This window comes from Cinclus cinclus, chromosome 1 (assembly GCF_963662255.1).
Source record: "Cinclus cinclus chromosome 1, bCinCin1.1, whole genome shotgun sequence".
Classification (NCBI taxonomy): domain Eukaryota; kingdom Metazoa; phylum Chordata; class Aves; order Passeriformes; family Cinclidae; genus Cinclus; species Cinclus cinclus.
In genome coordinates, this window is record NC_085046.1 from 131,930,828 (window position 1) to 132,074,419 (window position 143,592).

General features: G+C 41.0%; 6 protein-coding genes across 12 annotated transcripts in view; 5 read left to right on the plus strand and 1 right to left on the minus strand.

The window, feature by feature from the left end:
* Positions 1-2,911, plus strand: part of ATP6V1C1 (ATPase H+ transporting V1 subunit C1) — a 16,666-nt gene extending 13,755 nt beyond the window's left edge. For all 4 annotated transcript variants that reach the window (XM_062490741.1, XM_062490752.1, XM_062490760.1 and 1 more), the window contains 2 exons: positions 520-646; positions 1,512-2,911. In XM_062490741.1, the coding sequence (XP_062346725.1) occupies positions 520-646; positions 1,512-1,607 (223 nt within the window). In that variant the 3' untranslated portion in view covers positions 1,608-2,911. The remainder of the gene's footprint in view (positions 1-519; positions 647-1,511) is intronic.
* Positions 2,912-21,666: 18,755 nt separating this feature from the next.
* On the plus strand, positions 21,667-50,569 carry BAALC (BAALC binder of MAP3K1 and KLF4). Its single transcript, XM_062503331.1, has 3 exons — positions 21,667-21,829; positions 45,290-45,456; positions 50,465-50,569. Exons 1-3 carry the CDS (start codon positions 21,667-21,669, stop codon positions 50,567-50,569), a joined length of 435 nt encoding a protein of 144 aa, XP_062359315.1.
* Positions 50,570-66,866: 16,297 nt separating this feature from the next.
* Positions 66,867-94,560, plus strand: FZD6 (frizzled class receptor 6). Of its 2 annotated transcripts, none has more exons than XM_062490774.1 (6): positions 66,867-67,430; positions 84,291-84,487; positions 86,900-87,917; positions 90,256-90,404; positions 91,643-92,071; positions 92,563-94,560. In XM_062490774.1, the coding sequence occupies exons 1-6, from the start codon at positions 67,251-67,253 to the stop codon at positions 92,717-92,719; spliced, it is 2,130 nt and encodes a 709-aa protein (XP_062346758.1). In that variant the 5' UTR covers positions 66,867-67,250; the 3' UTR covers positions 92,720-94,560. The 2 variants fall into 2 exon arrangements, with proteins under 2 accessions (XP_062346758.1, XP_062346759.1); XM_062490775.1 differs by lacking the exon at positions 66,867-67,430 and adding an exon at positions 68,531-68,651.
* A 9,119-nt stretch (positions 94,561-103,679) lies between these two features.
* On the plus strand, positions 103,680-110,039 carry CTHRC1 (collagen triple helix repeat containing 1). The gene is made up of 4 exons (XM_062490816.1): positions 103,680-103,817; positions 106,773-106,994; positions 108,292-108,508; positions 109,699-110,039. The coding sequence occupies exons 1-4, from the start codon at positions 103,680-103,682 to the stop codon at positions 109,839-109,841; spliced, it is 720 nt and encodes a 239-aa protein (XP_062346800.1). The 3' UTR covers positions 109,842-110,039.
* Positions 110,040-112,757: 2,718 nt separating this feature from the next.
* On the minus strand, positions 112,758-127,945 carry SLC25A32 (solute carrier family 25 member 32). The gene is made up of 7 exons (XM_062490803.1): positions 127,759-127,945; positions 124,832-124,982; positions 123,614-123,699; positions 122,259-122,419; positions 115,506-115,619; positions 114,790-114,935; positions 112,758-113,347 (listed from the first exon to the last, which is right to left on the minus strand). Exons 1-7 carry the CDS (start codon positions 127,928-127,930, stop codon positions 113,212-113,214), a joined length of 966 nt encoding a protein of 321 aa, XP_062346787.1. The 5' UTR covers positions 127,931-127,945; the 3' UTR covers positions 112,758-113,211.
* The window catches only part of DCAF13 (DDB1 and CUL4 associated factor 13), a 40,410-nt gene continuing 12,521 nt past the window's right edge, over positions 115,704-143,592 (plus strand). The window contains exons 1-8 of one of the 3 annotated variants that reach the window (XM_062490783.1): positions 115,704-116,057; positions 129,106-129,305; positions 131,389-131,496; positions 133,182-133,271; positions 134,136-134,291; positions 135,004-135,081; positions 139,559-139,641; positions 141,522-141,686. In XM_062490783.1, the coding sequence (XP_062346767.1) occupies positions 116,021-116,057; positions 129,106-129,305; positions 131,389-131,496; positions 133,182-133,271; positions 134,136-134,291; positions 135,004-135,081; positions 139,559-139,641; positions 141,522-141,686 (917 nt within the window). In that variant the 5' untranslated portion in view covers positions 115,704-116,020. Of the gene's footprint in view, positions 116,058-128,016; positions 128,113-128,256; positions 128,543-129,105; positions 129,306-131,388; positions 131,497-133,181; positions 133,272-134,135; positions 134,292-135,003; positions 135,082-139,558; positions 139,642-141,521; positions 141,687-143,592 lie in introns of those variants that run through there. The other 2 variants (XM_062490776.1, XM_062490791.1) reach the window with 2 other exon arrangements.

Genomic DNA, 143,592 nt, shown 5'->3' on the forward strand with positions numbered 1-143,592 from the left:
AGCCTTTTGGATAAGTTGTCATAATGGAGAAAAACAGAGGAGAAAAAGAAAACAAATCACATGAACTTGCATTTGTGCTGCTATGGCCTTATTGTGAAGACAAAACTTGAGTAAAGAAGAAAGCTGAACTTTATTAGAATGCTGGCAGCTGTTTCCACACTCCTAGAAAGGAGGGTTAAGTAGAAATGCCATTTTTTACTAAGAGTCATATGCAAAGTAATCTAATAGAGTGTTCAAAATTTAGTCTGACTGTTGAGGTAACATTGAGAATTATGCTTAAGTACTCAAGGATTTAAAATGGTTTTTTAAGTATTTAGGCTTCTGTTTTGTTGTTTTAACCTTAAAATTCTACTTTTTTGATGCCTTATGAATTGTAGACACAGAATGGTTTTGCAGAAATGGAAATGAGCAGAATTTCCTCTTCAGCAATAGGATTAATTCTCAAAATAAAATTCTGCTTTGAATTATGAAAGAAGGTTTATTTCAACATTTCCATAGTTTTCTACTTGACTTCCTCAGGTATGGTTTGCCAGTTAACTTCCAGGCAATGCTGCTTCAGCCTAATAAAAAAACAATGAAGAAACTGAGGGAAGTTCTGTATGACTTATACAAACATCTTGACAGCAGTGCTGCAGCTATCATTGATGTAAGTGCTTTTGAACTGCTACTAGTGTGTTTAAACAAAGCAAAAAGTCTGTTGGTATCATTAAAAGGCTATGCCTCTCCATATTCTTCATGTTCTCACAGTACAGAGCATTTTATCTCCTTAAGAAAGTACTGCTTCTGTTTTACACTTTTTCAAGGCAGATGGTATTTAAAGTTGCAGTCAATATATTTGAATAGCTGTCTGATTCAAAAGTCACATGTAATTTTTTCTTACTGCATTCTTTCCTACTACTGATGGAAAGATAGACTGCCAGTTAGCATAGTAGTCCTCTGCTGAAGAAGGCTGAATCACTGTCACAATGGAATCAGCCTTTCCATCTGTAGAGGTCTCATTTTCATGTGTAAAACAGGTTTGTTGGGAGGCTTATTCTACTAATTTGTTTTGTATTGAAATGCAGTGATTTTCATAGTTAAAGTTGAACTAGAGATATCATGAGTTTAACTTAATTAAAAAAGATTCTTAATATTATATTGAATGTAATGTATTTCCAGGTCTTTTTGTGGAAAGAGGATGTGAGACAATTTAGGTGAAAATTAAAGATGCTGAACTTATGTAAATTCCTGGATCATTCAGCACCCTATAACATTCTTATCAGAAACTGACAGTGTTTAGATGTAATAGTGATGATTTGTGTTTAGTATAGCAATGGATGTGGATTGATACAGAACAATGTAGACTGTGAAAAAGCACTTTGTATTTACTTCTGAAAAATAGGGTTAGTCTTTTGTCAGCTCGAAGTCTTACCTGGTTTATTTGCTTCCACAAAACATGTGAATATTTCATCTACTTCTTAATAGGAGTCTGAATTGTAAGATTATAACTGGTTTCAAAACTTTATTTGCAGGCAACTATGGATATTCCAGGTTTAAACCTCAGCCAACAGGAGTACTACCCATATGTGTACTACAAGATCGATTGTAATTTGCTGGAATTCAAGTAAAAGTTCCCTAACATGACAATCTTCTCAGTATTGGTGTAAACAAACAGAAGTGAGGTTGAAGTATAATAATACTTTTAACATTCTACTAATCATATGCTTGCTTCTTATGTTAGGTGAATTGAACACACTGTGGTCCATCTCTAGACATTTTCTTTTTAAAGAACAGTGTAGGTAACCAGCTTTTAATCGACTATGTCTGTAAATGTATATTGAGAGAATTGAAGTATTTATAAACAGAGTGATTTATTTAAGGAAAAGCTTATCCCTCTTTCATATGGTGGTCTGTGTTAATTCCATTTACTGTTGTTTATAAAAAAAACTTGTTTACAGAAGACTAGTGTAAATGTTCATGGCCATTTTGTTCATTTGATTTAGTAGATATAACTGTGTTAACGTTGTTGAACTGTGATGTAAAGTATGTAAAATTGGTATGAAATCGTGCTTTCTGAATGGTTTAAAATTACAATTGATGCACTGTAAACACAGGGAAAATAAACATACCTGTGCAAATGTGTCACTTTCTTGTACCACGTAAAATTGCAGATACTTGTGTCTAAACTGAAGCAATGTGTTAAGTCTTTAATAGTGCTGCATCCTGTATGCACTAGTACAGAAATGCAATTCGCTTCAGCACAAGTACTTTTAAGGGATGCACGAATTAATTTTGCTTTGTGCAGAAAGGCTGGAGTATATTCACACACAAATGTGTGAATTTTTTTCATGTTTTTATCTTGGTGACTCTAAAGAAAAGGTGTGTTGGGAAGCTGATGGCAAGCTGGGATAATAACAAGCTGGGCTGAGCTGGGATTTTCATAATTCTTTGTTCTTTTCAGTCAGTTGAAGCTTGAGACTATTTTATGGCTTTGAATGCTGTGCTATTAGTTTTTTGTTTGGTTTTTTTTTTTTTTTTGCAACATCTGTTCTACCACACAGGGAATATGAGGGCTTCCTTTTAATGTAGATAGAGAGGAGTTGTTTATTTCAGTAGCAGCTATTACAAGTATTCTACCTGTCTGAATAGTTAAATATGCAGTAAAAGCTGCAGTACTGTTTAAAACTGACTTGAATCAAGTGATTCACTGTATTCTTTTCTCATTTAGTCCCTAACTGAAAATATCAGTATTGTGACTCCAAGCAGTATAGAGTTTTGGGATCAGCTGTGGGATATATAATCATAACCCAGCAGTACCTTTGAGGAATTGGCTCACTTTGTAAGCCTATATTGATATCTCTAATTATTAAAAGGTAAGTCTGGCTTTGAGTGCAAGAGTTGCATTGAGCTACTGATTTTGATGGGGTTTGATGTCTGTGAAAATATTTGCTGTATAAATTTATATTTGCTTTTCTTCCTGTTTTTATTGACAAAAAGGGAAATAGTGAGATCAGGTGTCCTGTTGTGGTCACATTTCTTCTTCTCCCACTTCTCATTTCCTTACAGAAGATAACAGCTGTTCACTGTGTTGTCCAGGTTGTTAAAGTGTGCCCAAGTGGAAGAGGTTCCCTTTTATCACCCAGCTCTGCCTCTTCCACTGGCTTTTGTTACTGCCACACACAAAGGTTGTCTTCTTGGTTCTGGGCCCACTATAACAAGTACACTGCTTAAAGATAAAGAGGGGTTTTTCTGTCCTGTCTCTCTAATCACAGGATGAATCAGGATAAACTGTTGTCTCTGTTCTTCACCTTAGTTCTCTTGATTTTGTTTTCAAGACTGTCCTACAAATAAGTGTGGCTAAGGGCTTAGGTTTCCAGTAAGTACTGTATGAAATGCTTTGCTGCATATTTGACCCTGTTCAAGATACTGGTGCCTGCTCAATCAGCCTCAGATCCTTCTGAAATGAATGGAACCAAAGGGCAGGTGGACAGTAGGAGGACACCACCATCCAAAGGGAGGGTAGCAGTCAATATGCTGAAAAACAGAGATGTGGAAATGCTGGAGGAATGGGCTGGCAGACGCTGCATGGACTGCAGCAAATAGAATTGCCAAGTCCTGTGCTGGGGGACAAATAACTTATGCCCCAGTCTCAGCTGGGTGTGGACTAGCCAGGAAGAAGCACTGCAGAGAAGGAGCTAGGATTGCTCATGGGAAACTTGTGATTGTGCCCAGCCATCTCCTGAGATGACCATTAGCAAGAGGGTAGCCATCCTTCCCCAGTATTTGGTACTTGTAAAGTCATGTCTGGGCTCTGTAATGCGAGAAAATGGAGTACCACAATGGAGAAAGTCCAGTGTAAGCTACCCAAGCTTGTCAGGGAGGTGGAGCATGTGACACTGTGACTGGGAAAATGGTGTCTCTCTATACTGGGGAAGAGATGGGAAAAGAGCAGATTTTACTGATACTTACAACTGCCTGAACAGAGGATACAGAGAAGATGGAGCTTTCTCATGTGCCTGAGCACTTCTCAGGTACATGGCAATAAGGAGAGGCAAAGGATGCAAGTTTGAATGTGGGAAAGTCTCACTGGATGCTGTAGGGGGTTGACCTTGGCTGGTGGCCAGTAACCCACCAGCTCTTGTCTCACTACTGCCTGATGGGACAGGGGAGAAAACAAGGTGATAAAGCTCCTGAGTTGAGATAAAGACATAGAGATTGCTTACCAGTTACTGTCACAGGCAAAGCAGGCTAGACTTGGGGAAGATGGGAAAGTGGGAGTTGCAGAAGTTTATTGCCAGTTCAAGAAGATTTGGTTTGTGAGAAGCAGACAAAAGTGAAATGCCATATCCCTTTTTTCTTTTTTTTTTTTTCCTGAGGTTCAGCTTAACTCCTTTTCTCCTAACCTCTGTCCTTCTGTCCAGCAGCTTAGAAGTATGGGGAATAGAGTTTATGGTCATATGTTCATAATGATTCCTCTCTGCTTTACCTTCCTCCTCATGCATTTCCCCTGCTTCAGCATGGCTCCTTCCACAGGCTGCAGTCCTTCAGAGTAAACCTGGTCTAGCACAGGTCCTCTGTGAGTCATGTTTCCTTCAGAGCTTGTCCACCTGGTCTGATTTATGTCCTCCAGAGGCTACAGTGTGGATATGTGCTCTGGCACAGACCTCTAATTAGGCTGCAGGACAGTTCCTGCTCCACTGTGGTCCCCTCTGTGGGCTACAGGGAAATAAATAATCTGCAGTGCACTTCCTTTCAATGATGCATCTAGTCTGGCATTACCTGTGGCTGAGTAGACTCAAAATTGCTGTTTAAAAGAGGGGAAAATTGCAGAGTATTAAATATTAGTAAACAGCCTGGAATAGCTGATATCTGGATATCATTGGGCCTTTCTAGTGGTGAAGAGGGATACTTTGGATACAGGAACTGAGAGTCACTCTCTGGTAGATTTGATTTATAGGGAAAAGCTAGAACCAAACCCACATAATTTTACAGTTTGTTGTATTTCTGTGGTTCTTCAAAGATTTCTGGCAAATGGAACAAGGTTAAAACTGTAGAAATGAAAATTTTTCATTTTGTTTCCAGGAAGCATGCCAAGTGATTCAGTTAGAGAGTAATTTGTGGAAGAAATGCAAAATGCAGTATACTCTGGAATGTGAGGAGTATGGGAATTTTATTTTTCTTATAATTAAGTAACAACAGATGATTTATATCTTAATAGGAAAAGCAGACATAACTTGACTGTCACAATTTACATGTCTGTAATCAAAGTCTGAGAAGGGGAGATAGCTGCTGCACAGCAGAAATATCTAAAATAGCAATGCACTAGCCTTAGTAAATTTAACATAGATCTTGAAACACTGGTGGATGCCTTTGAAAGTTGACAAATAAAACTTAGTCATAAAACTGTGTGAGAAAGTAATACCTGTAGTGCATTCCAGGATCACCAGGATGGGGAAGAAGAAGGAGCAGAGAATTGGGAAAGGGCAGAAGGAATGTGGTAGGCAGGAGCTTGTAGAAGGGGACCTAGTAACTCCTTACTGAACAGGAAGGTATATGGGAGAGCATCACCATAGCTGAGGTCGGAGCAGCAGAGGATTTCAGTGAACTTTAAGGAAAATGAACCACCACAAAGTTGTTGGAAGAAAACAAGCATCACTCTGTCTTGAAGAAGGGCAAGAAGAGGATATGGGGGACTACTGTCTGGGCAGCCTGACCTCAGTCTCTGGGAAGGACAAAGAAGCAAACTGTGCTAAGGACAGGAAGGTGATTAAGGGTAGTCGACCTGGATTTGTGCCTTACCAACCTGATGGACTTCTGCAATTGGGTGAGTGGAAGAGAGCAGAGCAGTAGATGTTTGTTTATCTTGGTCCTTGATGCTGTCTCCTGTAGCATCATTGGCAAACTGATGGAGTACAAACTAGGTAAGTGCATGGTGAGGTGGACTAAAAAATAGGTGAATTTATGGGGCCAAAGGCTTGTAATCAATGGTACAAAGTCCATGCAGAAGACACTAGTAACTACTGGTATATCCCGTGGTTCAATACTGGGGCCAGTATTTTTGAACATTTTTATTAATGAGCTGGATGATGGGATAGTGCACTAAGTTTGCTGGTGACAAAAAACTGGGAGGAGAGGCTCATATGCCAAATGGTCCCTATTCAGAGGCCCTCAATACACTGCAGAAGTTGGAACATGGGAACTTTATGAAGTTCAACAGAGGGAAATGTCAAGTCCCACATCTGGGGAAGAGCACCAGATTGGCCACATACAGTACAAACTGGTAGCCAGCTGGCTGGAAAGCATTTTTGCAGAAAAAGGACCCAGGGCTCCATTTGGAAAAGCTGAGCACGAGGCAGCAATGTACCCTTGTAGTGGAGAAGGCCAACAGCACACCTTAGGAGGAGCACTGCCATTGGGTTGAGGAGGGCGATTGATTAGTCCCTTCAGCACTAAGAAGACACATGACAGCTTGGCAGTGATTGAGGTTGGTAGGCACCACTGAAGACCATCATCTAGTCCTCCCTCCCCAAGCCAGGTCAGGAAGAACAGATTGCTCAGGACTGTGTCCAGTAAGGGGTTGAAAATCTCCACAACCCTCTCTGTGCAATCTTCCTGGTGTTCAAACATCCAGGTAGTAAAACTATGTTCTGTTTATACAGGATAAGAAGTGTCTCTGTTTGGCACCAGTGAGAAGTCGGGCTCCCTCTTTACACCTTCCCATCAGTATGAATAAACATTGATAAGGTGCTCTTGAGACTAATTATTTTCTTGGGCAGAGGGTAGTGAGGGCCTCTGCAGTATTCAAGCACTTTATTTCTGGGGCTGTTTTTGTTGTAAGGAATATAGCTCTTGGATATGGCAATGCACAATGACCAGCTGATCTTTGTTTTGGTTTCTTTTTTAATACATAATATTCTGAAATGCTTAGCATTTAAACCTCTCTATTAATTCAGTCTTCATAAAGATGTTGATGATTTTGAAAGCTTTCTGAAAGATGAATGTATCTATGATCTGCTGAACTATTAGATATAATTCAGGCAGTGTCTGGTTTCTGAGAAGTGTTTAGAAAATAACTTCTTCCCAGATATCTTTGTACTTTAATTGTGGTTTTCTGGCAGAATTCCCACTGCAGAAGGGGTGTTTGAATTGTGCTCCATCACTTGTGTCAACAATTGCAGTGTTTGTCTTCCACCCAACCAGGACTGGATTCTTAGAGTGAAAGACTCCAGTATTTGCCAGCAGCTTAGTATTTGTTTCCAGGCAGACAGTGTGTAGTTTATCTTATACTGACTTAAATATCTTTAAGACCACAATTGGTGAGTCAGAATTCTGCAAATGGTATCGCACTTCAGTTCATGGGGATAGGATCCCTGCCTGGGATCATTTAATGTTGCTTCAGTCTAAACAAATGAACTCGGTCAGTCTCTGCACTGTAGCATTAATGGCAAGAATTGTAGATGGACTAAATCATGAATGTTTCCTCTTGCAGAGGTCTGGGGTTTGTGTTTCACCAAGAAGCTCACGTTTTGTAGGCTCTGGGGAAATACAAATGTAATATTTGTATTCCTGAAACTTCACTGAGTAGAATGTGGTTTTCCCAATGTTCTTTGGAGTCTCTACATAGGTTGTTGTGGTGCTCACCTGAGACACTGGGTAAGATAGTGGTGCTGGGACCTGGGAAACTGTGGCTGTGTGGACACTTTTGGACAGTCCTGCATTGGACAGAGCCAATGAGAAAACTATATTGGTCAAAAAGACATGGTGGAGAGCCAGCTTTGAACAGATGACAGCACTTCCATGCAGGAGAATTACAAAGAGCAATGTGAATGTGCACACCATCATAGGACTGATTTCTTGGTTTTGGCCTTGCTGTCACTTTCCTGAAAATGTAGAAAATGTGAGTTTAGCTTTTGTCCTCTGTAACTCATCAAGGATCTCTCCTGTCTAACTCTGTCCGGGTGCGTGCTGTCACATCTCCATGACAAATGAAAGCTGTATTTTTCACCTCTAGAGAGCAACCTCGAGCTGCTCTCGAATAACTGCTGGGGTAAAGTTCTCATGAAGCCTTGGCTGAATCGTTTGAGTTTGAACCACTTCAGTTCAAACTTGGTCTTTGAATGGTCTTCTGGTCTCATAGTACCAAGGAAGTGTTTAATATTGTCCATAATTACTATGTTTTGCTTCCCCATACTCCCTAAAAATTCATGGTGCCAAGCACACATCCAGCTTCTCAGTGAAGCAATTGTCATGTCCCAATGGTGGAAGAGAATTCTGGTGGACTCAGAATTGCTACTTAAAATGATATATATCTAATTTAAGGTACATTATGAGATTTTAATATTTTAAAAAGTAGATTATTTGACTACACTGTTTACTAGTACTGTTTATTTTATCAAATATTACATGAAGGCATTTGAGGGATCACATGTATTTGCCATCAAAGCAAAAGTCTTCAGCTTCCAATCTTCTGCACCATCTCCTTTTGCAATGTTCAATCCTGCTCTACACCCATGGCAACAGGAGTGATCCTGCTGCTGAAGGCTGTAGAACTTTAATGCAGGCCTTTTAATCTTTTTCTTTTTTTAAATAGATTTATGAAATTTTTGATGTGTGAAAATGTTCCTGCAGCTCCTGAGCTACTAAGGTTTGGTTTTTTTCCACAACAAATCTAGATTTTTAAATTAAACACCTAAAATGTAGGGCTTTGATAATTTCCAGTAGAGCCCGGCAGAAGGTTTTTTCCTTTCAGACTCTTCAGGAGGAATTCCTGGTCTCTAGGGGCACATGGGAATCATGACACAGTTACTTCATCTTGCACGTGTTTGTTTTGCCATTCTTTTCCTGGTGTGAGCAATAGCATCAGTCCAAAGCAGGTCTGACAGCTGTTCCAGCTGAACCCCACCTGTTTTCCCATGTCCTGGTTGCCTCCTTTGACTAAGAGAAAACAGAAAAGCTGTTTTCAACCAAACCACCTGTAAACATGATGGAGAAAGCAACTGTAAGAAGTGTCACTCTGGGTCACATGGGACAGACTCACTTGGTAAGGCCCTGCTTTCCCACAGCAGAGCAGCCAGGAGCAGAGCCTCAGCCCTGCTTGCTGTTCTGCTCTGTCACATCACCTTGGTTACATTACTCTGTGGCATGTCATTGCATGTTCCTAACTGATTCTCTTAACTTCTGTCCTTCTGCAACTCCAACTTTACCTTTTTCCCACTTTTTTGCACTCTTCTACTCTTCCTTTTCCTTGTTCCTCTTGTATTTATAAACTGCCATGCTACAAGAGGCAGCAGTTTTGAATGTTTTCTTGTTGCTAAGTGGTATTTTTTTCTCTCTCTTTTCAACATCCTGGTTTTCTTAGAAGTGTTTAGTACCTGCAGTCCCCATTTGGTTGCCCTAAATTCAGATGCATTTTTGTCTTTATCTCCCATAGCTAAACAACAGCTTAATTTGCCACACTCACCTTTGTGAAAGCTTGTAGTCATTACTAAAACTATATTTCTGGGTAATACTGTTTCAGAATCGGTTATATTTCAAAATGTATTTGTTGGCTATGTTGTGTGTTTTTCAAGAGATTGCAGCCTTCTCATAAGGGCCTATCCAGCCTGGACCAGGCTCTGGAGCATGTGCCTTGAGGCCCATCATGCTGTGGCAATCATCAGTGCCCCAAAGTATTGTGAAGCAAAGGACAGGCTGATTATTTGGCCAATCTCCTCATTATGCTCCACTGATTAAGGGTCTGGAAATATTAAGTTGCATATGGATTCTCAGCTACTAATGGTACAGCAAGTAAACAAGATGAAAAGACAGTTTTACTAGCTTTTTGAATCAAGCTATCTATAAAAATTCCAGTTACCCCTCGTGAAACTATGGATCAGAGTTACCTGTATCAGTGTTCTTTCAACTTAATTCAGTTTTAAACAGGTGTCAGAAAAAGCCATGAAAAGAAGCATCATGAGCTTAGCTGGATGCAATAGGAAACACACAACAGATGCAGCCAGAGAGAGTTCATCCCAAGTGACAGGTCTGTACTGCTTCTGGGACTGTTGTGGGAGAGCTGTGAATGCCACTATGTCACCACAGGGGCTCTGTTGTCCTGTCACTGATACACTGGGCATTCAGGTGGCTTAGAAGTGCTCAGCACCTTTAGAGACACTGTAAGGCCAAATTTAAATTTACTTTTTCAGACCATGATGAGTAATTGTGCACAGAGACGAATGTCTGCAAGCTCCAGAGTGTAGGAATTTCTTACTGTCATTTGCTCTAAACTAATAAGTGTTTTTGTCTTCTTTCTTACCCCAGCAGATAATTTTCCATTTAAAAAAGTGTTGAACCAGTGGGATGCAGTTACTCTGTCACTGCTGTTACCTGCACACAGCCTAGTGTGAAGTGGCAGGGTCTGCCTTAACATGCCATTGTAGTGCTTGCTGAGTGTATTTCCACATCTGAAAAGGATTTGTTCTGACACCATGGCTGTGTTGATGGATCCTGGCTCTACACCAATGATACTATTATGTCAGCAGAGTATTGTATGGGTCTGTGTGTTACTTACAGAGAAATTGTAAAACATCAGATTTTAGTTTCTGGTGGCAACAAAATCTGAAATTAATAATGATGAACAATTTTGTGCTAAATAACAAATCAGTGACATTTTAAACTGGGGTACATAACTTTGAAGAATAAAGCTTATATGAATTTTACTTCATCAGAATGAAATGGAAATAGCAAGTTTCTTCTCAAATACCAAACTGGTGTAATATGAATTCTTCTCTTAAACTGTCCAAAATAGTTAGTTTCTAAAAATGTGTGACACACCTGTAGTGGCTAAATTTTTCTAAGAATTTAGGAAAATGCCTGTAAGTGCATATCTGTGAGGATCTTTGATACAATCTAGAGGTGCTTTTAACCTAATTTCCCTCTGGTCTTCACCTGGGCTTCTCACCTGGTGGAAATGCTGTGGTTTAGAAAAACATCTTTGCCCAGCTTTGGGAGAGAGAGCTTTGGCTGGCTCTTTTGCAAAGGACTTTTTCCTCCTCTGAAGATATGAGGTGGTCCAATGGCACTGTAGATGAATGATGGTGAATGAAAGAACCAAACCTTTTGGAATTGTGTCTGTGAGGGGACAGCACTAAAGCCATCTTGAAACACCAACACACTTCATGGGCTGGATGTCCTTCTTGTAGATGCTAAGTAGGCATTTACTGCCACCATGTTTAATGCTGTGACTGCTGTGGCAGTCATTTGTAATACAAATAAGTTTCAAACCCAGTACTCTGGGTGTTTTTGAGTGGGACCAAACTCTGTGAAAAATTGATAATTAAACTATTTAGGAAGAATTAGCCCATCTGATACCAGAATGGATTATGGTAGCTGCATCTTGGTATTTTTCTAAAAAATTACTGGGGTTAATACTGTAGTGTTTTCAAATTATTCTAGGATATTTTCTATTGGAAAATATATTAAGACAATAATTAGGTAAAAATTACTTTACATTCCTTAAAAAAACCCACATCTAATTATTAAAATTAAGTTTTATGTTTATTAAATATTTAATATTAAATATTTAATAAATCTAAAAATTAGTATTAAATATTTAACAACTATAAAACTGGCCTTATTAAAAGGTATTACTTAAAGCACATAGAAAAGGGTTCTCTTTTGTTTCTGTGAAAAAAGCTGTTGTAATAAAAAAAAGTACAGTTTTCATTCAAGCACTTCAAACTTCAGAGCTTCAAAACTTGGTGCTAAAATGAGCAGGTTACATACAATCCCCATTTCAGTTAATTATCTCTTGCCAGTTGTTTCTGTCAGACTTAGATTGCACTCAAAATGCTAAATCAAACCTATAATTTTCCTGTTCTGCTTTGCTGGAGGATGGTTCAGGCTCCTAATTCAGGTCTTTGTATCTCTTGTTGGCTCTCACACAGCTGAGCCTAAGGAATGTAATAAAACCAGAATAATAGTACAAAATCCACTTTTGTTTAAAATAACTATGTGGATATATTGTTCTTCTTGAACAATTTCCTAATTAAAATTACTTTAAAAAATAAACAAAAAAACGAAAAACACCACAAATTGAAGCCACAAAAACTCCCTCCACAAAAAACAAACAAAAAAAACCCACCAAAACCAACAAACAACCAACCACAAAAACCTGAACCAAAACCAACAAATCCACAAGAGGTCAACAAACCCACAGAAATGAAATTCAAGTTTCAGAAGATAGTTGTGAATTTCACAACAACCTCTGGAAGTAGATCAGCTCAGCTTCTTTACAGAATTTTTTTTTTTTGGTGCATGTAGTTACTAACACCTTGTCTTATTTTAGGCAAATATTGCCAAAGGACAATGTCTCAAAGTAATGTGTTTTGAAGTAGCCAACCTTTTTGCATAACATGGCAAAGGAACCAAGATGTGAGGAGCCAGGGTTAGCAAACAGAAGGCAGCTTAACCAAAGTGTGAAATTCAGCTCTAGACAGCAAAAATTAAGTTGTCTGCATGTAAGCTGGCTGTCTCAGCTCTTACCATAGGCAACTTTAGGAGCAGAAGTTAGTGCTGTGTAAGCAGGGGTGTCCAGTGCCCTTTCAAACAGCATAAGGCAGCTGAGATCTGCTGGTAGAATCACAGAATTGTTTAAGTTGGAAAAGACCTTTAAGCTCATCAAAGGTAGAATGATAGGTAAGACATGGGGCCAGTCTTACCCATAAGACTGGCCCATATCCATCTGGACCCTACCTGGATCACTAAATGACTAGGTGCTTTGCTTATCTGCCTGAATTCCCTCTGGCTGAGCTGCTGAACATCTGTTCCTTAGATCTTCATGGACTGTAGTGGGCCACAGATAGGGTTACATGCCTTCATCTCTAACTGAATCCCAAGGGCTTAATTTCCACACTGTGATGTCTCCAACCTCCTCAAGCTGCAGTGCTTACCTGGAGCTCTCTGCAAATCACTGTTTTGCTAAGGTGCTTTATTGCTTTTTAACCTTTCCTGAAGCTATTTAAATTTGTCGGGTTTTTCTCTATCCCTATGGTGAATTGCCCGCAGAACATGGTACAAAGCTGCTGCCAAGTGTGAACCCAGCCAAGCACTGAGTGCACTGGGATTGTATCAGTGATCCAGCTGTGGCTAGACACAGCAGGTTCAGGGCCATGGCTTTGTCTGAACCATCAGATGTGCAAAGGGCAAACCCTTGGTGCCCTCCCAGCTGCTGGTCTCTCCTCTGGGACCGGCTGACTCAGGTTGCTCTGCTTGCACAGCTGTAGCACAATACAGCCACAGCACACAGAAGGGGCAGAGTGATGCTGATTGAACACCTGGGCACTGAAAGGATGTCATGGATAGACCAAATGGACAAGGAGACTATAGCGTCCAGCAGTGTTTCCGTCTGCAGCACTTTCTGAAAAGAGCAGCTGAGTGAACCAAAAATTCAGAGAATGTTCTCAGCCTGAGTGAGCCCATTCCTCCTCAACTGGGACACTTCTCAGGACAGATCTTCCTAGTAGACCTCTTTGCTTTTATACATATCCTAGTTTTCATATGGATGCCCTAGTTGGTGTACTGGCATGGTGTCCCTTACAATGCGTGTATGTATTTTGCCAGCAACATAAACACTGGAATATTCCTTTTCTGCAGGTTTCTAAATGATGCAGAGACCTGAATTTCCAGATATGTTCAGATTTGAAAATCCATCAAATCTCAATTTAATTTAAGCCCAAATATTCAAAGACACTTTTATGTCATCCACTCACATTTAGACACAAAGTATGCCAGAGTAGAGAACCATGAAATTCATAATTTAATAGAATTCCTCAAATAAATAATAATGCATTTAGTTATTTACTGTCATCACCAGGTGCATCCACAAGACTGACGTAGTTAGTCTTACCACAAGAGAATAATTAACTTTTTTAAAAGAAGATAATTTTCATATTCATTTCTTGAATCAACACACTTCCCACTGCAGTTTGTTTGACTATGTAGTTAAAAAGTGTAACAATTTTAAACTGAGGTAAATTAATCTGAAGTCAAGCAGCCCTTGATTCATCACCATTTACAGACTCACATCACAGCAAGCTGAGATCAGTGCTACTTTATTTATTTCGCAGGTGAATCCACTCTTTAAGATACAAAGTAATGGAACCGATCTTAAGAGAGCAAGAAAAACCTTGGCTGAAGAGAGTAACCTCCATCATAGGAAAAGGGCTTGATCATTAGGTGGAGAGGCAGCTCTTGCAACACAACATTTCTGCTCCATCTGTAGGTGAAAGGCTTCTGACAAACTGAGCTCCACCAGGCAGGAGCAGCCTCTGGCCCTGCTCTGCTTCCGAGAGGAAAACACAGCTGTGCTGTCGTCATTCAGAGAAGGAGTGGAAGGAAGAAATAAGAAATCTGCTGAGGTGGGAATGGTAATGGAGATATATTTTGAAACTGATGTAAATCCTGTTTGGTGACGTGCTGGTGAGTCACGAGGGTGGGTGGAAGTGATTTTGCATAATAGCAGTATCATCTGCTTTCTGCAACAGCAAACACAAGCTCTGTGCAGCAGCCAGTGAGTCATATTCTGTGTGCCAACCTGAAAGGGATGAAACCTCAAAATATTTACAGTTGCATTTCACATCTCTGTGCTAAAAGGCATTGGGAGTGGGCACGTGTGGTGCATACTGTTCTGGCTTCCCCTGGACTGACCACATCCAACCCAGGAGGCAACAATTTGGAGGAATCTTAGGAAGATGCTGGTCTAAGCTCCACAGAGTTTAGACAGAATAAAAGAGGACAGGATCTTTCAGAATTAGCATTTATAAAGAATGAGGCTGAATTCAGAATAATTGTGAGGTAAATTGTACTGAGGTAAATTTTCAGTGGCACTTTCAAATAAGCTCAGTAAAAGCATTGGAGCTCAAAAGAAGACACATCTACAAAAGGTTGTGCTGAAGCTTTGTATATTCACAAGTACTTACTGAATGGAGATGATTTTTTTCTCCTTTTTCTGAACATTTTATTTTTTAGATGACAAAATATGCTTTCAAATTCAGCATGATTGCTTTTAACTGGGCTCCTACACACTGATAACACAAATGTAATTTGGTCCTGCTGGTTTCCATCTCCTTTTCCCCATCCTCTTGACACTGTAAGGAAGAGAAAAAAAAGCCTAGGAAGAGGAGACAGCAAAATATTGTATTTTTCAGATTTATAGTTGACTGAGTAGGCCCTGTATATGTAGAATTAGAAATTCCTCAACTTACAGAACTTTCCTAATGTAGAACACAACTAATGGAGTGTCTGAATGCTTCCTTTTAAATTGCATTTAGATTTTCCTGCACTGTTGCTTTAGCCTGATAGAGCATCTAGTCTATATAAAAAAAATAATTACCAATAAACAATTAAAATGTGGCAGTACCTGCTTAATTTTGTAATATCTACAGAGAGAATACATCCAAAGGAAAAAGTCAAAGATATTTTAATTAAGACTTGGGTATTAGGGCCATAAAATTTCAGGCTTACTTTGCCAGGAACAATTGAAGTGATAAATGTTTACCCAGTATGATACTTAGTTACATAAAATACTGGTTTCATAACTAGGTTTTATGATTTACCTTCTTAATTAGGAACAAAGCGTAGTCTTGGAACAGAGTACAAGGTAAATAGATTTTATGTGGAGGAGCTCTGTAGAGACTTGGTTAAATGAGAATAAATCCATCACTGCTCTGTGCTACAGCTCTGTTCACAGTCTGAGTTTTCCAGGGACATTATGGTTGGTGCCAGTGTTGGCTTCTGCAAGGCAGTAGTGACTGATTTGCACCCTTGTAGGCACAAACTCGATGGCTCTTTCTGCTGGGGAGTACCACCCAGCTATTTTGAGCTTCTCTCTGCATTATCCTTTCTTACTTGCATTCAATATCCTTGCTGGATATTACATTTGATGTTCTTTATTCAGGGCCTTAATAGACAGATAATTAAACACTCTTAAATGAGGCCTGGTGCACAGCTGACAAATTTTTTTTTTACCCAGAAAATAATTTCGTTTTACTAGCTGCCAGTTTATTTGAACAAGCCCGAGACACCCAAAGGGACTGGAGGAAGATCTTACACCTTCATTAAGAAAAAGATCTCAGTTGGGCTGCCACAGCCTAGCAATACTCTGTAGGATGTGTTTCCATGGGTGGTTATTGCACCCTCCAAACAGCCTGGTGAAGGGAATGGCTGTTTAGAACAACCAGCAGCTCTTGATGTGACAAAGCAATACAGCCAAATCTTCTTTATTGTCACCTTTTTCATACCTCTTTTTCTTATGATCCCTTTGAACTAATTGAACCCACAGGAAAATAGGAGGTATTTTCCATGAGGACAAATGCACCTAGCCATTAGTAAGCATGCTATCCCCCAAGCATCCCACTTTCCTGAAAACCCGGGATCCACCATCCCCCAGTCATTGCTTCTGAGCAGTGGTTGTAATCTATTTTCTATCCTTGACTGAAAATGGGGTAACTCTGCATTCCAAGAACAGCAAAGGGCACTGCTGCTCAATTCAGAAATTAAACAAAAATCCTCATGCAACTTTGGAATGTTTGAACTTCCAGTGTGTCAGAAGTTAGATGAGGCAAACCTAAGGTTTTGTCTTTCTAGGTACTGATTTTGTAGATTTCTGTTCACACAGAACACAGAAAAAGCACAATGCACATTGTACAAACGTGCACATCTGCCCCAATTTTCAGTCATAAGTATCAGTAAGTGAGGACGCTTTGATACCTGCTATGTATTGGGTTTTTTACTACTTGCTGGGAAAGTGAATATGATTATACTGATCCTAAACTTCTCACTTATGCAAAGTTTAGTTTGTTCACTGAGAAACACTCACTATTCACAAGGGAAGGAGACTGGGCCCTGACAAGTTCAGGTCAGCAATAAATCCAGCCGTGGTTCAAAGGCTGAGAAAGCTGAAAAGAAATTACCACAAAATTTGTTTGAGAGTACTCCATCACAGAAACTTCTGTGCTGCTAGGTTACGGTCACTGATCATTAAGAATCTAGTAAATTATTATTTTGAAATGAAATAGAAAGGTTCAGGTTCAGAATTCAGGGGGAATTCAAGGCCTTGCTCTCTGACTGTGAAATTGGAATTTGAGGTTCTGTTTCAGAGCCATTTTCAAACATGAAAAAGATCCAGTGGAAGAGTGGATTAATTTACTTCTCTCTATTTACGAGCTGTTTGGAGACACCTTACCAAACCTTCACATGTAGCTAATATTGAGTATCACCCACACGTGTCCAGGAAGTTATGAATACTAAACTGAAAACTTTCTTGGTTTGAATGGCTGTATCAGATAAATGAATGCTACTATTTCCTTGTTTCCTTGAAAGAAATGCATAATTAATGCAGAGCAATGTGGAAATTATATGGTATAAATTTTAAAACTTTCAAAGATAATTATTTGAGAAATTAAGGCAAACAAATTCTATTTTTCAAGTGTTCACAATAGTGAAGAAGAATGCTCCATCCTTTTCTCATATAAACAATGCAGAGGCAATCTTGCTTCCAGGCATAAAGCTTGTAGTGATCATGTCAAATGGGTGTAACACAGCTAAATAATTCTATTTCTCATCAGATACTCAGAATACATTGCTAGAAAGAAGAAGTTTCAAATTAAAATTCTTCTCTGCCCTCTAATAATGTTCTTGAACCACAGGGATCCTGGGTAGGTCAGCAAACTGATCTGCTGTCAATTTTCTAGGATAAAGAAAACAGATTCATGAGAAAAGCTGGGGCCTCAAACCAGATTTAACACCATCTAATAAAACAAGCAGAGAGGGCTGCACAACAAAATGAGGAGAGGCAGGACATCTCCTGAACCTCCTATTACTTCTCTTACTCCTATTACCTAACACTGAAATGGTCATTAGGATACAAAAGAATTAATCAAACCAGTATCACCAAAGGGAAAATTAATAATGGGTTCTACAACAATTATGCATTAATTTTATGACGAAGAATTTTTTTCATTATTTTAAAACTATTTTAGAGGAAAATGTAAATGTAAATACCTTGACATCCCATTCATCCCCTGCCCATCCTGTCCTCTTACTTCCTACTCACATTATCTCAAGTAGCATATTTTGAAACCAGCATACATAGCAGATATCACTGACAGCATGAAGATGAAAAGCATCACTGCAGTGTGCACCAGGCAGCACAAAACCAGAGCAGCTAAAACACAGTCCAAGCTCTACTAATAGGATCTATGGGAGACCAAAGTTTTTTAGCAATTAATGAGGAGAGGTCAGATTTTAATGCCTTAACCATCTCCCAGTGTGAGGGTAGCAGCGTGACAAATTAAACTTGATCCCAAAAATTTGCATTTTTAATCCCTCTCCTGCTAGGCTACACCACCTCAGATGCTGAAGTAAAGGAAGTAAAACAAGTTGTGGAGTTATTCCCCTCAAGTGTTCTGCAGATTTTAATTTTTCATTTGCACATTGTCATCAACCTCTTCCTGCCCTGCATCAATTGCTCTCCACCCAGCTTCACAGGCTGAGTAGTTCCCCTATGATTACAGCACTGGAAGAGATGGAGTCAGGCCAAGGATTCATCTGTTCCTGAGTATTTTCTGTTTCTGGAGGCAGATTTCCTTTTCTGTCCACTTTTTTCCCCAATATGATTCTCAATGCAAAACAAATATTATCAAATTCATACCCCTGTACTGTTATCCTGCCATCATCTGTTTCATGCCAGCCAACATGCACTTCCCTACCACAGGCTGTGGTATTTTATAGCTACAGCACATGTCCTCTACACGATGGCTGTGTGCCTCTTTGCCTCAGAGTTTGCTCTTTAGCTCAGGAGGGAATCAGAATGGTGCAGATCCATCAACATTGTACCCTACAGACTTGGCAGTGAGTAGTAATTTTCAGTAATTCAGAATGAGTTATGATAAAAGAGTACTCACAATTGTATTTGGCTTTTACAAAGATCTTTTGTACTCCTAGTCTGTTAAATTTATTTCATACACACCAAAGAATAAAACTTCCTTTACCCGTGGAGAAAAAAAATTCCAGTTTCAAAAAGTAGTTCTCAGTTCCAGTAGGAGGTGATGAAAATAAAACTAAGTAATTTACTTACTAACAAACATTTTGTTTTAGTCATACAAAAAATTGTATTTGAACATATGTTTCAAAATTCAAAATCAAAATTACACCAGAATCTTAAATATGAAAACTGTAATAGTTACATTATTGTTTTTCTGCAGTACTTTTCTCAGTGTCCCACCACAAGTGGAAATTTGAAAGATTATGTGAAATACTAGTGCAAGGAAAATGAACGTGGTTCAATATAGTGCTTTAAGACCCCACTTCACATTTATGGTCCAGTTCCTCTCTAGTGGTGGTAGTAATAGCAGGAAAGAAAGAGAAGCCTTTTGTTGCTCTCTTGCTGTTGCTTTTTCAAGGGTTTGAAAACTGTGCTAGGAAAAATAATTGTTGGAAGACAAAGTTCCTGCAAGTACAGCTAGAACTGAAATTAAAATGATGTGAAAGCACACATGCCAGCAGGCAGCAGCCTGCCAGAGCCCCTTAAACTTTTAAGTTAAAATGAAACAAAAGACAAAGGCTCCCCCAAGTTCTGTTCCAGTGTATTCTTCATTTAGAGCTCTTGGTCCAGGAAGTTTCGCACAATTACAGTGAGAGACACTGATGTGTTGTTCATGTTCTGCTTTGAAGTCTCAGGGATGTCTGGCAGTTTTTCCTGGGCCATGCCCTATGCTCACCTAGGGCACACAACTCCTGGGAAGGGTGATGTGTGTTAGGCTTCTTTATTGGCTTCAGACACCATTATGTTCCATTGCCCTGGGGACTATTTGCTGGGGAGCAGTTTGATTGAAGTATAATCACTTTTGAAACTCTCTTTTTATAAAAGTAAAGTATTTTTAATCTACCAAAACATACCTCAGTGATGGAAAATGTAGCTCAAGTCACTGCCCCACTCACCCTGGGACCTTGGTAGCATAAGTAGAGGGACAAGAGCTGTCAGCAGCACCTCCATGGGTAAGGGATCTCAGCAGATCTCAGTCAGAAAGTAAGATTGCTGTGAGTCAGGATTTGACTGGAAAGCTGCATAACGACCTCTCAGTGGTCACCTGTTTCAGGAAGCACAAAGGGTGAATTGGCAACTTGGACAGCAGTCTCTGATCTGAATCCCTTCAGAACAAGAACACAGGACCTACAGTGGGATGCAAAGCTAAGGCCTGTGGGATCCTCATAAAGATTTTGAGCCAGCCTTAGGGACAAGAGCTTTTCTCCAGAGACTTTGTGTTCCTACTTGCAGGTCCCATAATGCTGGACAGCTTGATTTTGGATTTCAAAGGATGAATCCTTTTTAGCCAGCAGCCATACTGTGTAATGGCAGGAAGTGTGGAACATGACTTCTATGTTGCTCTGTGGATTCTCAGAGGGGAAAGAGTCATTCCTGCTGCTCTAGTGCAAAACTATTCCAAGACAGAAACATTTACCTGGGATAAAAATCTCCTCCTCAGGATATGATCCCACAGTGCCTAGCATTCATGGGGCTGGTTCCAACCCTGCAGATCTTACGATACAAAATGCAACCACCATCAACACGACTCAGTGCAGAATCTCTGTCTGTCACTTAGATTACCCAAGCATTAAGTTTAAAGTATAGCCTGTTTTGCAGGAGTCTCATGTTCTTGGTTGTTTCCCAAAGTGAATATTCAAGAGGAAAGAGTAGAAGTATCTCTGGAGTTGAGCACTCAGTGTTGTACCTTCAGTTCCCAATTATACAGCAGCAAATTACAACGCCAAAGTGGGAGCAAGGCTCTCCCAGCTAAAGCAGAGAAGGGACAGACGGCTTAGTGAAACACAGCACAAGATCCAGCCAGGGCACGCGAGCTGGGTGCAGGACCAGGCCGGGGGCCGCTGTGCGGTGCTGGCTGTCCCTCCGTGTCAGTGCTGTCCCTCCGTGTCAATGCTGTCCGTTCGTGTCAGTGCTGTCCCTCCGTGTCAATGCTGTCCCTCCGTGTCAGTGCTGTCCCTCCGTGTCAATGCTGTCCGTTCGTGTCAATGCTGTCCCTCCGTGTCAATGCTGTCCGTTCGTGTCAGTGCTGTCCCTCCGTGTCAATGCTGTCCGTTCGTGTCAATGCTGTGCGTTGGTGTCAGTGCTGTCCCTCTGTGTCAATGCTGTCCGTTCGTGTCAGTGCTGTCCCTCCGTGTCAATGCTGTCCCTCCGTGTAAATGCTGTCAGTTCGTGTCAATGCTGTCCGTGCAGATCCCAACCCGCGCAGGAGGGAGCTGCTGCCCGGCCGCGGACAGCCGGAGCGGCGCGGCAGGGCAGAGGCACAGGCAGCGCCGCGGCGGAGGCAGCAGCCCCCGCTTCTGGAGATACCCGCGGATGGGGAAAGATCGGGGATGAGCCGGGAGGCGGTGGGATGGGAGAGCGGAGAGAAGCGGGAGGGGAGGGAAGAGGGTTGCGGGAGGAGAAGGGGAGGGGACAGCCAGGAGTCGAGGTGGGGGTCAGCGGAGATAATAAAGCCGGGGAAAAGAGGTAGAAGGGCGAGCGGAGCCGTGGAGAGCTGGGCGAGCGGGGATGGACTGAGAGCGTGAGCGGGGCCGGCGGGGAGGCCGTGCCCGGCGGGGCGATGCTGCCCGGGCGGCGGCGGCTGTGGCGGTGAGCGGGGCGTCACCATGGGCTGCGGGGGCAGCCGGGCCGACGCCATCGAGCCCCGCTACTACGAGAGCTGGACGCGGGAGACCGAGTCCACCTGGCTGACCAACACGGACTCCGAGAGCCCGCAGCAGGAGGGCAGCGCCGAGGGCCCCGGCCGGGAGCAGGGCGGCCAGCGCCCCGGTGAGTGCAGGACAGGGGAGCGGGCAGGGCGGGGAGGGGAACGCCTGCGACACACGGGGGGATGTGGGTGTGGGGGGTGTGTGTGAGTGTGCCCCTACACACACTGTGTGAGTGTGTGTGAGTGTGTGTACCCCTATACACAATGTGTGTGTGAGTGTGTGTGTGTGCCCCTATACACACTGTGTGTGTGTGTGTGTGAGTGTGTGAGTGTGTGTGCCCCTATACACACTGTGTGTGTGTGTGCCCCTATACACACTGTGTGTGTGAGTGTGTGTGAGTGTGTGAGTGTGTGTGCCCCTATACACACACTGTGTGTGTGCCCCTATACACTCTGTGTGTGTGTGTGTGTGCCCCTATACACACTGTGTGTGTGTGTGTGTGTGTGTGTGCCCCTATACACACTGTGTGTGTGAGTGTGTGAGTGTGTGTGCCCCTATACACACTGTGTGTGTGTGTGCCCCTATACACACTGTGTGTGTGTGTGTGTGTGTGAGTGTGTGTGCCCCTATACACACTGTGTGTGTGTGTGTGTGAGTGTGTGAGTGTGTGTGCCCCTATACACACTGTGTGTGTGTGTGTGTGAGTGTGTGTGCCCCTATACACACACTGTGTGTGTGCCCCTATACACACTGTGTGTGTGCCCCTATACACACTGTGTGTGTGTGTGTGTGAGTGTGTGTGCCCCTATACACACTGTGTGTGTGTGTGCCCCTATACACACTGTGTGTGTGTGTGTGTGAGTGTGTGTGTGTGCCCCTATACACACAGTGTGTGTGTGTGTGTGTGTGTGTGCGTGCCCCTATACACACTGTGTGAGTGTGTGTGTGTGTGCCCCTATACACACTGTGTGTGTGTGTATGCCCCTATACTTACTCTGTGTGTGTGCCCCTATACACACAGTGTGTGTGTGTGCCCCTATACACACTGTGTGTGTGTGTGTGAGAGTGTGCCCCTATACACACTGTGTGTGTGAGTGTGTGTGTGTGTGAGTGTGCCCCTATACAATCTGTGTGTGTGAGTGTGTGTGTGAATGTGTGTGTGTGTGAGAGTGTGCCCCTATACACACAGTGTGTGTGTGTGTGTGCCCCTATATACACACTGTGTATGTGTGTGTGTGCCCCTATACACACTGTGTGAGTGTGTGTGTGCCCCTATACATACTGTGTGTGTGTGTGTATGTATGAGTGTGTGTGCCCCTATACACACTGTGTGTGTGTGTGCCCCTATACACACTGTGTGTGTGTGTGTGAGTGTGTGAGTGTGTGTGCCCCTATACACACACTGTGTGTGTGCCCCTATACACACTGTGTGTGTGTGTGCCCCTATACACACTGTGTGTGTGTGTGTGAGTGTGTGAGTGTGTGTGCCCCTATACACACTGTGTGTGTGTGTGCCCCTATACACACTGTGTGTGTGTGTGTGTGAGTGTGTGAGTGTGTGTGCCCCTATACACACTGTGTGTGTGTGTGCCCCTATACACACTGTGTGTGTGTGTGTGAGTGTGTGAGTGTGTGTGCCCCTATACACACTGTGTGTGTGTGTGTGTGTGCCCCTATACACACTGTGTGTGAGTGTGTGAGTGTGTGTGCCCCTATACACACTGTGTGTGTGTGTGTGTGTGTGTGTGCGTGCCCCTATACACACTGTGTGAGTGTGTGTGTGTGCCCCTATACACACTGTGTGTGTGTGTGTGTGCCCCTATACACACTGTGTGTGTGAGTGTGTGTGTGTGTGAGAGTGTGCCCCTATACACACTGTGTGTGTGTGTGTGCGCCCCTATACACACAGTGTGTGTGTGTGTGTGTGTGTGCCCCTATACACACTGTGTGTGTGTGTGCCCCTATACATACTGTGTGTGTGTGTGTATGTGTGAGTGTGTGTGCCCCTATACACACTGTGTGTGTGTGTGTGTGTGTGTGCCCCTATACACACTGTGTGTGTGTGTGTGAGTGTGAGAGTGTGTGTGCCCCTATACACACTGTCTGTGTGTGTGCCCCTATACACACTGTGTGTGTGTGTGTGCGTGCCCCTACACACACTGTGTGAGTGTGTGTGTGTGCCCCTATACACACTGTGTGAGTGTGTGTGAGTGTGTGAGTGTGTGTGCCCCTATACACACTGTGTGTGTGTGTGTGAGTGTGTGTGTGTGCCCCTATACACACTGTGTGTGTGTGTGCCCCTATACACACTGTGTGTGTGAGTGTGTGTGAGTGTGTGAGTGTGTGTGCCCCTATACACACACTGTGTGTGTGCCCCTATACACTCTGTGTGTGTGTGTGTGTGCCCCTATACACACTGTGTGTGTGTGTGAGTGTGTGAGTGTGTGTGCCCCTATACACACACTGTGTGTGTGCCCCTATACACACTGTCTGTGTGTGTGCCCCTATACACACTGTGTGTGTGTGTGTGTGTGTGCCCCTATACACACTGTGTGTGTGTGTGTGAGTGTGTGAGTGTGTGTGCCCCTATACACACTGTCTGTGTGTGTGTGTGTGTGTGCCCCTATACACACTGTGTGTGAGTGTGTGAGTGTGTGAGTGTGTGTGTGCGTGCCCCTATACACACTGTGTGAGTGTGTGTGTGTGCCCCTATACACACTGTGTGTGTGTGTATGCCCCTATACTTACTGTGTGTGTGTGCCCCTATACACACAGTGTGTGTGTGTGAGAGTGTGCCCCTATACACACTGTGTGTGTGTGTGCCCCTATACACACTGTGTGTGTGTGTGTGTGCGCCCCTATACACACAGGGTGTGTGTGTGTGTGTGTGTGCCCCTATACACACTGTGTGTGTGTGTGCCCCTATACACACTGTGTGTGTGTGAGTGTGTATGTGTGAGTGTGTGTGCCCCTATACACACTGTGTGTGTGTGTGTGCCCCTATACACACTGTGTGTGTGTGTGTGTGTGTGTGTGTGCCCCTATACACACTGTGTGTGTGCCCCTATACACACTGTGTGTGTGTGTGTGAGTGTGTGTGTGTGTGTGCCCCTATACACACACTGTGTGTGTGCCCCTATACACACTGTGTGTGTGTGTGTGCCCCTATACACACTGTGTGTGTGTGTGTGAGTGTGTGCCCCTATACACACTGTGTGAGTGTGTGTGTGTGTGCCCCTATACACACAGTGTGTGTGTGTGTGTGTGTGTGTGTGTGCGTGCCCCTATACACACTGTGTGAGTGTGTGTGTGTGTGCCCCTATACACACAGTGTGTGTGTGTTTATGCCCCTATACTTACTCTGTGTGTGTGCCCCTATACACACAGTGTGTCTGTGTGCCCCTATACACACTGTGTGTGTGTGTGTGAGAGTGTGCCCCTATACACACTGTGTGTGTGAGTGTGTGTGTTTGTGAGAGTGTGCCCCTATACAATCTGTGTGTGTGAGTGTGTGTGAATGTGTGTGTGTGTGAGTGTGCCCCTATACACACAGTGTGTGTGTGTGTGTGCCCCTATATACACACTGTGTATGTGTGTGTGTGCCCCTATACACACTGTGTGAGTGTGTGTGTGCCCCTATACATACTGTGTGTGTGTGTGTATGTGTGAGTGTGTGTGCCCCTATACACACTGTGTGTGTGTGTGCCCCTATACACACACTGTGTGTGTGCCCCTATACACACTGTGTGTGTGTGTGCCCCTATACACACTGTGTGTGTGTGTGTGTGTGTGAGTGTGTGTGCCCCTATACACACACTGTGTGTGTGCCCCTATACACACTGTGTTTGTGTGTGTGTGTGCCCCTATACACACTGTGTGTGAGTGTGTGAGTGTGTGTGCCCCTATACACACTGTGTGTGTGTGTGTGTGTGTGTGTGTGTGTGTGTGTGTGCGTGCCCCTATACACACTGTGTGAGTGTGTGTGTGTGCCCCTATACACACTGTGTGTGTGTGTGTGAGAGTGTGCCCCTATACACACTGTGTGTGTGAGTGTGTGTGTGTGTGAGTGTGCCCCTATACACACTGTGTGTGTGAGTGTGTGTGTGAATGTGTGTGTGTGTGAGTGTGCCCCTATACACACAGTGTGTGTGTGTGCCCCTATATACACACTGTGTATGTGTGTGTGTGCCCCTATACACACTGTGTGACTGTGTGTGTGTCCCTATACATACTGTGTGTGTGTGTGTATGTGTGAGTGTGTGTGCCCCTATACACACTGTGTGTGTGTGTGTGTGTGTGTGCCCCTATACACACTGTGTGTGTGTGTGTGAGTGTGTGAGTGTGTGTGCCCCTATACACTGTGTGTGTGCCCCTATACACACTGTGTGTGTGTGTGTGCGTGCCCCTACACACACTGTGTGAGTGTGTGTGTGTGCCCCTATACACACTGTGTGTGTGTGTGTGCGTGCCCCTACACACACTGTGTGAGTGTGTGTGTGTGCCCCTATACACACTGTGTGTGTGTGTGTGAGTGTGTGTGTGTGCCCCTATACACACTGTGTGTGTGTGTGCCCCTATACACACTGTGTGTGTGAGTGTGTTAGTGTGTGAGTGTGTGTGCCCCTATACACACACTGTGTGTGTGCCCCTATACACTCTGTGTGTGTGTGTGTGCCCCTATACACACTGTGTGTGTGTGTGAGTGTGTGAGTGTGTGTGCCCCTATACACACACTGTGTGTGTGCCCCTATACACACTGTCTGTGTGTGTGCCCCTATACACACTGTGTGTGTGTGTGTGTGTGTGTGTGTGTGTGCGTGCCCCTATACACACTGTGTGAGTGTGTGTGTGTGCCCCTATACACACTGTGTGTGTGTGTGTGAGAGTGTGCCCCTATACACACTGTGTGTGTGAGTGTGTGTGTGTGTGAGTGTGCCCCTATACACACTGTGTGTGTGAGTGTGTGTGTGAATGTGTGTGTGTGTGAGAGTGTGCCCCTATACACACAGTGTGTGTGTGTGCCCCTATATACACACTGTGTATGTGTGTGTGTGCCCCTATACACACTGTGTGACTGTGTGTGTGTCCCTATACATACTGTGTGTGTGTGTGTATGTGTGAGTGTGTGTGCCCCTATACACACTGTGTGTGTGTGTGTGTGTGTGTGCCCCTATACACACTGTGTGTGTGTGTGTGAGTGTGTGAGTGTGTGTGCCCCTATACACTGTGTGTGTGCCCCTATACACACTGTGTGTGTGTGTGTGCGTGCCCCTACACACACTGTGTGAGTGTGTGTGTGTGCCCCTATACACACTGTGTGTGTGTGTGTGCGTGCCCCTACACACACTGTGTGAGTGTGTGTGTGTGCCCCTATACACACTGTGTGTGTGTGTGTGAGTGTGTGTGTGTGCCCCTATACACACTGTGTGTGTGTGTGCCCCTATACACACTGTGTGTGTGAGTGTGTGTGAGTGTGTGAGTGTGTGTGCCCCTATACACACACTGTGTGTGTGCCCCTATACACTCTGTGTGTGTGTGTGTGCCCCTATACACACTGTGTGTGTGTGTGAGTGTGTGAGTGTGTGTGCCCCTATACACACTGTCTGTGTGTGTGCCCCTATACACACTGTGTGTGTGTGTGTGTGTGTGCCCCTATACACACTGTGTGTGTGTGTGTGTGAGTGTGTGTGCCCCTATACACACACTGTGTGTGTGCCCCTATACACACTGTGTGTGTGTGTGTGTGTGTGTGCCCCTATACACACTGTGTGTGAGTGTGTGAGTGTGTGAGTGTGTGTGTGCGTGCCCCTATACACACTGTGTGAGTGTGTGTGTGTGTGCCCCTATACACACTCTGTGTGTGTGTGTGTATGCCCCTATACTTACTGTGTGTGTGTGCCCCTATACACACAGTGTGTGTGTGCCCCTATACACACTGTGTGTATGTGTGTGAGAGTGTGCCCCTATACACACTGTGTGTGTGTGTGCCCCTATACACACTGTGTGTGTGAGTGTGTGTGTGAATGTGTGTGTGTGAGTGTGCCCCTATACACACTGTGTGTGTGTGTGTGTGCGCCCCTATACACACAGTGTGTGTGTGTGTGTGTGTGTGTGCCCCTATACACACTGTGTGTGTGTGTGCCCCTATACACACTGTGTGTGTGTGAGTGTGTATGTGTGAGTGTGTGTGCCCCTATACACACTGTGTGTGTGTGTGTGTGTGTGTGTGCCCCTATACACACAGTGTGTGTGTGTGTGTGCTCCTGTACACACTGTGTGTGTGTGTGCCCCTATACATACTGTGTGTGTGTGAGTGTGTATGTGTGAGTGTGTGTGCCCCTATACACACTGTGTGTGTGTGTGTGCCCCTATACACACTGTGTGTGTGTGTGTGTGTGCCCCTATACACACTGTGTGTGAGTGTGTGAGTGTGTGAGTGTGTATGTGCGTGCCCCTATACACACTGTGTGAGTGTGTGTGTGTGTGCCCCTATACACACTGTGTGTGTGTGTATGCCCCTATACTTACTGTGTGTGTGTGCCCCTATACACACAGTGTGTGTGTGCCCCTATACACACTGTGTGTGTGTGTGTGAGAGTGTGCCCCTATACACACTGTGTGTGTGTGTGCCCCTATACACACTGTGTGTGTGAGTGTGTGTGTGAATGTGTGTGAGTGTGCCCCTATACACACTGTGTGTGTGTGTGTGTGCGCCCCTATACACACTGTGTGTGTGTGAGTGTGTATGTGTGAGTGTGTGTGCCCCTATACACACAGTGTGTGTGTGCTCCTATACACACTGTGTGTGTGTGTGCCCCTATACATACTGTGTGTGTGTGAGTGTGTATGTGTGAGTGTGTGTGCCCCTATACACACTGTGTGTGTGTGTGTGTGTGTGTGTGAGTGAGTGTGTGTGCCCCTATACACACTTTGTGTGAGTGTGTGTGTGTGTGTGCCCCTATTCACACTGTGTGTGCTCCTACACACACACACTGACTGTGTATGCCCCTACACACGCTGTATGTACACCTACACACACACGGTGTGTGTGCACGGGGGTGTGTGTGCCGATCCACCCGTTTTCCTGCTGTGGGGAGAACGCATTCCGCCCCTCCGCCCGCCCTAAGAAATGCAGGCGCCCAAGGCTGCGCTGCAGCTGCGGAGTCTCGGAGCGCTCGGAGCGTCTGCGCTGCCCGGCCAGCCCCGCCGGGAGCGGGGCCGAGCCGGGAGCGGGACCGGGCCGGGAGCGGGACCGGGCCGGGAGCGGGGCCGGGCCGGGAGCGGGGCCGAGCCGGGAGCGGGACCGGGCCGGGAGCGGGGCCGGGCCGGGAGCGGGGCCGGGCCGGGAGCGGGCCGGGCCGGGAGCGGGGCCGGGCCGGGAGAGGGCCGGGCCGGGAGCGGGGCCGGGCCGGGAGCGGGGCCGAACCGGGAGAGGGCCGGGCCGGGAGCGGGGCCGGGCCGGGAGAGGGCCGGGCCGGGAGCGGGGCCGGGCCGGGAGCGGGGCCGAACCGGGAGAGGGCCGAACCGGGAGAGGGCCGGGCCGGGAGCGGGGCCGGGCCGGGAGCGGCCCCGCCGCGCTCTGGACTATCAGAGCTGCCTCGGGCTCTAGAGATCCGCTCACGGCGGTGCTCAGCTACGAGCAAGGGCATAGAGACGCTGTCAACTGTGGAATAGTGTTCTCAGGAGAGAAGAGAGCTTGGTCTTTGAGGCCCTTGCTGCGGAATACATGGCTATTTCTTTAGCAAGACAAATAACTTAGGAAACAAATTGAAATTAGGGAAGAGGCAGCTTTCTTCCCCTCTGCCTCTGATCCCTTCTGATACGTCGAAGGTTCATGACCAGAGAGGGTGGGCTGCGCAAGAGCAGACCATCAAGTTTGAATTTCCCAGTTCTTGCCAGTATGCTACATCCCTAGTTGTGCATGTGTTACAGAAGTGGCAGATGTGGGAAAGGGATTGAGGAGCTCTGATCTGATTTGAAATTTAAAATGTTTTAAGAATTATTGTGTATTACAGCAGTATCTAGAAATCTCAGCCTAGGTCCAGAAATCCATTGTGCTAGATATTGTATAAATGTCTGCTGCCCAGAATAGATTATCATTTCCATATAAAGCAGTAAATGCCTATAAGCAGGTTCAGATGAAAAGAAGTGGCTTTACAGACTTTTATAGAAAGCAATAAAGCACCAGGAAAGAAGTGCAGGAGTAAAGATTCACAAGGGTGGGCATCACATGCCAGCTGGAATAGGGACCACAACTCTGTGCTGGCCAAAATATGATATGCAGGGAGAAGTCACAAAGGGTCTATGTTGTACTCCTAAAGGGTAAAGAAAGACAGACTCTGTAGTAGTCAACTGGAGAATTATGATAAATTGAAGGTGAATGGGTCTATGAAATATCATATTAAAGAAGATTAGATAAGGAATTTAAAGAAGTTCAAGATGATGCTGATCAGTAAGTTCAAATTACAGGTAATAGTGTTGTCTCCAGCAGTGAAAGCTAAACAGAGTATTACTTTTTAACCCACACTTAGCATTATCTTAGCCATGTTTGCTTTGCGTTGGTGCCTAAACATCATAAACAGAAGCTAGACAGCCCAAGATCTGACTCTGAATAGGAGGTAATAAAGAGGTAGATCAGTAAATATTCTTCCTAGAATCATGTGATAATTGGCTTTGTGTTTGGAGACGAGAATACCAAAGATGAGATCAACACCTGAGACCAATCGAGACTGATGAGGGCATGAAAAGCTTTACAAGAAAACCTTGAAGAAGAAATTAGAAGCAAAGCGATGAGGAAAGGACAGAGTAGGAGCAAAAACTATGAGTAGAATTTCAGGGCAAGATTCACTCTTCAACAGAGCTGTGGTGGCAGCAGTTTAAGGAACCTAAGGAACACACACTGCTCCCATATAGTGCCTCAAAAGTCATAAAGTACTTCATGGAGAGCTGTTGTAGGGTAAGGTTTGAGGTAGGGAAGGAATAGGGATGAGAGGTACTCCAGGGACTAGAAACAGCACTGTAAATGAATTTACAGATGAAAGGGAGAGGAAGGAGCAATTGGAGGGGCAAATGAGGTCAAGTATGGGTTTAAGACATGAAGAGGAAAACATGCCTTTATTGTGAGAACTGAAAATTATCTAAGATTGAGGGACAGAAAGAAGAATAAGGGAGGGAACAAGAGCAGGATGGGTGAGATGGGGAAGTGGGAGATGACACTGGCACAGGTGAAGGTAGGAAGGCACTGTAACTGGGATACAGAAAGGGAGGAGGCACCAGCCAAATGAGGATGGGGATAGAGGATGAAGTTCTTCTTTGTCATTTTTCATTTGGTATGAGTTGCTGAAATTCTGTGAAGAGAGGGACATAGAGATAGGATGAAAGAAATATTTTGGGAAAAGACAAAAGCAGTAAGAGATGGTTGTGACTGTCAACATGTTTCAGTTGTAGAAAAAACAACAGAATTGGACATCAAAATGTAAAGAGGAGTAAATCACTCAGGGCTGGAAGACTGCCATGTATACAGAATCAGAGAGTGTATCAATGAGGAAAGGGTTAATAGCTACCATATATTAATCTTAGTAATTTCATACCAGCACAAATTTCATATGTTTCTCTTTTTTTTCAGTCAGTACATTTAGCTTTCTGTGCCTGCTCTCATTGGAACTGTATGTATTTCTTTAGCCAAAGGTTTGTATCTTTACCAAATATTTTTGAAAGCTTAAATATTATTAAATTAAAAGACAGGTATTGAGGTTTTAGAATTTTCTCATTTGCTTTTATATTTTTCCAATTTCTATTTATCCCTTCTTATACTAGTTATTAATTTCCCTACTTGAATTTTTACATCCATTTTTATAAAGTGTATTGTAATCTGTGTGTTTTTTTACAGGAAGACATATAGGACAGTATTAGTTGCTATAACATACCTAAAATAAGAGAGATCTTAGGTTCATGGGAAGTGACTTGGGTCATGAGAAGTCACCAACAGACATAAATATAGGTGGTTGTAATTTATATAATAATGTATATCCTGTAACTTAATAGTGTTGCAGCACACTGCTGAGGCTTTGGCAATGAGGAACAGGGCAAGCAGACATGGATAAAGAGGGATAGAAAAGTAATAAATAACATCATGAAGTACTGCAGGTGCTGGAATTGAAAGGCGTTTTCTGGAAGATAAGTGTATGTGTTGTTCATCGGGTGAGTGGCTTCTGTGAGGGAGAAAAAAGGAAAGAATCACAGTGAGCCTTTACAATAAAGCAGTTTCTTGGAAGAAGATCCATTGCTATGTGAGCAAAGAACTTTTCAAAGGACTGAGGTACTGCACAGGCTATAGCTGGGGGAAATAATAGACTACATTTCTGCTTAGTAACCGTTCCTTGAACCTTGCAGCTCCTTGCACAAATTGCTTTCTCTTTAGAGGGTCTGATTCAGCTAAGTGGAAGTGTTAGCAAAGTAATGACTTCCAGAGGAGGTAATAATCCGTGGGTACAGATGAGTCCCAGGGCAGTCACCATGGGTTACATGCAAACCATGGGGACTAGGTTGAATTCACAAAAAGCTCACAAAACTGACAAGTATTTTGGAATATGTCTGCACAACCTGTCGTATTATGTTGGGGTAACTTGCTGATATGTGTATGTCTATGTATATTCTAGAAATTTAAGATGTACAATTTACTAGCAGAAACCAGGACTCTAAAAGTACTCCATAAACACATTCAATATCAACTCTAATAATAATTAATTTTGTTTGTTTTAAAGGAGGTTTAAAGCCATCTTATTTCTACTTTCTATTTTCACTAAGTCAGTTGCTGTGTTCAATTATTTTTTTCTTTATTATACCTGAAAGCACCTCAGAATGGATATGACACATTGTCTTGTGGTCAGAGAGACTTTACAATCAATTCACCCCATGGGCTGCAAGTGCCTTAAGACAGGATCTCTCTTTACTGTTTTTCCACAGCAACCAGCACAGACCCCAATCTTTAACAAGGATTGTTAGTAAAATGCAAATAAAAGTAATTAATTTTTAAATGATGTTGCAACCAAGTAAAAAATAATTCTTTTGTATCAGGATAGAAAAGCTGAATATTGATTGCCTCAGGACTGACTTGTCCAGTTCCTCAACGAGTAAAATATTTTTTTATTTTTTTATGTGACCCACAATATCAGCGAAAAAAACCCCTGCTTTTTATTCTTTGAACTTTACACTTTTTCCTTAGTGAAGTCATTTTTTTCCCCTGAAGCATATTAAAGAAAACATTATCCGTGTTTCACCCAGACTCACGTGATGTACACAGAAGGAAAACTTGCTCGTGGCATCAGCAAACATAACCGCAGTAAGTGGTCTGCCAGGAGTAAACCTTCAATTTAGGATCAGTGAAGACATTTGCAAAATAGCTTTTAAACGGGAGGACAATCAACTCCTTTGTAAAATAAATAGAGAAAATCGGAGGAATACAGGAGAAATTTTATCACTGTCTAGCAATCTGGCTGGCTAACAGTTTATCTTGCATAATTGCCCTAATATGCTTGTGCGTTTGTGAATGATTCTTGCTCTGCTCTCTGGGGCTAAATGCCTGCCTCATGCTGCCGCTCCGCAGTTTCCTGATCGCTGACAACTCCGGGACGTTTCATGGACCAGGCTCACAGTTTGCAGCTAGGCTTCTGCGAGACTGGCTCTGCAGCAGGCGGCGTTGCAGGAGTAGCCTTTCTCGGCGGAGTTTCGGGCGCTGAGCTGCGCACGGTGCGCGGCAGAGCGCCGGGAGCAGCCGCAGCCGCGGCCGGGCTGTGCAGCATCAGTTGCCGTGACAACAGGGAATGATGCTGGCTCGGACCGCGCTGCCGTCATCCGCTCCCTCCTCCTCCTCCTCCTCCGGGTGTCCGCCAAGTTAAGAGATCAGCGGAAATAAATAAGCAAGCGTCAGGTTGTAAATGAAGAACCCGGTGCAGCAGAGTGTTTTTCCTGAATTGGACAGCAGAAAAATATTGAATAAACCATCTGGTTTAGGTCAAGAGGTAAAGAGGGATCAGTGCCTTACATGGGTATATCAGCATCTCTTTGTGCTCTTGTGCCTGTATGTTCATTTACTAATAGGTTGTTTCAAAATCTGGTATGTTTAAAAAACAGCTATAACAGTCATTCTGATGTGATATTTTCAGGAGATAGCCTTATTACAGTTCAGCATTACAGTTGAAGTGAATAAATGCAGCTCTTCCTGGACTGTAGGCATATTGCAGCAATTCCCTTTCCATCTTAGCCCAGGCCTTGGGTATAATAATGTGTTTGCATGGCAGTGTTTTGTAGCGGGAGCAGGGTGCAGGGTTGGTTTCTATGAGAAACTGCTAGAAGCTTTCCCCACATCCTGTGGAGCCAGGCAGTTCCAAGATGGACCAACCACTGGCCAAGGCTTATCTCACCTGCAGTAGTGGTGGCACCTTTGGGATAACTTATTTAAGAGGTATGGGGGGGAAGTACCTGCGGAAGAGCAGCTGGAGAGAGGAGTGAGAATACGTGAGAACAGCACCTTTGCCATTTCCCATTGAACGTGCTGTTGTGGGTTGACCTGGCCAGATGTCAGGAACCCACCAAAGCACTCACTCACTCCCCTCCACAGCTGGACAGAGGAGAGAAAATTTAATGAAGGATTCAAGGGTTGAGATAAGGACTGGGAGAGAAATCATCCATTAGATACTGTCACTGGCAAAACAGGCTCAACTTAGAGATATGAAGAGAATTTATTACACTAAAAAAATCAGACCAGGATAATGAGAAGTAAAATAAGCCTTTAAAAACACCTTCTCCCCACCCTCCCTCCTTCCCAGCTCTACCACCTCTCCAAGTGGCTCAAGGTGGAAGGAATAGGGATTATGGTCAGTTCATCACCCAAGGCTTCTCCTGATGCCTAGAGAGAGAGGAGTCCTTCCCCTGTTGCACTGTGGGGTCCCTCTCACAGGAGATAGTTCTCCATGAACTTCTCCTGTGTGAGCCCATCTCACAAGAAACAGCCCTCTGAGAACTGCTGAAACATGAGTCCATCCCATGGGCAGCAGTCCTCCCAAAACTGCTGCAGCGTTCCACGGGGTGCAGTGCTGCAAGGACAGGCTGCTCCAGCCTGGCACCAGGGCCCCTCTCTCCACAGGCCTCCCACGGGATCACAGCCTCCTCCAGGCATCCACAGCTCCAGCCTGGGTCTCCTCCACAGGTGCAGGTGGATCTCTGCATCCCTTTGGACCTCAGTGGGCTGCAGGGGCACAGCTGCCTCACCATGGGCTGCAGAGGAATCTCAGCTTTGGTACCTGGAGCAGCTCCTTTCCCTCCTTCTCCACTGACCTCCGTGTCTGCAGAGTTCTTCCTCTCACATATTCTCACTCTGCTCTTCTCTGGCAGGAAAATTACCGCTACACTACAACCTTTGTTTGGATTTTCTCCTTAGATCTGTTATCACAGAGGTGTTATCACCATTTCTAATTGGCCCAGCCTTGGCCAGCAGCATGTCCATCTTCTGAGCCATCAGGGATTGGCTCCGCCAGACATGGTGGAAGCTTCCAGCATCTTCTCATAGAAGCCACCTCTGTGCCCCCCTGCTGCCAAAACCCAGGCCATGCAAACCCAGTGCACCATATATACTTGGGATTTGCTCAGCACAGAAGCAGATCAAGGATTATAGTATTGGCCTAAACCAGTATTTATTGCACCACAAGAGAGCGCTGAAATTATTGCAAAGAATCAGACTCAGATGATAAATGCAACCTTTTGTAAGACCGTATTTTTCAGCCCAAGCCTAGCTGTCAATTCTTCTACTCCACACATTTTCACCTTTGCTGTCATTTGATAGTGCAATACTGGCTTAATTTCACATTTCAGTTAAAAAATGGCACTGATACTTATTTGGCCCATCAGATCATGCTAAGCAATCTACCCCACCACCTCTGGAAGTATTTTTAAATTAATTGTTTTTTAATAAATATGTACTGCCATGAAAAAGGATGCATCCATAGATAGCAGAACTTAAGTGTCAAAGATAATAGAGAGATGAGAAACTTTCTTGTATTATGACCCTTCAGCTTGCTATTCTGTGAGATGTATCAGGCTCAATTGCTGGAAAAAACTTCAATTTTGTTTGAGAGTAGGTGTTTCAGATACTGCATGATGCCTCCTGGCTGGTCCTCGTGTCTCAGGTGGGAGCAGCCACCTCTCACCCCTGTGACAGGAAGGAAAGGCAGAGGCTGGACAAGGTTCTCCAGACACTTCCAACTTCCCCAGCAGCCTCTTCACTGTAGTGTCTGTCTCTGGGATTTTCTCAGAACACTGCAGAAGCTGTATCACCAGCCAACCCAAACCATGATAATCTTTCCACAAAACCTCTCAGGCTTTGATCAGTATCTATTTAGTTAGTGGCCAACAGTCTTGATAAACCCATCCTACAGTCTAAAGAAGACCTGCTAGGATTGATCACCAACAGTTTACCCCAGTAAAATAATTTGCCAGCTGACAAAGTAAATTTACTAAAAATTTAATGTACTTGAATTACATGAAAGGCTTTCCCAGCTGTCACAGTACCAGAAAACAGAAAGGTTGTTGAGCATCAATAGAGCTGATTTAAAGGAGAGATGAATTGGAGCCATCTTTCCAAATTATTTCCCTGTGGAAAAGAACTCTTTTTTTGCACCATTGAAATTTTTAAAGGCGAAAATATTCTCAGTTAATGTGAGCCAAAGGTCCATCATTAACTAAAGGAAGAGGTTTTACCCTGTCTCTGCAGCAGGTGGTGGGGAGGAGGGATAGTGAGAGAGGGCAAGCATCTGAAATAATCTCAGCCTGCAAGATGCTTAGAAGCAAAATTAGTGCTCAGCAAAATTATTCTTCTTGTGGAAATAGCACTCTTTCCCCCATCCCAGCCTTTATATCCTGACTGAAGACATTTCAAATTTGTTTTTTCTTTTTCTTGGGAATGTATTTACAGTTTCAGACAGTTCTAAATCTGAATTTTCCAGTTTAGGAATGTAGAATTCACAGCAAACAGTTATAAATTGAATTAGTTTTAAGCAAAGATTCCTGCCAATCTCAAAGCAGAAGTACAATGTGTTGCATACAGGAAACACAGTTCAGAGTGCAGTTTACCTTGTTAAACCATTGATTAATATTTCCAAAATTTCCACATTAAGAACATATTGCAGTAATTCATCATTGAAGTTACAGAAAACTCTCTTTTTTAACTGTAGTCAGATCTAGAAATATATCTCTTCATAGAAACAGAAATGATATTGCTAGTTCCAACCTTTTTTTCCCTCATATGTTCCTGCAGTTTAAAACAGATTGCAGTTAAAATAAATCTGGGCTTGAAAGTTGGGTTTTATCTTTAATCGAATCTGTACTAGTTAAGACTCAGAAATGGAATGATCAAAGCCAGCAGTTTATTGTAAGTCTTTCTCTTTGACCTGCACCAAGCAGCCCTCTTTTCTGGAGTACAGGACCAGATCTCTCTGGCTGTGTGGTGAGTGCATATCTTTTTCAGCAGTTATCTTGCATGAAACAAGTGGCTTGGTCCTTTGCTCTGTGCAAAGAAATAATGCAATAAGGCAGTTTTATTCTCTGATGAATACATTAGAAAATAAAATACCAGTCTGCTTTCCTAAACTGTTACAATGCCTTTTCTGTTTTGTTTAGGAAAAATACAGGTTAAAAATAAGTAAACGAGGTAGATGAGGGAGTGGTGTTCTACCAATGGATGTGGGCAACTGGAGCCTGTGAGGCAGGACTTCACATTTTAAGTTTTTCCTAAATTCACTGAGCCCCTCTGCATTGCTTTTTGCTTAACTGAGCCTAACATTTTGAGCATCTGATTAAAACAAAGCAATGTTGAGCCTTGTTCTTCCTGGGAGATGAGAGATTTAGGCTAGCTGATTGAGATTCATGCTAGCTACTGAAGAGAAAAAAATCCAGCCCTTTCTTTATTGACTGACTGAAATATTTTGATTGCAGGGCTTTTTTTTTTTACCAGTTTCCTAACAGTGCATATAGTTGTGTTTCTTTCTCTGTACATTTTGTCTGGATATTGTCCTCATGTTGCAATTTTCATTTATGTAAACTGCTAGCATTTCCCAAGTGGGCCATCAGAATGGTTTCAAGTACTTGCAGTACTAAAAGCCTGAATATCTAACATTTGCACAATGCTGATACCTGAGTGCTTTCTGAATGTTTACACTGTGTGTGGAAAAGATGGAAAAAATTGTGATGGATTTTTCTAGAAGATGGTTGATGGCTGATGGCGTAAAGTTTTAAAGTAGTTACTGCTTTCATTTTAGGGTGAGCACTAAATGTGAGTGATGACTTTCTCACATGCATACAGATACCTTAAAGCCAAAGCACTTTATGATCATAGTCACACTGTGAACTAGTTAGGTCAGCAGTATCTTTCTGTATATTCATGGACTGTAAGGCTGGCAATGCCACCTGGCCATACAGCCCACTGGACTTCCCTGAGTTAATTCCCACGAGGAGCATACCTTCTGGAGATTGAGACTGAATTTACAGCTTTCCAGTGGCTGACATTTTGCCTAAGCCTTTGTAAATTATCCCAGTAGTCAATCACTATTTTTTAAAATAAATGTGCAGTGTACTCTTGGAACATTTAACTTCAAGCCCAGCTGTTGAACCTTGGCAAGAAAAACTGAAGAATCATTTCAGCTCACATTTCATGTACCTCTAAATGCTTTTCATGAGGATTTATATTTAGTCTTTTTATTTTATTTAGTCTATTTATATTTTTGCCACTCTTCAGTATGATTAATTGAAATGATGCATTTTACTCATCTTAAAAGTCCTTGTGTGATTAGCTAGGTAATATGAGTGATAGTAATGCTTTCGATGTCGGTGTTGGAAATCAGTCTAGATCATAATGAGATGTTTTATTACCACTTTCCAAAGAGGAATGAAAGCCCAGGTAAAGGAGGGGGAAAGAGCATGTGAACACCTACAGCTGTAAGCCACTGGTCAGAACAAGGTGGATGCTGCTGTGGGAAGGATGACTGAGAGAGGGCCAGCAACCTGCTGCTTGTTTTACATCTCACACAGTGCTCTCCTGTAAGGAGAACTTCTTTATTGGCATTTTAAGGATGGGTTTAGACAACTGAGCCAAAAGCCAGCACTTTTGGAAAACTGGCTGATTTGCCCTAATCAGGACCCATGATATAAGGTATTGTGCATGGAGTGCATAATTTTTAACATGTATTTTTCATGGGCTTTACTGAAGCACAGCCAGTATATTTGCATGTGGAAAAGGAAATACCCCCACTCTCTATCCTTCTAAAATCCAGTACCATGAAAAGCACTTCAGAACTTTGCTATTTGTGTGTTAGTTTTTCAGTTTGGAGGAAGGAATGATCTGGTTTTGGCACATCATGTGGCACTGCTTAGTTGCTTAATCCATTCTCTGTCATTATTTTCCCAGGCAAAAGATGTACTCAGCTGTCAAAGTCTTACAAAACTTTGCTGATGCTTATTCCAAAATACAGTGAAAATTTGTTTTTTCTGTCTTGTTCCAGTTGCCAAAGTGTGCAACCTTCATGCATTAAACTCTGCTGTCTTTCTGACATTAAGTCCTTGCCTAGCACCATGATTACAATTCTCTCAAGTTTACCTTTTGTATCTTTCCTTGATGATCAGGCCAATTCCCTTTAATTCATCTTCTGGAGTCTATTTGCCATGTAGAACCCTTCTCTGGAGATTTGAAATGATCACACATTCGTTAAAGAGTGTTGCAGCATGCTTTTCCTATTCAGAATAAATATAAATTTTATATTCACGTTTATTTCACAGACATGGTGGCAACACTGTTAAATTTGCTTACAAGATAGTTATACTGTGATTCTGTATCACAATTTGAAATTGAAATACAACAATATGCAAAGGTTTAGCATCTGCATGTACTTGTGAAGTTAGGCCATGCAAGCGATATGAAGGTTTGCAGCTTGAGAGTTTGTTTGTGCTTTAGGATGAGCTCACTTCGAATTAGCATCCTCCTGTAAGTATGGAGGAAGGCACAGAGCTCCTGGCTGCCTCCCCTCATCCTCAGTGTGCCTGGGCATGGCTCAGCCCTGCCTGCCTGGGGACAGCTCTGCAGAGATCTCCAAAATGTGTGGAAAGTGCAAATGTGTTTGCTTTATTTTGCTTCGCTGTCTAAAATTCACATCACATTAGAGTTCAGAGAAATCGTTCTGGGTTCTCTGAATGTCTGGGGAACAAATTTTACTGGTACAAAACATTGTTTCTGATAATATTTTCCTGCTGCAGCAGGTCATCCCCCTGTAAATCTGAATCTTTCATCCTAGCTCACAAACCCACTCACTGCTGTGCCTGAAAGCTTCTAAATTGTTTCTTGTTAGGTGAAAGAGCTATTGCATATTTCCTGAGCATCTGGCTTCATCCCTGAGGCTACTGCTTTTGGAGGAAATGGCTTAAACCTGACTTTTGTCACAGCCTCCACTCTATTTTTAATTGGATCCTTGCTATGTCTTGCTTTTGCAGCAGAAACGTGCACCAGCCTTCAGGCCCGCAGATGCGTGGCTTTCCCAAAAACATATAATTTCAAATCAGGAAAATTGGTAGAAAAAAGATGTTTCTGTGCTTTTTGTACTTATTATCACTCTGTAGCATTAAATGCAAGAAACTCAGTAATGATTGCAAACACATATTTCCTCTGGAAGCATCTGTATGTGCTGATAACATTTTTCATTTGTCTTCGCTGTGAGCTTTCTCAGAGTCCATCTTTACAGTGCAGCCTCTTTATAGACAGACATTTTCCAAACCAGGATCTTGTGCATTATGCAGGAGATAACAGCCCTGATAAATTAAAAAGGGTGTTGCTGAACTAGAAAATTGAACCCTACTGGTTTACTCATAGTCAGTTTCAAAGGTAAAAATCTAACTAATGAACAGCTACCTGCTTTAAACAAATGCTTGATATTCCATGACAGAATACGTGCCAGCACAGGATCTCATGGGTACTGGGTCAGATCTAGAGCATATTTGGGTCAGAATTCATGTCCAGTGCTGGTCACTACCGGCTGCTTTCAAATAAAGTGAGGGAATACTCTGGCAAACACACATGGAATATTTTTCTCCACAAATAGTTGATTCTTTCAGCTAAGATTGACTTTGTCTCCTTACTACAAGGCTTCACACACACCCAAACTTCTTGACAGCATTAGCTACTGCAGAATTGCTGATTTTCTCAGTAACAGACATTTTCAGGTCATCTTACCTTACTAAGATTTACTCTTTTGATGAAGTCTGTGCAGGAGATCCAGGCAGACCTACCCATGTGTTCTCTATGGTTCGAGAAGTTTCCTGTGGTCTTGATATTTAAGGACTACAAAATTGTCCCTCCTAGATCTCTTTTCTGTCTCTCTGTGCCAGATGTCAATCCATGACACTGCTTTGCTTTTAAGACCAGTTTTACTCTCACAAACTATATTAATTATGTGATTTCCCCCCTTTTCATATCATCTTTATACAAAGGTGATACAAAAATCTTATGCAAAAATCTGGTTAGAAGGAGTTAAGAGTGAAAATTTAAACTCCTCTTTATGAGATATTGTCATTAAGAATAATTTGAATTTGTAGTGTCACCAGGCTGTAGGAAGAACTAGAGCAACATGTATACAATGTTTGTCCTTGGTTTTGTTATCATTAGTGTTGTCATTCTAATAAAAGAAACCAGAAAAAAAAGAAATATGGGTCTAATGTCTTAAATTTTCATTCTGTATTTTACATTTTCACTGACATCTCTGTGATGAACATGCTATTTACTAAACTGACTCTTTTCAAAGCTTTCTTAAACAGCTCCCTCCCCATGTAAATGTGTGGGAGAGTTTTAGAGCTACATGATTGAAGCATTTTGAATGGACATACGCTTGCAAGACTGTGAGCAATTTTTCAGACTGCAATTTTAAATATCTATCTCCTAAACTACAAAATTGCAATGATGCTGTCTGACAATTTATGAAAGCTCATTCAAAATTTAAGAATTCTCATGTTTGTTTTGTTTTATTGGACAGAACACCAACCTAAGCTGCTTTCAGCTGCTTGCTCTGACTCCTGTGCTACCTCCCAAGTTGTGCCAGTCTGACTGCTTGCGTCATTAGGGGAAGAATAAAGGCTAGGATTAATTTCAGTTTAAAATAACCCTTTTTCCCCCCGATGCTGCTGAAAAAAAGCATTTGTCAAACTCCAGCCTAGAGGATTTCTATTGACCTGGTAAGAAAGGCAAGACTTAGTGTGTCTGTGCTGCCCAGCAAGCAAAGAGGAAGGTGGTGGTAAACATTGCCATGGGAGGACAAGTTCTTTTAGACACACTTTGTGCTGGAAAGAGAGACTTGGATTTGTGATCAATGGGGCTGCAGCTTGGTTCTCCCTGTGGCCACTGGGAGAGAACTTGTGTGCATTCCTCAAACTAAACCTGATTACATGCAGTGAAATACCTGCCACTTGTCATCCATTCCTCCAGACCCCAAGCAGCCATTCCTGAGGGAAGGTTCACCATTATTTGTGGGCATTTAATAATAACCCAGAAGCCCAGGTTTTGGGAATGGAGCCTTGAGAATGTTGTAGCCTTGCCAGTTCATTTGAAAATAAAATATGTGTATTTGACAGAGCATTGAGATGAGATCTGCTGTTCCCCCTGCCCTAAAGAGGCCCACAGACTTTTGGCAGGGGTGCCATGAAAGAGAAGATGAGAATGAAAACAACATTACTGAACTCGTTTATTTAAATGTCTACAGTGATTTAACAACACTGATGTAAACTGAAGCTCTGCCATAAAAGACCAAGGAGATTATTTACCAAACCCCTGCTGTGAGGATGGCATAAATATCTCAACAGTTTGCTTGTTTTAAACCACACTGAGGCAAGACCCTTAGTATTGCCACCCTGCTGGCTTGTAAATTCCAGATAAGTACATAAGAGAGTTAACTCTTTGTTTTTGTGTACTGTGGCAAAACCTAAATAGCAATGTAAAAATATTTGCTATTTTAAAAGCAACCATGTGTTCCTAATAATTTCTTAACATCATCTCTGTTTTGCAATCAGAATTTTGTGTTATGTATCTAGTCTATAAAATAGGTGCTGCTTTATGGACTGCCAACAGATTTTATGCTCTTACCATACTTAACACTTTTAATACACTGCTTATGTATTCTCACTGTCATATATTCTTGGTGTTCATACATAAAGAGCAAGTCACTGAAGCCATTAAACTATTGTCCAATGTCTAAATAATCTACTTGCTTATGAAAATGAATGCTAAAATAATTTCTTAACTTCAGAATAGCAAATATATTACAGGATAAAATAAAAAAATCTTTTTGCCTAGTATTGGTGACTACTAGGTCACCCATCTGAGAATATAGTAGTGATAGTGGAAGGTTCAAATATTGATATCTGACAAGTATTGCAAAAAAAGTCACACCCCTGCAATACAGGATGCAGAAAGTATGCTCAGGCTTCAAACTAACAGAGACAAAAAATGGAGCAGATATACCATTTTCAGGATTGAGATTTTCCATCCGCCTCTGGAAATGGAGTCGTGCAAAAAATTTTTTTTCAATGCAAGACCAAAAAATGCAACGTAATCTGATAAATGAACAATTGTACTTAATAACAAAATGGCTTTTTAGCAGACAGCTGTTTCATCAGACAATTTAGTCAGAGGCCAGATGGCCAAAGAGACACATGGTGGAAAGTAATTTCATGGGATGACTCCACAGACGGAAAAAGTCATAATTTGGATGTTTGAAATGTCAAAGACTCAATTAATGGTATTAGAATGCAATTCCTTGTGCAGTTTGCCTGTTGAAAGCTGTGCTCAAGCTTGTTGTCAGAGCCCCACTGCAAGGTGAAGCAGTGGACTCCTGGCTCATGTGGCTCATTGCCTCTCTGTCTCCCTTCCTGACAACTGGTTTTGTCTGCAATATCAGGCTGTGCCACTTACTGCTCCACACCAAGCCAATTTTTTTGCCTCTCCTCTGGCCCTGTGGAATGATAAGAAGAGGTAAGACCTAAAGCATAAGTAGATGGGGGATTTGGGGAGATGCAGGAGAGGTGAGGTTTACCGTTGCTTTACTGAAGTTGCACCTAAATTTAGACATGAGAACGACATCAGTTTTTATATCTATAAGAAAAGGCAGTTTCCAAAGATAGAAGTATTTAAAAAATAAATTTCAATATTTTCAAGTTTCAACTCAATTTTTTTCTATCAAAACCTAGATGACAGCATTATAAGTTACCACCTCTACAAGTTAAGTGTCTTTGGAATACTCTGCCTCCATCTTCTGACTGCTCAGGGGAATGCAGTGACTAGTTTGTATTCGGACTTCTTAACTCACAGAATCATAGAATGGCTTGAGTCAGAAGATAAAAGACCTTTTATCTTCACAGAATTTAGTAGATTTTCAAGACCAGGGCTTTGAATATTTGGGTGAGACTTTATTGAATTCAGGCATAGCCTTTGCTAGCTAATACTGACAAATGTTGCTTTCTACTGCTAATCATCTTTTCTTACAAATTTCTGAAAAAAACCTGGACTTTTCTTCCTTTTTAATATGTTTAACACAGCACTTGAATTTTTGATTAATGCAGAAGGTTTTTATGACACAATGTCAATTCATAGAGCATTGGTTTGTCATTGGTTTTCCACATACTTTTTTCTCACTTAGTGTCTGTGATTCCTTAATTTTTCTGGGTTTGACACCTGGTTACCAGTTAGCAAATTTACCTTCTTTCTTTCTCTCTTAACATAAAGCTCTTCATAAATAAGCTTTGACAAAAGCTAAATTGAGACCAACAGGCATGCATCCCACTTACTCCTTGTATTTTATTTTCAGACCCAGTGTTGCAACCAGATGTTGAGTGCTCTGTAATCAGCATAAATGACAACTGATTTTTGTTAATGCAGCAAGATAGGAAAATTCATTTATGCTGTCCAATATCATATTGTATGATGAATGTGTATCCACACAGCTAGAGTAGAAAGCAAATTACTCATTTATGTGATTGTTGATAGACAAAACAACATAATTTTTTTTCTAAATTTATTCACTGCAAATGAAAAAATATTCAAGGCAAGGTCATGCATAGAGCAACCTTTCAATCCATATTGGTCTCATCTGTCATGCTCATATCTAGCCCCTTCATTTCCCAGAACTGGAGCAGATTTAAGGGGGATTTCTCTGGGTCTTAAGTTCAATTCTCAGTCATGCAGGGAGGTGTGTGTGTGTGTGTAGAGAAGTCACTGGACACCAATGGGTGACAAAAATCTACTGATATGCTGAATTCATTGTCTTTTTTCCAAGTTTTCTGAGCCAATGCTTCACAGAGCAGTGGACCATAGGAAAAAGGCCAAATGATATCAAATGTGAGGATTAAGATGCCACAGGGAGGTAGAGTGCTCTCATTGTGGTACAGTACCACACCTAGCATCATTGACACCATCACAAAATGTGGCAAAATGGAGGGGTGCCAGAGCCATCTGCAAATTGCTCCTCAGTATTAATTGCCCAATTCCATGTGTCCCTACCAGGTCTTCTGGAGGATGGGAAATTGGCTCACACAGGTGTATCCACAGCATCAGCCACAGCTGGAATGCTGAACACTGAGAAGAGGAACTGTGGCTCTCAGTCTGCAAACCCCACAGTCCACGGCATGGGAACTACAACACAGAGACAGAATGGCTTCAGGACCACAGAGGTATGAGTGGAATTATGTTTCCTAATGCCCAGCAACTAGCTTCAACTAAGTTACTTTTGTGAAAGCCTTTCTCTTTGTATTGAAACTGTATTTAATGTCTTGAGATATGAGAAAATGGTGTCAGGCTGCATTACAGTCATGGCATGACTGAGCTGAGTGCCTCTGACAACGCTTCATGCCAGAATGGCCACAGAATGGATGTTTTATTTGCCAGTCAGAGTAACACACACATTTGCTACAGTAAAAAAGCCCTCACTCTCATTTCAACTCAGTCCAGCTGTGGCATGTATCGTGCAAACTATTTAGGTTAATTATCTGAAAAGGAACGTGTTTTCTCTTAATTGCTGTTCTGCTTAAAATATGTGCACTTTATGAACCTTGGTTCATTCAAGGCTGGACACGAAGTTTGGAAAAGTCAATGGGTGTATTTTCAATAACTTCAGTAGGCTTTGGATCAGATCCTCCCCCCTTTCCCCCCTCACTTATATGTTGTGTACATTGTATACATTGTAAGAACAAGGCTTTGGGGCTATCCCAAAGACCAGTCTTGTCCTGTCACAGTGCCTACCCACCTACCTGCCTCCTGCAGGCTTCCACTTGCTGCCCTGCTTGCATAGCAGCTGCTGAGCTGCTGCAGATTAAAGAAAGCCAAAATCTATGGCTGGTTTACTGCTTCATTGGTTTCTCATATGAGAAGGTGTTAGGTAAAAATTTGAGGAAGGGTGACTTCCTTGTTTTCTGGGTGATCTGCAAATGTAGCAGATCTTTACAAGGTCCTGGGCATTTCTCAGGGAATCTCAGTTTCTACTTTGAGAAGTTCTTGCCATGCTCTTGTTGCTGCTTCCCCTACTCTTTCAGGGGAGTCTCCTCTCGCTACAATATCATATAATTTCACATCTGGATAGAGTGAGACTGTAAAAGTTTGGCAATCACAGAATGTGTAATCATGGCTGAATATTTATATCTCAGTGGGAATCTGTCAAAGGTACATTACACTCCCTTCCGGGTGGTCATGAATTGAGCCTTGAGGCGTGCCCAGAGTGGAATCATAAACAGCATCTTTTACATCTAGTTTTGCCCTCCATGAATAGGATGCTCCCTGAATTTGCATTACCAGTTCCACAAAATGTGGCACAGCAGTAGTTAAAGGTGTCATATTGGCATTCAGTCTCCTGCAGACAACAGTGAGTGGCCACTGTCCCCTCAGTTTTTTCACCATTCTTCAAGGGATACAGTTGGTTTTCTTATCTGCACAATGCTGGCTAGACTGGCAGACCTTGTATGCAGAATTTTTACCTTTTCTTCCACTTTTTAACTTTATCTCCTTTTCTTTCTGCAATTGTTTGTGCAGCTGCTCAGTTTCCAAAGATACTAACAATTCAGTCGTTTTCCTGCTCTCTATTTCCTCTCTCAGATTTTTTTCACTCTTCTACGGTTTTTTCCTACCTAATTTCTCCAACAATTGTCTTTCCCTATGCTCTGCTGAAGCAAGGAGAATCTTAAAATTATCTTTCTCAGTTATATGCTTGGTTTTGGGTTTCCAATTTTACTTTTATTTCCCTCTCAAAAGCCAGTGATAACTTCAATACTCCATTTTCTGATTTCAAAGCAGCATGTTCTATATATGATATATTTGAGGGAAGAAGGACTCTCTGATTCCCTTTTGCATGTAAGATTAGTGAGCCTCCAATACTGTACAAATAGTTGCTTTTTCTTTCCAGAATTTTTGGGTTCATTCTTTGCCTTCCTGGGAAGGAGCACATTCATACTTCTGTTAGCTCTTTATCCATGACAATCCTGCTGGCTACACCAATTCTTCTGTCACATAAAAAATTAGGAAGGGGAAGGCCCCCCGCTTTGTTTCTGTGTTGTCTGCAGATGTAGCGGCGCAATCCCTGGTGCAAAACTGGCATGCATTGCACTGTAAGTCTGGGCAAATTCAGTGAGACTCCACATTCACAAATAGTGCAATTTCATGCCTGTTGTCAGAGGAAGGTCCACAAACTGAATTCATAAGCAATAGTATTCCTGTGGAATAAAGCTTACCTGACAGGTGTCCCCATGGGGGAGGAGAGAGTACAGTCTGTTATCCATCCCAGGACACAAAGGTGGAGTCTCCTCTGACCTCCCTGCCCTGTTAAGTCATATTTATATTGTTTTCTTTGAAGATGGAGAAAAGAAGTTTCAGTTAACATATTTTGTTTAAGTAGTGTTTAAAAACCACTGAAATGGAGTTTGAGTGACTTTATATACATGTGAAGATTGTACAGGTTTTACTTTGTTAGCATATCTGGGGCATGAAAAGGAATATGCATTTTCAAGTTCAAGCAAATTTCAGGTTTTGGTCACCATTTGTGTCATTCCTTCAGTTTAATTCCCGTTGGCTGCATTGTTTTAAACAGAGAATGACTGTAACACCTCTGTGCAATTCCATCCTTTGTTTCTTGCCTCCCTTAGACATGAAACAAGCTCCCCTGGTGTCCCTGCTCCTCAGGCATGTACAGTTTGTTTCTGCTGAATTACTGCCAATGTGGGCCTCCTCCTCACTGAGCTTTGTCTTTTGATATTTTTCCACTGAACGTGCCTCAGCACAGCACGTGGCAGAACTGCTACACCCACCCCATAAGAAGTTGTCCCATCTTGGGAGTCACATCCTTAAACCAAGGGGTCTGAGCAAATGAAAAAGGGAATTTGGATTGAACTTCACCTTGCATTTGCTAACACATCAGTACAAGTCTATTAATTTTATACCTCCATTGTATTATCATCTTTTGTATTGCTAAAGTAAAAAAGATATTCCCAGGTGACATAAAAGATACTGCTGTATCTTTTAATGAGATACTGCACCTCCAGGTGGACAGTGACATATTCCACATCAACAAGACATCTAGAGCCATGGCATGTCTATAAATGAAAAGCCCAGATGCTTGTCATAGCCACTAGCCCACAGAGACATTTTAATTGGTGAGGTTGGATATGGTCGAACAGAACTACATAATTATTAATCCAGTCTGAAAAAGACTTGGTCACAATTGATAATTGCAGTGTGTACCTGTCCCACTGTTCAAGAAAATTGTCTAATTTTATAACTGAATGGAAAATTACTTCTGTATTGCACTTAGTAGGAAGTAAGGGCAAATTCCACAACATATTAATAATGTGAGTGTTGACTGTACTGCTACTGCTCAGTGAAGTGTGGGTTCCTGCCCTGAGGCCCCATGACATTGGAGATATCCTCCTGCATTTTCTAGCTGAGGTACATTCAGTAATATGTATCTGTGCTGTTGCAGTTCAGTGGGAAGAAAACTTCTGATGATAACTAAAGCATTTACATTATTCTCCATCATCTACACTATAGATGTATTTACATGCATCTAGTGCAGGTGCATAAGAAAGGAAGTTGTCTACATGTCTTATAGTCAAAACAGAAATATATATGCCTAGAGAGAAAGTGTAGCATCTAATTTAGGCTCCAGCTCTGGTCTGCCATTCTGCATCTCTGTTTTTCCACTGTTTAGGGAGCCATAAGATGAACATATAACATGAACACCTTAACTTTAGAGTTGAAAAGGTGACTATCCCCTGCAGCTCAAAATGTACCCGTTTTATTTACCTGAACATTCACATCAACTAAAGTGTTTTTTTTTTATCTCGAGATGCTGTAGAATACAGTGCAATGCAGCACATGGTGCTCTTGGAAGACTTGGGTTGTGCCATCAGCCTGTGGGCTAGCAGGGGATAAGTCACATCACCTCTCTGTTTCCCACTTTCTCCTGCTCTAAAGCAGCCGTCTGCCTTATTCCTTGATACTTGGTTATGACAGGGTACAACTTGCGCTGTTGAAAGGGAAGAGGTTTGACACCGACTGTGTCTGGGAAACTTCAGTATCCTCTCATAAAGGTAATGTCAAAAGAGTTTAGAAATAAAATATTATGATGATGAAGAAGACGGCAATAAAGAAAGGAGTGCTAATACCAGTGAAGGTAACATGTTGGTCAGGCACCTCTCCCCCAAAAAAAGTGGTATCCAGATATGTCCCTGACTGACAATAATCTAGTTTGATTTTCATTGTAGTCTTTGGCAAGTACTTGCATGAACAGTAGTACTGGGGGTGCAGATAGCAAAGGAGCTGGTGTATTCAGGGCTGCAAGAAATGTGAAATAATACACAGCAACAAATTAACTCCAGGTGTTGCTCTGTGATACATAGGAACCTTCCACTTACATCAGTGTCTCAGCTTTATCAGACATTATTTTACCTGGCAGTCTTACCATGTAAATAATGCCTAATTTACCTGGCATTCATTACACTGACAAATAATCTCATGGAACACTGGCAATGCAATAATCAAACTCACCTAACTCAGCTGTGTGTCTCTATCAGCCCAGATCTGGGTACACTTTGTTAGACCTATCCAGTTTCCTGTGCATTATAGTGCATTGCTTATGGCAACAAGCAGACAGTCTGGGACATAGAAAAGTATAAATTTAAATTAGGAATGCACTTGCATGCCTCAGACAGACTGACTTTTTTGAATATTGAAAATATAATGATGAAGCTCTGAAAGACATATGTTGTGCTTGTATGCAGGCAGAAGTGTTACTTTAAAACTGTATTTTCACATCAGAAACATAAAATCAAGTACAGAAAATTCTGTCTCAGGCTAGTGATGCACTACTCACAACGACACCAAAAGAAACTGCTAATTTTCACTTCTGGATTGAAACCAGATTTATTTGCCCTGCTTTTATGGTACACACATGCAGAGATGATAATTATAGGTAAGGAGGTTGATCCAAAGCCTACTGACATCCACTTGCCTTTGCAGCAGGTGTAGAAGCTTGTGTCCATGCTGAATGAGGAAGCTGCTCTGCATCACAGTGCCATGTGAAGGATGCTGGAGACATTCTGTTTATTAAGTAGAACTGTTTTTGTAAATTAGGGGTTAATCATCAATGACTTTCTGTTGTCATCATGGAACTCACTGTACTGTTTAAAACTCTCACAGAGTAAATGGGACACACAGAAAATGTCCACACAAGAAGTCACCATTAATGCTACAAAAGGCATCAGACAAAGTGACAGAAGAAAAACAAAGAATTGTGCCAATTAATGAAGAAAATTGCAGGTGAGGATGGACTTAACAAAGCTTCACTGCACCTTAAATGTCAGTCACTGAAGATATGAAGATCTCTAGGTGTTCCACAATGAATACAGCAGGCAGCTGCTACTGAGTGCCTCCAGAAGCAAGTCTTGTGGAAACCAGCTGCAAGCACTACAGGGTCTTCAGAGTCATTTGTCTAAAGCAGTGGGACTACACAGACATACACAGAAATTAATGACATTTGTTTTCCACTAACTTCTATGTTATCCCTTGTGTCTGTCCTGTTCTGCATTGCTATTAAGATGAGGCTGGATAGTAAGAGGTACAACTCATCACAATTAAAACCAGGAAATGAACAAATGAATCTGCATTTTTAGTCATAAAGGGATTTTGAGTGTGTACATTCAAACCCACAGAGTTAATTTAAAGCACTCACATTTTTTAAAACGCAAACCCAGACACCTCAAGAAAGTGAGACTAAAGTCTAGTCTTCCACTAAACCTCTTTTCAACTGTATCTATAGGTTATATACAGTTAAGTCATACAGTAATATTTTAATATATTAAACTTTCAATTACCTAGTAGTTTATTGTTCATATTGACATAATTTTGGTCTCAAAAGTAGTAACTTTCATATTGAACAGCCTTACTTGAAGGTCCTAGTCTTAATTGGTAAGTAGAGTTATGGCTACTTGGTTGTTTTATAAATACCCCTTTGATTATGTTGAAACACAGACTGACTTGGAAAACAGTTGCCATTAACATGACATGAAAATAACCACCATTTTTAAAGCCATATTCTAATGTCAGTTCAAAAAATTAACTTCCTTTGATAAGATATAATTAATTCACTGTGAAGAATTTCTTTAATACATTGTGAGCATACTGTACCACATTATTCCACGATTATAATACATCTATATCTAAGAGTGATATAAATGTTCAGTATAGTAAAGTCTAGGAATTAATTCAACATATTACTTCTTAATATGGAAGTAATATTATATATTCTCTGTGAGTTTGCATGTTTATGAAGATGAAAGAGGTAAATTTATTTGCCTCCCCTATCAGACATATATATTTGGATGTATATTAGTATCCTCAAAGGGCCATTTAAAAAACTACTCAAAACAGGCAAACAAGTATAAATAGGATTCTGAACTGAACCCTGGTTTATTCTCTATTAGGATCATTTTAATAGCTTGCTGTTTAGGCGTGTGAGTTATTTTCCTTGTTGTACAAGAAGTCTATGCAATAGGAACAGTTTATTAATTACATCAACAAAAAGGCAAACTGAAATCCAGAGTTAGAGCTGGAATTTTACATACCATAGCATATTTTAAAAGGATTTACTGGCAGAGATAGTGCAGTATAGACTTGTATGATACAAGAAAGCTACAGAAAGTGAAATATTATCCTGATGTGTTTAAGGGTAAACAGGATTTTGAAGAAAGGCAAAAGAGAAGGTTTGTTGTGTAAGAAGTTTTTCCAGAGGCTGTGGCCTTGGGTGGATACCACATTAAAGTGAGTAGATGCAAGAACAAAGGAGTTCTGGTAGAGAGATTATTTATTAGCTAAGAAATTATTTAGTGATGATGTGCTGACCAGATGTGTCAGATGGCTTGGGTCACACCACAGAAGGAAGCCCATGAGCTGCATGGCACATGAAGCAGCCTGGCTCATGCCAGCAGCCATCAGGGAGGCAGCTCTTGACTCTTGTATTCCACACATGAGATGTGACAGGATGATTTGCAGGAGATGGCCTTGGTGCACAATTGTCTGGGCAACTGCACAGACCTTGCTCATGCTGACCACATCCCCCATCAGGGTGGCAGCTGCAGAATGGTGGATGCTGCCTGCCCTGGACTGCTCATGATAACGTTCCTGAGCTACTCCAAGATCCCTGAAACCTGCTTATATCCTGAAACTTAACTTTATAGCATTCAAAGATTGGATCCAACTTCTGTGGTAAAAGCCATGTTTAGTGACAAGCAATTTTATACACACTCCTCATCTAATACATTACTACTGTTCTTATTCATTAGGCAGTAACTGAAAATGTCCTAGGTGGTTTCTTAGCATTTGATGTGCAAATATCCAATCACCTTAATAAAAGTAAGAGCACGTTGTGGAGATGTGGATTTTGCCTCTGAACACAGGTTGGGATATACTTATGTTTATTTTCCTTCTACTAGAGATAACCACCGGTAGAAAATATCAATTTGTTTATAAAATAACATACCACTCTGTATAATTAGGGTGACAGAATCTAGTCTATACCACTTTAGACAATTTAAAGTCCTCATAATACATTCCCCTGCTGGTTTTAGTGGAAGAAGCAAGCCCAAAAAATCATCTGGACATTTTCACTCCAGGTAGGCTTTTTAGAAATGAGGAGTCCTGTTTACAGGGTCTGTTCTTTGAGCATCATCTTTCAAATACAAGTGGCTCAAAGACATCAAATAAAATAACCACGTTAAAAGACATGGACTTTCAGATAAAGGACCTGTGGGCATCTCTGTCTTACATGCCAGGATTTTTGAAACGCAATTTTCCCCAAAAAGACATTGTTTCTACATAATTTGTTTGCTGTCCCTTGACTGCACATGAAGATTTCTACAAGTACACTGAAAAAACACACTTTCTGCTGGAATGATTTGCCAACAGATGGTGAGTTCTTATTTTTATCTAAGTTCAGGTTTTAAACAGAAAGGAACTTTGTCATGTTTCCACAATTTCAACACAATATATACATAGGATTTTCCTGTATATCTTGATATATCTTCTTCCACTATGTGAGAAATGGAATCATTCAAAAGAAAGAGGATATTGTCTGAAGAAGAGAGAGGATTTACAGTTACCAATTCATCATGAGGCAAATTAATCTTCTCAAAGACTCAGTAGAGCTTTACCTTGCACTATTCCTTCACCTTCTCCCTTATGATTCCTTAATGTATTTCATCATTTCAGCATCACTGTAGGACATCGACTGGAAGACACACAATTTTACTGTGTGACTGAAATGATTTTGTACTGACATATATAAGAACTATAGTTATTGTGTAAGCAATATATCAGTACTGTGTTAAACATGCATTCTTGTTAGTTAAATGACTGAGATTTCATAAAAACCAGGACACAGGTATTTTTTATCTTCCTAGTACATTCATATACATAGATATTTATTTGTGCATGTCTCTGCATGTGTTTGTTGTAATGTCTTTAGCGTGTACTTCTGCAGTTCAGGCACATTTTTTTTGAGAACTGTTCATTTCTGTTTGTAATTCTGATACCCAAAATATTTTAATGTTTGAACTGAAATCTGTTTTACAAGCCTTATGAAAATAATGAGCTATATAATTTGTGCACAGAAATTGTATTTGAATAAGCAGGCTTAGTTTTATTTACAAATACATTTAAATTCAAACTAGACTAATGGGGACATTTTTGTACTTTCTGCAAATTAATGAAGATCAACCTTAAATTTGAAAATGAAAATAAAGAAAATTTTTAAGTGTCAGTTTATTACTCCATGTATTTCACATTTCAGTGTTCGTGGTTGGGTTAGCTTTTAAAGCTGAGATCAAAGAGTGCAAAGGTATAATGAATGGTTCCCACATCTGCTATTCATGGAATCAGAATATTTCTGCATCTGACGTCCTCAGGTTGTGGCTCATGGACTGTTTGGTCATATGAAAGAAGGTAAAATATATATATTCCCATAAGAAATCAGTGTATTTGCCAAAGAGGGATTATGAAGTCAAAATACAGTTGTACCTCTGTAATTATAAATGGGAGAGTTTGTGGTTGCTGTCATGCTAAAGTGGAAGACACTGGGAATCTGAGACACTTTATCTAGTAAGATGCCATGAGGCAACTATGAGGCTACTAGAATACAGAGGTAAAAAAAAGCTCTTATTTCTGTCTGAACTGGAGAGCACAGGATGGAAAAGTAGCTGTTGTGTTGTTTGACCTCTGCCATAGAAATAAACTCATAACTTTTACAGATGACACTTCTTACTTTTTCCAAAACTGCATGAAATTTTCATATTTTTCCTTACTACAAAAAAGGCTCTAGCTGAAATATCATCCCCATCCTAATTGTCTGTGCCCTGGGTGTTGCCTGACAAGTAGCTTGCTCTCTTTGATTCCTGGCCAGGATGCTGACACACAACTGGTTTGTTTCCTGTGGAAAAGGAAGAATAGTATCAAAGGAATGGCTTTCAGATATGCCAGAAAAGGAAAAGGATTTAGGGACACAAGGAAGTCATAGTCCAGCAGTCAGGCGTGTAACAGCCCATGGGAGCCCTACAAACAGGATGCTTCAAAATCTGAGATCAGACAGTACCTTGCAAGTGGAGCCTTTGTTGGTTCAAGAAGTGACTGGGGGGGGGTAGGGGATGTCTTGTTGCAAGTGAAGCCCCCAAGGTTTAAATTTAATGGACTCTATTCCACTTGTGCCTCTGGGGAATGTGTGCTGAGATGGCATTTCTAAAATCAAGGCTTAGGAGGTGCTACATGAGCTACAATAAAGTCTACACAGTGTGTTCACAGTACTCTTCCTTTCATAGTGAGGCAAGTATTTTGAAGAACTCAATACACAGCAGTGTTTCAAAACTAAACCTTCATTGTCCTCAGGCCAAGTATCCCTCATTGCATCAGTGCCTTCTCAGGTGCCTCCTGTCCAGATTGGCTCAGTGAAGCATGTGGAAAAGGTGCTAATAAGAAATAAGATGTACTCTAAGATGCAGGGAGGAAAGTCCTCATTCTGTCCTGTTGCCACCCTCCAGTTTTCAAATCCTTCAGTCTGATATTTCAAATTTTTTTCAGGTAGCCTGTGCATACTATCCATAGTTAAAAGCCACTCTTCGGCCCTTTGGTAAACTAATGGCCAAGCTGGGTCATTAATATAAGATAGAAAGTGAGTTGGTCCCCCAGAAATTGCATTTGTTGACATATGTCACTTAATCAAGATAACATTCAAGTTTATTTGCAACAGCTAAAAAACCACTAAAATCTAGGAAATACTGTAATCCTGATGGTAGAACTAGGAAGTTCATAAGCAAGAAGAAAAAAGGGAGAATATAATAGTTTTTCATTTCTTTCTGGAGGGTTGAATATCGTTTAAATGCTGAGTGCAAAAAGTGGGATCTATCCATTCAAGACTGTATAAAACAAGTAGTTTTAGGTTGCTGTGGGTCCCTGCTTAGGAAAAAAATGGGATTAAGGGAGAAAGAGAGCGTAGTGTGGTGTCAGAGGGCAAGACTGAGCCATGCTGCCTGTTGTATTAATTAGCTTTGCTTGCACACTCTTGCATTATAATTAGTACATTCAGCTTTAATTTAATTTCCATTAACCTCTGCAAAACACCCACATGTTTGGATACAGGGAAGCATGTCTGGGGTATTACTGCATGGATAGAAAAACAGGTTGCTCACAGTCAAAAAGCAGCTTAAGAAAAGGCACCATAGCTAAGCAGCAGCCTATACTGTATCAGCTATGAAGAGCTGTCAGATACAAAAGCCATGAAATTATTAATGTTCATCTGTATCTGGTTTTACCAGGAAATTAAATATTGGCCTAGTTCATGCAAGGCAGGTAGAACTTTCCAGGTGACACTTAGTGAGTGGCTTAATGTTCAGTTTGCCTGACTCAGGGACTGATTTGAACCTAAAACATTGGGTGTTGTGGCCTGTCCATATCCCTAAACCAGCCCTTCTGCAGTGCAGTAGCATCTGCTTTGACCTCAAATTAGTTCCCTCCTAGAAAATTTTTTCTACTTTATTCAGTCTATTAATAGAACATATTTCTTGCAGCACATTATTAGACACATTATTCTATTATTGAGAGCGTAATTTTACCAACTCACACATGGGCCTGGCAAAACGAAAGCTCATGATCACAACTGCTAAGCACAGAGGCAAAATTAATTCTCATTAACTCACTGAACAGCCACAACTCCCCCCAAGCAGTATCATCACCTCTGGGAACTGTTGGGATGTAAGGACTTCAATATTAATGTACATGTGTAGTGTCCTGTGCAAATGATATTCATATTTCTGATTCAAAACTATCTTTCAGATGAAGTAGCACATATGAAATCATTGTGGAGGCCATCACTTTACACCCACTCCTGCTCTAGCTGGGATTTCGTATCTCATAAGGATTTTCTGTCCCTGGTCTGTGCCTGATATCTTTTGACAATTTAGAGGAATAATTAACAAATAAAACTGAGTAACTTCCAGGATATATACTGGTGTATTTTTTTTCCTAGCCCTAAATTGCTGTCATCATTGCTGCTCATCTGTCTGCATGCTGTCTTTTCTTACAATGTGTTAATTACTTGCATCCATGGTGAGAAATAGTTTCTTATGCCTTCACCATATTGATATTTTTTCTTTCTGTCAAATAAGCTCTTGCTGGTATTTCATGTTAAAAATGCAATTTTATCACAGAGTAAATTTATGCTGCCAAATCCCTTAGCTCCAATACCTGCTCCTGGATCCTAGTCCCAGACCATCTGTGCTGCACACATGGCACATGTGCATGTAACTCTAACCCTAATACTAGCCCTGGTGAACACACAGGAAAAAAACCACCAGTTCCCTCTGCAATAAAACTGTGCTGGTCCAGGACCTCTTCAGTTGTAAATTTAGGACCTTTTCTTATTAGCTCAGGATATCCTCATTAATGTCTGCTCAGTTCTTTGGATCATTTCTTTTCAAATTTGTGTGGGGTTTATCCCACATACTTGAACAGTCAGTGCCACTCAGATATATTTCTTTTGTTGGAGATTTGCTTGAGCAAGTACAGGTAACCACATTTTTGACATGTGTAATATAATAAATATATCTTGACAGTGCTCTTGGACTGCCTGTTGTACTCTAAGGAAAGTAATAGCACCTTCCACCTCTGCTGGGTATTTGAGATATCTTTGAGATCAAAAGAAATAGTGATTTCCATCTTCACATGACAAACAAGTTTAAGCTTTGCTTACACCAGTGCAATTCAGTGTAAATTTTTTCTATTCTATTATTTTCTTCCATATATCTGAAATAGTTTAAAACTCAGTGGGGATAGGACATTTTTCTCCTTCCATTAATTGACCATTTTGGTTGCATTTAGCAAAGGTAACTTTTGATTCAAGAGACACTGACTTTCACTACTACTAAGGCCGATGTATACCACATTTTATGCTACTTTTTTAGCATAAAAACTTTAAAGTGAGTATGGCTTGTACACACTATACACTTTATATTGGCATTGTGATATAAAGTGACTTAACTGTGGGCTCAAATAATTGGTTTGTAGTTTTTCCTACAGTATTGCTTATATAATTTTATGCAGCATAAAAATAACTTTTCTATAATTTTAGGCAATATTTTATAAGCATTTTTTGTACCAAAAAATTACTTTTTTGTGTTCACTAATGAGCCTCTGGCTTCATTCATTCAACATGGATTTTGCTGCTGTTGTTCTCCTACAATAGTCCACAATCTAGAAGAAACCATGTTACTTTACAAATCAGTATTAACCATGTTACTTTACAAATTTACAAATTAGAATTAAAATAGAAAACTCTAGTAATGCAGGTTTGGTTTTCTTCCCTTTTTATTTATTTCTTCTTATTATTTCAAATTCAGAAACAGGTTAAAACCAGCAAACCACCTGAACTGACACAGCTAGAGCTCCTGATTATAAAGCAACTTTAGATTCTTCCAAATTGGTAGAAATTTGAGAACCTGTTCATGGCATTCAACAGTTTCACTCATGCAGTTCTTGTACAGCTCAAACAAAAGCTTAGCTAAATTATTCACTTTACTCCCAGGAGTGTAAAAACCTTGCATTTGCTAGTGGCTGAGGAAAAGATACAATGCAACTGGCAGAGATGCAGGAACATGTATATCTTGCCAGAAAACGCACAGAGAGGAGAATGGAATGAGGGAAACATATAAATTATGAAGGTATGGGAATGTCAGTCCATAGGACAAAATCGTTGTTCTAGTTATAGCTGTGTAAATTAATGAACACATTAAAATTTTTGATATGATAACAGAAGTTGCTATTAACTTCTATTAAAATTGATAGTATCTTTTTTAGAATAAATTGCTCCATAACACTTGCATAAACAGTTTCACCTGAGTTTTTCTAAGGAAGTTGAATAATTTGGTGCAAAACATAGTGACCCATGTGTTCGTATAATGCAAGTGCAAAGAGAAAAATAGAAAAAAATATGCTGTCTTTGTTATTTTATTTCAATACCTTTGTTCAAGAGAAAATAACTCTTGAGTGGAGAAGAATGGAGTTTTGAAGTACTTATGCTAGCTGTTGTGACATCTGATGCACAAAGAAGAGACAGGACAATTGAATTTGTAAAGGATTTATGAATCTGAGGGCCAGACTGCCAAATTCTAGTAACATTATTCCAACTGCATTTCCATCAGAAATTGAATTGGGTGAGTCAAAGTGATTTTTTACTTGTCTATCGATTTTGCTCTACTGACATTTTGAAAGGATCCCAGGAGGTGTACTACTATACCTTTGGTATGGAATTTCTTTCTCTTTCTGATCTCTGTAAACAGGGTTGACATCTCTGAATGTCCGTGCTCCTCTTCACATGGATTGGTTGGCCTATTCCCTTAAGTGTTGTCAGAATCCTCAGGTCTGGAGTGGCTCCTGGCCATGATCAGCCTCTCCATCTTGCTGCTGAGCAGACCTATGGCCTCTGCTACTATTCTGGGGTTGTTTTGCCTATCTTCACTCTTCACCATGAAAGTGTCAGTTCTACACAATGATACCACTCTGAAATTAGATCAGACATAGAACGTAGCTCCAAACTTACCCCTAAATGCAACCATGAAAAACAGTGTTCCAGGACAATGTGTGCTTTCAGCATATCATGATCCGAATTGAACCTTTTGGACAGTTCTTAAACTGCCTGAAAGTTTGAGCAAAGGATCATCAGTGCATGAGGTGACAGTTGGTGGCACGGGGTGACTCACTGTGGTCTTTTGTGCCCATATGGCCCAGCACAGGTAGAAATGCAACTTATTGCAGTGCAGGACTAAAATTAAAGCCTTGAGTCAGGCTTGGAAAACAGTTAAATACAACAATGAACAGATATCCATTGCTAAGTCATTGTCCTCTGCTACTGGGAGGCTCTGAATCGTGCTCTGTTGCAGGACAAGGGCATCACATCATACACAAGAGTGTCTCTATGGAAGGAGATGTGGACATCTCTATCATTCAAGGGCAGTTTGGGTTCTCTGAGGACAAAGATAACGATGATGATTAGGCTGCTGTTGGCAATGAAGGCTGAGAAGTTTCCCCTGAACCCTGAGTGTGTCCTTGTCTCAGAAGGTTTCTAGGATCCAGGTGCTGATGGTATGATAGCCTTTCACTTTTTGTTTGCAATAGGGAATGCTTTATGGATACTTCTCTGCCATATACCCTGTTTGGAAGACCATAGGCCTTTATGACCCAGTGCTCTGAGAAGGGTGGGTTAGGATTCCAATGTGACAGAGAGGCATAAATCCCACCGGTATCTCAGGCTTCCCTTTTCTTGTTGCTTATATGCCACGTTTTTGTTCTGCTTTGCCATTTTAGATGCTTTCTAAGATCCTTAGCAATTGCCCACAGCTGAGCTTTATAATTTCCATCCCCATCCAGCAAGTAAACTCTCACCCAGCATCCTGTAGAGTCTTCTCAGAAAAGCAAAGAGCCTCCTGGCCTTCCTCCTCTTAGTCTCATCCCTATGCATTGGAGAATCCTCTCTGTCCCTGTCCCATCCCTGTTGACTCCTGGCTTTCCTTCACTATCTGAAGCTTTGATTTCTGATTTTTGGCCTCCTCTTTCACCTTCAAGTTGAACACACTCAGCTATATGTCAGTCCAAGAAGGGAAATGAAGGTACAAATATGAAATCAGTACATTTTGTACAAAAATAATGTAAAAATACGAGAGTAGTCTTGTCTGCCTCCTTATGCCTCAAATTGTCTGCTGTCACAGGTGATGATATCTGTAATTACTGAAACTGGCATGCCAGGTGGGAAGACAAATTTGAATGTTAACTAGATATAGTAAGAAAAAAGCAATTTTATAGTTAGACTCAACTAGCTATGGTTAGACTCATCCCTTGTTAATGAAGGATTTTTTTTTCCATTTATGACCTTCTGTGATTACTACTGACATTAAAATCTTCCCTATCTCATTCATTATTCGCTTTGTCTATTTTAATTTTATTGCCTGACAATATTCCATGTTCCACTTGCCCCATCCCTGCAGGTGTTCAAGTCCAGGTTGGATGGAGCTCCGGCAACCTGGTCTATTTGAAGACCACAGCAGGGAAATTGAAAAGAGATGATCTTTAAGATCCACTTATAACCCAAACCATTCTACAATTTTATTTTCTGCTATAATTTGCATTTGAGATGCTTTCACACTTACACAGTTGTCTCCATAATCTGACTACATATGCTTGGATGAAGAGGCTTCGTTGCCAGACATTGACTGGTTATATGATGGTTGATCTTAAACATCAAGGATAAAAAAAAACATGGAAGGAGACTAAGAAAATGAAGTTCATATAATTTGAAAGTCTTAAAAGGGGTCACCACTATCTCCCAGGCCATGGTATAACTGGTTCCAGAACCCTATTTTGCAAATCCTAATTTAAAACAATAATGCTGACAAAAGTCCTGGAGTGTAGCACATTTTATTAATCTGAAAAATTAGTTCTCATGTGGTTTTACTCACTACAAGATCTAAAGCATGACTCATTTTTGTACTGTGCATTGATCTCAGGCAAAACTGAATGTCTCAGCTGAAAAGATACTTAGCATTCTGCATGATGCTTCTATTTATAATAGCTCAGAAGCACCTGCAAACAGGCTTAGGAAAAGCATTATTTCTGAGCATTAAAACCACTATTAAAATAAGTTTTTGTTATCATAGATAGTAACCAAAAAAGACAGAAGATGACTACTGTTCTGTTTGTAAAGATAACACATACAGTGATTGTGACACTTTTAAAGTAATTTTTTATACATTAACAATGACTTTATTCCACAGGACTGAAAAAAAATGTTCTTAAAGAAATTGTGAAACAATAATAATGAAAAAAATGTGATTCTTATCTGAACTTCTTCCTTCACATTTTGCCTCCAGAAATCCCACTGGGAGGACATGTTGAGAGGATGTGCTTACAGCCAGATCTGGGTTTTTTTTGTACAAGGTGCTCTGTTATGTACTTCATCAGAATCTGGGAAATCCCTGCAGCACAGGATTGTTATTATGATGAGGAGAGATGATGCATTAGCTGGTTATGGGATGGATATAATTACCAATGTCCTAAAACACTGCTGTGGATGCTCATTAGTCTGCCTTTAACAGGCTGACATGAATCACCTTGTAGTAGTTGCCTCTGAACTTGCAAAGCTATTGTATTCTGGTATCTCTAGCATCCTCACGTTTCAATAAATATCTTGAAATATCAATTTACAGAACAGCATTTGAAATGTGTGCGAAGTCACTCCTGCTTTGATAATTGCATGTTGCATTGAAAGGAACAGTTGAACTCAAGTTAATGGGTCAGTGTTTTGGAAGGAGTAAAACCCAAAGCTACAATATACCTCATGAAGCCAGGATTTTCTGCTTTGTTGTCAGAATCACCTATACCTTGCCTGTCCACTCCCAACAGATCACTTGGTTTGTATCAAGTCTTTTCCATGGGAAATAATTCATGCTCTGAAACACAGATTACTTTTTCCCCAGTCTATGTGACATTGTCTAAAGTGAGTACCACTCCAGCCACAGAAACAACGAGATAAGAGGGGCTCTGTGAAGAAAAACACTCACTGTTGCTGCTAGTGTTACTGTCACCCACCCAGAGGGACTGCAGATTTATCAGGAGTGCTAAAGGTCCACAAGGAATGAAGTGTCCTTGGCCTTAAACTGTTAAGACAGTTTACTCTTTACTAGAATACTTCCTGTTTAGTTTGCATTGTGCTTAATATCCAAGGCTAGGTGAGGTAACCTGTTTGGAAAGAAATGCTATTAGCATAATCACGGTTTTATTAAAGCAATGCTGTGAAGGCATGGTGTTTGTCATTTACAAACAAATGAAAGATGAGATCTTTCTTGAAATCTTTCTTACATCAAAGAAATAAACATCTTCTTGTGCGTGGGTGCCACAACCCACACAGCTGTATTATTTTGAAGGACTAAAGCCTAAATAACATGCTTTGTTCAGGAAGGAACATAACATGGGTTCCAAGTACTCAGTAATGCGGTTAATACATGGCAATGCATCAACATTCTGGCTTTCTTGATATGATTCCTTCTCTGGTCTTCATTGCTGTAGTGAGCTGAGGTAGGTGAGTTACAGTTTAAAGGCTTTATGGAAGAAAATGTTGTAAACAAGGTTTAAGCTGATACAGCTGCATGAAACACAGAAGTACACAGAAGGCACTCACTCACCTACTGGGAAATTACTAACTGACCAACTGGGAAATTACTGTAAGACATCTTTGTGTTCTTCCTCATGAGTTTATATTTCAATTACACAGTATAGTTTTGACTTTAGACAAATATTATGTCCATAAACTATTACTGTAAACTAAAAAGTATAAATTATGTCAATAATGTTGTTTTGTCTAGTTTTTTTCGTTTCCAAAATGCATTTGAGAAAAAGAAAATAACGACACTTGGCTATTCTGCCTCACAACAGGATTTACTGGTGCCATCTACTGGCTATTTAGTCCTTTTAAATTTCAACAAATTATGAATAATGCATTTGAAATGCAGAATAATAAGAACATTATGAGCCTTATAACTGAATCAGCCAATTCAAACTATGTAATTGGCAAATCTGTAATATTTAAATTACATTAGGTCAAACTTTGGTACAACATCCCAACAGTGCAGTTCAATTATGAAGCTTTTAGATGTGTGAAGAGGAGAAAGTTCAAGCCAGTGTACGAGTACTTGTGTGCAGACTCCAAGCACTAACACCACACACATCCTCCTTGTGTGTCAGAGGAAGGTTTCTTCCTGACAACTGCCACTGCTTGAGATCCCTCCTCCACGAGCATGTGAGGCACTAACACATTCACACAGCAGGTAAACGTGGTGACCACCTTGCTGCTTGCCTTTGCTGGAGGCCCGTTCCCACAAAAAATTGGATGGAGAAAATGGTGCTTTAGCTCATAGCCCAGGCAAGTTGCGACTGTTTCTGCTGAGGGTGTATTTAAGCAAGCAGGATGGAGCACGGGCATGGAGGGGATGGCACACAGCCTGTTCCACCACGTCCATTGCAAAGATGGTGGGAGCAAGCAGAGCTTGGAAGGGACCTGCTGTGCACGAATTCTGAACCCCCTTCTGCTAAATTTGTTGAAAGACATCTGAAGATGACCTAGAATTTAAACAAGGCTTTAAATCACTTATATTCTTTGTAGTAAAAATTGCTAAACTGTAATTATTTGAGGCAGGGCCAGGGAAGATCAGCAAATCAGTAATAACAATATGTCCAGTGCCAGGTATGAAAAGTATTTACACATCTGAGTAGCTGCATCCCTAATCAGCAATATACCTGAGCACATGTTTAAAATACTTAATGATACTTAAAGGTGCTTTGCTAGATACCAGTGAGAGTGCTCACATTCCCCATTCTGGTTAGTCAAGACCTTAATAGAGCCAGAAACAAATATATTTAGATCATGGCTCTGAGAACCAGCCCCTGGAATAACTTGCTTAACGGCTAGGTTCTGAGAAAAGAAAGTATACTAATAGAGTGATTGAATAAAGAGTTCATGCTTCCCGTTCTCTGCTTCTTCCTGTCCATCTAATGTAACCATGAGAATCTTTAGGGAAGGAAAAGAATGTTACTTAACGATATCTCTTTCTCATAGATTGGTGTAAAAAAATGCATTCTGATGGAACAAACTAAGCCATGACTTTATATAATGCTTTAGTCAATGGAACTAGAAAGGAAAGTTCATTAGAAATCTGGTGGAGTGTGAATCTGCACTTAAAATATTTTGTCCCTGCAAAGTTTCAGTGTGCCTGATGGTGTTCCCGCAGCTGAGAGCAACTCTGTAACTACATCAAGGGCTGATCAAGAACCTTCCAAGAAGAACTTCTGCAGAAGTGGAGGGAGGAAACTGTCCCCTGCATGCTCCTGGAGCTCTCACTTCCAGACCCCTAGAATATGCAGCCTCTCAGAGCTCATGAAAATAAAAATGTAGTATTTCTAGGATAGGAAGAGCTACTGAGAGAGACTAGGACAGAAAACAGCTGGGAGAAATGGAGAAATTATAAAGGATAATGTAGATGGTTTTTATCATATAGTAAAGTACGTTAACTTCCACAACCAGCAAAGAACATTTAATTTAATATCATTTGCTTGTTTGTACAGCAAATTTAATACCAGCTATCAAGTTACTCTGTGTGCTTAAGTGGCAGAGCTATGCGGTTATGCAGCAGGTAGGTATAATCCTCCTCATGACTCATAGAGGTGCTAAAATGGTGTGGTGTAAGGGAATCTGGAGGAGTTTTATGTTTCTTTAGGGTGGCATAGGCAATGACACACAAAATATCTGCATTAATAGAGAACTTCTAGATGCTTATGGTCTTCTGAACAACCACATGCAGGTTCACGCTCTCCACAATCCATGGAGGGATTCTCTGCATGAATGTGCCAGACTGCACTATCTAGGGGCTCATTAGAAGAGAGGCAGCACTGCCTGAACATCATCAAACCATTCCTAAATCTGGTTTGCATGTCTCGGCATCTGGTGTTTCCTGTTCCAGTCCTGGAGCGTGGAGCAACTGGCATGGCTGAACAACAGCCTGATGAGACCTTGGATGGCTCCGTGCTGAGAAATTTGGTCACCTCTGCTTAGTAACCTTCAGCATTTCTATAGTTAGGTCTCATTAGCTCAGGACTGTGTTTGTGAACACGATTGAGCACTACTGGCCAGTACTTGTCTGGTATGTGTGGTCTCAGCCAGCAGCAGGCATGGGAGTGGTGGCAGGACAGTTCACACATCCTCGAGCTGCATCTCTGGAAGACAGCAGTAGTCTGAGCACCAAAGTCACCACAATGCTCCTCCTTCACTTGAACATTAATATCCCTTTGTTCTCACCACAGCGTCCCTTTCCTCAGCAAATATTCTGATTACTTCCCTTTCCTTCATTAAATTCAATTGCTGAACATTGACTTCTAATATCAATCTCTTCCTCTGCTGTAACCTCATCTACTGAGTGTCCACACCCATGATCTCCTGAGGATTTGGGCATTTTGCAGGACATGGCAGTGAAGGTGGCAGTAAAAGAGGCAGTGAAGGTAGCAGTGAAGGTGGCAAGCAAGGGTGGTGGCAAGGGTGATAGTGAAGGTGGCAGTGAAGGGGGGCAGTGAAGGTGGCAATGTTGGTGAAGGTGGCAGTGGAAGGGGCAGTGAAGGTGACCGTGTCAGTGAAGGTGGCAGTGAAGGGGGCAGTGAAGGTGGCAGTGAAGGGGGCAGTGTCAGTGTCAGTGAAGGTGTCAGTGAAGGTGGCAGCGCGGGCCCGGCCGCCCTCTGCCGCGGAGCCCTCTCGCCTTGCAGAGGCCGAGGTGCGTTTGGAAACGATCCTCGAGATCCCTTCCAACGGCGGGATAGGTTCAAGGCCCGACGCTTGACTGTCTGCAGTTTGCCTTCAGAATTTATACAGCGCGCTACAGAGATGTTTACGAAAACCCCAGCGCTGAATCTGTTTGAAGGGATTTTCACGCCGCTTGTGTCTGTGCTATAGTCCCGGGGCTCCCCCTGCACGCCAGGCGCGCTGGGACAACACGACCGGGTCACTGCTACCCACGGCCCCGGCCGGGGCCCCGCCCGCCGCCACCGGCCCCCGGCCCCGCCGGGGCGGGAAGGTGCGGCCGCCCCGCCCCGCCCGCCAGACGCCACATCCTGCAGGTGCCGCGGGGCGGCCATCGCGAAGGGGGCGCAGCCGGTGAGTGCGGCGGGCAGCGGGTCGGGCTCCGTCCGGTCTCGTCCCAGGGAGCAGCGACTCCAACTCGGAGCGTTGCCGCGGGGTGGCCGCCGGGAGGCGGGTCCCGGTGAGGGGGCGGCGGGGGCGCGGCCCGGGCGTGGCGGGGATGCGGCGCCGGGGCCGCGCCCGGCGAGCCCCGGGTCCTGGGCCGGCTGCACTGCAGGGCCCGCGGGCGCCGCTTCCCAGGGCGGGGCTGGGAACGGGGCGCTGGGAGCGGCGGCGGCTCCGGGGCTCGGGCGGGAGCGGGGAGCGAAGGCGCCACTCCCGGAGCGCGACTGCGCCGAGCCTCGGCCCCGGCGGGGTGTGTGGGGCCGGGGAGGGGCCGCGGGAGCGCCCGGCCCGGCCGGAGCTACCCTGTCGCCTGCAGGGCGGCCGGGCGGCCGAGCTCGGCCTTCGGACGGGTGGTCGCGGTCGGGTTTTTTTGTCTGCTGTTCATTTCTCTGTCCCGTCTTTGCACGTACAGGCTCAGAGAAGAAGGGATTTATTAAAGTAGCGCTCAGTTAAAATGGGGCCATAGCTGAAGCAGCTCTGAGGAGTCCTCTTGTGTGCCTTACTGCGTTGCACTGGAGCTAGCAGAGGAAGATGCGTGTTTTTACCCTTGTGCAACGCCGGTCTAACTACTGAACAGAGCGATGTGCTGCTGAAGTTGGAGATCCTGACAAAATGAAGGCACTTGTGTTCTCTGCGACCTGCAGTTTACTTCTGGCTCTGGTGCAAGGGCACAGCTTATTCACATGTGAGCCAATCACTATTTCCAGATGTTCAGGAATGCCTTACAATATGACTTTTTTCCCAAACATCATGGGGCACTACGATCAGGACACGGCTGCTCGCAAAATGGACGTAAGTTCTCCCCTCATCTGCTCCCCCTCCGATAGGATGTAACAAATTGTCATTAAGAAATTATTGGGGTTACCTGTTGCACTGAATAACAAGGCTGATAATGTTTAGTGAGTAGATGTTTCTTCAGACAGAGTTTTCTATAGCTCCTTGGTTGTATAAGCACTATGTAAGGCAGCTACCGACTTCCTCCCTCTACCCTGCCTTGGATCCTGTATTAGAGTGGAAGAGGAATGGGTGTAGCACAGCAATGTGGCTATTCAGAGCATTTTGGCAGAGCTGATCACATATAGCTCAGGCACCTTACTGTTAAGCAGAGCAATTGTTGAAATTCTCTGGGGAAATAGTTTATTATATCCTAGCCTGCCTGAACTCAGTGCAAAAATCGTTATTTAGAAGATGCTCTTTGCTCCTCTCTCACCTTACATCTACTGAGGAGAATCACCTGAAGTTATTCTTAGCCCTGTTCTCTGTTGTGGCTTTTGCATTCTGCTGTCTTCTGACTGGATGCTAAAACTTCTGACTGAAAGAGCAACTTTATTCCTTTAAACTGAAAATAAGCACTTTTCTTACCTGAACTGGCCGTAAGTGTGGTTCCTCTGAGAATATGCCACGTTGTGGAAAGGCTTTGCCCATAGCAATACCTGCAAAGGGTGAAGAACCTCTCTGGGTGAGAGGCTTGTAAAACAAGTTTTAAACCTGTTTTAATAATGGCTTTTCGGTGGTATGAGGAGGGGGAAAATCTTAACACGGGTCTTGAAAAGCTCAGTGTCTTGTGCTATGCGGAGAGTGAAACAGAAGTGAGTTGAATATTTGTTTCTGTTTTTTTTAAAAAAATATGTGGTATTAGAGGTACTGCTACTAAAAATCTTATTTGCATACTCTTTACTGAGCTTGGAGGAGGAGCTTGGTTCAGTTGCCAAAACATGTTTTTAGTATTGCTTGGGAAAATCACAATTCCTTGCTTGACCACCAGTTGCCAGCCTGGAATAGCACAGGCTTTGGTCTCACATTGTTTCTGTCAGCCCGGTGTAGATGTATGGGAAATTCTGGTATCAAATGTTAAGCCATCTGTATGCAAGCAGCTGAATTTGGCTGCAGATCTCTGACAAATTGAGGGTTTGGAAGTCAGGCTGTAGGCTTCAGTTGTGAACTGTGCAGTGCTTCTCCAGTAGTCATTTGTCAGGAATGCTTCCTGCAGTGTCTGCCACTTCATCTCCTCTGGTAGGTGGCTGCTTCTTACCTGGTGTGTGTTAACTGCAAGCGTTGAGCCAGCACTTGTCAGTATCTGTGCCTTCCAGTCATACTGCTATTAGGGCAGAGAGACCACAGAGCCATTTTTATTAGGTTGCTATGACTGACTTTTCTCAACTGTCAGTAACTTGTGCCTAGTGCATATATGGAGGGAGTTACTTCTGGAAAGTATTCATGGCTTACCTTATGTAGGTAAGGTAGCTAGCTGCCTTCATGCCATATTACATTAAAAATTGTGTGGTAGTAAGAAGTTTTGTTGTTTTCTCTCTTTTTCCATCCTGTCACCCTTATAATCTGACTACTACAGTATTGGATCACTGCTCAGCCAACTGGCTGGGTGTCTGCAGGGAATGACAGTGTCTATTAGGATTTGATTTGCCTACCCTCTTTGATTTGCTTCCTAGTCTTCTGTCATTCCCACTGCCTGGCCTCTAATTTGGTATTCCTAACTACTGTGGTGCTGTGCAGAGATTTCTGAACTGCCTCTTGTGTGGTGGTCTGCCAGCCTTTATTTGTGGCCCAGCAGTGATAATGGATTACTTGGTCAAAGCAAATTTTTAAGTTAGCTGCTTTATAGGTGAAAGAGTTTTTGCTCCCATTCTCTATTAAGTTTGTGTTGAATCCACTGCTAGTAACTACTAGTGGTTAGATTCAGAATTAATTTGGTAAAAGCTTACCATGGTTCATTGCTGCGCCTTCTTTCTGGGAGGGACCAGTGTCACATATTTTGATGTCATTCTTCATATCATTCAGTAACAGAGCCAGTTTGTCCATAGTTGATTGCAACAGAGAACCTTCTCAGGTTGTCAAAGGGTTCTGCTTTTCAGGGGACTTAGTGTTGCAGCAGGGGAGGAGGAGGAGTCACACACTTGTGGAATAGTGTTTAATTTCAGTTTGCAGCCATAACAGTGCAGCAGGTTAGGAGGTGGAGGAGACTTCTGTTGTTTTAAGAGCTTGAATTTTTCTGTAGTTTTCAGTCCAAACTTCATTCATACCAAAGAAAGAATTTTAATAGCATGTTTTCACTCTATAGAAGTGCTTTCTTTTGATCCTCAGTAGGAATGCTTAAAGGCTTTCTTTTTTAATTCTATCTTGCTCTTCCCCCTCCCCTCCCCCTACCTGTTCTCAAAATTGGGCATGAGATTTACATCTTAGCATGTAAGGTCTCACAGGGTTTTGAGGTTGAGGCCTGCAGTGTTTTGCTCCGTGTATCATAACTGACTCTGAGTAAGATGCTTGATCATGGAGTCCTAAGGCACAAGGTAGAGACTTCGTCCAGAAATGAAAAATATTTTATGCTGAGAGAGCCCTAATATTAATCCAGTTTTATGTTTCTACCCCTCTAAGAATTTCTGGGGAGTGTTTACTCCCCAAAAGGACCAAGATTTGTCAAGGGGACATGTCTCACCTCAAGGTGAAGTTCACTCTCCAAAATAGTGGTAACTCACAATGCCCCACGCTGAAGGCTCTACAGGTGTGTTCTGCAGGGAGTGTTGTGTAGGCAGAAGAGCTGTGCTGGGAATGTGTTAAATTGGCATTTCTGGGTGGTGTCTTCATAGTAGTCCTCCAGGAGAGGATGATGTGGAGCTATTGTCTCAGGTAGTGGTTGTCTTCCAGGAAAGCACCTGATGCATGGTCTTGCAATTCTGCCTCGTGTATCAGCTGTTCATAATAATAAGATATAAACCAGAACACTGAAACACTAGAGCAGGAAGATGACTAACTCAGTCCTAGGGCCTCTGTTATGGATGTTCTGGCTAGTGTGGATAGTCCCTCTGGGATCTTGTTCTCTGCAATAAAAAATACCCAATTTCCAGTTGCTCCCTCCACTCACATATTTATTTATTTAGTTTAATTATGCGCTTTCAACTTGACAGACTGAATTTTGGCTTCTTGAGTTTTACTTTATATTTGGAGTAGTTCTGTTTACACAACAAAAGGTGGCTTTAGGAAAGTAAAACCACATGGTTTTGTGGTGTGAAGTTTTGTGTATGTTTGCTAAACAGCTGCATGACTGTGGAATCTGATTATTTGCAGATGCCTGCCATCTCTGTATCTTAAAGCACTTTATCAGTAGCTGCTCTTGTTACTACTAGTTCACACTGGGAGGTGGAAGATCTAGGGTTTGTCTGATGGGGAAAATAAGTGGGCATAACAGAAGATCTGGTTCATTACAGCTGTATTTAAATAGGTGTAACTCCCCCTCGTGGTCATCTGCAACAAAAAGTCACTTCTAGTTCCAAAGTAATTCCTACTTTAACTTAGGTCCTGGAACAGGTTGTCAGCTGAAGGCATTATTCCATGAAGGCAGAGAGCTGCTATGTTGTAATTTACGTTCATATCTCTTAATCTGTTCTACTGCAGTTCTGGAATGTGTCCACAGGAGACAAGCCCTTAACACTTCCTGATGTGGGCAAGATCCATGGGTCTGTAGAAGTACAAAGGGGAAAAGGCTTGCCAGTGAGTTTTTACAGCAGACTGTAGAAAACACTGGAAAATGTTGCACAGAGAACAATGGAGTACCTCAGAGAGACTGAAAAAAATGATTCAGTAGTGAGTTTTCCATTCACTTCTGAGTTCATGGCCGTGTGCCAGAATATGTTATATGCGAGTCTATGGAGGGTTAAGTGCAGCTGGCTGCAGCAGGAATTGTGTGAGAACTGGGGTTGGTTTAGACAAAGGCATTTAGAGGAGGGTAAAAAGTACCTTCAAAAGTTTAACACTGAAGCTGCACAAGTTAGAATTTGTAATGTAATGGCTTTATTTGCTTCCACTAAATCTAAATTTACAGTTAATTCAATATAATGATGCTTAAAAAACCTGCAAACCTGGTGTCTGCATGTGTATCTGTGTACACACACAAGAAGGAAAAAGCTGTCTACCACTGTATGTTGGGAGTTTTGAGGAAATAAGTGCTGTTTTTTGAATAGGTTATTACTGGGATAGCTTGCGAAGTAGCACAGGTGTGAATTTACTTAATCTCTAGAGATAGCCATCTTTGCTTCTTGCTTGTACTGCACATGAGCAGTGCTTGGTATAATGTGTGAACCACTAGTACTTGAAGCTTAAATCTGAGCATCTATTAGGAAAACAGTCAATATTTTTGATCTGCTTGGAGTTACATTTTGTCCCTGGTGCTGCCTCAGACACTAAAGTGGAGAAATGTGTGCAGAGGTGTGGACATTGACCCAATGGAACAAACACAAAGGAGTCTTTAATTCTTATTTTATTTGTAACATTTTTATTATCTCTTTTCCATGGTGCTAAGGAGTGAGGAAGGCATTTGTAAAAAGTGGTAAATTTAGAACATCATGTGTTACTGTGTACAAACTAAGATAACTTTTCTAGCTTCTTAGAATGAATTGGTCACAAAAGATTCTGGTGATGAAACAGTTAAATTGATGCTTGTTAAATGGAAATTGGCAGATGCCAAGGTATTTTTTATAGATACTTCATATGGATCAAAGGAAATACAAGCAACTTACAGAACAAGAGGACTCAGTCTAAAGCTACGCCAGGGGTAGGTTGGAAATACTGGAATGGTCTGCCTGGGGAGGTAGTGGAGTCATCATCCCTGGCTGTGTTTAAAAAAAGACTGGATGTGGCACTCTGTGCCATGGCTTGGTTGAGGTGTTATAGGGCATGGGTTGGACTTGATGATCTTGGAGGTCTCTTCCAACCTAGTCATTCTGTGATTCAAAGCAGTACAACTGACTTCTCTGCTGATTATGTCTCAAGAAATATGGAATAGTTGGGCATGAGTAATTCTGTTCTGAGCATCACCATGGAACTTGCAGAAAAGCATTGACTAAGGGTTTGAAAACATGAGGGTTTTCCGTGTAATTTTGTAAAATACCATAAAAATTTGGTATGTCTGTTCATTTTTTTGTGCTCTCTTGCTCTCAGGTATTCCAAAGAAACATACATGATGTTTAATTCTTAGAGTGGTGCTTATAGCAACATTCATTAACCATTTTTGCTGATTTCTGTGGGTACAGTAAATTGCAGCCACCAAAAAAGTGTTTGTTACCGGTAGTACTGAGGCCCTTCAAGTGTGATTGGCTTGTGCAGATTGACTGAAAGCAGACAGGCAAATGTGTGTAATCCCATAACCTTGGCTCTGAGCATATCAGTCATCTACAAAATCTGCTGCTGCTTTCTCTGAGCAGCAGGACTTGTCCATTTGGTAACGTGAATAGCACTGCCTTGCTCTTTGTTCTGCAAGGATGCTGTTTAGAATGCATGGGGGTCCAAAGTAACGCATGCTTGACAAAGAGATGGTAGCTGGGATTCTTGGAGATGGTGTTGACAGTATGATTCCAAAAGCCTCCTCTTCATCCATCTTCAGAGCCTATGCCTACAAAAGCAAGTAATTTGGTGTTACAGGAGTGGATCAGTAGGTGAAGTTGTCATCACACTCCTTATTTTTCTGCTGCCTGAGACAGAGGAGTTTTACTCTGGGTTAGGTTTTGGCCAGTCTCACTGTGCACGAGGTCTGAAGCTGGCCTACGGAGGGCTGTCTTGCAGATCTTTGTCAACAGCAGAGCTCTGAGAAATACCATGGTATGTTGTTGTCTGTCTCCTGCAGATGTCTGTCCCTTCTGCAGTGCCCTGATTAATGCCAAGTGTAGCTGTAAGCTGTTGGTGGTTTCTTAGTCTCGCTGTGCAGCCTTGTCTCCAATTGTCTCTTCTCCACACTCAAATCTGCAATTACTGGCTAAATCAAGGTAGCGATGGACTTAGTCTTGTGGCTGTAGCCTACTCCTAGAGGACACCTGCGGATGAAAGGAACAGCTTCCCTGAAACTATTTATATAGAGAAGGAAAACAGGAACAGAGCTACTGAGTTTGTAACTACTTTACCTTCACTGTAATAGGAGGCAGTTAGGGCTTGGGAGCTGAGCTGTCTGCTGGGAACACATCACCCTTGGAGCTGGGGAGAGTCAGCATTGGGTACAAAGCTTTGAGACACAGGTGCAATTTCCATATTGTCTTGGTTTTTTTATAGAAGTGGCTGCTGCCCAGTGGAACCTTGGAAACTTTGCCTGGTCATTAGTAAAACCTAGCATTAGATTAGGTAGGATAGGTCTGCTGAGGATGATGTGGTGACCATAATTTTGAGGGTCATCTTCACATATCTTTCTTTGAATAGCAGGCAAGTAGGACAGAATTGTATGTTGCTGTGTGCTGGTGATCCACACTGTTTGCTCTCTGCTGTCTGTGAGCTGTCAGACTGTGTGGGATCAACTGGGCAACAACTCACACCCAGTGCATTGACCCATGGCAGCTCTGGCAACGGCAGCTGGATTGTCTTGAAGGACTTGGTAAACCAAGGTATATTGTGGGACATTGTTGCGAGGCTCATGATGTTTGTCATCTACAAATCTAGCCTAAGAGTGGCAGAGGGTCCCAATGTCTTTTTGAAGTGAGCTTTGTGGTGTTTGGGTGTGAGATGTTCTTTGTCCTCAGTGCTGCATGTGTCAGGAGGCTGGGTGGAGCTTGGGCCCTTGTTGAGTGCTGGTGGAGGTGGAATGCAGGCTTAGTTTCCATTTGCAGGATGTATGTTCAGCGTGTCAACTTGGCTACAAGATGCTATCTAGGTCTTCATTGATAAAGACCATAAAAAGCAAACAGTCCAGAAAATAACCACATTGGATGGGAAATGTGGTCAAAAATCCATGTTTTTTTTCCCTAGTTTGACAGTGCAATGATTAAAGCTGACAATTTCTAAAAGTACTCTTGTGTCATCTGTTGTTCTCTACTGTGTTCCAAAGGAGGGAGTGGGAGTAGCTACATCACAACATTTTCTGCCTTTTTCTCTCTCTGTGTTGACTGTTGATTCTCCAGCCCTTAGGAGCAAACATGGTTCCTTTGTCACATGGTTGCCTTTTTGTGTCTTTTCTGTGTATTTGTGTGCATCTGTGATTGCTGTTACACATTGGCAATTTGCCTGCCAGAGAAAAAAGATGCATATGTCTTCCCTCTTCTTCTGAGCTGTGTAGTGTAGATGAGTGGAGACTTGCTTGAATCCTGTTTAGCTGTTGGGAGAAGTGTGCAGGGGGTGTGTAAAAAGCTACTGTAGATGGAGGGAGAGAAGCCTGGATGATCAGTCTCTGTAGGACAGTAAGGATGTCTTCTTACTGAAGATACCTCTCCTCTAGACAAGAGCTTTCTGGGAGAAAAGAAAAAAAAATCCACCTTTCCTGTACTTAAACTTCTGGTAGATCAAATTATTTCAGAGAATAACCACATCCTTCCAAGTTTGTCTCATGCTGTAATCCCCAGAGGGCCTGCATAAGCAGATTTCTGTAGTCTCAGTAGCTACTGCCACAAAGCATTTAGTGGCCAAACTCTCCACACAGTTGTCCTGCATACAAAATTAAAAGCATCAGTTTTCTGGAGAGGGACTGTACCCATCCAGCCTCATGGTGACCTAGCAATACCTGTTTGCTAGAATGCCATGTCCCAGCTGCATATTGTTTCACGTGAGCTAATGCTCTTGCAAGGAAGGTACAAGGTGCACCATTCTAAAATACAGTTGGATGGGGAATCTCGCTGGGGATTATACCCAGAGCTACAAACAACATTTAATGTTGAAGATTAACATGGCCCAGAAATTGTAACATGACAAGGTAAAAGAAAAAGTGGCCTTGAATTTTTAGAACAGGAGAAATAGGGAGGATAATGAGGGGAATGTCACCAAGATGAGCACTGTGGGCTAACAATAAGGAAAGTGTCTAATGCAGGCATTCAAAACTGGGGAGTGTCTCAAAGTATGACCAACTGGAAATAGTGAAAGCAGAAGGAAGAGGTAATGATTGCAGATGCTGAGGTAGATGATGCAGCTTCCTGGGCTTCATCTTGGTCAGGTGACTTGTGCATGCCTGACTGATTATCTCCTGCATTGTAACAAAGTTGGGGTTTTTTAAGACTACTAAAGTTTTCGTTTAGTACTGCTAAAAATGCATGAAGTAGGCAAGGAAGAAATGGTGCAGGGTTACTACTCTGGTAACTTTGGTGGTGCTGTTATGCTCAAGTGTGTCTCCACACTCACAGAGAGAGGGGGAAGCATGAATCTGGATGACTTTTGGAACCAGAGTAGTAATGAATTCTGCTGGAATTTCTTAGAAATGTGGGGCTTTTTTAAAGATAAGACAGTCTGTCAACATTATTACAGATAATCCTTTATTGCACAAAGTTGAGCAATAAATGCAATTACTCCTGGAACACATGGCAAATACATGGAGAATTTAAGATTTGAGATTCTTATGCTACCACAGTCCAGATGTAATGAAGCTCTGTCTAGACTTCAGATGTCTGAGGGCCTGCAGTATACCTTCCTTCAGTTAGCTTTTAGTTGTCTGTCTTCTATACTCTTGTCTAGCTTACACAAAACCTGACCAGATACAATGTATAACTGAAAATCTTTGTCAAAATAGTTCAGTTCTGTAACACTTGGGAAAAAGCTCTCATGTTTGTTAAGGACTGCAAATTGCAGAGGCTGGAATATCTATAATTTAGGTCAAGCTATAATTTAGGTTAAAACAAAAAATGCAGTGCTTGGTAATAAGCTGTTTTGAAAAGTATTTGAAATACTTGTATTTTAGTTTGCTTCAGATAGTGAGATGCAATATTCCTGTTTATACTGCTTATAACCTTTGCTATAGTTAAAAAATATGTATTTTTTTATTTTGCATATGAAAATGCTTAAAGGGAAAATATGGATTTGTTTTACTACAGAAAGAAATTCAGTTGCTGGATCTCTTCATGGGCCATCCACTTCAGTTGGACTTGGTCCTAGTGAGTCCCTTCCAACTCAGAATATATTGTGTCTTTGTACAGTTAATGCAAAACCATTCAGAGTGTATAAAAGTAAAAAAGCAGAACAGCCTGCTTTATCCTTCTGTCTGTGTCCATTTATACTGTCAGTGGCACCTTAAGTACCAAGGTGTCATGTTGGAATAGTATTTTGGAGTTTGTTTATTTTTTTTTTTAACTGCAGGAGTGCCTTGCTGTCCTATTGACCTTTGAAAACATTCCCCCATGTGCCTTATCCTTACCTTGGTAGGATTTTTGATTAATATTCCCATGACCTTTGAATAGCTAATATAAAATTTCAGACCAGAATATATATGCAGCCACATGTATGTATATATGTGTGTGTATATACACGTATGTATGTACATGGCATGCGTTGGGTGAGTGATGGTGAAGAGTTTGCAGACAGGCTCGTTCTTGTCACTGCTGGGTGACTGGGCTCCCTGAGCAGTGGCACAGCTGGCTCCTGAGCTCTTGCCTGGCTGGTTCAGCTGGTGGGGGATGAAGCTCAGCCCCGCCGAGCCCACCCCACGGGCACCTGCCTTCCTGGCGGCCAGACCCTGGGGGCTCCACAGCACAGGGTTTTTGGGATCCTTTAGCTCCCATCCTTTGCCCTCTAAACGCTGACCTTCAGGTGCTGAGCGGCAGGGACCTCCTGGCCCGTACAGCTGTGGGAGAGGCACTGCTGGGCACAGTCCAGCTTATCAGCCACTGCACGCTGGGCTTTGTTCACAGCCCTGTGACAGTCTGAGTGCATGTGCTGCCTTTGCTGTTCGGCTGAAGGACAAAAATAAGCTGATATCTTTGCAAACATCTTTCACTGCAGAACAGCTTCGTTTGTCCCACTGCCTTGTTTACTACTCTTTTCTTTCTTTGCACCACCCCCACCCTCTACCAGCTCTTTGAACTTCAGATTTTCACGGAGTAGGAAATTTAAACTATTGTCTTTTAAACTATGGGGGCAACCTACTTTGTACTCTGACAAAATACTTCATTCTTATCTATGTGAACGTTAAATGTATTACATTTTTAAAATGTTTGAAAAGCTTTTAGATTAAACACAACTTCATGTACTTTAGTTATTGTGGAAGCTGCAGAAAGTAATGCGGTTTTTTAAGAAGCATCTTATTAAAAATAAAATTTATGTATGTTTTATGGTTTTGTTTTTACTTCTGTCAAATCAGGATGCACTAATAATGCATATTAAACTTACAAATATTCACATTGATAATATATATCTTATATTCATTGATAGCTAAAATATAAACGGTGACTTTTAGTCCTGAAAAACTTTTGTTGCTTTACCCATGTAATTTTAACTAAATTGAGAAAACAGAAATTACAGCTAATACTTGCTGCTGGCAGCAGTAGTTGATTATTGCCCACAGCTCAGGTAGAGACATAGTGTGTATGGGCTCTCAAATGTGTTCATAACATGTTCCTTGCTGATTTAAAGGGTGGTTGGCATCGCACTAATGTTTCTGGGCATTCCCATGTTCCTGTTTTCCAGTTCTGCTGTTAAGTAGCAGCTTTTAGCAGGCATGCAGCAGCAAGACACCGATGCTTAAGCTGCCTGGTCCTCCTGCAAAATCCTTGCACACCAAATTAAGTGTATTTAACTTCCCTTTGATCTAAATTCATCAATGTAACTTCCAATGGGAAAACCCTTGTCTTTTCTCAACCTTGAATCTGTTGAACTTGAAAATTTCATCCTTCATTTAGTTTCATGTGTTGGGACATTTATTTATCATGACTTAGTTAATTGTGCATGAAGTAGAAGTCAGAGATTCTTGGCAGCTGATTCACTATGGCCATCAGCAAATTGCTGCCCTTGCCAACCTGTCTAGAAATTGCATGAAGGCATTAATCTCTCTGGGTGTGATGCTAATCTTGTTTGCATCCAGTCGAGAATAACTCCATTGTAACAGTAGTGTAGGATTAAATCAACCGTGCCATACTTGCTCCACTGTTTTTAATTGAAACAGATTATCATTGTAAAAGTGGTTAAAGACACTGTGAAGATTGTTAGTGTAGCTCTGTGAGTTTGAAGAGTAATTAGTCTCCTCTTCTGAGATCCTGTATGTGCACTGTGATTGACAGTGGCTGTATTTCCTGACTATCACATCTGAAAACTTACATGTTAATAAATATATTTGGGTTAGGGTTTGAGGCTGTACTTCAGTTCTGTAGTGACTGGATAGTAGGTTTATTTGTATGGTGCTGTAAGTTATTAACAATTTTTAATTATTATTCATGAAGGTGCTCTGTGAGAAGCAAGGGAGTTGGTGATCTTTCTGGGTCTCTTCCAGTTTGAGATATTCTATGACCTTAATTACTCATTATTTAGGTAGGTGTTATTTCCTGTAAAGCAGATACATAGTTAAATGAATAGCAATGTGTATCTTTAATATAGATAGGAATCTGAGGTACACAGTGTAGTACAGTTGTAGAAATACAAATTTAAGTCTGTCTTTGCTTCAGTGACTGAAATACAGAGTTCTGTAAACAACAGGGCTGTAATGTTCTTGCTTTAGTCACAAGATCTGTATCAAAGAGGTGACATGGCTTAACACTGAGACAGTTGGTGTCTGTCATTGTTTACTCAGTTAACCTCAGCTTTAAGTGGATTGGTGAAAATAAGTGTTTTCACTTGGTAGGTAGAGCCCAGTGGTTAGGAGAACAGATTGTTACTGTCTTAGATATCTGACTCCAGTGGCTGAACAAAGGCTCAAGTCCTCTGTGTATCTCAGCAATTCAAGGTATTTCCTGTCTCTTACAATAAAAGTTTGCCATAGCTGATTGTAACAAAGACCTTGATATTTCAATCCACAGTTTTCTATATTATGAAAGTACCTCTGTGACGTTAATCAGCAGAGTACAGGAGAATATTTTAATTTACTCATTTTGGCTTATGCTGGTAGTTATCATACATCAGAACCCCAAAGACTGATAATCTCTGGTAATGCTTCTGTCTAGGATCAGACTAGGATGAGGTACAACAGAGCATTTGGAATGTCTGCATTTCAAATGCTTGGAATAATGGACTTGGAATAATGAACTTGTTTCTCTTGTGTATTGGAGTCGTAAGCCTGCTAAGCACAAAACAGAGAAGCACGGTGAGCACAGGGTCCATATATAGTTCTAAGTTGCAATTTACTTGTTGGCAGAGCACATTTAAGAACATGTTTACACTTAGACATTTTTTCTGTGTTTTGCACCATTTGTTTTCACTTGTCTCAGTTGTGTTACTGTTTGTAAAACCACACCATAACTGGATTTCTGAGGTACCTTATTTTTTGCCGCTGGAGAAAACATAACATAGACGTCTACCACCTCGTAAAGAATCTAGGACTTAATAGTGTTCATGCTTGTTAGTGGAAAGTTTGCATCCCACAGTCCTTGGTTCTTCTCTGACAGTGTTTGAGGCAGTGCCCTTCTTGCTGTTACAGGCTACATCATCTTTGACTTTGCATCAGCCATTACTTTGTTGGTTTGGGGGTTTTTGTGCCGTTGTTTTTTTTAAAGACTGTTACTGTATTCTAGCTTGCCTTATATTTACTAAGTTTTGTTTCCCATTGTCAGCAAGATGAGAACTTATATTTTAGAATTTATATGGGCTATGTGAGGCTCCCTTTCTGTTTTTTCAGGAGTCTGGTTTCACTCTATTTTTATTCTCATCACCCAATGTGCAGATTTTCATCTCTTCTTCATATGACAGGGCAGTGGTTGCTAATGCTTGAAATGCCAAGTGCCTTGGTTTCCTGGAAGAGCAAATTTTGTGAGTTTGTGCCACATTCAGATCCTGAACTTCCTGAAGAGAGGAGGATTATGGTATAAGGTTCTGAGTTTAATCCCAGACTTGGATGTTAGGACACCAGCATGTGCTTGCACACATCTTACCCAGTTGACCACTAGGCAAAGCGTGGTTTGTGTTTGGGACATCCGTGGTTTGGATAAAGTGCCCTTGAAGGAACTGAATCTTACTGTCAGTGAGCTTGTGATCTTGGCTTTACTTTTTGCTTCCAGACTATGCAGCTGGAGGAGCAAATACTTTGGGTTTGGTAAGATTTTGCTTTTATGGTCCATATGGTCCATCCACTATTTTCGATGAGCAAACTTTTCCATTTTGGCTAGCTGGAAGTGAACCCCACATTTAAAGATACCTCATTGTCAGCAGAGTTCCAGGCACAATGTGCTAACACTTGTGGTGTTCTTAAATGGTAAAAGTAGGCAGTTGCTGAAAATAAATCTGTATTTTACAGATCCCGTTTGTGTGTGCTTGAGGCAGAGTTTGAGAAAACTCATTGGCTATAAAATCTATTAAGAGTTTTTTGAGGGACTCCATACTTCTGTTGAAAGGGATAATTCAGATGGTATGTTAAATATACTTAAGTTTCCAAAAACATGGTCACAGCCTGTATTTTTTTAAGAAACTCTGCTGGGAACCCATTGGAGACTTTGTTTTCTAATGCCTGCCTAAAGAACAAGAAGGAAAGTAGGAATAGATAAATAAATAAATAAATAAATAGATAATGTTTTTTCCTAATAAGAGGTATTAAATCCTGAGCTGATAGTTTCATGTTATACCAAATAAATGACTAGAGTGGTTTCCCGTAGTTACTTGTATGAAACCTCTGATGACAAACTAATTCATAGGTGGAGCTAGAAGAGGAATAGACACTAAGTTTGCTGAGAAAACAAAATGGAATGAAAGATTTGCAAAGAGATCATGTGCTAGGTGCAACTGGACAATAAAACTAGGTATGATTTAGGGTAGGGAAATGCAGAGTAATAAGTCTGGGGGAAAATAACCCACAGAGTAATAAATATGGGGGGGGGAAGTAATGCCCACTGTCTTTACAAGTAGGTGGGCACAGTATTTCATCAGTCACTGTCACTCAGAAACTCTTTGTTGTCACTGGAAATGTGATGTCAGTCTTCACATTCAGTCAAGGAAAATAGAAGGCAAAGCATATTATGAAAGGAGCAGAAATCAGAATTCAAGGCATTAGTGTATTAATATGTAAATATAATACAAAAGTGATAGCAGGAAGGCAAAATGACATGGAAAAAGTATAGTGCAATCTGTTATCTGTTTATCAAAACACACATTAGGCTGCAAAACCAGGAGTTACAATAAACAAGTAAAATGCAGTATTTTCTCACCAATATCTGCTTAAATTATGCAGGACGAGTTACTGCTGTAGTATTTTAAAAGGTTTAAACTTCAATGATTGCAAAAGGGATGTGTTTCAGGAAGAAACATTGTCACTGTCTTTTCAACACAGTGGTTGTGTTACAATGTGCAGCTTGTTTCCTAAACCCTCGATAGTAGGAAACTGGAGGAGATGTCTGCTTGTCTTACTACAGCCCCCTTGCTACCAGCCAGGGTGGAACGAGGCTGAATGGTTTAACTCGGGAGGTCAGCTTGTATTTTCTTGCTCTTGTGCTCATACTTTCAGGTGTCAGAAAGTAAATATTTTTAGCAAGCTAAAAGAAATAAAATAAATATTGTAAGAACAGTTACTCTTGGCAGCCAAGTCCTTGGAATTCTACTCTGATTACGTTATAGGCTAAACATAGCATTCTTTCCAAAAATTTGGATTTTTCAAATTATCTGTTAGGGTGGTTTTGCATTTAAATACAATATGCTCTTTAAACGGGTGTTTAGACAATGACAACATGCTTTAGTAAAACTCTTTTAAACATTTTATTTTAGGTTGTCATTCGTTATCTACCTCTAATACACAGTATCATTATGCATATTGTGATTCTTGTGCTATTTGAGCTTTTAGGTAACTTCGTATGACAGAAACTCTGTTATGAGTGGTAAAGGTTGGTTTTATGTGATGGCTTTCTTCACCCTCATTTTCTGTATCAAAGGAGCAGGCTTAAAATATGTAACCTTATTAGCTGTGTTGGAAAATGCTATTTAAAAACTGTCAAGTTGCTTATAAAAATAGTTGGTAAAATACCTTTGTAGGTAAAGTCAGTTTCATTGAAATAAATACTGAGATTTTAAAACATCTTTACTCTTTTAGATGACATTGATGAAAAACATTTTGGCTGATAGTCCAAAACTTGCTCTAGAAAATTAATTTTACTTTTTATTGAATGAGATGAACTGTGGGTGACAAAAAGGAAGAACTCATAACAATCAAGACAAGTTCTACAAGACAATGTCAAAAATAAACTCAATTTCTGTAACAATTGAATATGACTACCCAGGCTATTTTGGTTATCCTAAGTTCTGGGAAGAGCAGAGCAAATAAAAATTACCACTTGAGAAGAAAAGAAACATCATAATATGCAAAGGGAATTGAATTAATTTAGAGTAAACTCCTAACTACTTTTTAAATCTGAAGATGTGCAGCCTTTAGGAAATAATCCAATGTATGGAACTGGAACATAAGTATACTAGAATTGCATTTCTCTCCTTGTCATGAGATATTCAAATCTTGGGTTCCAGCTCAAGAGGAGACATTCAGAGAGGGGATCAAACTAATGTGTGCTTGTTGTAATGTTATGTACAGATGCAGCACACAGCTGGAGTGCTCTGAAGTGTATTGCCAACATTTTTTTGGTTTCTCATAAAGCACTTCTATGTTACTCTTGCTCTGCCTTATCGTTTTTCTTCTTCCCCACACATTCCTGTATTTATTACTAAGGTCCTTTAAGGACTTGTAGGTACTCCATTTTGTAAGGGAAATTTTTTTAGCAATGTATTTTCTTTTAAATGGCATGTTCAGTAGTAATACTTGCTTCTTGGGTAAGGATAGATGGAGATGTAGATGTAATGTGTGTATAGGATACTTAAAAGCTAAAAAAAAGTAAGGATACTGTTCTGGACTCAGAATCCAATCCTTTCTTTTACAGCCATTGGTTGAATGTTTGAGACACGTAGATATTGACAGCAAAGAATTAAATAAAATTATTAGGAAGTAAAAGCCTTACTAAAAGCTTGACCTACTTTGAGAATTGCATGCACTGTCCGTGTTTAATATCACACATAACACTTGCACACACAGTAGTATTTTGGCCAAAATAATTTGCCCTAACAATAAAGCTGGGAAAATGTAGAACAGAAAGGCTGGGGTTTTCCTGCTTAAAAGCCTGTCTGACTGTGAATAAGCAATTGAATACATTGAGCAGAAAAAGTTAAACTTCATTCTATGAATTCTCTGGTAGGAGCAGTCATCAGTTATTCACTGCCTGGTACTTGAGAATCCAGGCAAAAAAATTCTCAGTCATTTTGAGAGAGACTTGAAGTGAGTTGTTTTAAAATAAGAAACAATATTTGGACCTCATTAATAAAAAAAACCCAAATTTCTTTAGTGTGAGAGAAGATGAGTACAACACAGCACTTAGGACTGAAAATGTAATCTAACAGGAACTGCAGGAACAGACACACCTTGAAAAACCTCAGGGCATTTCTTTAGACGCTGACTGGTGTACAGAGAAACTCAATGTTTTACTTTATTTTTAAAATATCTTGGGCATTTATAATACCTTTCAGATTTCTAGTTGTTGTCAAATAGGAAAAATGAGGTTTGGATAGCCAAAGCTTGTCCAAGATCCTGGGGCAAAGGCTGGGCTGGAAGTGCTAGCGGAGTCACTTGCCACTCTCTTGCCAGTGAGTTTTGCTTTTTCCAAACTGCTGAACAAACACTATTTTCTATTACCTTTTCAGACCTACATAGGATTAAATATGAACCCTAGTGATGAAAGTTGGTTTTGATGCTCTAAATTATCTTTTAAAAATTGCTGACCAAAGACTTTTTCTTCCCTGTAGCCTTTCCTTATTCTTATGAATCTTCACTGTTCACCAGACGTCCACACATTTCTGTGCAGAGCCTTTGTCCCAGCCTGCCTAGATCAGATTCACGTGATTCACCCATGTCGAAGCCTCTGTGAGAAAGTGTATTCTGACTGTAAGCAATTGATGGACACTTTTGGAATTGCATGGCCTGAAGAGTTGGAATGTAGCAGGTATTTTTCATATTGACAGGTGGTGGGAGTGGTGTTTTCATGTTTGACCCAGACTGAGTTGAAAGTCTGAGGCAGAATGTTAAATATTATCTTGCTGTAACTTCCTTACTATGTTGACCCTGCAGTGCTTATGCACGGGACCATTTCTTTACTAAAACTTTTTTGTTATTCAGATTATCACCTGCATTTTCTGCCTGTGACATTTTTTACAGCAAAGTTCTGCAGCAGTTCTTTTCAGTAATCAGATCCCTGCAAGAAGTAGCTTTTTTACTGTATATTTCTAAAAGTTTAAAATATTACATATTACAGCATAGATTTTGCTTTGGTTTCTGATATCTAAACTCAGGACAATTATGCTTACTTTATTAGGGGTTTTATTATTTATTAGGGGGTTTAGAAGTAACTGTTCATAAGATAATGAAATATGGAATATTCTCTATTTGAACAGACACAGAACATTAAATAGTAGAAACCTTATCTTGCTCCTAACTGCTTAAATGTGCCAACCTACTCTTGTGTTACTTTTTCTGTACTGCCTGCCAAAACTCTCCTTTCTGAAATGTCACCTTTTCCTCAAAGGTGTTCACATGTCTGTTTCAGATAGAGGACAGTTAGTACTTCATTTAGGGAAAAAATGTCAATATATTCTAAATGGAAACCACTGGAAGCACTTCAGTGGAATCTTCTTGAGATTATGACCTCCAACTGTGGATATTTATAAATCACTAAATCCAGATTTTGTTTGTTTGTTAACACACATCAGGCCAAGAGGTACGGGAAAGGAGCAGAGACTGGAAACTCAATTTTTCAAACGCACATGGAGTTGCTAATTTGTGATGGGGCTGAGAGAGAACTGGGACAGTAGTCCTGTGGATGACCTCTGGTAGAAATCAGTATTGGAGTCAATATGACAAGTGGCATTAATGCCATTTCCCATAGTTCTGCAGAAAAAACAGAAGTTGTGGGATTTTAAGAGAAGAAGGCATTAACTTCTCCTGTCTTCTTTGAGGTTCTATGCAACAATAGTGCCCCTCAGCCATCAGATCTCTTCAAGGATTGTTTTAAAAAAGTAAGACAATTACAAGTGAATCCAATTTTTCAGTATGTCTTTAGAATGACATTTTAAATCAAATTATGTTTTTGCAGGATTTAGTGCAGCTTTACATTATTTTATTACTGCTAGCATTTACTGTAAATGAACCTTTCTGTTCATAAGTGAAGTGATACCTGGTATCACTTCTGGTAGCCAATACTGAAAAGTCCATGTCCTTGTTGTGAGAAGTCCAGGATGTTCTTAGAGCAGCAGAGATCCTGCAGCTGCAGCCCATGGAAGAGGAGCTGGGCAGTAACTGGAATACTGAGGATCACACTTCTGTATTTTTACAGATGAGCATGAAGCTTATTAAGACAATGAGTGAATGAAGTTCAGTCTGTTTCCACATGTACTGCTCTAGCCTATGGTTAATGAAAGAATCTGCCATGGAATCAGTTTACTTAACAGTTGGTCTGGATTTAGTTGGACAGCATGGTAGTGCAGTAAAACAGAGAACTGAAGGAGTTTTTAGCTGGAGCTACGCTTGGATACTGAATTAAGAGACTCTTGTAATACTGTTTGACAAAGAATGTTGAGATAACAGAATTTTAAAAGGTTTAAAAGCTGGAATACAAAACTTGTTCCTTTAAACATACACTTAAACTTGGAATGCATGTCCCATTTTGAGTAAATACTTACCTGCTTGATTTATATAATCTCATCTGAAGATACATCCAGCACTGCTAATATGGTATCATCCATATAAAAAGATCACATCTTGTGTCCAGTTAAACCCTGGAGCAGTTGAATCTTGAGCAGTTTTTAAATTAACATCACAGAGCTAGAAAATTCCTAAAATACTAATAATTTTTACAGTGCTTGCATTTTCTACCTTGTTTTCTTTTCTGTTAGGTAGTTTATTGTTGGCAATGAGATAGCAGATGTACTAGTCATCAATTATGGTGTCAGTCTTCTTCCTTAATTGAAGCTTGCATTTTGACAAGATTTTTTGCTGTTGCAAACAGTGTGTTACCAAAAATTTTTAAAAAGTAACTACTGTAAATATTTTATGTACATATGTAAAAGTGTAATATCATTTTAAAGTGTAGAATGATTGCAATTTGAGTAGCGTTTCATAAACTATAAAACAACATCTAGAGAGCAACAGTTAAATGAATGAGATTGAAATCTTCAGAAATTAAGATAGTTGAAGTTTGGGCTTTATGCCATCTGATTTTTTTTTTTAGTATAGTTTCACATTTGTGTCTTCTATAAAATTTGAAAGTGCTTAGGATCAGATTTTTCTCATATTTCTAAAAAGTAATTCTAGTTGAAAATGAGGGCTATTGAGATATTTCCTCTTCTCTTTATTTATTCAGACTAATCAATTGTGATGAGAGTGCTCCTGCCACTGCTGCTGTAACTACAAACGTACATGGAACTCAGAAGACCCCAAGCCAGATCCGAAGGGATTATGGATTCTGGTGTCCCCGACACCTGCACACTACCAATGGACAAGGCTACAAGTTTCTGGGAATTGATCAGTGTGCACCTCCATGTCCCAATATGTACTTCAAAAATTATGAATTGGATGTAGCAAAAAGCTTCATTGGAATAGTTTCAATCTTTTGTCTTTGTGCTACGCTTTTCACATTCCTAACTTTTCTGATTGATGTTAAAAGGTTTAGGTACCCAGAGAGACCAATCATATATTATTCTGTCTGTTACAGCATAGTCTCTCTAATGTACTTTATTGGATTTTTACTTGGGAACAAAACTGCCTGTAATGAGGCAGATGATAAGTTAGAAATTGGTGAAACAGTTGTTCTTGGCTCCCAAAACAAAGCCTGTACCGTTCTTTTCATGGTTTTGTACTTTTTCACTATGGCAGGAACTATATGGTGGGTGATTCTGACTATCACTTGGTTCCTTGCAGCTGGAAGAAAATGGAGCTGCGAAGCTATTGCCCAAAAGGCCATGTGGTTCCATGCAGTTGCCTGGGGAATACCTGGTTTTCTAACCATTATGCTCCTTGCAATGAACAAAGTGGAGGGGGACAATATCAGTGGAGTTTGTTTTGTGGGTCTCTACGACCTGGACGCCTCTCTGTACTTCGTGCTTTTGCCCTTGTGCCTTTGTGTCTTTTTTGGTCTGTCTCTCCTTTTAGCTGGCATTATTTCTCTAAACCACGTGAGGCAGGTCATTCAGCACGATGGCAGGAACCAGGAGAAGCTCAAGAAATTCATGATCCGAATTGGAGTTTTTAGTGGTTTGTACTTGGTGCCACTTGTAGCACTTCTTGGATGTTACGTTTATGAACTGGTGAACCGGAAAATCTGGGAAACTACTTGGGTGTTTGACCACTGTGACCAGTACCATATTCCTTGCCCTTATCAGGCAAGTAACATTTTCCATTATAAATAATACTGTGAAGTTAATTAGCAAAAACCCTTATGCATATCTGCCATGCAATGAGTAAATTGTTTTCATGTTATCAGTTCAAAAACATGGAGTGATTAATTCCTCTTTAAGTCAAAAACAATGGAATATTACTTTTGCTTTGAAAATTTTAATCTAATTTGTAGCATTCAGTTAAATTAAATTCCACCTTGCAGCTCTAACAGAATATGTAGCTTTTTTATGATCTTTAGACTTCATGTTACAAATTCCGATGGAGGAGGGTCCTTCTTCATAATATTTGTTTCTAAAAGTATTTGCTTAGTACTTAAGTGCCATGCTCAGTATTAAAGTACATAAGTAGAATTTTCATCAATTTTAGTTGAAGCTGAAATAATGATTCTTAAAAATTTAGACTAAATTTAATTTTAAATGCTGCTTATGACCACAGATTTAGAATCACTTTTTTCTTCTTTTTTCTTCAAAGTGTAGAAGTGTAAACCACCTGAAATTACAGAACAAATTTCCCATTTTTTTCACTATAGCTATCATTTGAAGACTGATTTTCAGAAATGCAAAGAATTCTTTATTTAAAAATAACCAAAAAAAAAGCAAATAAAGAAAAGAACCTCAACTTTAAATTGTGGAGGTGGTTGTATTTAAGATTTGTCTCTTAAAATGCAACTTGGAAAGACTTTAAAATTAAATCTGCCTGTGTTCAGTGGATTACATCTGCTGCAAGTTCCAGGAAGTTTTATATGCTTACAAGTATTGTTTCTTTTCATTTAAGAGCAAATATATAAGAAGACAACATCACTAAGAGAAATGCAAGTGTCTCTTGTCATCTTTCACTGCATTACACTTCCCACCTATTTTTTGGCTGCAGATTAAAAATGAGGAATATAAATGCAGCTATCATGGAATGATCAGGATTGATCTCTTTACATTCCTAAACATCATTTATTATCCTCTGGATTGAAGTCAGTGTAGTTTGAAAGTAGCACTGACAACTTGGCTATTTTGACTTCCAGTACTGTTTCATAACAAGTGTATTTTGACTTCATTGAGTTTTCTTTTGAGCTCTGTATAAACGTAAATGTTTCAGAATATACAAGTTTGGAAACAAAACTTTAATGCTTTAAAAAGAATCAATAAATTTGTTTTGTAGTGCTTAAATATAACAGCTTTGCATAATAACACAGAGCATGTATTTTTAGCCTTTAATTATCCCACTAATTAGGAAGGAATATCAACATTAAATATTGCAAAAATATCCACTCTATGGTATCTGTCCCTATAATGGACTGTTTGTACTAATTGTGGAGTAGCTTAAAGTGGTGTGCTTGGCCTTGGCTTACCTGATCTGGCTTGTAGACTTTTGTTACCTTTGCCAGATGAAAACCAAATAAAAACAAACTGAAGTAGCTAGTATTACTTGGCTAGCAAAAATAGTGACTTTCACAGATGGCAGATAAGACAAGTGGCATAACTTAAATCTGCAGCATGAGAGCAGAAGATAATGATCTCTTGCTGAGTTCAATGTCTCAGCTCCTATGATACAGCTCTGCAAATAGGTGGATTAATTTTGCAATAAACAGAAAGCTACTGTGTAGTTCCCTGCGGCTCCTTGAAGATGCTGTCTAATCAGATTAACTCCCAACTAATCCTTCCAGTACCTGAAGGGAGACTAGAAGAAAAAGGAAGGGAGACTTTTTACATGGGCCTGTAGTGACAGGACAAGGGGGAATAGCTTTGAACTGAAAGGAAAGTTTAGATTAGATATTAGGAAGAAATCCTTTACTTTAAAGGTGGAGAGGCACTGAAACAGGTTTGCCACAGAAGTTTTGGATGCCTCATCCCTGGAAGTGTTCAAGGCCAGGCTGGATGGGGCTTTGAGCAACCTGGTCTAGTGGGAGGTGTCCCTGCCTGCAGCAGCTGGGGTGGAAGTTGATGATCTTTAAGGTCCCTTCCAACCCAAACCATTCTGTGATTCTGTGGTCCAATTGCTGTTTCTTTTAAGTGGAAGGGATAAATCTTTTATACTTGCCTCTGGAGAACGTTTTTACTAACACTATTACTCCCAAAATTACCTTTCCTTTCAATTTAAAAGAAAAACAATTCCTTCTGACAGATCTCTTCTGTGTGTGTATATTCAGCTGAACCACATCTGGCTTGACTGTACATGTCTGATGTTTGTCTGCAGTACAAGTCTCAACAAAGAACAGCAGTCATAAGGAGAAAGTCTCTAATTTAAGAAATTTGGTTTTTTCATTACAAAAAATAAATCAATGAATATATTTTCTTCTTTGCATTTATTATTTTTTTTTTTATCTTCTAGGCAAAGGCACTAGCAAGACCAGAAATATTTTTGTTTCTGATGAAATATTTGTTAACATTAATTGTTGGCATATCTCCAGTGTTCTGGGTGGGAAGTAAAAAGACCTGTTCTGAATGGGCCAATTTCTTCAACAGAAACCGCAAAAGAGAGTAAGGGTTTTTTTATCTGTTTTTTTAAAGTGTATACTTAAATTTGGCTTTCAGACATGTTTGTTTATATATAGCTCAGGTAATCAAAATGTTGTCCTCAGACTATGTATGCTGCTTTGGGCATCTGCAGAATTCCGTTGGAATCTGGGGAAGTTTTAAATATGCAGTGACTTCTTAGCAACAGTCTCAAGAAGACAGAAAATATTTTCCTTTGCTGATTTCTTTTTTGCAGAGCAGAAGATGTGTTGCTGTGTTTAACATTGGCCAATACATCTCTGGTTCACAGTCAAAAGAGGAAAGATAATTTCAGCCATCAGTTTAGTTCTTTTCATGTGTTGTGACCACCTCATTTGACACAGTACTTAGTACAATGTTTACTGTCATGCAATAATAGTATCTTCTTTTCTCCTCTTCCAGGCTTATTTTAAAATTAATATTCATTGAACCCTCCTATCAGTTTTATTGCATTAATCTAGTTCTTCTTTTTTTAAATTAAACAGAATAACTCAGTTTTATTACCTAATTTAAGCAAATTTATATCTATGGATTTAAACAGGTTATAAATTTTGTCGCCATTTCTTGTAGTTGTCATTTTTTTCAATTTTTTTTATGGCTTGATTATTTATTTTCAAATTATATGATACTTATAAATGATACTGTGGTTTTAAATAATTTTGTTTCTTTGGCTTTCCCAAGGCAGTAGTCTCTAAGTTCTTTTTATTTTATATTTACATTCCTCAGTGGTTAATTTATATCTTCCTTTCCCTCTTCCCTCTTTTTCCATTTTCTGTAGAATTTTTTCTTGTGTTTCAGACGTTAATTGCTTTTAACTGCAAGGATTTAAAAATAATGAAGTAATTTTTACAATGCTTACCTTTTTTTCATTTGAAGGTGGCTGACTCTATATAAAGCTGGTAATGCAGCTGCTTATGAGCTAATTCTTCTTTTCTCTCTAGTAGATCATTAATTCACTGTAGTCATTGGACCTATTTGTAGAAGTAAGAAATGTAAGAAATGTAAAGAAATCTGCTTTATTTTTTCTACAGACAATTACTTTAAAAGGAGCCATTATGATTTTTTCTTCTCTTTTCAGATACAGTTTTTTCCCTGTGTTCATTAACAGCCAGCTCAGATTGCATCACTGGTTACTGTTCTTTAAAGTTTTGTGTACTACTCTTTACTATATTATAGCTAAGGTTATCCTCTTTGTTCAGTTATGTGCTTTCACTCTCTTTCAGTCCAATCAGTGAGAGTCGAAGAGTGCTGCAAGAATCATGTGAATTTTTCTTGAGGCACAATTCCAAGGTTAAACATAAAAAGAAGCACTACAAGTCAACTTCACACAGACTGAAAGTCATTTCAAAGTCAATGGGGACCAGTACAGGTGGCACAACAAATCATGGAACTTCTGCAGTAGCAATCACTAATCATGATTACTTGAGCCAAGAAACCGTGGCAGAAATTAAAACCTCTCCAGAGACATCTGAGAAAGAGATTGAGGCAGATGGAGCATCAGCCCAAAGAGTTGAGGAAGGTGAAAACAGTGGAGATCAAATGTTACCCAGTGCTAAACTGACCGTGGATCAGGTGGAAAGGAGAAACAAAGCAGATAGCACATGTCATATGAGTGCTTTGGCTGAAAATATTAAGAGAGTAGATGAAGGAAGGTAAGGAACCTGAACTCAGTATTTTTTTTTTGTTTATACATATTACCATTATTTTTGTTAGTTTTCTGTTTCTTCTCTCTGAAGAATCAGGGTATTCTCAGGATGCAACTGGCCTTCAGCAGCTGTCAGGAGACCTTGCAGACTGTGGCCACATATGTTTAGCATGTGGGCTGTTTCGTATTTTTGTAGGATTCTTCTTTTCCTTTTAAGCATTTTGTGTTGGAGCTCCAGCTTGTTAGGATATTCTTGCCTTGTTGAACAGTGACCCTCTAGGAGCCTGTGATTGCACTGCAATCACTTTGAATGGTGATGGGTCTGAAAAAGAGCAATGGTGACCATAGGCTTGGAGAAGTGTACAGAACTGTACTGCATTCTTTTCAAAAGAATACAGCTGAAGACATATTATGATTTCCCTACTCTTCAATTACACTGGAAACAAAAAATTAAACTGTGCTTAAAATTTACTCTGTTTTATTCTTCGTTACTTACAGAATAACTCCCAGAAATTATTTTAGTGAATCCCCTTCACTACAAAGGAGCTGTTCCCAAATACCTGATGTCTCACAGTCACCTTCCATATCACTGCTCGTCTACTCAGCTTCAGACAGCAGAAGAGAGCTGGATTCAGGAAACAGTTCTAATCCTTGAAAGACTGAAAATTTATATAAACATTTGCATTGTATAGAACTGACACGAGTTCTTTGTTACACTGGAAATAATGGATATTCTGTGCCTTATTAAAAAACACACATATCCTGCTTTGCACTTAAAAATGTATGTTTTGTTGTGAGGACAGCTGGCAATAATGTACTGTATTTAATCCTGTCCAGGACTAATGGAAATTGAGGTTCTGTAGGACATGGCAATAATGTAAGAAAAACATGAGACACAAATATTATTCCTTACATAAAGAACACTTGGTAATGAATTGCATTAAAATAATGCTTAGAAAGCACTGTTAATTCTCAAGGTATAAAATTCTGTCTGCCTCCTTGGTATTTTTCAAAATTTGTTAATTTTTTTCTCTTTTTTACTGTCTCTTAAACAACAGTATCACTTATTTAAGTGATGCACAAATTTCTAAATGCTCTCTAAATGATGCATCATGCTGTATCCATTATAGCGCTGGTTTATGGTAGCTTGTACACTGAATATGAAAAGTAATCTGAAATTATAGCAGTTTTTGTACAAAAAAATGAGTTTTGTAAATAAGTGACTGCATAAGGTCAGTCTTTAGAGCTACTGTTTTGTATGTATTGTACAAACTTGGGAAAGTTCCCGTGCTTCCTTTAGGGTGTTGCTGAAGCCAGCAGTCCCCTGGTGATCAGCCAACATGACACAGTTCTGAGAAAAGCAGGCTGGACCTTTATCCATAACATGCACTGATATTTGGGGTGAGACGGGTCCTGCTACAGGGATGATGCAGAGGGTGCTGCACTGTCTCAGAAAAATGCCTCTTGGAGCCTCTCCTGGCATGGTGTTCCAGGGCATGGTGCCAAAGGGAACACCTCAGACTTCTGGGCTTGCTGGGCACAGTATGACATGCAGGCTTTGGGCTTTTGTCCTGAGCTGCAGCGACAGCTCGTCCCATGCTGTTTCTAAGTGAGTAACTTAATTTTTTTTTTAAATGCTATGAAGAAATATCTTGCATATAACTGCTGCAAATAACTGTTGAATTATTAATATGCAGGCTTCTTTAGCGACCTATTTACAGAGAAGACAGCCTTAATACTTTTCCTCCAAATTCTAATTTTCTACAAAGCCTAATTTTCTATTATGCTACAGTGATATATTTTCTCTAACTCAAAAAGGCCTTGATACATATAGCCTTTCTTAGGCTAGGTGGTTCTCAAGAGCAAGTACTGCTGATGTGGATAACAATTACATCTGACATGAGTCAAGATTTTTTTTTAAGAGCCATTGGGATTTATTACTTGAAATAATTTGGAGACAGATTTTGTTGTTTTCTAAACCTAAATGTCAGTGCATTTTGTAAGACTCTCCAGCATCTTGCATTTGACCACTAATAACAATATTTCTCAATGTTATGATATTATGCAGAGAATTTACTGTGAGTTGGGGCAGCATTCATGGTGATGCATTGAACAATGAAAATTCGATGGTACAAAGGGCTTGTAAATGCTGGGCCAGCAGGAACTACAGTTCTGATAAACCAAAGGTATTTGTTTTATCAATTACGCATTAAAAATTAAATTTCTTTGTATTACGGTATCTGCATTTTAGCATTTGTAATTTATTGACTTCAATGGGATATGCTCTTTCTTTTAGAATTTTCCCATTAAAAGTATACAGAACTCTTGCTACTGAGTGGACAGTCAGAAAGATATTAAAAACCTCCTGTGAAAAGGTGCACTAAATGCCCTTCATTTTTCTAGTTGTGTTTGTAACCACATAACTTTATACACATGTTCAGTAGTTCTGTTGTTACTGTATTTGTTAGTAATAAAATATGCTATTGTACAGTAAGAGCTTCTGAGTGGATATTTCTTAGTAGCTAGATATGGCATGTTTGTTGCTCTACCTACTATTGTAGTATTTTTGCACCTAAAACACAAGAATTTTTTAGTAGGGCTGTGTGAGTTAATAAGTATTGCATTGTTTTAATTCCTCCTGTGTAAGAAATTGAGACACAACAATGCTGAGAATTGTTCATTTGAAGACAGACTTATGAAGAGCGAGGAACTTGGATTAGTTTTTCCATCCTAATGTTTACACCATTTTTTTCTTTCATGACTTCTAAAGAGCTCCTTTAGATCACGTAGAATGTGTGTTTCCAGACTGCTCATGCTGCCACCTTCTTAAAATACTGATTTTTAAATTTTTAGTGTTTTTCTCCCTTTTTTGGAAGTTCTGAAGAAAAATTGTTTTTGTGGTAACTGCTCTACAAAAGGTAAATACGAAGTAATTTTGAAATTATAACAATACTATGGGCTTAAAAATAGATAAATTAACAAAGAAGTGTGAAATATGAAGCAATAATCAAAACATTGAGTGGCATGGCAGTGAAATGCATCAGTGGTAGATTGAGACTGTAGCACTTTGTGTGTTCCAGGCTAGCTGTACCAGAAAAAACAGACTCTGAATTCCCAGGGTGATCCTTACAGCCAAAGAGGCTGTGACCTCTCTGGGTGCTTTAAAGGCTGAGTACCTGAGCAGTGAATGGAAAGTTAAAGTGCTGTTTGAATGCTCACATCAGTGATGAGGGGAAAGAAACTGAAAGAAAAGGGTCACAGGGATGAATCGGGGCCTACAAGACTGTCTTACAGTGAGGGGGAGTGCAGAATCTCCTAAAACTAAAGGTATTTATTTGTTTGTTTGTTTGCTTTCCTCTTGTTATCTGAATGAAGTTAAACCATTAAAAGTGCTTTTCTGAACCTGTGACAATAACTTCTCCCTGGGACATCTCCATCAGCTGAAGTTGTTTAATGGAGGCTGGCAATCTTACGGAGGATGTACTGTAAATCCAGCTATTTTACATTAGTACAGCCGTTTTAGTCTTGTTTGGTGCCACTGTTTGCAAGAAGCTAGAATATAGGATACTGAAAGCTTCTCCAAACCTGGAATTATGTGTGCCAAGTAGTCTTTCTCTGAATGAAGATGTCATAAACTGATCTTCTAATTATGCGTTGCACTGAGTTTTCAGGTTGCATAGAAAATCTTTTAAAGGACAAGAAAAAATTAGCATATCAAATAAAATTTGACTTGTGAAATAAAAAGCACCTGAAATTGCCAATATGGTACTTTTATGGTGCATGTTTATACTGTATCTTACCATTCTAGTTTGCAAAATGTGTTAAGTGAAAACCAGGGTAGACTTTACCTAGAGGGTAAATCTATGCACATGCTTGAAAAAATAAGTCTAAGTTTGAAACTATAAACAAAATCATGTTTGTAACATTTAAAAAGTGCTATTACCAGAGAAGGAAAAAAAAAATACCTACAGTATTTAAAATCCACTGAATCCTTCTGGTTTTTTAAAGTTAAAAATCCCAGCAATTCAGCAATGGAGCACTAACAAGCTGAAATATCACACTATTTTCTTTGACAACTGTTCAGCTGATTTACAGAGAACTGTAGTTCTTTTTTCCTTACAGGGCACAGAATATATTTGGTTTAAACAGTCAAATACAGTTGAAATTCAGAAGCAAAATAGAAAAAAATTAATATGAAAAGTTGAACTTCTTCAATAAAAAGAAGTTTAGCATTCTGCAAAACACTGAAAAATGCAGTAGCTGAAGGAGATGAGGAATGCTATTTTGATGTGAAGTTTGACCACCCGGTTTCAACATGCTGTTTCAGAAGGCTGCATATCAAAGGAGAGATTCTGCATCTTTGCCTTCACACTGGCCACTTGTTGGATCAGTTTTTGAAGGCATCTGGCTGCTCTCTGCCTGCATTCACAGGTAAAGCTCACTGCCTGTATTAACCAGTGGTATTTGCAGTAATTGACATGGCTGGCACCAAAGGTATTTTCAGAGCTTCATGAGTATAAATGTTATTTCCTGCACATTACTTTTTTTTGTACTTATTCTTTCATGCCTTTACACTTATCATACTTGTATTTTTTACTGGATTAGAGTTTAATTAAAGCAACTTCTACCATGCATTCATGAGCTTTCTGCTTTGTATACCTAGAAGTGGAGCTCAGAATATATTTCTGATGTATGTCTATGAAATCCACTTCTGTTTATTAACTGGATTTTACTTCCTATTAAAAAACACTTGAGAGTAAAAGTATAATTAAAATATTAAAAACATGCCAGGACATTTATATCCGAGCTCTTTGTTAATGTTTATTCCCCACATTTCAACTTTCATGACTGGAACAAAATGTGCTTGATTTCAGATTTTACTAGTCGAAATAAAGTAACAGCCAATGAGATCTTCAAACAAATAATTATCTACCTTCATTAAATGGGTCATAGCTGGTTTCTTAGCACAGACAGGAGCTGGAGAGGGGAGTAGTTGCTGCTCTTTGGAAGAAAGCACTTTTTGTGGAAGGGCAGTGCTAAACAGGCACTTGGTACTGGGCAGAGTGATGTGGAGGGACACTGACCTCCCTCCCAGAGAGCTGGTACTCAGGTACAGCAGGGTAATCATGAGAGAACATCAGGTATTTTAAGGGGGAAGGTATTTTAAGGCTCATTTTTGCCACACAAAGTGAAGAGAAACAGCAAGAAGACATTTTATTGTCATTGAGTAGGTTTGTCAGAGGGGTGAGGGGGGGCCATGATTAGACATGACCACCAAAGGGGTCTTAACAGGAAAAAGGATGTTCCATATTGATTGTGGATGAAGGACTAGGAAAAGAATGTGTGTCTCAGTTTATCTTCCTGATGTTCCACCTTACCACATGAAACTGGACAAGTTAATAGTAAATTAGTTATTAGTTGAAGGCTTAAGCTATCTGGGAAGCATTCTGCTCCAGATCCATTCTAGTAGTATCATACCTACTATCCAAGACTGCAGGTAAGTCCTGAATGACCGAAGACTGAGGCTTTGAGAAAGCTGAAGCAGTTGAGCACTGGGTTTGGGTCAATGATGTTGCCCACTGGACACAGTCCTTCCTATCTGAGACTTGCTCTTCACCTTCCAGATTTCTACAGGCATGGCTGTGATCCAGACTTCCAGGTAAAGAACAAGTGGATGCACTACTGGGATAAATAATCTAGACACGTGAATCTGTGAAATGTGGAGATGTGGCACTGACAGGTGTGATATGCCAGAGGGTGGATGAGATGCAAATGTGTTGGGCTGGATGAAGTCAGGGCTCATGGAAATTAATTTATTTTTCTTAAAATTTTACTAGGCAAGATTATCCTGAGAAAGATACCTAAAGATGCTGGTAGTTGTGATGAGATTCTCTATGGAGTAAAATGATCACCAAACCAGCAGAAACACCCAAGAAAGTGCATGCATGCACACACACACACAAACACACACACACAAAAACAAAACAAATACACAAAAAAGAGGATTTTGCCTTTTAAACCTTTTAAATTAATATTAGTTCAACAGCGTTTTTAGGACACACATCCTGAAAGTTCCTCTACTTGACAATGGGAATGTAATTACATCACAGGTACAAGGACAGAAGCAAGGAAACCACAGAGTTATGCCTCACAAAAGTGTAGTTCAATGAGCAGCTGCTGTAAAAATGTAACTTAAAGAAGGGCTCAAAATCACTTTTTTTTTCACAGGAACCTGGTGGGTCTTTTGCTGTTCTGGCCAAACACAATTTCATCTCCACATAAGCCAACAATGCAAGTGCTTGATCCTTTTCAGGATTGAGTGACTCAATTGTTGATGCAAGTCAAATAAGATTCTTATATTAGCACATAAAACAACTTTAATGCAAGAGCTTACCTGTTTCAGTATCCTCAGGGCCAAAGGATGATCCCACTGAACCAGCTGTGGTGAACCTCACTGTGCCTGACCCAGCAGCCCCTGTCCATGCATTGCCCTTTTAGTGACAGTGGGTCATCTGTGAGCAGATGCTGGGGGTGCTGCTCAGAAGCTCCACAGCCCTGCTTGCCTCAAGCCATGGCACTTCACTGAGGTCAGTGTGGGCATGAGGAGCCAGGTCACAGGAATGCCACAGGCTTCAAGTTCTACCACTACATCCAAGAAGCAGAGCTGCAGTGATCATGTGTGTTCCCATCTGTCGTTGTTTGGCTCTCCTCATCTGTCTCCCTTCTGTGTTTTGTGCAACTGGGTCAAATAGTTTGTTCCTTTGACCAAATCTTGCATCCACAGACTTCTGTGCATTTTGTGTGCGCCTGTTTTGGTGCCTGTAGACCTCTGGTTTCTGTAAGACACCTTGAAGGGCTACAGAGCCCTGCCTCAGCCCTGCTCATAGCATGCTTATCCTGAGGAACTCCTTTTCAAAGGGTTTACTGGACACAAATAAAATAAAACAAAACATGTCAAAGTTCAAGTCTATTCCTTTAATTTCAGGATTATCACTACTTTGAGCTACTACCTTCCAAAACTGGAAGGACAAACTTCTGGCAGTGCATTTGATGAATGGTGTAGAAAAACGCAGATTGTACACTTCATTTGAAGAAGCCTTCCTGTCTGAATGGAGCAACTGTATTTTACATCCTAATAACCATTATTAGAACAGGATTTAAGGAAGGTTAGCTTTTTTGTATAAGCCTTTCTGTTCACTGAGGTTTCATAAGGTAGCCAAGTGATTTTTCTACCACTGACTGATTCCTAGCCACTCTAATGAGCAAATGTTCCTCCTGAGACTCAGCTCTCCTCTTACATGTGATGATTCACTGGACACTCAGTGAATTTAATTTTAAACTGGACTGAAATAATTTTACCATTCTACAAGGCCCTGAACAACTCTATCTAAGTGGACCTGTTTCAACCAGATGTGCTCCAGATGCCCCTGCAGACCCAAATGTTTCCATGACTGCAGCTGGGATTGCGCTGGCTTGGGAGCAGACTTGCAGAGGTACAGACCAGACCCAGACCTCTTCAGGGTCTGAAATTTGCAACCAACAGCCAATGGAAACAGTATGGGCTTTTCATCATAAAGTTTACACTACGGAAACATCTGGGTGTCCTGAGTTATTCTTTATCAGTAAAGCAGACAGTTCTCCCAAATAGTTTTATTAATTTCTCTCTGGCTGTTTGTGAATAGTGTTTAGTTCAAAATACTCAGTGTCTCCATTATTATTGTAGAAACACAGCTATAAGCAAATGCAATGATAAATCAACTGATGGCTTGGACAGAAAAAGCAGATCTGCCTGGAGACCCAGAAGGCAATGGAAGGAGCTGTTTCTGTAAGTTTTCACAGGTATCTGACCTATATCATGGTCTTGACTCTCCAGAAACAATGTTAAAGATTTATCACCAAAGAAAACATAATTAATATTAATGCTTTTTAAATAAAAGTGTTGATTCCCTCGTGTTTTCTATTGTGTAAAAATACATTTCCTATAGTAACATTAAGAACTGCCATGTGCTTATTCAGAAATAAAGAATTAACACTTATGTTCAGGATTTTTTTTTTTCTCACACTCCAAAAATGTTGTCCTCATGTATGTGAACACAGGAATTCTCTTCTGCAGACAAGCCTTTGAAAGGTGAGCACATGCCCCAAAGATTCAAATATTGATATGTGCACCAGCAAAGCACTGCTGTGGCTATAATACTTTTATCATTTTATGTAGAAGCTACTGGAAGATTTTTTAAAATAAGTGTATCTGTGCTAGTAAAGCAGTAAAATAGAGGGAGAGATGTTTTGCATTTTTAAAAAATATTTCTCATGCTATATGAATCATGTGTTTGTATTAAGAGGTGTTAGAAGGGACTAAGGCCACAATCCCTTTGATTTTTATGCAGTTCCAAAGGCATTTTTGTGGAAGAATTTGGAATAAATTTCTTAAATCTGTAATAAATTACCCAAGAGCTCTTACTTTGGTTTTCTCCTACAGCAGTACAGACAGCTCTTTGTCTCCTTGATCAGACAGGCAGCCTGCAAAGAGCCGTTTGAAAAATTCAACAGTTTTCCCTGATCTCAGCTTTTTACACCAACTTACAACTCACCCTAAAATGTCAGTAATAAAGCGAATAGTATCTAAATTATGAACTCCACAGATAAAAGCACCAGGACAGATTGGCAAGGATGCTGAGTGTTGTGATGCTGAGCCCTGCAGTGCTAACCTCGAGTGCTCTGCTGTTACCTGGGGGTATAATGATGTGCTCCCCAGAGTGATGCAGATATCAGACTGCCAACAAAAGTCATAATCTCCAGACATCCCCAGAACAGAGAAACATATTAAGAAATAAGAGTTAAAGGCAGATGAAAAGTCCAGGTCTTGACACTTACCTTACAGGGCCTCTTTTGTCTCAGGATCTTCAGCCTCGAATGTTCTGTAATATGTAGACATGTGAGTTTGGTGTTTCTGATTCTCTGTAGTTATTTTACACTGTAAAGACTAAAGAATGAATAACAATTGAATTGAATAACAAATATTTATTGGTTGAATTCAAACCAGTCTGCTAACAAACTATTCATAAAATGGAATAGTTTGGACAGGAAGGCAGAGAGACCCAGTGACCCCATGGGCAGTGCCTTGAATTTAAATATGTTATAGCTAAGGTCAATGGAAACACATGTGCATATGGGAACAACCTCCTCTCCAGATTTGTGTCTGGATTTCTGGGATGCTGAGAGGTTATGTGAGGAGGAAAGCAGCTCAAGCTGCAGCAGAGACTGCACTCATGGCATTATCCTCATCTATGAGCATCTGCGGTGCAAGATGCATTGACTGTGCCACGGTGACCTTTTATGAGCCTGCCCAGGCTGTGCAGGAGCAGACTGGCCATCTGGGAGATTTTAGTGACATTAAGTTGTGGATGTAACAACTCATAATATTTGCTGATATGTTTGTGAGGCCACATATAAAAGATAAAGCCTATATCATACGGCAGGATGGATAAAATGAAGGAATAACTAGTTGATGTAATATGGATCGTGGTCAGAGGATGCTCACTCCTTTTAGCTGCAAAATAGCTAAGGCAAAGTAGATCAGTAGTTCTAATTGAATCTGAGTGTCTCACCAGCATTTGGCAGTGGTTGGTGCCCTCAGAGGCATTTAAATTTATCAGAAGCCCACAGAGCATAAGCCTAACAGATGGCAGGGCTTGCTTGGGCTCAAGAAGGCTAAGGAGGATGTTGACATTTCTGTCTTCCAGATGGAAATGCACACTGCAAGTCAAATGAGTGCTAGGAACTGCACAATGCACTCCCCAGAGCTCAAAGCAGAGGTCCAACTGTTGTTTGCTAAGACCTTCTCTTACAGCGCTCCTCAGTTTGCTTCCTCTGGCAAAGCCATTTGAAATTTCAAAGCTTCTAAACCACACTCAAATATATAGAAGCAAACCCAGGTGGGGAAATAATTTTGAATGTTCATGCAAATTTTGTTTTCCAAAACCCTGAGCAATTGCCTTAGGAAGGTGTGCAGTGCTGCTGCACTGTATACTTCAGCTGCTGCACCTTGCCTGAGGAAATTAATTCTGTAACACAGAAGTTTGGCACCCTGTGAAGGGACACACCTTAGCAACAGCCTGTGTTGATCCTGAGGATCCCCAGCCCTTGGTAAGGACGCTTGTGTGAACATGCAGGTGACACAGAAATCAAACATTACCACCTTCACAGTACTGCCACCAGCCCAGGCCAGAGGCAGCAGGGTTTGCTGACAGCACCACACAATTGCTCAATGAAGCCTTGCCTGTGTGTGTTTGTGGATGCTGACTGAGGCTGTCACCAAAGCAATTGTTACAATAAAAGATTTACATAATTCCATAAATTTTCCCAGCTGGTTTAGGGAACCATTATTATTTACCAGCTGTTTTTTTGAAGTCGTCAGGGTGTAACACTGCCCTTTTTCACCAGGTAGGAGCCCTCACCTCAGCAATGTGGCTGACGTCAGTCCCAGTTCTCAGGACAGCGTGACAGGGTTGATGACAGCAGTGTCACTGACCTGTGCTGTAGATCTCCCTTCACTGCTATTGTTCCACCAGCACAGACATGGAAAGGGGAGAGAGGCAGAAGTGGCTTAAAGTGCAGAGCCACACGAAGGGGTTTGGTCTACACAGAAATGTGGTTCCATGAAGCCTATTCGAATGACTTGACTTCTTGTAGCATTCTTTCCTGTAGGAGAAATACGTGGTTTTGTTAAATACTTCAGAAAAAAAAAATGTGTTGAAATTTATCTCCCTCTTCTGGAAACTACCTCTTACAAATCCGACAGTCTGCAGTATGCAGAAGCTACCTCTCAAACATTTGTTATTTTTATTTTGAATTCCTGAGGACATATCACATTCTTTATTTTACAGTGCTTTCATTTCCAGTATGATGAAAAGCAAATAATGATTTTAAAGGAAAGCAGTATGAGATGGTTTACACTGGGTAACCAAGAACTTTCCTTCTGTTACTAAACTGACAGTGTTCAGTCAGGTTTTTCGAATACCAGGTTTTTCGAAAAAGACTTAAATCTATTATTCAGAAGGATTTTGTGTTCTTACCTTGACTTCTGTTAAAATGACATCTGTGACTGATGCCCACCTGATACTTTATCACAGTTTCCCCCCACTGTGGCGTTAGGCGGTTTCTTGCAGAGACAGCTCCTTCATCGGAAAGGAGTCACCGACTGCCGAGCAAACCCCTGAGACGTGGAAGGGAACTGCCTGGGGCTCCGGGAGAGCCTGGAGAGGTTCTGGGAGAGCCGGGAACGGCCCCGCAGCTCTGCCGCCGGCTGGTTCGGCTGGGCCGGAGGCTCCGGGACAGCGGGGAAAGCTCGGCGGGGCCGGGGGCTTCGGGACAGCGGGGAAAGCTCGGCGGGGCCGGCCTGAGGGGGCGGGAGTCCTCGGGCCCGTGCCAATGGCTGCGGGGGGGTGGCTCTGCCGGGCCGTCTCGCTCGGTTACAGGATGGAAATTCCGGGCCTCCCCGGGGAGGGAGGTCGGGCTGCGCGCTCTGAAAGGCTCATTTATCGCCGCGCTGCCGCCCAGAGCGGGGTCCCGGGCTCCTGCTGCAGCCATCCCCGGCTCTGCATCCCGCCCGCACCATGCCCCGCGGCCCGGCCGCCGCCGCCTCGCTGCTGCTGCTGCTGGCGCTGCTGCTGGCGGCGGCCCCGCCGCACGGCGGCTCCGAGAGCCCCAAGGGGAGGCAGAAGGCGCTCCGCCAGCGGGAGGTGCTGGACGTGGTGAGACCAGAGCGGCGGGGCCGGGAGCGGGCGGGGGGCGGCTGGAGGAGCCAGGCAGCCGCATTGCTATCGCAAAGCTATGAAAAGACAGATAGATACATCAGAGGCTTTCGGAAAACCTCGCGGCCGCTCCAGGCGGGGCAGCGCCGGCCCTGCGCCGCTGGGCATCTCCTGCTTCAGTTAATTACGCCCTCGTTGTGCTGAATCAGGAAAGCGCGGAGAAGGCGCTGGACGGGCTTTGACGCAAACCGCAGGGTTTCGGCGGCCCGGTGTGTGCTTTAGTGCTTTCCCCATCGGGCCGGGGCCGGGGCCGGGGATGGCGGCTGGACCGGCGGAGCCCGGTGCCGGGGGCGCGTTGAGGCCGGAGCCGAGGCAGCGCCCTGGGCTGGTTCTGCTCTCCGCAGGGGCAACGCTGGCAACAGCACTTCCAACAAAAGTAGTAAATGCTGTTTAGATCTTTCCAACATCAGCAGTTAGCTGATGTTTAGCTCCTAAAATGCTAGTGGATAAACAGTAATGAGAAAAACTGTCTGCATGCTCTGAAAACTGCGTGCTGACCCAACACACTTTTCCTTGGAGTCGCATGAATGCATTATTTCCTTTGGCAGCAGGAACTGCACACCACTCTTTGCAATTCCATTGCTACTAGAAACCTGAATGCATTGGGACTATCCCATCTCAGGGATAGATAACAGGAGGGAAATTTTCCAGTCCTTGGAATGTAGAAAGCAGATGTGAAGGTATTTCTGTGAGCTGCTAGACTGCTGTTCACCTGCTATACAAAATCAGTGGTATGGCCATTTCTTGCATGATCTCTAAAGAGATCCCCTAAAGTGATGTGCTGGAAGCACCACTGCTAGCAAAGCTCCTTCCCTTTCACACTAAATTCATTGCCTTTTCACTTTTCTTGTGAAAGTTGAATTGCATTGAGAATAAGGAGTCTGTATACAGGGATGAGCTAATATTTTCTAGGCAGTATTTTTGGGTCCCTCATTTCTTTGAACTTGCTCAGTGGTTTTTGGGTAAAACAGAGTGAGCAGCAGAGCGGGTAAATCAATGGCAGATGACTCATGCACAGCCCAGCTGCACAGACTGCTTCAGCAGAAGCCCTGCCAGGGTAGAGTGGAGGCAGGATCAAGGGGGGGGGGAATCCTGCCTTCAGTGGATGTTTAAAATATGTTTTATGCATTTCAAGCTTAAGAAAGCATGAAAAAGACTTGACTTGGCAAGACAGACGATTTTAGTTGGAGTGGAGTCGAAAGCCCAGGTGATTCTTGTGCTCCCATTCATTTTTGGGATGTGCCATGGCTGAAGTGCTCTCCTGTCTGGCTGTGGGAGGCAGCTCCTCTGTGAAGGCAAGCCAGCCCCTCTTGGTGTCTCTGGGGATGGGGGGCAATAGGCCAGAGCTTTGGCCTGCCTCCAGCTCTTCCCTATTTCCACATCCGCGATTTCTGTGGTGAGTGACCACATGCAAAAGCCAGAGTCAGTCACTGCTACAGAGTCCAGTGGGAAAGCAGCAGCCAAAGCAGATAACTGTCACTGTGTGAAATAGAAACGTCCTTGCGTTGTTCTCCCAGTCTGGTGTGTGCTTTGCCAACCAGCCTTCTCTTCAGCTAACTTTTCTGAAACGTGGTTTTCTTCATGAAAATATTCCAATATTTCCACTGCATTTTGCCAGCAGAGTTTTCTTTGGTGAAGGTAGTAAGGGAAAGCTAGCAACCATTAGGCAACCCCTCATCTGACTTCTTACTAGACCTCTCCATATAGTCACTGATTTTACTTTTGGTGTGGCTCCAGCTAAGCCTGTGATAGCTCTGCTGGTTTTTGCACCAGAGTCTGTGAAATGGCACAGCCTTAGTGAAGGAAATTCACCAGTCTGACAAAGGAAATAGGGCAGGGGCTGTAGTTTACAGCTCCTGCAGTGCAGACAGGGGCATGGCTGGCATGAGGGGGAATAGCTGCAGCACTGTTTCTTTTTGAAGCAGGTGGAGATTAGGTGTTTTAAACTAGGTGAAGGCAAATAAATATGAGAAAGTGGAGTACCTGAATACAGCTATCTGTGAGGATTTGGGATGAAGATTGCAGGAAGCAGTCAGTCACCAAATGGGAAAGAGCACATGAAGTAAAAGCCATGGGCAGCCCCTGCAGGTTCTTGCTCAGCATTTCTGTGCTGGCTGACAAGAGTGCTCCTCCTGCATCCTAGTGCTCAGGCTGCTGGGGGAAGGAGCTCTGGGCTTCACAAACCTACTCTCCAAGGTGGGCAATCCCAGGTCTTATAAAGTTTGAAGGTGATGTGCGTTAACACAGAGTTTGGGAGAGCAACATTTGGCCTTTCCTAATACTGTGATGTTAGGAGGGATGTTAGTGTGCCTTCCTCCCGTGTGTGCCTTCCCACTGTTACAAAAAAGGTTCCTAAGTTCAGCTTTATTCCAGGGTGCAGCTTCCCACATCCATATCACTATCCTTTTGTGTGCATATTGGAGTCTGAATTGTGGGGCTTGGTCTCTATGAAATGGAAAATTTCCTTAAAAAAAAAAAGGAAAAATAATACTGAAAATGTATTAGCATAGAGAGTTATACAAGTAATGGTGGATTAGGAGAAAGTAACTATTAACATGTGACTTCTTTTTTTTGTTTCTGTATTGAAATGTTTTGACTCTTCTGAGGTTTTACAACAGGTTTAAATTCTTGGACTAGATAAATTTTTAATTCTAGGATATATGTATCTTTTAATTTAAAAAAGGCATTTTATAGCGAATTCTGCTGGCACTGCTTATCTTTGAAAATTCATTCTTCCTTTTTTTTTTTCTTCTGTGGAGCCATTTTCTCAGAGATGCAGAAATAGCCCATTGTGGCACAGCAGGGGGTTTGTGTTTTGTTGTTGCTCATTTGTATTTTACTTGGTTAGCCTCAGAGTTAAGGGATGGAAGCAGCAAAATCTGTTCTGTCTTCCAGTATAATGGCATGTGCTTACAAGGCCCCAGTGGTGTTCCTGGACGGGATGGAAACCCAGGAGCCAATGGGATCCCTGGGACACCTGGGATCCCTGGACGGGATGGGCTGAAAGGGGAGAAGGGTGAGTGCATGCGTGAGAGCATCGAGGAGTCCTGGACACCCAACTTCAAGCAGTGTTCGTGGAGCGCGCTCAATTACGGCATCGACCTTGGGAAGATCGCGGTGAGTTGGCTCTTCCTGGATGGGCTGCACCAACCACAGCAGGCTCTGGGTCTGCCTCTGTGAGCTGGGCAGCACCAAGCTCACACATCTCCTGCTGGGGCCTTTTTCTGCATGCAAGGGTGAACTTCTCAAAGGCTTAGCTACTTCAGATTCCTCTCAGCTGTGTTTCAGCTATGTGCCGTTTCATTTCTGGAATAACGTTTCAGAAGAATTTTGCAGCTGGTGTAAGAGTGCATTTAGTAAGTCACAGAACCAAAAAAGTACCTCTAGCTTGCCCAAAACAGGGCAAGGTTTTTACCATTTTAATCCTAAGAAGGGACAAACACCTTTAATCTGTTATTTGTACCTGTCATTGTAACTCCTGCTTCAAAGTGTTCTCTGAAACTCAGTTGTAGGATGCTATTGCAGAGGATCAGCATTGCTCAGGAGAAGAATTGCCACTATCACCCAGACTGACACAGTCTGTCACCCACTGCAGCCCTGGGTGTAAAACATTCAGAAAAAAATCCCTGCTCAATCCCAGCTATGAAACAAAGCCCAGAGAGATTATAGCAGTTTTAATTGCTGCACTATGGCTAGAGGGAGAATCAACTTTTGCAGTAGACTTTTCTCACTGCCTTGTACTTGCAGAACTGTCCCTAGCCTTCCCCACCCCCCCAATAATATCCAGCATTTTGAAGACAGGTTAACAACCACTTAAAAACCTGAAAATATTAATTTTTCAATTATAGAGCTTTTATTTGGTATAAACTGCTCAGAAGTCTTGTGCTAATCATTAAGTCTTCTGTTAGCAGGGACAGAAAGTGTGCTGTCTTGTCATGCAAGGACTTGGGGGTTGGACTAGATGATCTTCAGAGGTCCCTTCCAATCCTTATGATTGTGTGATTCTGTGGCTTGAGTGCAGCTTTCAGAGACCTTATTTCCATTTTCATAAGTCCCAGAAGACAACTAGGCCACCAATTTAACAGCAGGTGTTATCTAAATAAAGTTAAGAATTTCCATAATCTGTTTCTCCTTTACCATCTATGAGGTAATTTATTTTATATTATAATTTATTATATTAAATATTATATTATTTATATTTATATTGTTTTGATTTGCATCTTTGCACCACAAGGGATTTTCCAGGCTCTAATGGTTTGTTGTTGTTTTTTTTTTTTTCCCCAGAAGGGACTAAAAAGAATAGCCAAAATACTTTGACATATATTCCTAAATCTGTGTCTTAAATATAAATATATAGAAAGCAGACAGGCTGAAGCTTAGAGGTCAGCACCAAAGCCCTTTTGTCTCCTGTCAGGAGTGTACGTTCACCAAGATGCGCTCCAACAGCGCTCTCCGCGTGCTCTTCAGCGGCTCGCTGCGGCTCAAGTGCAGGAGCGCCTGCTGCCAGCGCTGGTACTTCACCTTCAATGGGGCAGAGTGTGCTGGGCCACTGCCCATTGAAGCCATCATTTACTTAGATCAAGGAAGCCCGGAGCTGAATTCTACTATTAACATACACAGAACTTCTTCAGGTATGTATGCTGGCAGAGCAGAGGTGGAGTAGAAGGCAGCAGCAGCAGCTACCAAAGGTAGAGAGTCTGCCCCACAAAGTCAGAGGGCTGAAACGAGGCAGAAGAGTGGCCAGATAACATTTGTTCCTCTTACTGTTATGCTCCAGAGCTGACTGTTGACAGTAACAGTACTATAATTAAGTGGTGCTTTCTTGCTGTGGTATTTTTCATGGTACTTGCACGCTGAGATTTAGAAATGGAAGAGATTTCTGTCCAGACAGGTCTACTGATCTCTGCCATAACATGATTACAGAGACATTCTGTGCTGTATTAGCCTATGGAGAAACAGCCTTACTGCCAAGTAGGGAGTCATCCTGGCTTAAAATAGTGGAATTTGCATGTTATCTGTGCAAAAAATGAGACATGCCTCCTGCAATTTCTACTCTGATTTCAGGTGGGGCACAAAAGTACCTCCAAAGTGAAATATATGGGAGCAATTATTCATTTGCTTAGCAGAAGCAAATTAGTGAATTCATTAAACATAAAAGGATGTGACACTAAGAAAAGGGAATGTAAACTCTAAACTGTGCCCTTTCTCCATTTTCCTCCCTGTACTGCATGACTGCATGAAATCACATCTAGAGCTGTTACAGGATTTTTTCAGCATACAGGCAGAACTGACTGGTCTTCATTACCCCACCTTCAATTAGTGGTGCTAGTGAGGCAGCAGGAGTGGAACTTTATACAGAAGCAGTGACTTAGGAGTGGAAAAGCTTACAGGGTGACAATCACCTTTATAGGGCTTAGCTGTAAACCAGGCATGGCTGTGCCCCCATCCCCTCCCATTGCTGCTAGAAAGATGTCTGGAGGGGTATGAAGCCATATTCCAGCTCCCAGTGTGTCAATTTGGGTATCTAAAGCAGCAGGTATACCTCTCATTTGGCCATCCTGGGGATTGTGATCTGCTTCAGGTACTGCAATGAGTGTCAAACAGCAGCATGGCACTGCATGGCTGTAACTGATGTTGACACATCTCTACATAACAGTTTTTATTTCTGAAATTGTTCTAAAATTCTAAAAACTGTTCACATTTAACTAAATAGCACAAGCTTGCAACAAACTGCTGTTCTTAAGTACTTGTGTCCACCTTCAGTTGTGAAATACAAAGGAATTGTGTCTGCTGAGGTAACCTGAATTTTGTCTTTAACCAGTGGAAGGTCTGTGTGAAGGGATCAATGCTGGCTTGGTGGATATTGCCATCTGGGTTGGGACGTGCTCAGATTATCCACGGGGAGATGCTTCTACTGGATGGAATTCAGTCTCCCGAATCATCATTGAAGAACTGCCAAAATAACTTCCCTTCCTCCTTTTTTATAATACCTTTTTCTTTTTTAATGTTGTACTATTTTTTTTCAGAATTTATTTCAATAGAGTTAGATGCAAGTACTGGACTGAAAGGCACCAAAGCCTTGCATCTGTAGCCTTTGTCTTGTTTTGCACATGGCAGAGGCTTTTTATAATCATTTTAGAATACAAGTATCAAAACCAAGTTCATTAACGTTTTAAATTTTTTTTATATAATACCACCACTGTTTTTTGGAATTAACCATAACATTTTGTATCAAATAAATAGACCTTTTACAAAAAAAAAAAATCTAGGTTATTTTATTGAACATTAATGTGTTTCAGGTATTTTACATGGTGCTATGATACACAATTTTTTAGAAGGCTTTAGAGATAAAGTTCTAAGAAAATAAAATCAGGTGCTGGCTTTAGCCTTCAGAAAACATACATAAAATTCACTCCTGTAAAGCTGACTGCTGAATATGATGCTCCGCTTAGTCTTGTCTCTCAACAAACTCATGGTGACTTAACTGTGACCTAGATAATGTGGTAAGTGTTAAATACCTCATTATGAATAACTGAGCAAAACCAGACTATCTAAGCTCTCCTTCCCTCTCCTGCTTCTTGATAGACTGGATTTCAGTGTATCATCTACAACAGGTCTTCACTACTAAGATGCAGACACTAAATAATTTTACAGTTACAACACTTAATTTCATTGCCCCAATAAAATAATTCTCCTGCATTTAGCCTTTCAGATACATAGAATCACTTTGGTGTTGGTTAAAACAGTTTAGAAGATACAGAAATAAGGCAGGTTGAAATGCCTAGGCTTTCAAAGAGTGAACTGGTAAAGTGAAACAACAACATCAGAGCTGTTTGACAAGTGACAACACCGATCACACCAACAGACCATAAGCTTCAGTGTTTTAAGTATTTTCTTCCAAACGCTCTGACGTAATCAAATATTTTCAACAACTCTAGACATTCTAAAGAGAAACAATAGTCACATTTGTATTACAAAATCAGTTTTACATTAATGAAATAAAAATCCCACAAAAAGCATGTACAACATGCAAAAATCTCCACTCTTCCCGGAAATTAAAAGGAAAAAACCCCACATTAAATCTGAGATAAGGAATTTATTTCAGCTATTTAGGATTAAATTTCATCTTCTTTTGTGAACAGGCTGCAAGATTTCCCCGAGGCATCTCTCAGATGGATAGCTCTTGCCTGTAGCTGTTGCAGATACCAGGGGAGGACACCTGCAGTGAGGGGTACACTTGGGCTTGCCTAACAGCAAGATGGTGCGTGAGATTTGCTGCAAGCCAGCAAGTTACACAACTGGTATTTTGTCTCTAAAGAACTGTAATATTTTCACTGGCTTGGACGATGGTTTTAAGGTATCTGAACACAAACAAGTTACTATGAGCTGAGCTGCAGTATGTCAGTAACATACAGTGAGTGATTGTGCCCGTGCTCCCAGCCTGTCTTTGCATTTATCCTGAAGCATGAGTAAGCTGTTCTGGGCCCAGAGCACCTAATCCAGGGTAGCACATGCACAGCTTTCTTTCTTTTATGATATTTTCACTTGTCTCCACAATATGTTTTGGACTCTGGGTGGTAGTTAGCTCATTGTACCATTAAATTCAATCTGTGTACCACAAAACACACAAACTCCAGTAAGCACCCTCCAAAGGCAGAAGGTGCTGTTACAGATCTACATAATTGACATGGTAAGCTTCCAATAAATTTATCTTCAGCTAAATACACACAGAACCATCCGTAAAAAAAAAAAGCCAGCCATACCAGCCCCAGATAATAATATTATCTCTGATGAGATTAAAAACTCTTATCAGTAGAGGGGATAGGATTGTCAAAGAGAAAGTAAATTATTAATAAAGTTAGTAATACACAAAATGTGGTATGTGGTAACAGTAGCTACAAAAACAAGCAAGTGGATCACTGAACAAAGATTCAAAATACTGAGTAGTTTCTGTAGCTTTCCAGATTTTAACTTAAAATTTAAACCAAGTCCCTAACCTGTTAAATTTCTATTAAAAATTGTTCTTTCTGCTTTAGGTTAGTCTGGTACACAGGAAATGTCTCCAATTATTCTGGCCTTTGCCAACTTATTTCCTAGATAAATCATACTTACTAGATACTTAATAGCTTCAGTAATGTCTTTTCTTAAAGAAATAAAGAAACCCAAACCAGCAAACCTAGAACTCTAAAAGTACATATCCTTGATGGCAATTATTGGTGTGGAAAAAACCCATAATTATACAAATTTAAGGAGATGTACTGTAATTTAATTTATCAGTAAGTTAGCTATCAATATATTAACAATCTTTTCCTTAAACCAAATCAGAAGACATTAACAGATTGTTCTGATGTTTTTAAGAAAGTCCTGTGCACAGGACTTTTTTAAGACTAGAAACCCTTTTTTCCTCAGAGAATGTTATTGAAAGTAACTGGTCCTATTTGTTATGCTGGTTTGATCACTGTGGGATTACTAGAAAAAACACTCATCTTTAAAATGCAAGCCCACTTTCAAATATGCATTTACTTAGTAACATTTGGTCAGCTGTATTATTAATGGAGACAGACTGGCACAGAGACAGATCCAGAGAAAATGAAAGGGAGAGAAAATGAATTAAGTGGCCAGCAATGCATGCACTTTTAGCACATCGGTCTGCTGCTAAAACCAAGTTAAAAACCACAGTGCAAGTCTGTCCTGGTAAGAGAGAAGAGTTAAGTTTCATCAGACTTGCAATTATTCAAACACAAGAATGGACAGCTGTTTTTTTTTTTAAAAAAAACCTCAGTTTCCAAACTGCACCCCACTGAGGCAGCATTTTTGTGTTGGATGAGCAATGGAGTCTGGAGCATTCCATATCCTAAAATCTGACAAATAACACAGAGGTGGATTCAGACGACATTCCTTGTTTTAATGAGACTCAGAGATTTAAGAAAGCTTTGACAGGCCCCATGGTTGCTTTCATATGAAGTTTTCCACTTGTGCAGGAGCAGAATCTCAGCAATTGCTATCTTGAGACTTGCTGAAACTGCTTAGTGGGTTATTCCAGGCAGCCCAGAATGAAGGGAATTGCTGTGCAGCTGCCTTCATCCAGTTGCAGCATTATTATTTCACAGTTGCAGACATCTGCTTCAAGCAGACACAGCTGATTCAGAAAGGAAGGTAGCAATGCAGGAACATTCAACAGGAGAGATGTTGGCAGGGTTTATTGTCTCTACATTCTTTCCTCAAAATACCAGATCAATTCACAGTGTCGAAGACTGCTGAACGAAATTTCTCCCAGATCATAAATATAAAAAATAAAGGACAGATTCCTTCCTAGGAACACAAGTTCATACCTTTAATTACTTTCTTTTCTAAAACCAAGTAAAAAGCCAGACACATTTTCATAAACTACAAAGGTAATACAGCAGGCAGGAGTCACTCTGATTACATTAGGTATAATTCCTTTGTAAAATCCATGAACACCTTCTTTCCTTTAAAAGAAAAAAAAAGTTTTAATTAGTATATTTTAACAGAAAAAAATCAGACATAGAACAAAGCCTGGCATTTTATTTCTCTCACTCCTATTCAGAGATGTACTTCAGGTTAGAAATAATGTCAGACAGTGTTTAAAGTGTACCAAGTATTAACCCATCATTTTTTACATATGTTATGTAGATCAGTTATTTAGCCTAGGCTTTGAGTGGTTTCTGTGGGTACTGTCTAAGTAGAAGGCCATTTACTATCTTTCTTCATGCTACAAGAACTGGTTAAACAACTAAGAAAAGTCAGCATTCACTTTCTGAGAATTTAGGCAGCCCCTCCAGAATTTTGATTCTACTGACCAATAAATGAGAATCTAATTTGACCCACTTTGAATCAGTGTCATGCTTGGGCTGTTGAAAAGTTTCAGACACATTAAATTTCAGCTCTTTAGGTGCAGGCCTCACAGGCCTAGGACACCTGAAAGGATGAGTAAACAGAGGTCCTGAGAAATGCCTGGGTGTGGTTTACACTACCCTAAGTCACATTTGTTTCATCATGAGCACAATAGTGGCTCCAGAATGGCTGCACTACACTTCACCAGAACTAACAAGCCTTCCTGTAGCTTGCAGTACTGAAGGGCACAGCACTAACACATCAGAGCTATTTTTGCTCTGAATTGCCTCCAGTCAAAATGGTTGTACAGCCTCAGAACCAGGGAACAACACAGCCTTGGTCACTTACTCAGCTGGCATCTCTTCATAGCCCAGGACTCCATTCCCATCTCTCCAGCAATCTGCTACAACCCAGAAGCACTGCCCAAAGCAATGGATGCACATCCAGAGGTGGCCACCCTTACTAACTACACAGGCCTGTGTGAAAACTCTCCCCTGCACTGTGGAGCTCAGGGAAGAGCTCAAGGAAGGCTTGTGAGAAGATATGAATAGATGTGAGGTCACAGATCTCCAGAGGTCCTACAGGAAGCTGGGACTAGACTACAAGTGCAGTCAGACCCCAGGGTAAGCCAGGGATGTCACTATAATCGACTCCAGCTAGCTCATTTCACCTTGCCAGGAATTTGGATTAGCCACAGCTCCCTGCAGCACAATACTCCTGTTCTATGTGATAAGCTAAAGCAGTTCAAATGAGACTTCATTTAGTGTCCCAAACTGGCCATGACAATGTTATTTTTTAACCTGCGGAATTCTCTGGAGAAGAGAAGGCAAACAGAATAAACAGAAACCAGCAGGGGGGCACTGACCCTCTCCTATCTCCTCCTCTCTCCTTATCTTATGCTGTTGGTGGCATCTTGCACAGTGTAACTTTATACAACGAACACTTTCTTTGCTCTGAACTCTACTGGTTTTTGCAAGTCAGCACAGAAGCCAGTAAAGGTAGCTCTGATTCTGTAAAACTATTTCCAACATGCAGGCTTTCAATTTTGCACACCCACCTCCACGTCCTGCGGATCACATCAAACACCCCAGAATATGTGTTATGCTGGTCTTGAAGACGAGCTCGCACAACTTGATAGGGATATGTTGCTACCACAGCAAATATTTTGGATACAGCTGCCATCATTATGTATTCCACAGTGTTCTAAAAATAACAAAAATTGTCAGGCTTGCCTTAGGTATGGTTTAAATTAGCCAGTTCCCAAAATCTAATTTGATTTTTAAATGTACAACCAAACAGTACTCTAGATTTTTCCACCTTACAATACAACACATTAAAAGAAATGTCAGTGTTTACTACATGCAGTGCTACAAGTAACTGACTGTAAAACATGTGTTGTGCCTTCTCATTCCCATCAAGAGAAACACTTCTTCCTAAAGTAGCTACCTTTGCCCAACCTGCACCCCAACAGTTTTCCAGGTTTTAATACCACTCCCTCTGGTTCCACGAAATAAAATAAAATAAAATAAAATAACCCTAATTCCTTCCTCTAAAATTCTCAAAACACTTGCCAAAATAAGAACTTGGTTTTCAAAAACAGTTGCTTGTTCCTAAAAAGTGAGAAATAATTATTTTATTCTTTCCTTCTATATATTCTGCATTTCAATTTATGTATCAATACATTGTACATTTGGCTGCTGTATAATCCAACAAATGGAATCACCTTGTAATTATTTACATGCCCCAACATAATTTTATTCTCAAGCATCATACCAATTTTGTATCTGATACTCTGTTTCTATACTTGTTGTATCTCTCTTTCAAATCCTCGTAGGCCATGAACTGAAGTGCTCCATGAGATGTTCCGAACAGACCAGGCACAAATCCCTAAAAAAAGGATACAACAAGGTTAAAGGGCAATGCACAAAACCTAAACAGCTTGGCAGAGCAAGGCTCATACACCTACATTTGTCCTCCCTTAACGTGCAGAATGTGCCTGCCCAGCTGTTGCAGTCTGACTCGGGTATCCTTAAAGGCAGGCATCACACAGACACTTAATGAACACTAGTTTTCTGACAAACAGCCTAAAGTCACCTCCTGAGTCACTGAGATAAAACAAGTGGCCCAGGGACTCCACCTCACAGAGCACAAGCTGGTAACACAGATTAGGACTGCAACATCACAAATCAAGCTGTGGCTTTGCAAATGTGCTGCTCAGTGCCTGCCCCTTTCCAGAGACTGACACTGAGGGGTCTGGATCTCACCTGAGACTGGTACAGCAATGACAGATGCTAGCAACTCTGAGATGTGCCATCAGGAGCAGAGGTACAAAAAATTATTGTGACTTAGCCCAGGAAATATATATTTATGTGTTTGTATGTGTGTCTCTACATAAATGTGTGTCTATTATATATACATATATATTTCTACACTAAAAATGTTTGTGTATATATAGAATAATTTTGGTTGGAAAAGACCTTTAAGATGATCAAGTCCAACCATAAACCTGACACTGCCCTGTCCACTACCACACCATGTCCCTATGGTAGAAGAGAGTGAGCTGCTCCAGCACTGTCTTTCTTACACACACAAACACACGAAAATATACATCAACCTTTAGCTTCAAAAAAGTTGAAACTTTTTGAAGGGGGAAAACAGGTAATTGTCTCCAGAAGAATGAGAAAGCAGGAGTTCCCCCAAGACCAGGACTAGCTCCATTAAAATGAGCTGCCAGCTGCATGGGTTCTGAAAAGCACTAATGCTTTTTCTGAAGAGTTGGTCACTTACACTGAAAAACTCAAATAAATGGGGGATTAATCATCTTGGCCAGAAAAGGGCTCAAAAGCTTCCTACAAACTGTTGGGAGACAATGAAAAGGAGCTAAGTGATGGAACAAAGTGATCAAAATGTGGTTAAAAGCACTCAAAGAAACACGGTTTGGGAAAAAAAAAACAACAACAACAACAACAAAAAAAAAAAAAAAAAACAAACAAAAAAAAAAAAAACAAAAAACAAAAAACGTAGAAGGGGACCAGTTTTATTTCCTGTGATCCATCCAGGCAAGAAAAAGGAATTTAAAAATGTGCCCAGATGCCAAACTCTATGTTAGACTAAAAGGGAAGCCCAAAACGTTGAATAAAGACTTATCTATGTACCATTAAAAGCCTGGAGAAGGAGAAAAAGAAAAAAGAGAAGGGATCCCAGAAGGAGTCCACTGAATTAAGTGTTAACAAGACTAAATAATAAAACTCCTAAATTGCAGAAAACCCTCCAACAACTAGAACTAGAGCAGGCATAAAATTGCAGGGGTAATACACAAAATGCTATTTCAGGGATCAGCTTTCCAAATGCTACATGTAGATTTCTGAAGTTTTTCAGTCATTCAGGAAATGATTTTTTGGAATTTCTTTAATACATGAGGATAAATTTCATCTCACAGAAGGAAATAGTGGTCATGAATTCACCATCAGTGACCACAAATTGATGAAATGCGTTAAGGGCTAGTGAAAGTCCCAGAAAACAAACTTCCCCAAATGAGAACAAGTGGAATTAAACCACATATTTGTATTTTGTCAGCTGTAAGCACAAAGCGAAGCTTGAAGACAAAGGGCCCCCACAGAGGGAAAAGGACAACTTTGTTTTTCAGAAATCCTGGATCAAAGAAGAAAATAAAAGTAATATAAAAACACAAGGAGCTGGAAAAAATTATCAAGAATGCCAAAGAAAAAACTATCTGGGTCAGCAAAAAATGAATATGAAACTCATGGATAGTGATAGCAGGGAAAATCTTCACAAACATTTCCTGGTGATTAGACAGTAAAACCAATAAAAGACAGTGGAAGTGATTGTTCTCCACTTGGAAAGAATTAGAACGATGTATTAATATCATAGAAGAATGAGGTAATATTTTCCCTGCCAACAAAAGAAGAATGTTGAACAACCTTTAAGAGGGCTAAACTCTTAAACTTAAGCCAGAAGATTTGGATAACTTGCACCCAAGAGCCCTAAAACATCTACTGGTTGTACTTCATAAACAAATACCAGCACGCTTTAAGTCTTGTGCTGATGAGAAAAGCTCCCAAAGACTCAGGGACTTTCAATGTTGAGCCAATATTAAAAAATGCAAGAAGGGAGTGAGACAACTGTCAGCCAATGTGCCTCAGTAAAATAGGAGCTGACCCAGGTTTCTACTGATCATAGAAAACATTCTTATGGAAAATGTTTCAAAGCAAAACTGATTTCTTCACAGCACTGAAATACCTTGGCCAAGAAAGTTTTTGAAACATATTCTATTTTCTTATTCTTAGAATAATTTAGTACAACATTCTTCTTTGCCACAAAATTTAAGATAATACTTATTTTGATCCATAATACAACTGTAAAGATAAATTTTATAATAACAATGTATTTCTTGTTATTTTTACTTTAATATTTGAAATATATCTTTAGAAGATTTTTGTCATGAAGGCATGACAAGATGAATGGTTTCTCAAAGAAGTCCTGCTTGAATTCTCTTTTAAAGTATTAGAATAGAATTAAATACATAATTAGAAATTTAAATGGCATATAATTCTGAGCAGCAGAGAGTGGGAATAAATAAATATTTTAAAGTTGGCTTAAAGTGTTTTAAGTGCTGAAAATCTGTGACAAGAAGAAAATGTCCTATTAGTTAGTGTTTCAAAGGTTACCCATCACAATAAAAAGAAACACAGGCAAGTGTACACACTGGAAAACCTGTGCTTCTTAGTAGAAGGGAACAAGGTTCATTTGGTGATGTACCACTCACATCACTGCCTGAAGGGTTTGACAGCACTCAAGCCAGAACAGCCTCTGCTGTATGTTTCAAAAGAATGCAGCAAATACCTCTTGTAATCCAGTGTTGCCTTCATTTGGACTCTCAGCGTGTCACAGACCTGTAGTATCTGAGTGCCCTGCTCTGACAACTTGGGCAGACAAGACACTGAAGTCACCAAGAGCATCTTGATTCCTTCATGGTGAAAAATGTTACCATCTTTTATTCTTTTATGTGAAAGCCACTTATGCTTACATCTCTGTGTAGAACCTGCAACTTAAGTTAAAATCAAGATGGCCAAATTTCAATGGATTTTGCTATGTAAAAGTAGAAAGATACAAAAAGCTTACAAGCTTCATGTTTACAAGAAGAAAAATAACAGAAGCAAAGGCATTGCAAAATGAAGACAGCTAAGTGCCTTAGCCATTGAGGGACCAGAAAAAGTACTTTACCCTCAGAGCATAGCATCTTGCCTACCAAAGGTGAAATGGCAACACAGAGGTGGCCAAATTTATTTCACTTGGTAACAAGGACACATTACTGTTATGACTTCTGTTGTTGTCAGTATACTACATTATTATTCTCAGTCTTGATGAACCTGGATTTTACTTTAATCTCCTTAAATTTTCTCCATTTCCTGTGTATTTTACTCTTGTTTAATAAGTATTCCTGTATTTCCAACTGCTGCTTCTATGTCATCAATAAAAGAGAATTAAAAAATGCACACACAGAAATATGGAGGCCACAAAAGATGTTAGCTGCACTCCTGACTGCTATCTTAGTAGTCAGTCACTCTAGACTATACATCTAACAGTTTCTCAAAAATTCAGAGATATTTTATGTTTTCGTGAAAGCACCAATCCTACAATCTTGCAATTATTTTACCATGTTTGATCACTCCTACCTTATCCTTGAAAAGAACAACACAGCACTGTTGGGGTTGGTTCTCTCCCTTTTCCCTCTGTGGAATTTTCCCCACTGTCATGCTAAGATACCTGTTGACTGGGCCCTGGTGGCAAGGGGGGGGAGAGAGAAGAGGGAAACCCCTCGATATCCAAACATCCAGAAGAGGAAGCGGAAGGCTCTGGCTCTCCCCATTTCCCCCGTGGAGTTCGGATGAGAAGGACGATCGTCGCCTCTGCCCCATCCCTGCCATCCCAGCGCCTGGAGCCATCCTCACTGCTGTCAGACCCTGCCCTGCTGCCTTCTCGCTGTAACCTGCCACCATCCAGCACTCTGCTGAGCACTGGGACCCACACCGTGAGTGGAGAGCTCTCTCTCCATCTCTCTCTCCCCCTGGGACAGCGCTGCCATCACCCCCAGCCCTCCTGCGGCTCTGCGGGACCCGCCCGCCCCCAGCACCGGGAACTGCAGCTCAGGGAAAAGGTGCCTGCAGCCAAAAAACACTGGGACTGAGTTACTGTTCTGTTTGTGGGTAATTTCATAGCTGTTGTTGTTCTTGTTTGTCCTGTTAGATATATTAGTAAAGAACTGTTATTCCCATCCCCATATCTTTGCCTGAGAGCTCCCTTAATTCCAAAATTATAATTTGTAGGGAGGAGGGATCAGTTCAAAGGGAGGCTTCTGCCTTTCTTAGCAAATACCTGTCTTTCAAACTAGGACAAGCACTCATAACATGAAGATGGTTGCATGACATCCAGCTTCACAGCAAAGTAATTTTTAGAGCTCAGTTCTCCAGCAGATCTATGGGTGTGTTCAAAGTATATAACCCCAAGCTGTTTTTAAATTCAGCCTGGTGTGCTGCAGAGCAGCTCTGTCCCCAGTCATCAGGGGAATGGAGGCCCAAAGACAAAGCCCAATGGATGGAGGGTGTGGAAGATCACTGACTGGATGATTACTGGGATAATGAGTAGAGACTCCACCTGCCTCTTCAGAACCGGGCCAAGTTCAAGAGGAACAACTTACTGAGAAACCCAGATTCAGACAAACTATATTTCATGAACAATCAACACCCAGCAGAGCTAATAAAGACAGCTTTGATGTAGCCTGATATTACCAGTTTGTACCTCAAAGGACTGAAAGGATTTGCTTAGATCAGTAACAGTATCTGTGCAATACAGAGAAATATTGAATTGCTTGGTCAGAAATTCCATTCTTTAGAGGACAAATCTCAAAGAGAAAGAAACTCATTCCATATTTTATTTCCAGTTCTATCTGAGACAGTTGTTCTATTTGAGATCTCTTCATTTACTCTAAGGCAGAACTATCTGAGATCTCTTTATCTGCTATAAAGAATGCTATCTGAAATGAAGATTATGACATAAAGAAGACAATTGTGTGTACTACTACTCCTGTGACTCAGGGCAACTACCAAAGCTTTAGCTGTACAATTTCAAATAGAGCAAGAAAAATAAAAACTCCCCTGAACACTGAAATGGAAGAAGGCTAAAGCATGTACAAGTCAAAGAGCCACCTGAAGAGGTGCCTTTTCCCCCAGTATAGACAAGGCTGAGAGAGTTCTGACGTCAAGTGCAAGTTGCTCAGTGTGCACACTTATGTAGGTCACTCAGGATCTATTTAGGTCACCTTCTTTGCAGATTTAAGCAAGTAATTTTCTCTTTCAAAGGAAGTAGCTGCTTTAGTCCCACACTTGCAGATTAACACTACAAAGAAGTGTCTAGTGCCAAAGGCGACACATACTACAATCACGAATAATCTCAAAAGAAGGGTGGAAGGACACCATAAAACCTAACAGACCCAAGAAATCAGAACTTATCTACATGGAGCAGAGCACACATCCAGGCAGGCAAATCAGAAATCCTGACAATTTCAATTTAGGGATAAGTAAGGGGCCTTGCTCCTGGTGTTAGAATTTGGCATTCATTACCATGAAGCACACAAGTCTTAGAGAATAGGAAAGATCACATTTTTCACTGAAAGTAAAAGAAGCTGATGTTCAATAATCAGGACAATTTCTAAGAGAAAGTCGTCTTGTTCCCCATCCCTGGCAGTGATCAAGGCCAGGCTGGATAGGGGCAGCATCCAACAGCCTGAGCTAGTGGAAGGTGTCCCTGCCCATAGAAGGTGTGTTGGAATAAGAATATTTTTTTAATATCCCTTCCAACTCAAGCCATTCTATGATTCTGCAACATTACTTGCAGGAGAAGAGCCAGACTGAACTAAAATAAATTTCTTCACAACTTCCAGGCTCTGATGAATGCATCTTGATGTCATGACCTGAAGGGAGGAGGAGGCAAAAAGTCCAAATCTTATTGACATCTCTTTCCCTAAATTAAAGGGAACAAAAACCCACACATATGCAGACCATATTTAGAAGTCTGCAAATTTAATGTATCTAGAGCTGACAGATAATAGCATCAATAACCAGAGGGCAAAAAAACAGTACTGAAACTATCCATTGTGGAATTAAAAATTAGCAAATACCTTAGTCATGTTATCTTCCAGAGGATGTTAGAAATACAGAGATAAGGGATAAAATGAAAGGAAGTGCTACCAGCAACATAGGTTGCATTGTTGCTGCCCTGCTTATCCAAATTCTAATTATAAGAAGATTCAAAGAAAATTACAAAGCAGTTTATCAACAGTATAATGGGTTTTCTTCTGACTAAGTCTTTTTGCTGCAGTTCTTCAGTGGGAAAGACTCACAGAATGAAAGTATTACAATTTTTTTTTTTTTGAACAAATATTTAGAAGTCTCACCATGCTACTGGGTGGTGCCAGGCAATCCTGGAATTTTTTTTAAATGTGATTACCTTATATAAGCCACGTATGCCCTCTGTCTTGTATATCTTTATAAGAGCATCCAACATTCCTGTGTACTGCCGCTTGGAGGGATCCACGCCAGCGTTATATTGTAGCACAAGTCGGGTCTTGGTTACCCATACTGGGTTTGTAATGCAGAGAGTCATGGCTCCTGAGAACAGACAGAAGTCACACTCTTTGTTATGCCAACTGCACAGACTGTCCCAGTTTGCTCAGTCCAATATAACACAGGTTTCTACAAGGACAAAACTACTTCTCCTACTCATATTGTTAAAAACAGGTGAAGTTTATGCTCTCTATTGCTTCCTCTCCTATCTCTTCAAAGCTCAGTCCAGTCCAATTCACTCCTGCTGGGGGTATTTATGCAGGGCACATATATTTTTGCATATTCTTAGTACAGCCCCTTTTCTGCCTCATCTTTTCAGTTAGTAGTACAATCTGGACAGGAAATATAATGTACCACAGATTATCCGAGTTATTCTTCAGTATACAGTAATTCAAAACTTAATGGACACCTCAGTGATGAGAAATTTGCTTAATAATATTGACAGGTTAATAGCAACAACCTGTTATAGCTTTATAGGTTATTGAAAATATCATTGTAGCAGAATGCATTACTATATTTCAGGCCAAACAATATGCCTTACATTTCAACATTAAATGAATGGTTCAAAATCCTAATGAAAAGTCTTCCAAATTGCCTGTACAGCATGTAGCAACAGGACAAGGGGGATTGAGTCAAACTGAAAGAAACTAGGTTTAGATTAGGTATGAGGCAGAAATTCTTTACTGTGACAGTGGTAAGGCACTAGGACAGGTTGCCCAGATAAGCTGTGGATGCCCCATCTCTAGAACGTTTCAAGACCAGGCTGGATGGGGCTTTGAGCAGCCTGGTCTAGTGGGAGGTGTCCCAGCCAATGAGAGAGGGTTGGAAGTAGATTATTTTTTAAGGTCCCTTCCTAGCTAAACCATTCCATGATTCAATAGGTCACCTCCTTTCCAAGTGCTAAACATTTAGCAGTTAACAATCTTATAGCAGCAGATTTCTATAGTTACATTTTGTGACCCAATACAGTACTAAATATGGAAAGTGCTTACACAGAATGAAAACAAGGACAAAAGACAAAAATGACAATCGCTAATTCTGCGCAAAACTGAAGGACCACAGTGACCCATCTGTTTGTGCTACACATCTTTGTTTTATTTACAGACAGCAAACTGCTGCATTTGGGCTGGAACACTTACACCTGCCACCTGTAAGAAAAAACTGCACTGACACAGAAAAGGCAGGTAGCAGCATATGGAAAGGCTACAAGGGAACATTAATCTTTGCATTTAACCTCACCAGCCTCTGCAGCTGACACTAGGTGCTCGCTCGCACTGAGACTTTCCATCTTCCCTTCCTTCTTGTAAGCCTTGATGGCATTGTAACTGGAAAATATACAACACAATTTAGTAAAGGTGAAAACGTCACAAAAAACCCAATCCCGAAGTGACATACCTGACTTAAGATCATGGTGGTACTGAAGAAAAAGTGTCCAAACTACCTTTGTTTAATTGATTAATTGGTCTCTGAGCAGTTAGCTCTTTAAAGTGAACTATGGTAATATATATTTAAATTGTATAATTAAACTGTCAGTATCAATGGGACTGCATCTTGAAATTATTATATTAATATATATTATATACTTATCTATATATCATGTATACAAATTAATATAATATTATATCATTGCATAGAAAATATAAAATAATTATATAATATATAATACATAATTATTCAAAATATTATTATATAGTATATTTAAATTATATTTAAATATTTAGCTTTCTTCTCTTGATCCAGTCTGCAATCTTTGTGAATTGAGAAATTGTCAACAGAAGATGAAGTCTCAATAGCAATCTGCAGCAAAGCTTAAGGGCTGAAGTACTAAAATAACAGAGTCTAGACAACTGACAAGTGAGCTTTGCATAGGCATGCCAGCTAACTAAAACGTCCCTAAAATGTCCCTTACTAAAACAGTCCCTAAAAATGCTTCAATTAATAGGTATAAGCAGTAAATCAGGTCACCGTAACACAATAAAGTAGAATATTAAAAACAGGCTTTAAAAGCAAATCCCACCAACTAACAAAAACAATGAAAAAACTGTCACTAAAATGGTTTAAAAGAAACATTTAGTTTTAGTAGAAAACTTCATGCTCTTTAATTTTTAAGAAAACAATTTAGAATCTTGCTTTTCATGAGATTTTAAGAACAGTGTATTGGCACTTTTAGAGAATTCTTTATGAATAATATCACTACCTCTCAAATTCCTCAGTACTTTCACAGCATCAAGGGAATGCACTCTACCAGACAAAGGAACAGATCTCTGACTCAAACTGCTTAAATTCTAAAACAATAAACAGTAACAAACATTAACAGACCTGGACTAGCTAAGAGAATGACAAGTTTGTAAGTCACTTAGCACATTTCTGTACATCTTCTTTTCTCACGAAGAAGATGCAATCTATATCTGAACACTACATTGTGCGGGGTGTGACACATTTTGCAGTTCTACTTACAAGAAAAAGTAAAGTCCCCAGGAAGCCCCTGCTCCCACCATGTTTGGAGTTACCCCTTGATACAATCCTCGAAGTCCTTCATGCTTCCAGACGGTGGTCATACAGTGGAGAATCCCACTGTACTTTGGCCTCAGCTCCAATCCATCGCTTACTACGAAAGAAAGAAATTACACTGGAAAACTTTCCAGGAAGCATACAGTCCAACTGCATCCAAGCCATCATGGAAGTCTGCAGCCTCTAAAGCAAGCAATAAACGAACATGAAACTTAACTGATCAACTGCATTACAACAGTATTATTACACAAGTATGCAAGACTTGGGGTTTACAGCTTTGTGAGCCTAGAGTTCAAGAATTTAGGAAAAAAAAGGGGGGGGGGGGGGAGAAGAAACAAAGTAACAAGATAACTTCTTAGCTTAGCAAGAGGAAAGTTCCTATTAATCTGACAAGGGTAAATAAATACACTTTCATGCATTTTTGATGAGCAGCAGATTTGAAGTTTTCTGTCTCTTCTTTTTAGTACTCCAGCAATTTTGCATCCTATTTCAAGTGATTAGGATGGTATCTTTGACATGTTTCTCTAAGTCAGACAAGTCCCAAGTAACAACCCATAAATTCAAATCTTCTCTTTAAAATGTTCTATAAAGCAATGGATCACGTCTTACTGAGTCCCAAGACAATTTTTACCAGAATACTCACAAGTTTCTTCTCCCACCTAATAACCTAACAGTCCAAATAGTCAGAAAATGTCACTTCAAAAATATAGAAAACACATAAGTTTTTGTCTGACAGATCATGTAGAACATGGATGTCCACAAAACTTGGAGTGGTAACTTCTATAGCTCCTATCATAACAGCAAGGGAGTAAGCTGATTACTGATGACATATGTGATACAGTCCATGGTGAGATGGCAAGAGGTAACAGATACAAGCTGAAATAGGGAATTCTGACCAGAACTTTTTATCCAGAAGAGTGGCCAAATAATTGAACAAGTTGCCTGAAGAGCATCTTTGGAGCTACTCAAAAGTCCAATACACAAGAGTGAAAATACTGATCTAAGCAGAGCTTATCTGAGCAAGGGGTGAACTCCTCAGCTCTCATCTGACCTAAATTACTCTATGATGACAACATAGCAGCAGCTTTCATTCTTAATACAGACATATGGCTAGATCGCAATTGTACTCAAAACTGATCTCAAAGTTTTACAAGAAATGTCATTTTTGTGTCCCCATCAAAATTAATCCTGGTAAACAGGCATTTCTGTTCAGTGCCACATTTGTTATTCATTCCCCTTGTACTTTGTGTCTGGTACTGCACATTGTGACAGACTTCAGCATTAAAGACAAAATTATTTTGCTGAGCACAGTGTGACAAAGGCCTCAACACCTTGACAACCACTCAGAACCAGAACACAAACACCTAATTTCTCCATCCTGAATAAATGTTGCTAGACCTCTCCCAAAGAGATTTGTGAAATTTTTTACCATACAGACAGACACAAGATCAAGTTTATAAACTTATTAAATAACATGGGAAATCAGAGACATGAATGCAAGTCTTTCTGCCAATGATGCTGCCAAGAATATTCACAACATTCATTTTGATAACAGCTCCTGCTCCCTGGTTGAAGACAAAACATACAAATTGTCATTTTCAACCCAAAGAAGCATGTGAAAGTACGTGACCTCCAAAAGCCACCTAATCCAGACCTGTATTCAAAACAGATCTAATTAGGTCTGGTTACTTAGGGACACAACCAGTTGACTCCTGAACGTTTCCACGGCTGAGGAGATTACAGCCTCTCTGGGCAACCTTTTCCAGTATTTGACCATTCTCACCGTAAAATAACTGGAATTTTCCATGCTCATGCTTGTGCATGTTCCTTTTCAGCCTACTATCTCCAAGAATCTGGCTTTGCCTTCTCTGTGTCTTCCAGTAACACTGTCACAGACTGCAGTTTTAGCTCCCCTCAGCCCTTCCTTTCTGATGCCAAACTGATCCTGTTCTGTCAGTCTGTTCTGTGTCAGGTACTCCAGCCCTTTCACCAGCCTGGTGGCCTCCCCTGGAGTCACACCAGTGCATCACTGTCTTCTTTCACTGTCTGGGAGAGGAAGGGGCTAGACACAGTACTTCCAATCTAGTCTTACAAATAGAAAACTTGCAAGAGCCCTTCTGCTGGCTATGCTTTTCATAATGCAGCCTAGGATGTACCCAACTAGGACATGCAATGCTTTACATTTTGTGAAATGTCTCTGTCATAGTTTGGTTTTGGGATCTTAAGACATCCATGTGTCTATTTAGGAAAACAATGCAAAGATACGGTGACGTTTCAACCTCTCTGAAAGAGAGTATGATAAATGGTGGACAAGTTTCTCAAATTAAGCAGAAAATTGAAGTCGCCATGCTTCCCTGTGGAAAAGCAAACTAGTCAAAAGAGTTTTCTGCAAAACAATACCGCTATTGTTAACAAGGGAGGTTATTCCAAAACTACCGCTACGCTCTGAGCGTTGAGAACCGGCGGCATAAAGGTGAACTTTGAACGTGGTCTTGGCACAAGCCCATCGGCAGCAGGCAGTGCTCCGGCGTCCTCCGGCGACACCGGTGGTCACGGAAGGGCGGGAGGAGGCTGGAAGGCTCTCCGTCCGCCCGGGAACAGCCCGAGGCACGCCGCACATTTCACAGTCCCTACCAGCGACAAGAAGCAGCTTTGGGCTAGCAGGGAAGAGAACGGGAGTCGGGAGTCCGTCCCTTTGGGCTTACGGCCAGTTTACTCCAAGCCGCAGGGCTGCAGCGGCGCACGGAGCGGGCAGAACAGCGCGGGCTCTGGGCACGAAGCCCGGCAGGTCCCGGGCTGGGCTCGGCGAGCTCGGGCTCGCCGGCGCGTCTTTAGCGCAGGAGGGCGGGGGGGGGCGGCCGGTGCGGCCTCACCTGCGAAGCGGATCTTGACGAGGTCCAGCGGGTGCAGCGCCAGGGTGGACAGGACGCCGCCGCTCACTCCCGCCGCCAGGTTCTCCAGCCGCACGTGCCGCAGCACGGAGCGCGCGGGCGGCTCCCGCGACAGCGGCTCGCGCGCCGCGCACGCGGGGCCCGCGGCGCCCATCGCCGGTCGCGCGCGCGCAGGAGGCGGGGCCGCGGCGGGGCTCGCGCCCTCTCGCGAGAACGGCCCGCGCGGCGCGTCCGGTCACGTGTGCCCGCCGGGCCCGGGCGGCGCCATGAGGGTGAAGGTGCTGAGCCGCAACCCCGATGACTACGTGAGAGAGACCAAGCTAGACCTGCAGCGCGGTGAGCGGGGCTCCGGCTCCGGCTCCGGCTCCGGCCCCGGCCCCGGCCCCGGCCCCGGCCCTCGGCCCGGCCAGAAAGGACGAGGCCGGCGGCGGCAGGAGTGAGGGCGGCAGGAAGGCGTTCGGGTGCCCGTGGTCCGCGCCTCGCCCCTCTTCGCTCCGCTCTGCCCCGCCGCTGCGCTGGTGCCAGCTAGCAGCGAGACTCGGAGAGCTCGGTCACCGAGAGTGGCTTTGGGCTTCCCTCCTTCCGGGCGTCGGGAGTTTTCCCCAGTGCCAGGCCGGGATTTGCGTGCTCTGCCTCGGCGGAGGAGAGCTCCCCGTGCTGGGCCCGGGCCCGGCGGCTGCCGGAAGCGGCAAGGCGGGGGGGCAGAGCCCGGTCTGGGAGCGGCGTCATAGCAGGAGGGCGAGGCTGGAGGTTTAATCATGTTCTGGTACCCCGAGATTGCGTTTAGTATTTCCGAGGCTACCCTTTGCAGTTTTTAATGTTGTTTCATCCCTGGTGCATCGAGTTCTGCTTCTTGCACATTTATTTTTAAAGCTGCCAAAAATTGTGGTGATTTTACACACAGTATAATAGAGTTTTGTAGGTTGGAAGGGACCTACCTCTAAATGTTTTCTAGTCTAATCCTCTCCACCCTGCTCTGTGGTGAACAGGGACATCTTCAGCTAGATCAGGCTGCTCAGAGCCTTGATGGGGCATGTGCTGTCTCATTGTAAAAACTTCTTACTACTGTCCAGTCTAAATTCCAAAAGTTTAAGAGTGTTATTCATTGTCGTAACAGACTGTCTAGAAAGTCTGTCCCCATCTTTCTCATAACCTCCTTTAAGTACTGAAAGGCCAAAGTGAGGTCTACCTGGAGCCTTCTCTTCTCCAGCCTGAACAGCCCCAGCTCTTGCAGCCTTTCCTCATGGGAGAGATAGTCCATCCTTCTGATAATTTCTTCTCTGGACCTGCTCCAGCATGTGTTTCTAATACATGTTCTTTCTATTGCAGTTCCAAGGAACTACAACCCTGCATTGCATCCGTTTGAGGTTGCACGAGAGTACACAAGAGCTCTGAATGCCACAAAGCTAGAACGTGTGTTTGCAAAACCCTTTCTTAGTTCACTTGATGGCCACAGAGATGGAGTTAATTGCATGGCCAAACATCCAAAAAGTTTGTCTACAATGCTATCTGGAGCTTGTGATGGAGAGGTAAGCTTACAAACCACAACAAGGTACATTTCTTTCTTATTTTCTTTTTTCTCTTTTGTGTTTTGTTGGGTTGTTTGGTTGTTTTTGTCACACCTTACTTTTCTGTCTTTATTCGTCTTGTTATTTTCATCCTCACTTGGAAGGTGAAACTTTTTGCTGCTCTATAACTCTGCCACTGTACAGGGGAGACCAATTGTAGTGAAAGATTCATGGGTTGAGATAAGGACAGGGAGGGATCATGTACCATCAAGGACAAAACAGTCTGAGCTTGAGGTTATTAATTGCACTTTTTATTAAAAAACTCAGAACAGAATAATGAGAAGTAAAATAAGACCTTAAAACTACCTTCCCTCCACCCCTCTCTCCTTCCCAGGTCTCCCTCCTCCCCCCGCAGCACAGGGAAATGGGGGAAGGGGGTTGCTGTTAGTTCATTACAGGTTGTTCCTGCCTCTACTTAGGGAGAGGAGGTACTCTGCTGTTCCACCGTGGGTTCCTCCCATGGGAGACCGTTCTCCATTAACTTCTCCAGTGTGAGACCTTTCTACAGGCTGAAGCTTTTTATGAATTGCTGCTGTGTGGGTGACTGTTTCACATTGTGCAATCCTTCAAGAACAGGCTGCTCCAGTGTGGGTTCTCCACAGGTTAATAAGTCCGAGGAAACCTGCTCCAGTGTGTGGGCTCCTCTCTCCATGGGTCCCAGGGTCCCTGCCAGGAGCCTGCTCCAGTGAGGGCTTGCCATGGATCACAGCCTTCTTTGGGTCCACCTGGCCTTGGTCTTCTCCAGAGGTGCAGGTGGTCTCTGCACTCCCATTAACCTTCTCCATGGGTCCCAGGGGCACAGCTGCCTCCCCATGGTCTTCATGACAGGCTGCAGGAGAACCTGAGCTCTTTCCCTTCCTTCTTCCCTCCCCTTGGTGCCTGCAGAGTTATTGTTCTCACGTATTCTCACTCCTCTCTCCTCTGAGTGCAGTTACCTCTGCCCACTCGCTTTTATTCCTTCTTAAGTGTGTATCACAGAGTTGTTATCACAATTTCTTACTAGCTTGGCCTTGGTCAGTGGTGGGTCTGTGTGGGAGCTGGCTGGCATTGGCTCTACTGGACGTGGAGGAAGATTCCAGCAGCTTCTCACAGAAGCCCCCCCAGTAGACTCCCACTGCCAAAACCTGGCCATGCAAACACAATACATGTTGTGGTTGTTTTTTGCTGCCCACGTGACCCCCACACTTACTAGTTAGGGTGAAGGGGCAAACTTTTTGGAATAACAATTTTTCATACTGCCTGAAAAAGCTAGCCCATGTATGTATTTGATTGTTCTACGTAACTTATAAATGACAATCACCACTTTAATTAGAACTAATTGCAGAAGAAAAATACCTGTCTTTTCTGAATTCCCTGTCTTTTCTGACCCTTACATTGATCATTTGGTAGTGCTTGAATACTTTAAAGGTGTCTTCTGGGCATTTGGTTGCTTTCCTCTTTTTATAGAAAGTGCCTATGTCATGCAATAGTATGAGGGAGGTTAAACTTTTCAGAGAGAAGTGTAACAAATTTCTATGAAAATGTAGCTGTATATTTTATCCACTGATAAAAGTATTAGATACTGTAAGTACATAAAAATATAAAACCTGACATCCTTCTTCCTTGTCTTTTTTTTTTAATGAGCCCAAAAGCTTTGAAACAGAAACCTCTGTGAGAGGTGGACATTTATAGAAAATATAATACAGCAACTGGACTAAAAAAAATTATCTTGGTTACAAATTTCTTTGTGCTTTTGTCTTTAAAGGTGTACTTTTTTGCTAAATTTATAACTGCTGGTGTTCTTAGCAAGCATTCAGTTTCAGAACCAGGAGAATTCAAAATGCAGAAAGTATGCAGCTTAGGGGAGAGGATAGGAACGAAAGAGCCTCACTTTTAAAATTATTTTTCAAGAAATAAATAATTAGTTTAATGCTAAAATCTGACCAGTGTCCAAGCCAACTCTGCCATTTCATTACAACATGTGTGATCTCTTGTTCTTGAATTGTGAACTGCAGCTGTGGGCTCTAGAAAGCTTACAGAGTATTTGCTCTTTTGTTTTTATCAGGTTAAAATTTGGAACTTGACCAAACGACAGTGTATCCGCACTATACAAGCCCATGAAGGCTTTGTTCGAGGCATGTGTGCCCGTTTCTGTGGTACATCATTCTTCACTGTAAGTATTGTGTGTCTCCTTAACAGTGCAGCAGCACAGAGTACCTGTTCACCATCTGCTTTCACTGAGAAACTCGCTCTCTGCCATAGAATATTTAAATATTGTATGAATATGCTTATTCAATGTGTTGGTGAACCCGACAGTTCTATTTATGATGACATTTTTTCTGGTGCTTTGATACAGAAGTCGTTCAAGACCATCCAAGGGATAAATATCAGAAAATAGCTAACAGATGGTCGTGTAATTAAAACTCGAGTAAACTAGTTTTTGTTAAAGTAGTAAATGGATTATGTTCATTGAAAGAGCTGAAAAAGTATCCATTTGCATGTACTATGATTAGAAATTGTCTGATTAAGTGAAATCATGCTGTGTGAATAAAGCTTTATAAATTCATAACAACCACAACAGATTGAGTTGCATGTAAGCTGCTTGGAAATAGTATGTCTTTCTGTTGGCATTAAAACAGTTCTAAGATAATACAAGAACTGTTTTTGAAAACTGAAAGTGTCCTGAGGTTGTGCTTTGAACTGGTCACAGAAGAGATATTTTCACTACACTATATTTATTTTTTCTAATGTATGTGCCTGGTCACAGGGACAGTAGTTAGGATATAGGGAAAGTTGCAGTAAAAAATCCTAAATGACTCCAAGTTAGTTACTCCCCTTTAGACAATGCCTGAAAATTGAGAGAGGGAGGCCAGAAACAGTAGTAGTGCAGCGAGGGAGGGGAAGATAAACTTGTAAAACTAAGATTTTTTTTTAGGCCTGTTTGAATGATCCTGGTCACTGCAAAGCCATGGGAAAGTTTGTGCTGGCATTAGTGCAAGAGTTAGAACAAAATTTGGAACAGGCACCCAGAGCAACTGAGCTGGAAAGTGCCTTTTAATTGCTTACAGAAGATAATTTGCAGTTTAGGGTGCCAGTTGATTAAAAATCACAAAATGTAGCCTTACAAAATAGCTGTTATTCCAGCTCACCTTTTTGCTATTGAGCTATCTGTTTCAGAAACTGGAAAAGCTTTGTGGGTCAAGATAGAAAGGGGAATTAGGTAAGTGAAAGGTGGTAGGATACAAGTGACAAACTGGGAATCAATCTCCTGCTCTCAGAAGATGACAGATCCCTAGACAATCTCTGAGCAGCAGCCACTGTGGAGCCAGCCCCCACCTCCTCTTTTGTCTCCCAGTACTGCAGCTTTCATTGCTGAGCATTGTTCTATGGTATGGAATACTCCTTTGGCCAGTTCAGGGCGTCTGTCATGCCTGTGTCCCCTCCCAGTCTGCTGCCCACCCCAGGCCTGCTTGCTGGGGGGCAAGGCAGGGATGATGGAGACGGCAGGAGCAGGGGGAAATGCCTCAGCACCCAGCAAGCACAGCCAAGGCTTGGGTGCTGTATCAGTACTGTTTCAGCCACAAATCAAAAAAAGCCACAGTGCCAGGTGGGCTGCTATGAAGAATGTTCACCCCAGCCAGACCGTATACTTGTTTTAACAATGTATTATTACCAGGAGAGCTAATCTGTAGCTTGGAGGTATAAAATGGAACAGTGAACAGGCAGGAGGAAGCATTTATGTATATGACAGAATTATTTTATTTTAAGGACACCTGTATTTAATTGCAAAGCCCATCTAGCAAAATAAAAGGGAATATGTTTACATAAAACTGTACATGATTTCTCTGATATTTCCAGGTTGGTGATGACAAAACTGTGAAACAGTGGAAAATGGAGAGCCCAGAATATGGAGAAGAAGAAGAACCTATTCATACAATTCTTGGAAAGGTAGTAAATCTGAGTTTTGATTTTCCCATGCCTCTTCTTTTGAATTAAGTTTGAATAATTTCTTATCTAGCTTTTGAAGGAGAAAGAAATAGTTTGTTATCACCTGTTATCATAATGGGTTGTAATTTGATGGCATCAAATTTTATAATGGCACTTCTAAAATATCTTCATGTTTTTATTACACTTGTTTTATATGTAACCAGAAAGAACTCCTCGAATTCCACCAGAGACTGCTTAGCTCTGTCTGTACTAATTATTCCTTTCCTGCAAACTGGTTCCATTTCTCTGTAGTCTCTTCAGGCATGTGTTAGTGCTTAGTCTGCATTAAATAACTTACTTCTCATGCCAATACCTCACAGCCATTCAGTACAAAATACTGATTTTACATCTTTCTTATTGACGAAAGCAGTCTGAAAATATATATTTTGGCCCTTCGAATTTATGGTAAGCTTATGTTGGGAAAAACATTAAATGCTTTTTTCAAATACATAGTTTGAAGCCCTTTAGCTATTGCTATGTCTGTGGAATCGATTTAAGTTCCCATTGAAAATACAGTTGCCCTCTTAAAGTTTTCATTTGCTTTAAAATCTGCCAGGATTTTGTAAATATGCCTTTAGTGCATACAACTCCATTGTAAATTAACAGCAAATGCTTACATGCACCTTAAATGAAAAAGAAAGCTTGCCTGCGGGAAGGGGTATGTCCGATAAGGCTTAGTAGCAGTGGTGAGTTAATTTTCAGTAATACAAACTCTATATGCAGTGATTTGTTGATTTTTATTCTAACTGGACATTCTTGAGTATTTATGCATGCAGTTGGGTTTTTAAATTTTTGCCTTGTTTCTTGTTTTTTTTCCCCTTAAAGACAGTGTATACAGGAATCGATCACCACTGGAAGGAACCTGTTTTTGCTACCTGTGGCCATCAAGTGGACATTTGGGATGAACAAAGGACAAGCCCCAAGTGTTCTCTGACTTGGGGTTTTGATAGCATAAGCAGTGTAAAGTTTAATCCCATTGAGGTAATGCTTGTGTTGTGTATTGGAAATTTTACTTTTCTTGAGCAGTATGAGATCTAAACTCTGTTTACACCATCTGTTTACACCAAGAATTTTTTTCTTCCAAATTTAAGTTTTATGTTTTAATGGAATATGTAGGGGGATGTATACATAGATTTTGATGTTTATATTATTTTGGAATGTAGTACCATATAATTTTATCTTCCTGTCTTTTGTCTCTGTTGGTGTGGGAGAAGGGAAACAAAAGCAGGGCAGTCTCCATTCTGCCTACAACAATACATACCTGGTACCTCAGTCATACAGTGTGGCAGTTGAGTGGCTGAGGAGCTGCCAATTTATCTATTCCAGTATTCTACTACCTGTGATTGAGACTTCTCACCCTCTCCATGGCAAAACAATTGCATTTGATCTTTTTCAACACTTCCTACTATACCTCTTGACTGGGCTATGCTCATAGAAAAAATGTTGAATTGTCTGTTAATTTTAAAGTGGAGGGCACTGCATGGATTCTGAATCTTACAGGGAAAGCTATAGAAAATGTTTGTGCTGCGTAATTAGCTGCACAGAAAAATAGATGAATGTATTTCCTTGACTGAAAAAGAAACTCATGACCAGCTTTGTGAAATAGCTTAGATATCTGATGTAAGCTGGGTACCACACTCTAGAAGTATTTCAAGGACCATACACACTGCTTTTGGTTTCTTTTTCTCCCCAGACTTACCTTTTGGGAAGCTGTGCTTCTGACAGAAATATTGTGCTATATGATATGAGAAAATCAACTCCATTAAAGAAGGTAATATTTTTCTTCTTAAGATTAATTACTGGTGCTGATAATCATACTGAATGTTAGTAGCCTGTGACTGTTGGTGACAGTAAAGAGCAGGAAGCTCTGAATTCTGGTTCACTGAATTTTCATTGTTTGAGTCTTGAGTTTGAATTAATATTGGGATTTAAACAATGCAGAGTTAGAAGGGCCCTTTTCTGCATTCAGACAGGCTGTCATGCTCACACTGTTGTAATTCTTGATCAAGTGCCTGACCTGACAGCAATTTCACAGTAAGAACTTTATGTTCCTGTATTGCATTCTGTCTGTATATGTGTGATTTCTTTTTTATTTTTTCCCTCTTCCTTGTCAGAAGAGGAAACAAGGTGACTTTACCACTGGAGAGTGTTGCTCTTCATTTGAAAAGGTGTTTCTCCTTCCAAGGGAGATAAACCCTTCCCTATGCACCTACCATAAACATTCAGAAATCCTTTGCAATGTAATCAAAATAATATTTATACGTAGAATGTACCCATGATGTAAAGATTCCTATTTAACAGAATATTTGCATTTATTAAGATAAGAAGCTGGTAATTCATACACACTTAGCAAACCTCAATCAAGTTCAGTAGTCCTGAGCCCCAAAACTACCTTAACAATAGTCTTCTTGAAATACAGTATTCTGGCTTGTGAATATGCACTCAGTGTTCTCCTGTGTTACATACTGCAGACTGCAGTATGTCATTGATCTGATACACATTAGAACATTAAAACTGTGTTTAGTTATAAAAAGGGATGTTGTTGGCATAACAGTATAACAGTATTTCTTTCTCTGTGCCCCAACAATTTTTGGTGAAGTTTCACTTGGGCCACTGAGGCAGTGCTTATAAAAACTTGTCAGTGATGCTAGCTGAAGACCTGAATGTTGTAATGAACACAGCCACTGCTGTAGAGCTGCAGTTACAAGGTCAAAGGATGCAGTTTGATCCTTTGTGAGCTAAGTTTGAATTTAACAGAATTTTACATATGTATATATGCAAAATAGATGACTGTACATACATGTGCATCTGGAGTTATTATAGACTAAGATTTGTGTATTATATATACAATATGCATGCACGTGTTTATATATGTGTATCTCATGTAAGCAGCATGCTGAGGTACGTTTCCTGCTGTAGGAATAAAATACTGCTTAGTACTTCCTTGCTTCCATGGGCACAGTACTGGGTTTCCTCCTGGGATAGGGATAATTCTGCTGTGGAGAGGAGGTGAAGCGTCCATTTCTGAATTGAGAGCTAAGAGCTCTGGAACTCCTAAGAGAAGGGTTTTGCTTATGAGAGGTACCTTACTTAGGCAGGGGCACTGGTTTCTGGTACTGCTGTGTTCCTAGGCTTTGATGAGCAAAGCAGTTGGAACTCAGTGGGAGTCCCTTCATTAATAGAAATAGGAGTAGAGCTGCTCACATCATGAAGCAGTAGCTCTCTTGCCCATTTGTCCTGACTGTGGGTTTCAAAGCCTTAAGTTTTAAAAGGGAGGGATGAGATAGTGAGATGCTACCTAGATTCAAAATAAGAACTAGTCTAAAAAAAGCTGGGAAATATGAATGAAAGCAATTCTGTTGAAAGACAAGAGGAATATGTTTTGGTAGGAGTTGGTACACTTTAACAGTCATTTCTGTGCAACCTGTGGAATCAGGAAAGCTTAGGATGTTTTAAAGATAGACTTTAGCATTTAAACAACTGACAGGAACTGTGTTTTCTCTTCCTTGTTACATTCTTAGGTGTTCATCTCAACCAAATACCTTGTAGGTAGTAGTACAGGATGACAGGTAAATTATTTGGGTAGTGTTTCTGTGTTAATTTCAAGATTTCCAGGCTGACATTATTTGTAAGTAACTGTTCACAGTTAAAATAATTAAACCCAGAGAACCAAGTCTTCAGGGACTTCACAACTTCGACTTAATAAGGACTTAAACTTAGCCATTTTATAAGAAGATGTATAATAGATTAAAAATAGCAGTAAAAAATGGCTTTGGTGTGGGTTTAGATAGTTCTGAAATGTCATTTTTAATGTGTTTATAGCAACTTAAACTCATTTCCAGCCCAGGTTGCTTTATATAATTGTTACAAAACCTAATGCTAAAACTGTAGAGACAATCTCATTTCTTAGGCAATATTTTAATTCCAAGAGCCACTGCTGAAATGAACTGAAGGCTTGTAAATTTTGGTGAAAAAGTAAGATTTGGACCATAACAGAAACTTGACTCCTTTTGAAAGAGCTGGATTTTTTGGCAATACTGAAGTTACTTTGTAACCCGTTTTAAAGTATTTATTATACATATGGTGGGTTCACATTAATCGTTTGTTCATTATGCAGTGGCTGATAAACTTGTACAGGAAGGAATAAAGAACAGTCCTTGATTATTAACTTCCCAGTTTTGTGCAAGATCTATAACTAGAACAATACTGCAATCTGAGCAAATTCTAGTTGTCACGTTAGTGTAAACAGAGGACATTTCAGTGTCCACTTTTTAAACTAGAGATCACTTTAGAGATCTGATGATTACATTCAGTTCTAGTTGCATGCAGTTCCTGAAAGTAAGTGGTGTTCTGCAGCACAGACTTTATAGTGAACAGGATGGTGTTACCTAGGAAATGAGGATTTAGGGAGAATGAGAATTACAAGAATAGGCACACATTCAGTGCAGTCTTTTGGAGGGGTGTTCGGTAAAGTCATCACTATTAACTTGTGTTGAGACTGTGCTCATTACTGGAAGGGTTATACCTGTACAAATGTATTCTGAAAAATAATTGTGTAATTTATGGTGTTTGGTGTAGTAACTGAAGAACAAAAATGGGGTTTGAGTACCGTAGCATTAAACACCCAAATTTCAGGATTTTTAAATAGGATTATTGCTAGCCTGGAATGTTTTAGAAAATCCTGTTTAGAGTTTGTGGAGAGCTTGGCTGAAAGGATAGTGCAGGAGGGAATCTTCCCCAGTGACTTGCAGCTGTACTGATTACCAAGGAGTGGAAATGCCTGTGCCTGCCCAATGAGTTTTTGGGATATAAAAGAGTGGGTTAGCTGGCAACCAGTTACAGGCACGTGGAGTTTGAGGTGGAGCTTGGGAGTGAGGGGCCTGCTGGAGTAAGAGAAGGAGGCTGCTGGCTGTGCTGTGAGGAGGTAAGGGACAGGCAAGGCAGGAAGATGTGTGGGGGACAGTCAGGGTTAGGTGGCTGGGAAAGGGACAGCTTGGGGTTAGCCAGCCATGGAGAGTAAAGAAGGAGTCAGAGCTATGTGGAACTGCCTCTAAGACAAGGATTTGGTACTGTATGAAGCTGCCAATAAGAGAAGGAGTCACTTATCAGAGAGAGTTCTATGAAGCAAGGAATCAGAGTTGTGTGAGAGAAAGGTCTGTAAAAAAAGGCATGTAGAGTTTGTGAATAAAGACTGGTGGGAATGCCAGTTAGAGGGCTGGTGATACCAGCCCTGTCTCGACTTAACTGTGGCAGGAGTTGTTCAGTTTGTTAATAAGTTGCTCTGTAATTACACATCCCCTTTGTGTCAGGCATACTGTATAGTTCTTATTTTCAAGTAAATGGTTGGAAGTTCTTCTTAGGCTCGGCAGAAGCCAAAGCTGCTGTGTGTGGTGTATCAAATTACTTGATCCCTGCCTTGCCTTGTCCCACGAGGGCCCAGCTGTCCTCCAATGTGGTGACATCCAGCGTATAGCTTGCTAATGCCTGTTGTCTAGTCTGCAAAGTAGAAGAGTTTTATTGTTTCTGTTTTCAGCTTCCTTCCTCCCACTCCAGGGCCAGCTGGCCTCTTTGTTGGCCATATGCTTAAAAGCAGCAAGCAAATCTTAGAAATGTGTGAGGAATGATTCACTGCTGATACAGTTATCCCTACTGAGTAGGTGAGGACACAGTAATTTCTGTGTACATTGCTTGGCACTTCTGCAAGAAATGGCAACTGGCCAGGAGAATTTGTGACCTGCAGTTCTAGGCATTAAATAATGAAGGGGTAATAACTGGGAGAACATCAGAGTGGTATGACTGATTTGCAGATGCTGGTTCACAGCTTCAATTGATGACTATATCCCTTGAAATAACCTATTAATTAGGTGTATGTGTAGATTACATAGCTAAAGGTTCCTGTAAATAGGATAGTGAAGTGAAATTTTTTGGAGGTTCCAGATTTACATGTTGACCACTAGCAGGTTACCATATTAAATGACCACTTGAAAGAATTTGATTCTCAGGTGATTTACAGAGGAAAACTTAATTATTGTGTAGCCCAAAGCAGTAAAGATGTAATGAGGGACAGGAGGTTCTTGGGTTTTACTTCTAAAATAGAAGGAAACATTCTCTGCTGAGGAAACATTCTGTCATGTACTATTCCTCTGCCATAATTCTCTGTTTACAAAGTGCTTGTCTTCAGGGCTATGTAGAAGTCTTCAACTATTTTACTGCCTATAACAAGGTAACAATGTTAAAATATATTTCAGGTTATCTTGAACATGAGGACAAATACACTGTGTTGGAACCCTATGGAAGCTTTCATTTTTACTGCAGCAAATGAAGATTACAAGTAAGTGTCACTTTGCTTTTTGGTAATCCTGGACAGATTATATTTTTCATCTGGGTCTTGGTGATTTATGATCATGCTAAAATAAAATTTTAAAAGACTACTGAAACTCTAAATTTGAATTGCTTAATCACCTAGAGAATCATAGGCGTACTGATTTTAACAAATATGAATTGATAGTAGACGGCCTCTTTCTGTGTGTCTCAGTACTTGGGGGGTAAAAAGTGGTGTAATTTACAATAAATGCAATTGAACCAATGCAAGTGTAATTTGAAATGGGCCCTGGAGAATAAGCACTATTGGTCCTGTCTGAGGCAATGTACGTGTTTATTTTCTTGCCAGCTTTTGTGAAGCTTGATACATTGTACTGATCAGCTATTTTGATGAGAACATTTCTTAAAAGGAATAAATTAATCTTTTGTGAGACAGTCCTGGAGACTGCAGTACTTATCCTTTCAATGTCTCGAAGCAGTTTTTTACTTTTGAACAATACTATTCATGTGAACAGCTAATCTGATATTGAGAAAGCTGTCTCTTCAAAACTAGGCCATTGAAAATGTGCTCCATATCCTTTTTTCCAGGAAGTCTGTGATCTAACAATAGATCACTGTTTTCTTCTAGAACATAGGAATTTTATCACTTATCTTAAGGCTGTTTTTCTAAGGAAATGGAATCTGGCTCAGACCTTGAAAGTGGTGTTACATGCAATGTCCTGTTTTTCTTGTATTTATGTTATGGTAAAACTATTAGACTACATCAGTCTGTTTATGTTGGGTTTTTTGTTTATGAATTTGGTTTTTTTTGGCTGGTTTGGGTTTTTAATTTTTTTTTTTCTTCCTCCTGCTAAACTAAAACCTATAGCTGATGCTGTCAGGGACAACTGTCCTCTTGAAGCCTGAAGCATTTAGTATGCAAAGGCAAATGCATCAACATCAACAACAAATACTTGCATATGCATTGATTATATGGAGTAGCAGTTTTGAATAGGGTGCTGCATACTTTCTCTTGGGGAATTTAGAAGGAAAAGGCAATAATCACCATTATAGTATACAGTAAGATGCATTTAATTTCAGTTATGCATTAATCTGCAGAAAGGGAGGTAAGAAACCTGGTGAATTAAATTTTTTGAACATATATCATTTTGAGTATATCTTAAGTAGGTTTCAGTAAGTGCATTGTCTGTAAAGCTTACTTGATGATCTACACAGTGATTATGCCTATCTTCTTTATTCAAAGGGAATAGGCCTTATCTGAGCTTTGAAGTCCTTAAAAGCAAACCAGCTGTGGTCCAGCAGCTGGGAGTTTACTTTTAACATAATGCTTTTCTATAGGTAGTGTGTTCTGCTGAACTAGCATCTCTATGTCTAAGGACCAAGCTTTCCCTGCACTTCTAGACTTGCTACATCAGGCTTTCCTTGCACTTATTAGGCACTGACCTAAGATAATTAGGCAGTAACAAAGGGTATCAATCAAATGGGACTTTACAGTAGACTCTGAATTACTAGGAATTCACAGTATGGGAATATTTAGAAACCTTTCAGCACTGACAGGCAGGGTGCACACATACATTGGAAGATGGACTAAAAGGAGCCATTGTGATGCCTGGAGTCTGACCCATGGACAGATGATGAAGGGAATAGTGGAGAGTTTGATAGGGAGCAAGAAACCTGATCCAATAACTAAATCCTCTGATTAACAAACTTCATTCAAGCCCTAAACAATGCCGTTTTCTTTCTTTTCACAGTAATACATAACAGTATTATGAGCTGTTTTAAGGAGTTTGCTCTGCAATATGGCTCTATCCTGAAGTGTGGTTTTTGTAAAATGTACTGTTTACTTAGGACTTGTTATGATATTCAGCTACTGATGTATTTATTTTAAAGCTTATATACTTTTGATATGCGCTTTCTTGAATCACCTGTGATGGTGCACATGGATCATGTGTCTGCTGTTCTTGATGTGGATTATTCACCCACTGGGAAAGAATTTGTGTCTGCCAGCTTTGATAAGTCCATCCGCATTTTTCCTGTGGACAAAGGTCACAGCAGGTGAGTAGTTTTACACCTTTCTCACTTGCTGTCATTGATTCCAGTGACTTCCTCCCAAATTCCAAAGTTAATAATTCATTCATTAACATCTTCATTGGGGCATTTGCGTCCTGTGGGTGTTGAAGTCTTACTCTGTCAGTAGCTTGAAGCTGACAGGCTGTGTAGTTGCCTTAATTCTGGAGTATGGATCAAGAATAGAACTACTTAACAAGTAACAGTACTTCCACAAAGTTAGTGTGGATTACTGTGCTCGTGTCATTTGTATTTTACCATGGTGAATCCAATTTGATTTCCCTGTCTCTGCATCTTTAAGATTTTTAGGTTGCCTTATACTGTTCCTGTCACCACTGAAGTTTGCAGTATATTAAAGCTTTGTAGCATTTGGTTTCCCTAGGGATTGTCTTCATCCTGTGTGGATGAATGCTAAAGACGTTATGTGAAATAGATTGCTGTGTGAATTCCTGAGGATCAGTTTGAGACCCTTTTGTGATCTGTTTCAATGCACTTACAATACCTTTTGTTCATATTTTGTTAACCTGGTTTTGATTTGTAATACAGTGCTTTGAGTACAATTCACATGGACTTTGTTATTCATGTAGCGTTTCATAAGTCAGTATATTAAATATTTTACCTGAGTTCAGATTTAATCTAGTGTGTTTCCATTATGTTTTGCTTTTCTTTCAGTTTGATGAAAACTGAAGCAACTTATCTGATCTTTCTGGTATCATTTGATCTTCATAAACTTGCCTTCATTATTCTTTCTTGTCAGTTCTTCCTCCTTTTTCTTTATTCTTAACTTTATTTTGCCTCCATTTGACTTCCTCTCTCCAATCTTGCCACCCCTGAAGGTTGCTACTAAGACAAGTTCTAGGTAGTTTGAGGCTGGGAGTGTTGAAATACTGCTTGGTGAAGGTTGTATATTTTTATTATTGATTGATGAATTGTGTATGCTGGGTTAACTGTTTGTGTTCCAGTGCTGCATTAAAGAGTGGGAGGGGGTATTTACATTCCTTCTATATCTGATCTTTTTCATGTTCTTCTTGTCTTGCAATAATATTTTAAATGTAATTAGGTAACGTAGTTTCTTTGTAGGTTTGTTTTGGGGATTTTTTTTCCCGACTTGCATTATTAAATATGGGTAGCAGCTTCTTTGTATGAATTAATAATGTTCACAGAAGTAGTGATATGCAAAGTCAACACAGATCACTGGGAGGAAGTTTGCAGACCCCATAACACAACAGTAAAAGGCTTTATTTCATGTTTTAGCAGATTACTGCCAAGGCCTATGGAAAGGGTTTTTCTCTTTGTCCCTACCTTTTCCCATTTTGTGTTATAGCCATAAATCTAGTGAGGAGAAGCCTTACAAATGAAAAGTTTTGCCTCGTGTAAGCTGATTAGAGTGTTCTGGTACACTTAAAATTCTTTAGAAGCTGGGCTTCTTTAGAATTGCACAGTTTATATTAATCTCATGGAATGGAGAAAAGTCTCTAAATAGAAGATCTGATCCTACTTGGAAAACTGAAAGGGCAGTTAGGAATATCTGTAAATAAGGATCCTGATGCTATTCTAGTTTTTACTTCTGATGTCATGCCAATCTGAAAAACTCCTAACTTCAATTGCTTTCTATTTTATTTTAAAATGAAAATTCAAATAATGAAATTGTTTAGCCCTAAGAAATAAGACTTGTTATGAAGATGATTAAATTTAGTAAGTGCTTAGTAAACAGAACTGTCTTTCTGCACAAACTTGGAAATGACAGATCCTGATTATTTGGCCATGTTTTCTGTTTTTCCTCTCCCTGAAAAAATTATATTTAATACCTTGTGATGACAGCCACAGGATAGGCAAAGGCTGCAAATTCAGAGTATGGAAAGAAAAAGGATTTAGTTCCCCAAAGGTGGGTGAG

Excerpts from the sequence above, each read along its gene's own strand:
- CTHRC1 (XM_062490816.1), top strand. The coding sequence starts at position 103,680 with ATGCCCCGCGGCCCGGCCGCCGCCGCCTCGCTGCTGCTGCTGCTGGCG. Across the intron at positions 106,995-108,291 it reads TCGACCTTGGGAAGATCGCG|GAGTGTACGTTCACCAAGAT; the intron begins GTGAGTTGGCTC and ends GTCTCCTGTCAG. Across the intron at positions 108,509-109,698 it reads CATACACAGAACTTCTTCAG|TGGAAGGTCTGTGTGAAGGG; the intron begins GTATGTATGCTG and ends GTCTTTAACCAG.
- SLC25A32 (XM_062490803.1), bottom strand. The coding sequence starts at position 127,930 with ATGGGCGCCGCGGGCCCCGCGTGCGCGGCGCGCGAGCCGCTGTCGCGG. Across the intron at positions 123,700-124,831 it reads TGGGGACTTTACTTTTTCTT|TTACAATGCCATCAAGGCTT; the intron begins GTAAGTAGAACT and ends TATATTTTCCAG. Across the intron at positions 122,420-123,613 it reads AGTGTCAGCTGCAGAGGCTG|GAGCCATGACTCTCTGCATT; the intron begins GTGAGGTTAAAT and ends GTCTGTTCTCAG.
- FZD6 (XM_062490774.1), top strand. The coding sequence starts at position 67,251 with ATGAAGGCACTTGTGTTCTCTGCGACCTGCAGTTTACTTCTGGCTCTG. Across the intron at positions 87,918-90,255 it reads ATATTCCTTGCCCTTATCAG|GCAAAGGCACTAGCAAGACC; the intron begins GCAAGTAACATT and ends TTTATCTTCTAG. Across the intron at positions 90,405-91,642 it reads AACAGAAACCGCAAAAGAGA|TCCAATCAGTGAGAGTCGAA; the intron begins GTAAGGGTTTTT and ends ACTCTCTTTCAG.
- BAALC (XM_062503331.1), top strand. The coding sequence starts at position 21,667 with ATGGGCTGCGGGGGCAGCCGGGCCGACGCCATCGAGCCCCGCTACTAC. Across the intron at positions 21,830-45,289 it reads GCAGGGCGGCCAGCGCCCCG|GTCTTCTGGAGGATGGGAAA; the intron begins GTGAGTGCAGGA and ends TGTCCCTACCAG. Across the intron at positions 45,457-50,464 it reads ATGGCTTCAGGACCACAGAG|AGTAAATGGGACACACAGAA; the intron begins GTATGAGTGGAA and ends AAACTCTCACAG.